The sequence below is a fragment of the Patella vulgata genome, chromosome 4 (assembly GCF_932274485.2).
Source record: "Patella vulgata chromosome 4, xgPatVulg1.2, whole genome shotgun sequence".
NCBI lineage: Eukaryota > Metazoa > Mollusca > Gastropoda > Patellidae > Patella > Patella vulgata.
Window position 1 is genome coordinate 2,330,959 of NC_065882.2, and position 144,179 is coordinate 2,475,137.

The 144,179-nt window shown below is 37.9% G+C and overlaps 5 protein-coding genes across 12 annotated transcripts; 1 reads left to right on the forward strand and 4 right to left on the reverse strand.

Annotated features, from left to right (window-relative positions):
• The first annotated feature begins 7,218 nt into the window (after window positions 1-7,218).
• LOC126819733 (40S ribosomal protein S7) lies at window positions 7,219-21,703 on the forward strand. 4 transcript variants are annotated; one of them, XM_056100612.1, is made up of 11 exons: window positions 7,219-7,376; window positions 8,236-8,307; window positions 8,577-8,717; window positions 9,871-9,950; window positions 11,935-12,085; window positions 13,231-13,895; window positions 14,482-14,617; window positions 15,487-15,541; window positions 16,895-16,979; window positions 18,074-18,198; window positions 19,464-21,703. In XM_056100612.1, exons 1-6 carry the CDS (start codon window positions 7,302-7,304, stop codon window positions 13,306-13,308), a joined length of 597 nt encoding a protein of 198 aa, XP_055956587.1. In that variant the 5' UTR covers window positions 7,219-7,301; the 3' UTR covers window positions 13,309-13,895; window positions 14,482-14,617; window positions 15,487-15,541; window positions 16,895-16,979; window positions 18,074-18,198; window positions 19,464-21,703. The 4 variants fall into 4 exon arrangements, with proteins under 4 accessions (XP_055956587.1, XP_055956588.1, XP_055956589.1 ...); XM_056100613.1 differs by having other exon boundaries at window positions 13,231-13,877; XM_056100614.1 differs by having other exon boundaries at window positions 13,231-13,797.
• Window positions 21,704-24,102: 2,399 nt separating this feature from the next.
• LOC126819704 (TBC1 domain family member 2B) lies at window positions 24,103-49,294 on the reverse strand. Of its 2 annotated transcripts, XM_050547905.2 has the most exons (13): window positions 48,068-49,294; window positions 46,975-47,081; window positions 44,889-44,974; window positions 41,529-41,652; window positions 40,494-40,614; window positions 37,281-37,426; window positions 36,383-36,482; window positions 34,772-34,903; window positions 32,315-32,452; window positions 31,432-31,608; window positions 30,082-30,216; window positions 29,529-29,606; window positions 24,103-28,762 (listed from the first exon to the last, which is right to left on the reverse strand). In XM_050547905.2, exons 1-13 carry the CDS (start codon window positions 48,254-48,256, stop codon window positions 28,643-28,645), a joined length of 1,653 nt encoding a protein of 550 aa, XP_050403862.1. In that variant the 5' UTR covers window positions 48,257-49,294; the 3' UTR covers window positions 24,103-28,642. The 2 variants fall into 2 exon arrangements, with proteins under 2 accessions (XP_050403862.1, XP_050403863.1); XM_050547906.2 differs by lacking the exons at window positions 44,889-44,974; window positions 46,975-47,081; window positions 48,068-49,294 and adding an exon at window positions 42,285-42,888.
• A 3,860-nt stretch (window positions 49,295-53,154) lies between these two features.
• On the reverse strand, window positions 53,155-69,544 carry LOC126819705 (TBC1 domain family member 2B-like). The gene is made up of 6 exons (XM_050547907.2): window positions 69,087-69,544; window positions 61,825-61,966; window positions 58,396-58,618; window positions 56,439-56,683; window positions 55,231-55,358; window positions 53,155-53,544 (listed from the first exon to the last, which is right to left on the reverse strand). Exons 1-6 carry the CDS (start codon window positions 69,542-69,544, stop codon window positions 53,409-53,411), a joined length of 1,332 nt encoding a protein of 443 aa, XP_050403864.2. The 3' UTR covers window positions 53,155-53,408.
• Window positions 69,545-69,673: 129 nt separating this feature from the next.
• LOC126819725 (S-methyl-5'-thioadenosine phosphorylase) lies at window positions 69,674-82,292 on the reverse strand. 2 transcript variants are annotated; one of them, XM_050547937.2, is made up of 9 exons: window positions 82,181-82,292; window positions 80,792-80,878; window positions 79,529-79,587; window positions 78,010-78,177; window positions 76,469-76,571; window positions 74,793-74,945; window positions 73,955-74,041; window positions 71,824-71,946; window positions 69,674-71,259 (listed from the first exon to the last, which is right to left on the reverse strand). In XM_050547937.2, the coding sequence occupies exons 1-9, from the start codon at window positions 82,193-82,195 to the stop codon at window positions 71,233-71,235; spliced, it is 822 nt and encodes a 273-aa protein (XP_050403894.1). In that variant the 5' UTR covers window positions 82,196-82,292; the 3' UTR covers window positions 69,674-71,232. The 2 variants fall into 2 exon arrangements, with proteins under 2 accessions (XP_050403894.1, XP_050403892.1); XM_050547935.2 differs by lacking the exon at window positions 82,181-82,292 and adding an exon at window positions 81,902-82,054.
• Window positions 82,293-90,697: 8,405 nt separating this feature from the next.
• LOC126819691 (SCP domain-containing protein 1) lies at window positions 90,698-124,300 on the reverse strand. 3 transcript variants are annotated; one of them, XM_050547883.2, is made up of 5 exons: window positions 123,411-124,300; window positions 95,398-95,610; window positions 93,742-93,827; window positions 92,028-92,123; window positions 90,698-91,016 (listed from the first exon to the last, which is right to left on the reverse strand). In XM_050547883.2, the coding sequence occupies exons 1-5, from the start codon at window positions 124,233-124,235 to the stop codon at window positions 91,013-91,015; spliced, it is 1,224 nt and encodes a 407-aa protein (XP_050403840.1). In that variant the 5' UTR covers window positions 124,236-124,300; the 3' UTR covers window positions 90,698-91,012. The 3 variants fall into 3 exon arrangements, with proteins under 3 accessions (XP_050403840.1, XP_050403838.1, XP_050403839.1); XM_050547881.2 differs by lacking the exon at window positions 123,411-124,300 and adding an exon at window positions 115,088-117,224; XM_050547882.2 differs by lacking the exon at window positions 123,411-124,300 and adding an exon at window positions 102,836-104,228.
• Window positions 124,301-144,179: the final 19,879 nt, after the last annotated feature.

Sequence of the window (144,179 nt, forward strand, 5' to 3'; positions counted from 1 at the left end):
TCGCTTGGGCGAGATTTGGTAAGTTGACATGCGCATTGCCTGTTTTGCCCAGTGTATCCGGTTCCTGTCTGAATTTTGTTTTAATCAACAGTCTATGGGTGACTTTTTCAATTACGCTCCTGTGTTACCGGAAAAGAGCTTTGCTCAAGCACCGCGTATATGTAACAGGCCTTGCCTGAGTAGAGCGAAGCTGATGTGATTGTTGTCAAATAAAACCTTCATAATAAAGTTTCCCCAATTGAAAAAAGAACAAAAAGGTGTGAGGATTTTCATTGACGTCAAAATTATCTGACGTCATTTATTCGACGCGTCATAGAATATTTCTCAGAGACCCAAAATCTCGCTTGGGCGAGATTTGGTAAGTTGACATGCGCTGACATGCGCATTGACAGACATGCGCATTGCCTGTTTTCCCCAGTGTATCCGGTTCCTGTCTGAATTTTTTTTTAATCAACAGTCTGTGGGTGACATTTTCAATTACGCTCCTGTGTTACCGGAAAAGAGCTTTGCTCAAGCACCGCGCTTCGCGCGATGCTTTAGAGCTTCGCTCTATATCAATTAATAAATATATATTTTATCTATGGATTGTTTTGTATGAGCAAGATGGCCTGTAATAACCCAGATTTTAAACAGATTTTGCGTTGGCCGTAACGTAAACACTGAAATATGGTATCAGGCGTATTCAATACCAGGCTAATTCATTACCGGTAAAATCGGCGTATTCAAGACCAGTATATTATAGGGTTGGTTGATCGGTATATAAAGGTGCTAAGTAGTACTCTGTCTATGGGTGTTAATTGATCAATTAAGACAAGACAAGACAATAGAAGGATTAACAAGGTATTTAATATGTAACAGGCCTTGCCTGAGTAGAGCGAAGCTGATGTGATTGTTGTCAAATAAAACCTTCATAATAAAGGTGTGAGGATTTTCATTGACGTCAAAATTATCTGACGTCATTTATTCGACACGTCATAGAAATATTTCTTAGAGACCCAAAATCTCGCTTGGGCGAGATTTGGTAAGTTGACATGCGCTGACATGCGCATTGACAGACATGCGCATTGCCTGTTTTCCCCAGTGTATCCGGTTCCTGTCTGAATTTTTTTTTAATCAACAGTCTGTGGGTGACATTTTCAATTACGCTCCTGTGTTACCGGAAAAGAGCTTTGCTCAAGCACCGCGCTTCGCGCGATGCTTTAGAGCTTCGCTCTATATTATATATTTTAAATAGTCATAATACAAACAAGAATTGAAATATTTAATATTCGAAGACAATATTTACATATAAAACATCGTATGCGATTAATAATAGCCATAGTTTCGTATTCAACTTTGAACTGAGTATTGTGTTTAACTTGACGTTACTATTAATATTATATATTTTAAATAATCATAATACTCATCCCCTGTCTGTATTACTGTCGCCCGACAGTAGTCCACTTTCGGATGGTGAACACAGCGCCAATTTGTGTTTCCATTAGCTGATTGTTTCTGAAAAACACAATATATATATTCAAAGTAAATACACTAAATTATGTTTATTACATTCAATTACATTGTTAAACACACAAAACAATATAATATATTCAATTGCGTAAAATACACTAAATATAAAATAATTACATACCCTAAAGATGTAGGAGTAACCCTCCATGTCCAGCAACTTCTTGTTTCCCCTCTCGGTACCACCTTCGAGAATGATGTAACGGGGGCCCTCAGCTGCGGGTACATCAAAGACGGGAGCATCGTCGTCGATCGAATCTTCCAGTATTGGTTCGGGTAAAACGTAGGATCTTTCCAGAGGGACAGCCTCGGAACTGGTCTCCATAAGAGGCAATTCTTCTTGTTCACGTCCAACACTAGTATCCATAGGTACTTCTTCGTCGAAAGTAGCGGTAATTTCATGAACAGCAACAGGAATAGCCTAAATAATAACGTAAAATACGTTATGGTAAGTATATTGAAGTTGACTAAATTAAAACATCAAATACGATGGGAAGAATATTAAATACGGTAATAACGTAAAATACGTTATGGTAAGTATATTGAAGTTGACTAAATTAAAACATCAAATACGGTGGGAAGAATATTAAATACGGTAAGAATATGAAAGATGTTTCGTTGATTATAGAAATTGATGTTTCGGTTCTGTTGATTTTTTAAAAGTTACCGGTACTTACGGCATTTATGCAAGGAGTACATGTCCATTTAATCTCTTCCAACCCTTTCACCGCTCTTCTATATACTGCCTGGGATATATCTAAAGAGAACAAAATTATTTAAATAAAATTTAGTGAATATAAGTTGGAGTAAGTATAGCTAGCAAAACTCATGTAATTATTTCAATACTTATGATTTATTGATTTATTTCAATACTTATGATTTATTTCAATACTTATGATTTATTGTCCCCCGCCTTTCGAAGAAAGCAGGGGACTATTAAAATGGGTTCGTCCGTCTGTCTGTCTGTCTGTCCGTCTGTCTGTCCCGTCTGTCTGTCCGTCTGTCTGTCCGTCACACTTTTTGGGACACAATAACTCTCTTCCTAATTGAGCTAGAATGTTCAAACTTGGTGTATGTGTTTATTAGGTCAATGCCTTGATGGAGTTCGAAGATGAGCATTTTCCGCTTAGGGTAAGCAGAGATAAGCAATTTGATTGGTTGATGCTTTGGGACACGATAACTCTCTTCCTAATTGGGCTAGAATGTTCAAACTTGGTGTATGTGTTGATTAGGTCAATGCCTTGATGGAGTTCGAAGATGAGCATTTTCCGCTTAGGGTAAGCAGAGATAAGCAATTTGATTTGTTGATGCTTTGGGACACGATAACTTTTAATTGAGCTAGAATGTTCAAACTTGGTGTATGTGTTTATTAGGTCAATGCCTTGATGGAGTTCGAAGATGAGCATTTTCCGCTTAGGGTAAGCAGAGATAAGCAATTTGATTGGTTGATACTTTGGGGCACGATAACTCTCTGCCTAATTGAGCTAGAATGTTCAAACTTGGTGTATGTGTTGATTAGGTCAATGCCTTGATGGAGTTCGAAGATGAGCATTTTCCGCTTAGGGTAAGCAGAGATAAGCAATTTGATTGGTTGATGCTTTGGGACACGATAACTTTAGTTCTAATTAAGTGAGATTGATGAAACTTGGTGTATAGTTTCATTACATCAATACCTTGACTAAGTTCAATCATGAGCATTTTCTACTCAGGCTAAGCAGAGCGATAAGCAATTTGATTGGTCGAGACATTGGAACACAATAATTCACATTCTAATTGATGTAGAATGTTCAAACTTGGTGTAGGCTTTCATTAGGTGAATGCCTTGATGGAGTTCAATGATGAACATTGTATGCTTACGGTAAGCAGAGATAAGCAATCTGATTGGTTGATGCTTTGGGGCATGATAACTTTGAGAGAGATGAAACTCCGAATATAGATTCATTATATCATTACCTTGACTAAGTTCGATGGTGAAAATTTTCTGCTAAGGCTAAGGAGCAATAAGCAATTTAATTGATTGGTCAAGACTTTGGAACATAATAACTCTGCTTTTAATTGAGGTAGAATGTTTAAACTTGATGTAGATGTTCATTAGGTGAATGTCTTGACTAAGTTCAATGATTAACATTTCGAGCTGAAGCCAAGCAGAGCTTATCAGTTTCATAATCTTGATTCTATTTGATAGACAGTGATGAAACTTAGTCTATAGTTTAACTGTTCGATACTTTTGAAAAAAATAAATGTTCTATTAATTAATACGTGTCATCTAATTATTTTGCTATTTCGGCGGGGGACATCAGCCTCACTGTTGGCTTGTTTCAATACTAATGAAAGCAAGCAAAATCTGTGAAATTATAAATACATACCTGTACATTTTCTATGCTGCCATAGATTACACTCTTCACACTGAAGACCTTCTTGTCTTGGACGCACGGTATTGAATACGCCAGGATTCAAAATATCACATGTCGATTGCTAGTTAATCAGTTGAGAAGTCTTATCTTTCTGACTAGATAGTTTAGCTTGCAAGGTAAATATACTGACCAAAAGGATACTATGCTGCCATGCTGCAATATCGTTGACTATTTTGACGACACCGCTTTATTGCATACCAAATGTCTATCGGGAAATATACTGATCTAAAGTCACAAGTGATCTTTTGAAACTTCTGGGGCCATACTCACATACTGCAATATCTTTCCTGTTTTGACCATAGTGCTTTATTGCAGGCTAAATCTATCTGTACCAAGTGGACCAAAAATGAAAAACATAAAGTGTGTTATCATACTTGATCATTATTAACGCCGTAACAGTGTCTACTGTCTGATTCATCGTAAATTTTAAACGGATTTCTTCGATTATGAACAAACTACTTAACGTTGATTATTATAAACTTACCTGTGTGTTTGTAATGAACTCCCGTTGGATAAAATCCATTGCACAACTAATTATCACAACGATGAAAACAAGTTCTCTCTTGAAAAATTGAAATATCACAAACTTTTCCCAGAGAAAAATACCAATATGGAAGATGGTTACGTCACTCTGCGAAAGATATCATTTCGTATTAGGGGTGACAGCATAGGAAATTCAAGTACAATTACGACAAGAATCCATGACCACTCGGACCAAAGATCACTCGGTTCAAGACCAGTCGGACCAAGTGATAGACCACTCACCCCAAACAAATAGACTACTCGGACCATACAAAAAGACTATTCAGACCCAACAGAAAGACGACTCGGACCAATAATAAAATGTTGTTTTAATAAATTGATAATTGCGTTTGTTTTAATATAATTACTCGAACCAATGATAAAGTGTTATTTTAATAAATTGATAATTGTGTTTATTTTAATATGACTACTCGAACCAATAATAAAGTGTTATTTGAATAAATTGATAATTGTGTGTGTTTTAATATGACTACTCGAACTAATAATAACGTGTTGTTTGAATAAATTGATAATTGTATTCCAAATCGCAAAATATCGAGAACCACACTTGTAGTCACGTTTAAAAAGGGGCATATAAACGTCCGGTCTTCGTATTATTATGTGCTGTTTATATTAACGCATCAAGGGCGGATAACTTGAAAACGTGTCTCCACCCCCCCCCCACCCCCATATATAGTAACCCAGGGGTTAGTGGGGTAGAACGGAATGAAACCACTGGGGATACCGCGAATGTGGAAAAAGTAAAATTAGGCTATCAGACAAGAACAGTATACCCGTATACATGTATGTAGAAACTGTCAAAAGTCTGGACATACCGAGTCTCATTGCAAGAGTAAAGAAAAATTAGATTGATATTTTTTTTTGGCACCATTATTAATTAATTTTAAAACTAATCGTTGATTTATTTACGTACACAAAATTGAACCAAACAACTCTAAATATAAGAATTCCGTATAAGAATTATTTGCTTCTTTGTATTGTGATTTAATAATAAATAAATAGCATATTGTCTAGCCTTATAATATAATTTAATTGGTCCGACTGGTCTTGTTTTGGTCCGACTGGTCTTAGTCCGAGTAGTCTTTGGTCCGAGTGGTCTGGATACCTACGACAATTGGCATTGAGTTTGAGCGTTCGCACACATAACTACCCGCATTCCTGTATTTAGTTACCGTCTTTTACATTCTAGTAAAATCTCTGCAAATTTTATAGCTTTACTTTTTGAAATATTTTGTTCTAATTATTTGATTAGCGACTCGGATGGGATTATTTACTTTTGAACACGCATGCCGCACAAACACAACTATACATTCGTTTTACGGGCTTTATCACACTTCGGTCAAAACTGTCGAATCGAGAATTAATGTTCCGCTTCTTACGGGGTCATACGGGCTTAGTAGCATTATATACCCACCCGGGCACCCAATACGGCAATAGACACGCTGAGGGCTGCCGCAACACTCTTAAAGATGTTACTGAAGCGGTTATTATTCGATCGAAAGAATGCGTATAAAATTAAAAATACACTCAGAGAATTCGGAGGTAAGCTTCATGATCCTTGTTAAATTATTTATAACATAAAGAAGATAGGATATTTATAGTTTATTCATGACTTTATTTTTACGAGTATCCGTGCAATCAGTGATATTTTAATTGTGAAGAAAATTTGATAGACTGGCGATCAATGGTTTCCATATAAATCTCCTATGTAATTGCCTTCAATTGATATTTTTCGTCGCCCAAACCCATATACGATCAAAATGATCGCGCTGTCAAACTATCTTTCAATGTTAACCAACCCCCGCAACAGGTATATTGGATTCGACCAATACGTCACGAAGACAATTAAAAATGGCGGTGCCCATGAAGACGCTTGTGAAGAGTGTTTTATCTTAAGAAACTGTATACATCATACAAAGCTTTCAATGTCTGAAGCTGTTTTTCTTTCAAGTTTATCCAATTTTCTTTAAACAGCTTTGCAATGGAAACTCTACACACTCTTCAAACAATGCCATTTTGAGAACCTTTCCAAAAGCAGCAAGTTTTCTTAATAAGTAAACCGGTAGCCGCATCACAGTATGGGTGTAGGGCGAAGTTGGCCGAATGTAGCCATTGCAGAAAAGTAGGACTTTTGAACTCCATTTCATCCGGCTGTCACAAATATCCAGCCAGCTGATATCTTGGATTGGCTCAGTCAGTATGGCAGGGTCTCACTAACAAGGAGTCCCCCTCACCAACAGGGAATTCCCCTGTTTGATCCTGATGTTGGCTGAAAGATTTCCTCAGGATTTTTCAACCTGGTCACACCCTCTTTTTGTGTGTGGTGTACCCACTACATGTACAGGGCACAGGCCCCCTACTTCAAATAGCCTGGGTGGGGTGTGTGTGTCGTTGGCTGGCCGAATGGTTAGCACCTGCGCACTAGATCATAAGGTCTGCCATTGAGTCAACTGGCGTGGTTTTGATCCCCCGGTTGTACGTAACAAGGAGTGGGTCGCCTGTCCAACATTATGGGTTTTCTCCGGTTTCCTCCAACTGCTAAAGACCCCCTACACGCAAGCGAATTGTTGAACTAAAATTGAATAATGTGTTAGTCCCGAAATGACCTACTTTGTGTCGAGTGGACGTTAGACCCCATCTCTCTGTCTCTAATAGCCAGATTGGTGCCAAAAGTATTAAACCATATTTCATATCGAACCACTTATTGTAAGAGTGGAATTTCCTGTTTAAAACTTTAACCAGGAGTAGCATAAAAAATTGGGAGGACAGATTCTGATCTTGTTCCAAAGGTTTAGACATTGTCAATATTTCGTAAAATGTTTTCTTTTCTTTTTTTAGATGTATAACTTCAGATCAAAGATCCGCAAGCCTAATGGCGAGAGGCCAAATGATATCGAATACAGTCTAATGCAGGTATGTGAGTTTCGACGATTTCTCATATTGTGTCAAAACTTTAGAACGCTTTACCTGTGCATCTCAAGACTTCACAATGTTTGGAAACTTTTAAATCAAAACTAATTTTAAATCCTATTTTAAAGAGCTGAACAAACCTGCGCCATGAGCATACTGAATATAAATATTCATTATTATTAAACATGTGTGATGTCTGTCAATTTCAGTATCGTAATATATTCTGTGCAGAGAAGTTAGAATTAATATCATGCTCCGAACAAAGTTAGGTGAGCAAAAGCATGTCTCATAAACGGTTCAAAATGAAACAAGATTTCAAGTAGAAGTGTCTTTTGATGATTCAAATTTTCTTGAATTGTAATAATTTGTATTTTCATGGAAAGTTTAGGTTTTGTTATACGAAATAGTGCAGATGTTGACTGAAACAATGATTTTACAAGAATACTGAATATATCATGTTCCCCTTTTTTCATGATAGTGATATTTAAGTGATACCTAGAAATGGACACAAATGGGTCACAACGCATAATAATAAACTGATTTACATTCAATCATTTCTGTTTTTACTGTAATTTCTAATCAATTATTTTCGGCCAATTTAAAATTTTCATTTTGTCTTAAATATTGGATATCAGAAGCCCATCTTTTTCCAGCAAGATAACAACATCAATGTAGATTTAAAGTGACAAATAATTCGTGTTTGCAATATTAAAGACTGTGGATGATATTGTGTTAAAAAATTGCCTCCTTTATTTGACACATAAACTAATATAATTCAAATTCACTCCTCTTTAACATTTTTTTTTTCGTAATGCTTTACAATTTATCAGAAAATAATGCATCAACATTTTGTTTTTGTTAGGCTTTATTTGATTTGGAGACGAATAGTGACCTTAAACTACAGCTTAGAGAACTCCATATTATTGCTGCAAGAGTAAGTACACATTTCTTTAGTTTGGGGAGGTGGGGGGTGGATGGCCGAATGGTTAGCATGTGTGTCCTTTATAAGGTCTGTCATTGAGTCAACTGACATGGTTTTTGAATTTCAGCAATTTCTGTCATTTACTTCTAGAGTTATGGCCCTTGATTAAATTTAAGTTTATGGTTAACAAGTTACCAAAAACAGATGAAAGCTTCAAAATTCAAATGGACGCTAAGCAGTTTTTAGAAGATTTTAATATAAATCCTATGTGTTAATTTCAGGAGGTTGAAGTTGCTGGTAAACAGGCTATTGTTATTTTTGTGCCGTATATTCTTTTGAAAAACTTTCAAAAAATCCAAACTCGTCTGGTAAGAGAATTGGAAAAGAAATACAGCGGCAAGCATGTCGTCTTTGTAGCCCAGGTACAGTAGATTTCTATTATATTAAAGACACATTATGTAAGATTTAGATAAAGAACTAGCCATTCTTGCTATAATAGTTCGAAAGTAGATATGTAAAATGAATAATTTGAAAATTTCATTCAAATTACTCTATTACAAGCGAAGATATTAGCCTTTGAAGGTTTGACAGACGTGTGCAATAATTTCAACCACTGTACTGGTAAATCGAAGCTAAGTCTCGATCCTCCATATTTGATTAAATCAAAGTATTGCTGAACCATTCTAATCTATTTAATATCGGAGAAATCTGATGCCATCGAGAGTTGTTTAAGGCCTGGATCAGTTAATTAATGTCTAATTAATACTTTAGAAAACATTTCAGGCCTAAAGAAGACCTGCAATAGGCAGTAAATGTTATCTAAATTATTAGACATTAATTAACTTATCCAGACCATAATCAACTCTCGATGCCATCGCTAGCCTGCGATATTTACTGGATTTGAATACATTTTGTGATGGATGATTTAACATCAAAATAGATAATCGAGACTTATGTTTTTTAATGTACCGACTTTAGCAATGATGATCGAGGCTAGACCTAAAATTCAATTGCTGTTATCTGGTTTCAAAGTGGAGCAATTTGACTGAAATTTTCAGCATATTCTCTTTACATTATCTAGTTTTTAACTATTACAGCGATAACTGTCAACTCTTTATCTAATCTCCCATAATTCCCCTTAACCAATGGACAAAGGAATCTCCTGTCAATTCAAGAATGATGACAAACCTATAACTGTTTGTAAACCTATCTCCTGTATGATGATGGGGAGCTGCAGTGGTTCAGTAAGGCACTGACTCAGTAAGGCACTGACTCCCTAACAGGTGGTCTCGGGTTTGCTTCCGGTGTTTCAGTAGCGCAGGCCTTGAGGGTATGACAAGAAACAGTGAAGTCGTTCGAAAGGCACAAAAAAACGTGACAAACATGTAAAAGAACCTCTTTATAGTTGGAATTCGAAATAAGGCAGCCGTCCGGGCCAAGTTTCCCACATAGTACACTGTATGCCCGTATTCTTTTGACCGAGAAAAAACCTTAAACCCCATTTCATTCCATGTGTATGATTGATCACCAAAATTGAATGTTATATTAATGTTAATATTCATTTGTTTTAAACAGAGAAAAATCTTGGCTCAGCCACAGAGAAACTGTAAACAAAAGAACCGAGGTAAAAAACAGAAATTACAGAGATCTCGACTGTAAGTGTTTATTGTATATTTATTTAAAAATGAAGGCCCATCAGATTTTATCAAGTCAGTTTACTAGAGAAATTAAATTTAAGGCCGTCGTTCGCACTTCATTTGGTGAATTTTAACAATAAAATCGTTTTTGAGGTTTTATGATCATCTGCGAGTAACACTATTTAGGAACACATACCAGTCTTTTTTTTTACAAAATTCTTCTTTATTTCTACAAAATTTGGTTCTGAATGATCCCACCCTTTTTTATTTTGCCCTAATTCCACTAAAACTATTGATATAAATCTAAAAACAATAGGCATTTCATACGTGAAATACTCGGCTTCCGACCGGTAAACTGTCGCCATGTTGGATACTGTTAGAAAGCTTGGGATCCCCCCTATTGAAAGGAAATGACGTTTTATGGGGGTGTCTTGAAACCTTTCTTCTGTATTGAGATAAAAATAGCAAGCAAGAACAAGTTTTGCATACCTAATGAGGTTATTTCGAGAATACGTTATTTGATTGGTCGGTCACATAGGTCAATGGTGAAGTGTCCAATCAGAAGCGGGCAATCCTCTAGGTCAGGTCAATAGGCATGCGCACTAAGCTCATGTCCCAAATCAATCCTGGTTGCTATATTACTGAACCGTACGTCACTGTTTATCAATATTTTTGAAGATTTTCAAATAAAATGCGTTTGAAATTGTTAGATGACTAAATAAGTATGACAGACACTCATAATAAACAAAACGAAGATGAATATTCGTCTGCTAGACCTAGTAGTGGTATGGTTGCAATACCATTACCAGGTAGGCCTGCTGTCAGTGATTATATAGTTATGGTTGTTTTGAATAACATCTATTCCTATGTCAATGTTCGGTTGTAAATTTACACACAAGAAATAAAATAAGAAAATACTGTATATTGATAAGAAATACATTAGAAAATATATATATTAAAAGTCAGTTTATTAATATTAAATAAATGAATTGAAAAGATCGGCGTAAGTTGTTCTAATGAAATACTTCCAACTTCAGTTGTTGATTTCTCAAAACAGTTTTTTTCTAGAGTTACCAATTTTAGTCATGCTATATCTCTGAAAGTTATCGTCAGATTTTCTTGAAACTTGGAATATAACTTCCTATATAATAACTTTGTGCAATAGGAGAATTTTCTTGAAATCTGCAAAATAGTTCCTGATATATTGTTGCCATAGCAACTGTGACACGTGAAAGAATTTTGAAGTTAACATTAAAATGTGTATAACTTGCTTTCTAATTATTATTTTGTAATGAAACTTGCCTATTGCACAAAGGAACATGTCAGTAACCTCTCTGCTTAATTTTAAAACATTCTGTTGAATAGTTTCTGAGAAACTGGATGACTAAAATTATACGCAGAAATCCAAGATGGCCGCCGTTTCCATAGCAACAGGTACCCCCCAGGAAAATTTTTCGGCCGTTTTTGTAATACTCAATGGATGTGTTCTTAGATGTGTAAGAATTGTGACTTTACCTCAATTATTAAAAAAACTGAAATTTTCTACTGTCCACCCCCTTAATATGTTGGTCTAAATGAATTATTGACTTTAAAAAAAACTCTTTCTGTAAGTGATATAGAGGTTGGTAACCCATTCTCTGCTGGGGGGTTGCGAGTTAAGATCACAAGCACTCTCATCGAGTCCTCCGGTTTCCTCCCACTGCTAAAGACCCCTACATGCAAGCAAATTATTGAAATAAAATTGAACCATGTGTTCGTCCCGAAATGACCTAGTTTGTGTCGAGTGGACGTTAAACCCGATTTCTCTCTCTCTCTCTCTGTCTCTCTCCCCTCCACCTTTTCCTTCTTTGCTACAAGTGCATGAAATTGTAGAGAAATAAATGTTTGTGTTAAAGACGTTGCAACCGATTCCACTTTGTGAATTTGCCGAATTCATCAGGCTGGTGTTGAATGGACGTTTAACTCCATTTCTCTTTCATTAAAATTATTTTATTTTTTTCAGTCGAACTTTAACTAAAGTACATGAGGATCTATTAGATGATATTTGTTATCCAGCTGAAATCGTTGGTAAAAGGATTCGAGTGAAGTTAGACGGTTCTCGACTAATCAAGGTTCATTTAGATAAAACACAACAAACTAATATTGAACACAAAGTACGTTATAATTTCTTGTTTCATCTTCTCTAAAATACATGTGACTTTAGCTGCAATTTATTTATCAAGACCCTAAACATTTAAACGTTAAATTATCTTGGCCGATCCGTCTTCATTAGCCCAGTTTAGGAGCAGAACAGTAGGACATTAAACCCCATTTCATTTCACAATGGTTTGGGTTCAAATCTCGGGGGCCTCTGGCTGAGAAAAACTTTCAGGGTATGTCAAGTATGGAAATTGTCAGGATATTTTGAATTTTAAGTAAATATGGTCTTTCTCAAAAGATAGCCATGAAAGTACTTCCGTTTTTTTTTAGTGAAACCTCCGCCATCCCCCAACCCCAGAATTATGCATTGCATATCCCGGTCTTCATCAGTATAGTTGGTCTTGATAACAAAGAGTGAGCCGTATTTTCGTTGTGGAATTTGTGCTAAATGATGATAAAAATTGAATGATTTTATGATTTTAAAACAATCACTCTAATTTTTTACTGATCAGCACAACAATTCATGTGGATTTGAAGTGGTTTAAACCCAGCTGAAATATTTTCATATTTCTTCTCGATGATTAGTAGGATTTTTGGACCATGAACTGGTCGCTAACCGCTACTCATCTTGTTCTTCTTGGGGTGATGCTCCTCGAAAAAGCCTAGGGCTCTGTCAATTCAATTCGTGTGCAAGGGATTGTTAGTATCATGTGTAAGGGATTCCTCAGGCCCTCAATTGGCGATCAGAGAATTATGGTTAACCCCCCGGATCCATTCACTTGATCTATGTTCGTTGTTTCAATATATTGTGACATGTCCGTAGGTTTGTTTTGTGTGGGGTTTGGTACCCCTGCACTTAATATTTTATCAGGAGAATTAGACCTAGTTGTTGGCTAGGTATTAATGATCCGTGTATTTACATCAAGTGACTTGAAGTAGGAGTATTGGACATATCGCTAACAAGGGATTGACAATACGTATTGGACATATTGTCGCTAGCAATGGATTAACGGGGGTGTATTGGACATATTGTCGCTAGCAAGGGATTGAAGGGACGTATTGTCGCTAGCAAGGGATTGAGGAGACCTATTGTCGCTAACAAGACTTTGATTAGGAATATCAGACATATTTTAATTTTGTTTGTATATTTTATCTTCAGGTTGACACATTCACAGCTGTGTATAAAACATTAACTGGTAAAGATGTGAAATTTGAATTCCCAGATTATGGTTTGTAAAAGTGAAAATGTTATATACTATTAATTAGACATTAATTAACTTATCCAGACCATAATCAGGTCTTGATGCCATCGCTAGCCCGCGATATTTAGTGGATTTGAATCCGATCTGATGTTCATTGATGATCAATCACAAACATGGATAATCGAGACTGTTAATTATCGTGAAATCCTTAACAATGCTGATCGAGGCTGCAGTGATTTTAAAATAAGGTTTTCTCGGCTTAGAGGGAAGCAATTTGACTGAAATTTTTAACATATTCCCTTTGCATTATCTATTTTTAACTATTATAGTAAGAACTGCCAGCTCTTTATCTAATCTCCCATAATGTATCTTTAATTAAATGTTAGTTAAACAATCAATTTGAGTACATTTTAGCATAGATTAAGACGGGAGTTCATTTCTTAATAAGGATATTGTCATGTGATTTTTTTTGTTATTTATTGCAGTGACACAGTTTCCTAATTTAGGTAGAAATACAAATAAGGGTACGCCATTAAAAAGGTCTATGAGTAGTACAAGTGCAGAACCACCATCAAAAGTGAAGAAGTCTTTAACTGATGCTTGGGTCAATTACAATTTTACAGTTAAAAATAAAAAAAATTCTTATCCATAATCACCTGTTAAATTTATACAAACTGTATTCCTTTTATACAAAGACTCCCTTATTCATTAGGGGTGGGTGGGTAGATGGCCGAATGGTAAACACGTACGCGCTGTATCATAAAGCCTGTCATTTAGTCAACTGGCGTGATTTCGAATCCCCGGTTGTACGTGACAAGGAGTAGGTCGCTTGTCCAGCCTCGTGGCTTTACTTCGGCACCTACAGGTTCCTCCCACTGCTAAAGACCCCTACGTGCAAGCGAATTATTGAAATAAAATTAAACCATATGTTAGTCTCTCTCTCTCTCCCTTATTCATTAACTGTCACAGTGGTATCCTCCCTTTATGGGATTGTGTTGTATGAACTCTGGTATTTCTTTCCCCTTTGACATCTATAGGGATAATTAATTAAGGCTACCTGTAGATTTTGTCAAAGTCACAAGATGTAAACAGGGTTGTGAGTTAGGGGTAAAGGTATGATTAGGTTGACCTTGACGCAATCTGCACATGGCCTTAATATTTAGATCTAACGGTTCACTCGATTGTCACTATATTGTTATATTGATCAGTACAAGCATTTGAAGATGATGGTGTAGAAGTTTATACTGATGGTGCAGAAGTTTATACTGATGGTGCTTGTTTTGATAATGGTAAAACATATGCTCGTGCAGGTATGGGTGTGTTCTGGGGTGTTAAAGATAAAAGGTGGGTATTGTTATAATGTTCATTCCTCTGTAGTGGGGGGGGGAGAGAGAGAGAGAGATTGACTGACCTCCACTCGACACAAACTTGGTCATTTCGGAACTAACGTATGGTTCAATTTTATTTCAATATTTCACTTGCACGTAGGGGTCTTTAGCTGTGGGATGAAACCGGAGGACCTGGAGAAAACCCACAAGGTTGGACAGAGAACTCTAATCCTTGTCATGTACAACCAGGGAATCGAAAAATCTGTCTACATTTAGCCCAGCTAGTCGAAAGTACTAAGCGTATTTCGAGATTTTGCTTTCATTTAATACAATTGAAAAGGTTTAATTAGGCTTTTTGTGTATAATAGATTTATACTAATTATAGGATATGGCGGCCATTTAGGTCAGAGATTTATTCTGGAAGTAGAGTAGATAGCTCTGTGTGTGCAGAATGAAGTGCCCTCTGTTAAAGTTACAATTTCATATTTTTAAGTTATATTTTTAAAATTTATTAAAATAAAGCCTTAAAATAGATGGTATCTATAAACAGCCCTACCTTGTAATAGAATAATCCTATAATTCACTATTGCCAGTTGAGAAATTGGCAAAAATATCATTTTCAACTTCAAATTTAAACGTTTGAAGATAGCTATTCCATGGGGGAATAGGAAAACAAGGGAGGTAATTGTGTTTTTATTTCCTGTGTCAATGATTTTTAAGTGTGGAAAATAATACCTATGATCGTATAATAGTGAGTTGATAACCTACTGAGCAAAAGACATAGAAATAATTATGTTTAAATTTCTTAGAAAATATTAAATTCTCGCTTTAAGTCTCAAGTTTTCTCTTTCTCCATCCTTTGTTTTTACGTTTTGTTTGTTTTAGAAATATAAGTAAAAGATTAGCAGGAAGACAGACTAACAACAGAGCTGAAATTCATGTAAGTTATGCTAGATTCCCACTGTTGTGCGATGCTTTACAGTACAATTGTCCCTACTGAGTGCACAATCTAGCAAGTGGAGATATATTCGGATACCAAAAAAATAACACAAAAGGATACTTATCGTTCGGATGGGACGAAAAACCGAGGTCCCGTGTACACATTGGCGTACACGTAAAAGATCACTTGGCAGTTGGAATTCAATATAAGAGTAGGACGTAGTGCCGCTGTCCCGGCAAAATTTCCCTCATAGCACACTGTATGGCGTATGCTCGTCTTCATTAGCCCAGTTTGGAGCAGAACAGTAGGACGTTAAACCCCATTTCATTTCTTTTCATACTTATCGAAACCATTGATTGTTGTCCCATATAACTGGGTTAGTTTTGTTATGTATCTAATCGCTAAATCCCACTAAAGGATTACATCAGGATATGTTTCGCTAAATCCCACTAAAGGATTACATTAGGATACGTTTCGATACGATCAACATAATTGCTACGACTGACTTCAATATATTATAAAACCTGATAGGATCACCACAATTACTCCATGATTAAAACCACGATTTCAATCGTAGCATGAATCGTGATAGTGCGAACCTAGCATAAACGTACACACATGCATGTACAAACTGTAGTGCTGGGTATTACCACTGCAGTCACAATAAGATACATATTGCTATTCAGGTAGTACAATACGATTTGTATCACAATTCAAAATCAGGTCAATCTTTACCAAGAAAACAACAGGATAAAAGAATAATTGGTGTTTTGAGTCTCGGTTAGAATGGTTGGCGTGTGCGCTTTGTATCATAAGGTCTGTCATTGAGTCAACTGGTGTGGTTTTCTCCAGGTCCTCCGGTTTCCTCCCACTGTTAAAGACTCCTACGCACTAGCGAATTATTGAAATAAAACATTCCCACATACACACTTTGATTTTATTTATAAGTTTATACGAGGAGTTGGATGGCCGAATGGTTAGCACGTGCGCCCTGCGCTGTATCATACGGTCTGTCATTGAGTCAACTTGCAGGGTTTCTATTCCCAGGTTGTATGTGACAAGGAGTAGGGTTGCCTGTTTAACTTCGTGGGTTTTCTCCGGGTCCTCCGGTTTCCTCCCACTGTTAAAGACTCCTACGCACTAGCGAATTATTGAAATAAAATTGAACCATGTGTTAGTCCTAGTTTATGTCAAGTGGACATTAAACCCCATCTCTCTCTCTCTCTCTCTCTCCCTAATACACTGAACTTTTTTATTATAAAACTTTTGACCCTTAAATTGATATCTTTCTCTAGCGTCTGTCTGCCTTATACCACACATCTATTATAATTTAAAACATTTGTTTCGTTGCAGGCGGCTCGAGTAGCTATTGAACAAGCTAAGAAGATAAAGATTAAAAACCTTATTTTATATACAGACAGTAAATTTGTAATCAACAGTAAGTTCTGTTAATTTACTTCAATATGCTTATATTCATATTACATACAGTATTTCAATCTTAGCTCGATTAGAAACAAACTGCAAGAGCCGGTTAATAATTGATTCAAAGGCACATTTCAAGCTTTTGTTCATATATGCAAGTAGACATCTTTCATTTTGGTGCGAGTAGATAACGTCCGTTTTGTCGCCATCTTTGAAAAATGTGCTAAAGTTTCTCGTAGAGTAGACAGCAAGTATTCAAATTTTTGGGAAAAATTCTATTATTATGTCGCGTCAAATAAGCTGATTTGAGTCAAAATCATAGGGTAAAGTATTTTGGGGTTCTGTGCATGGAATACCTAACCGTGTTTTTGACCATCGGGACAAAACTGACTTAGTCAAATTCTGAAGATACTGCCGATCCAACTTGGACACAGGAATTAGATCAAATGGACTGAACATTATAATCCGAGTTCAGCGTTGATCCAACTTAGGAAATCTGACTTACAAAAAAGATATTTAATAAGAACAACGTGCAGGATCAAAGGGTCCAAATGATTTTATCCGAGTTGAGCAAAGATCCAACTTGTACGAATCCGACTTATGTGAGGTTTACTGTAAAGCAGATCATGACTTGTACTAGTATGATACAATGTTTTTCTCTGGGTTATATTCCTTATTGTTTGTCTTTCAAATTTGAGTAAAGTCTGTATCACTACAGGCCCGGGACTGTACAGCGCAGTCGACGCTTACGGCTAACCCCCGGATCCAATCATTTAATCTGATATGTATGTTTGTTTGTGATTTCTGCGTATTGTGTCTTGTCCGTAGATTTGTCTTGGGTAATTGTGTGTGGTGCTGTCCCCCTCCACTTACTATTGTATCACATGCGTTGAACGTTCGTTTGGAGATTTTGAACACAGGAATCAAATTAATGGTTCAATTGTACATGTAAAACAGGTTCCTATTTATCACTGGCTGACATACAAGGGGTAAGACACTGGCTCATCAGGATTTTCCGACATGGTTTCCCCTTGTCAGTGGTGCACCACAGCTCCTCCAGATTGTATTTAACTTAGTACAGCCATGAAATTATTTACTTTATGTTTATAGGTATAACGGAATGGATCAAAGGTTGGAAACGGAATGGATGGATTAAATCAAAAGGAGAACTTGTCATCAATAAAGATGATTTTCAAGAATTAGACGAAGCTTTAAAAGGAATAAATGTAAAATGGGTAATTAATTTGATATTCTTCTATCTGTCTCACTTTCCCTGTCTTTATTAGCCAAGTCACTGCAGAATAGTAGGACGTTAAACCCCATTTCATTTCTGTCTCAATTGCTGAGCTATATCGTCTGTCGGAGCACCGAAAGGGAACCAGACTGAGATGGGATTTTACCCGTATATTCCGGACTTGACATTATTTTCCAAACATCCAAAATTGTCCTGCCGGGAATATGCCCAATCGGACATCAAGACATGGTGAATAATATTCAAAATTCCAAAATTAATATAGTGTACTGAGTGTATAACTACCACTAAACCCGATTATCGTTGATAATAGGCTGGATTGATTAGGTAATTAAGTGATCAACGTATTTATCGTGTTATACCGCCAAACACCTATCTTGATTAACTAATTAATCTGCCTTAATCCTTTATCGGACAATTCATCATCCAATCCAGAACAGAAGTCAACCAGTTGATGTCATTTAAACACCAGGGCCTCTGCGGGACACAGATCAGAATGGGCAAGTGATTCTGGACCTGGAATGCTCAGGAGATCCATGGCAAAGGTCTACCAAAAACAAATGCTTTATTTTTATATGGCCATGAGACGAAGAATCCTATTGATTTTCAATGATTTCCGATAATCACTTCCAGAGTTAGAGCCCTTGATATTAAATGTTTTGTATACTAAATTAGAAGCCCAAAAAATTCTAATGATATCTGATAACTACTTGTTACTCTTAATCAGATTTTAGTGTGTTGTAAATGTTTTCATTTCTGACAAAAGAAAAAATATGTGACAACCCCTGTTGACTGCCAGGGGGTTGTTTTATTACATGGCAACCTATCTTTTGCTTGGTGGCCCACTGCTGATCTCAACACCAGTCACTGTGTATGTGTAGTTTAAAGGTCGAGTGCGAGACATTAAGTAATATATTGATATTATATGAGTGTGATAGCACGAGTGCTATATATATCTATATATTACGCAATGTCTTGCACGAGACCATTAAACAACTTCAAATACATATACTATCAAGCATGTGCTTTTCAATAAAATATGCCACGCGGATCCAATATTTCAACTAGTATAAATAATATATGCTTGGCCCATTGAAATAATGGTCCGCCAACAGCACAGGATAACGTCACATCTGTATTTTAAAGCCAAATATTGTACCAGTTGTCACAGATCTCATAACTTTTACCCTAACTCGATATGGTGAAGAATTCAGTTAGATATTTTATTTATAAATTGTTATTTTACAGGTTCATGTCAGGGGCCATAGTGGTATCCCTGGAAACGAAGCAGCCAATAAATTAGCCAATAAAGGAGCCAAGAAATCTCTTCCGTAATGAATGAATGAAAGAGATGTGTATTAGTTGATAAATGTGATATGAATGTGTGTTCGTGAGAATGAATCTGATTTACCAATTTGAAGTGCCATATTTTAATGAATTTGACAGTTAGAAATCGAAATAAAAGAATAGGACATAGTGCCACCGTCGGGCAAAGTTTCCCTCAGAGCACATTGCCTGGCATATGCTTATCTTCAATAACCCGGTTGGCTTAGAAAAGTAGGACGTCATCGCCTATTTTAGAATATGTTAAAATATGCAATTTGTGTATGATTTAAGGGGGTGGACAGTAAAAAATTTTAGTTTTTTTAATAATTGAGGTAAAGTCACCATTCTTACACATCTAAGAACACATCCATTGAGTATTACAAAAACGGCCGAAAAATTTTCCTGGGGGGTACCTGTTGCTATGGAAACGGCGGCCATCTTGGATTTCTGCGTATAATTTTAGTCATCCAGTTTCTCAGAAACTATTCAATAGAATGTTTTAAAATTAAGCAGAATAATAATTAGAAAGCAAGTTATACACATTTTAATGTTAACTTCAAAATTCTTTCACGTGTCACAGTTGCTATGGCAACAATATATCAGGAACTATTTTGCAGATTTCAATAAAATTCTCCTATTGCACAAAGTTATTATATAGGAAGTTATATTCCAAGTTTCAAGAAAATCTGACGATAACTTTCAGAGATATAGCATGACTAAAATTGGTAACTCTAGAAAAAAACTGTTTTGAGAAATCAACAACTGAAGTTGAAGTATTTCAGTAGAACAACTTACGCCGATCTTTTCAATTCATTTATTTAATATTAATAAACTGACTTTTAATATATATATATTTTCTAATGTATTTCTTATCAATATACAGTATTTTCTTATTTTATTTAATATTAATAAACTGACTTTTAATATATATATTTTCTAATGTATTTCTTATCAATATACAGTATTTTCTTATTTTATTTAATATTAATAAACTGACTTTTAATATATATATTTTCTAATGTATTTCTTATCAATATACAGTATTTTCTTATTTTATTTCTTGTGTGTAAATTTACAACCGAACATTGACATAGGAATAGATGTTATTCAAAACAACCATAACTATATAATCACTGACAGCAGGCCTACCTGGTAATGGTATTGCAACCATACCACTACTAGGTCTAGCAGACGAATATTCATCTTCATTTTGTTTATTATGAGTGTCTGTCATACTTATTTAGTCATCTAACAATTTCAAACGCATTTTATTTGAAAATCTTCAAAAATATTGATAAACAGTGACGTACGGTTCAGTAATATAGCAACCAGGATTGATTTGGGACATGAGCTTAGTGCGCATGCCTATTGACCTGACCTAGAGGATTGCCCGCTTCTGATTGGACACTTCACCATTGACCTATGTGACCGACCAATCAAATAACGTATTCTCGAAATAACCTCATTAGGTATGCAAAACTTGTTCTTGCTTGCTATTTTTATCTCAATACAGAAGAAAGGTTTCAAGACACCCCCATAAAACGTCATTTCCTTTCAATAGGGGGGATCCCAAGCTTTCTAACAGTATCCAACATGGCGACAGTTTACCGGTCGGAAGCCGAGTATTTCACGTATGAAATGCCTATTGATTTTAGATTTATATCAATAGTTTTAGCGGAATTAGGGCAAAATAAAAAAGGGTGGGATCATTCAGAACCAAATTTTGTAGAAATAAAGAAGAATTTTGTAAAAAAAAATGACTGGTATGTGTTCCTAAATAGTGTTACTCGCAGATGATCATAAAACCTCAAAAACGATTTTATTGTTAAAATTCACCAAATGAAGTGCGAACGACGGCCTTAAACCGCCAGAAGCTACTCTTATAAACCTGCGGAGTTGAACCATTGGTAGCCACTCTTATAAACCCACAGAGAGTTAAACCGCCAGTAGCCACTCTGATAAACAACCAATAGCCACTCTTATAAACCTGCAGAGAGTTGAACCGCCAGAAGCTACTCTTATAAACATGCAAAGAATTAAACTAACAGTAGCCACTCTTATAAACACTCAGTGGCCATATGTTGTATTTCATTAATTTGAAAGTTTCATTTGTTCATTAATATTTATTACATAGTTGAGTTGAATAAAGGTTTATGGTTCTATCTTCACATTTACCCTGGAGTACAACAGAGAGAGAGAAACGAAGTCAATTTTATTCCAATAATTTGCTTGCACATAGTGGTCTTTAGCAGTGGGAGGGACCCGGAGGTTGGACAGGCAACCCTACTCCTTGTCATGTACAACCAGAGGATTACAACAGGAATTGTTCATAAATCTAGTTCTTATCATTGTTTAAAGATGGGTTCCCGCGTACAAACTGGGTGATTTAGTGGTATATATGGACCAAAAACATATTCAAACTAATTAATTTGTCATAATTATGCTTCAAATCCTCCTCAAACATTGTAATTGCGAAGGAATGCCTTGCTATTAAAATTCGATCAAACCAGGTCATGTTTACGTCACGTCTTGGGAGTCAGAGGAGAAATCATTGCATACATAAGACGATGTTGTCCTTAATCGCTTATTATTTATTACAAATATCGAATCCTAATTAAATTCTCGGATTATCCACTACCCGCGTCTTTTTCCGTCATTTTTATCTCGGAAAGTATTGTACGTCTAACTCTTCATAAAGTTTATCAACTTGTACATCAAGCGCTCAATGTTCACTTGTGACCTTTGACATCGTGCGTGCAGAAGGTCATAATCGTTGGGCTGTTGATTAGGGGAACCCTTACATTTTTGTCCTGTATACGCTCCATGAGTGTTTTTCGGGGAATCCAGTATTTTTCTAGTAAGATTGGATATCTCTACTTTCCATATATACCAAAATTGCCATATTGGAAATAACCACCCGATAAATACTTTTCTGGGAACCCATCTTTAAGCCTTTTTCCCCAGGGGTCCCATTCCACAAGCAAGAGTTGCCATGGCTTGGTGTGTATGTTGCTGGCTCACTAACTTAGGATTTTCTACAAAAAAAAGCATCTAGTCATCCCAAAAGACGAGGTCCTTTGTATACCATTGCAAATTGGATGAATTTTTGTGATTTCAAATGATTTTTATGAATTTTTAAACAAAGATTTGATATTAAATGAATGTGAAAGAAGTTAGTGCTAGATACCCAAGATTTAATGATACCCAGATTACAGTGTTAGCCCAATGGGTAATTGAGTAAAGACACTGGCTCGCTAGCCTTGAGGTTCCAGGTTCCATCCAGCTTGGTTTCCCGTTGTCAGTGGTGCAGGATGGAGGGGACAAGGATAGCTGCCCAGATGTCCGGATGGGACGAAAACCTGAGATCCCATGAACACAGAACAATAGGACATTAAACCCCATTTCATTTCATTTTATTACAATAAAAGTTTTAAAATATGACCTAGTTTGTCTTTCACTCTGATACTATCTGATAACATCACACCTAAAGGATACGCTACTGACACTAAATTTAAAACCATGAAAATTTTTATAATTCTAATTATTTTATTGCACTTTCTGGAACGGTACAAAAAATACATAATCATCAGTCAAATAAATAGTTTAACAATAATCAATGATGGCAACAATAATCAATGATGGCAACAATATTATTATTATTTTTAAAATTATGGAATAGAAAATCTAACTATGTATAGTATGGCACAGATTGTTGTTTAATATAATGGCACTTAATATTACACTATTTATACTATTATACTAATATTATAGCCTGCTATAAAAACAAGTATTATACTGTTTATGCTTTATACACTAATATTATAGCCTGCTATAAAAATAAGTATTATACTGTTTATGGGTAGCCTATTATACTAATATTATAGCCTGCTATAAAACCAAGTATTCTACTACTAATACCAGTATTGTTTTGTATTATTAATATGGGTATTACACATTGCAAGTACAATACTATTCATAAAAGTAATACACTGTTATTACCTTATTAATACAAGTACTACACTAATAATACATGTATTACGATTTATTATAATACACGTATTATACTAATAATACAAGTATTACACTAATAAAACAAGTATTATACTAATAATACAAGTATTACACTAATAATACAAGTATTACACTAATAATACAAGTATTATACTAATATAATTCGAGTGTTATGCAGTTACTACACTAATAATACAATTACTACATTAATAATACAAGTCCTACACTAATAATACAAGTACTATACTAATAACACAAGCATTATACTAAAAATGCAAGTATACAAGTACAAAACTAATAATGCTAAAATTATACTAAAAATGAATTATATTAATAATACAAGTTGTATACTAAAAATGCAAGCATTATACTTACAATACAAGTTTTATTATACCAATAATTAAAGTATTATACTCTTGATAAAGTACTATAGTACCAATACAAGTATTATACTAAAAATGCAAGTATTATACTATTAATACAAGTGCAAAACTATTAATACAAGTATTATAGTATTAATACAAGTACTACACTATTAATACAAACACTACCAAACTATTAATATAAGTACTGTCATATTCATACAAGTATAATACATGTACTAATAATATACAACTAATATTATACAGACTCTATAATATCCTACTATTATGTACATTTATTTTTAAAACTAATAATTCAAATATCATACTAATACTAACAAGAATGCTATAATTGAGTATTTTAAAAAGTAATTTCCTTTGTGTAACACAATCTGATTAAAACACAGATCCTATTTCGTTTCGTTTTTTAGTTCAAAATTTCGTTTAATTCATCTTTACTACACTAGGATCTGGAAGAGTTGTTATATAATCCGCGTTCTGGATGATGTGAGGGATTAGCCAAAATTATATACAAAATTATACAAAAGCAGGTACTACCGTTGGGTTTAATATTTTATAACTTTGGTTTACAGCTGTGCGTATATCAGCCAGTAAATTTAATTTGAAATGAACACAAGGAATCATTAATTTTATATAGCTGTGTCCATGTCAATACTATAAAAGCTCAGCCACATCTCTAGATGTCTAGAGCAGTTTATTTAGTATTTATGGGTAGGCGTGCGAAGAAGAGTGATAGAGAAGGGGGTAAGAGAGAAATGGGGTTTAACGTCCACTGGACACAAACTAGATCATTTTGGGACTAACATATGGTTCAATTTTATTTCAATAATTCGCTTGCGCATAGGGGTCTTTAGCAGTGGGGGGAAACCGGAAGACCCAGAGAAAACCCACGAGGTTGGACAGGCGACCCTACTCCTTGTCACGTACAAGCGGGGAATTGAAACCATCATCAGCTGAAAATTTTTGTGAAACAAGGAGTAAATGAAATTAAGGCAAGAATAGCTAGAAAGAATAGATTAACAATAATAACAATTTTATATAACAATTAAAAATACAAAATACACTGTACATGAAGTAATCACTTCAGATAATTCAGTCATATTAGAAACAATCATAGACAATGTGGCACGGTGCCGTGACCACTTCACTTCAGTGGGGCAAATTGGCACGGTACTCGGTACAGTACGCTATATAAAATATTTACCGTACCGTGCCCGGTTATAGTCTATGAGGAAGATGGGATTAACTCGTGCTCTCTAAGGTATATATACATGTAAATTATAAAGAGAGGGAGAGATGGGGTTTAACGTCCACTAGACACAAACTAGGTCATTTCGGGACTAACATATGGTTCAATTTTATTTCAATAATTCGCTTGCGCATAGGGGTCTTTAGCAGTGGGAGGAAACCGGAAGACCTGGAGAAAACCCACAAGGTGGGACAGGCGACCCTACTCCTTGTCACGTACAACAGGGGAATCGAAACCATGCCAATTGACTCAATGACAGACCTTATGATACAGTGCACACATGCTAACTATTGGGCCATTCAACTGCCCGACTATTTTAATGGAATAGAAATAACAGTCAGCTGTTTTATAAGTGAACAGTTAACCTCGAGAAAACTGGTTTATAATAAATATGAAACCTATATACTACAGCTGTTACATCATTAAAATATAGAAATGGTTTGTATAAAAATTATTCTTTATATAATAATCACGCGGATCAATAACAATCTTTTTACACATAAATCACTTTGACTAGGGTATACAATTATAACAAATTTTACTACAAATACTATAAATTCCAATATATTTACTAGGAGGCAATTGAGGTATATAATGATAAATGGAGACTTCGAATAATAACGAAACTGGTAGCTGCATGAGAGATATCTGGGACAGCTACTCGCCAATGACATAGATTTTCAGTTTTAAAATTACACAAACACAAACTGTTCCAATAACCAAGTTTGAATACTATAAATTTCAATATATATTCTGTGAATCAATTAAAGGAGCATTATGGGAGATTAAATAAAGAGTTGACAGGTCTCGCTATAATAGTTAAAAAAATAGAATATGCTCCACTCTGAACGGAGATAATAGCTTTTGAATTTTGGGCTAGCCTCGGCAAGATAAAAAAAAAAACAAAGTCTTGATTATCCATTTTTAAGTTGAATTATCTTTTAAAAAAATATATTCCAATCCAGTAAATATCGCAGGCTAGTGATGTCATATAGAGTTGATCATGGTCCTGTTTTGTTAATTAATGTCTAATTAACATAACATTTCAGGCCTAAAGAAAGACCGGCAATAGGCAGATTTAGCTCTTGCATAATGTATGTTTAAACTTTACAACACAGACACGGTATTAAAACAATTATGGAGAAACTAGTTTCATCAATCTCATTAAAATACAGATCTATATTTCATTTCGTATTTGTATTCTTTCGACGGCTTGCACTACATGAAGATCTGACCAGTTGTAGTGTCAGAGGTCATACGAGTGGCTTTTGACCTTAGACAGTAGATTAACCATTCAGCATTGATGTTTTTAGTGGGATTCCCATAGTTCTGTGCACCACACAGCAAGAACTCCTTGCAACAGACTGTTTCATTTGCTAATCCCTCACATCAACTAGAACGCATGTTATATGTAAAGACAAGTAAAACAAAATTTTGAACTATGAAAAACAACATGAAATAGAATCCGTGTTTTAATCAGATTGGAGCCTCATGAGAGATATTCAATTTTACAAATACTATAAATTTAAATCTATATTCTAGGAATTAATTTACACTTTATAACTATATGGAGCGGAATGACAATATTATAGATATTCAATTTTACAAATACTATAAATTTAAATCTATATTCTAGGAATTAATTTACGCTTTATAACTAAGGAGCGGAATGACAATATTATTGAATATATTATTTATGGTGGTTATATATTTAGCTGGGGAATATTGGATTCCCATTAAATCACCTCTGGCTAAATGGAACATTATACGCACCAAGTATATTATGAAATTTTAATGTAATAAAAGTGACACATTAAATTTACTAACATGATTAACATCAAATATAAATCAATTATCATACTGCTACATGTATTTTTGTTATACGAAGTGTGCATTTTGTAATTGTATTTTGTATTACGATTTTCAATAAGGAGATAAATTGACAATGTATGTACCTAATATGAATCTTATCTGAATCAAATATTGTTTAAACTAATTGAGACACAAATCTCAGATCCATGACAGGATATACAAAAATGACATTGCGAGCCATCAAAAAATGTCTCTTTTAGTTACCCAATGACAAATTCCTATCATAAATGCATGAAATATGCTGCTTTTGGTTGCTATGGTATTTGTTTAGCTTTCATTTTATTTTCAGCTAATTTCAAAGATATGTTTGGAATTTAAATACAGAATTACATTTTAATATAGCTGTTTTTTGAGGCATGTGTTTGTATATAAGTTTATATATAGTGAAATACATGACAATATAAAAAGGGTTTAAAATAGAGACAGTATTATATATGAGATTAAATACAGTAGACCTTATTTAAATTAACTGCTCTAAACTTAGAATCATTCCTGGTATTCTTAAAACAGTCACCGCATTCAATACGTTTATTGATGATTTTCTTGAGCGAAATACAAAGACTTAACCCTTTGGACATCCTGACGATATTAGGCCTATATACTAGCCTCCCAGGGTAAAAATGGACCAAAACATTTTTTCATAATATTATGAACTCTTAGGACCTGAGTGGCTAAAAAAAACCCAGCTAGAATTCCAACCAGTCGGTATATCGGCTCCCACAGGTATCTGTTCGTTACTGATTTGCCGAACAGGTACCTATGGTGGCCAGTATACCAGCTGCTCTGTACTCCAGCTCGGGTCCAAAGGGTTAAGGCTACAGTTGACCCATTTACATTACAGAAAATTCAAAAACTCTGCTCCAGAACCGTTCCTGATACACTCGCAAGTGGTGAACACAGTAAATGATTGTATATTAGTCTACAATTAATGTTTAAAACATGTTTGATTAGATTTAGAATAACCCCATGGTTAAGTTCCGGCTACGAACGGATAGTTTTAGTAACAGGGTCTGATATGCCCACAAAGACCATCCGTACGACAGCTACTCCTTCCCTCGGGCTGAAATGGTTGGGGACCCCTCTTAGGATAAATATATAATATCAACAAAGAACGAAGGGTTGGAGACCCTGGTTGTACGATATATAAGAGAGAGAGAAATGGGGTTTAACGTCCACTCGACACAAACTAGGTCATTTCGGGACTAACACATGGTTCAATTTTATTTTAATAATTCGCTTGCGAATAGGGGTCTTTAGCAGTGGGAGGAAACCGGAGGACGCAGAGAAAACCCACGAGGTTGGACATGCGACCCTACTCCTTGTCACGTACAACCAGGGAATTGAAACCAGCCAGCTGACTCAATGACAGACCTTATGATACAGCGCGCACATGCTAACCATTCAGCCATCCATCCCCCCACGATATATAAATATAAACTGATATGCTAACAACGAACAATGAACAGAAACTTAGCCTACGATTTAACATTTCATAATTTATAAAAATAAATATTTCTCATATTTTGATCATATAAAAACTTTAGTTAAATATCACACAATCACACTAAAACTCATCTTCAACAATCTCACGATATTTCCTCTTCATCATCATCGTCATCTTCATCATCATAATAATCCTTTCTATCTTCTGGTATAGCTTTGGAAGAAAATTTCTGTCGTATAATATCCAATTCAGCTAGTTCAGTCTGTACATGAAATGAAATGAAATGAAATATGGTTTAACGTCCTACTGTTGTGCTCAGAACTGGGCTAATGAAGACGGGCATACGCCATACAGTGTGCTATAAGGGAAATTTTGCCCGGACAGCAGCACTACGGCCTACTCTTGTATTAAATTCCAACTGTCAAGGGATCCTTTACGTGCACGCCAACATGTACACTGGACCTCGTTTTTTCATCCCATCCAAACAATTAGACAGGGCCTCCTTCCTGCATCAGCTAATGCAGGGATTGAACACCCAAATTCCAGGCTAGGGAGCCAGCGTCTTACCCACTTAGCCACCGTGACCCCCTAGTTCAGCCTGTAGATAAAATAATATTACTATTATATACGTCATTTTGGGACTAACATATGGTTTATTTTATTTCAATAACACATAGAGGTCTTTAGCTTCGGGAGCAAACTGGAGGACCCGGAGAAAACCCACAAGGTTGGACAGCGACCCTAGTCCTTGTCACATACAACCGGGGAATCAAGCAACCTTACTCCTGTCAAGTACATGTATGTGATTGAAATCATGGCACTTGACTCAATGATCGACCTTCTGATCTAAAACACACACACTTGACCACTGAACACCCCTTGGAAAAATTGTATATATTCTTATATATGACCTCTAAAATCTGTTTTAGTATCCCATTCGAACTTTGCCCATTAATGACACAAGTTAAAGCCACTCATGATTCGCAGTAAATATGACATCGGGGCGAGTTTTAAAAAGAAAAACTTACTCTGACTTGCTGTAAGTGATGTAGTCGTCTGGAAGACACTGTACGCATTGGAAATGGATTTAAGTCATGAAAGGCAATCTAAAACATATAGAATCAACAATCAGTTAAATTATCTAAAATATAAACAACAATTAACAATCTAAAACAACAATAAATAACAACAATCTGTTCAACAATCTAAAACAATAAACATTAAACAACAATCTATTAATCTAAAATATAATCAAACAACAACAATCTGTTAAACATTCTAAAATACCAATCTGTTAAACAACCTTAAACATAAGCATTAAACAACTATTTAAATTATAAACATTAAACAACAACTTGTTAATCTAAAATATAAGTAAACAAAAACAATCTGTTAAACAATCTAAAAATATCAACAACAATCTGTTAAACGACCTAAAACATAAACATTAAACAACAATCTAAAACAACAATCTAAAATATAAACATTAAACAACAAAATAAAACATAAACATTAAACAACAATCTGTTAAACAATCTATGTAATAGTATGATACTTTTCCAGACAATAAGTTACACGTACCTGTGATATTCTCTTTGAATGAGTTAATTTGTCTCCTATAACCCTCATATAACGATTTATTGCTAAAGAGCTGCTTTGTATTAAAATGTCATCTTCAACAAGTTTTAAGAAAGCTATAGCAAACCGGAACATCACCTGTAAAAAATAATAATCTGTCTATATCACAGAAAATCTAATTTTAATATTGCTAATATGCCTATATGTTTACTTAAAATGGTATTTTTTAGTTTTGTAATTTGCAATGTCCTTGGCTAGTTGACATCTTGCATGGTTTATGTCACATTAAAGTTCTCAAAAGAGGACACGTTATAATAACTTTTCATCCTAATTAACCATTAAAATCACACAAGTACAGTGGACTCTCTCACTTCCGAACTCTGATTACTACGGCATTCTGTGAATTCTGTCATCATTTTCATGTCCCGATTTATTTCCTTATTATTTCAACCAAAAACGTTTTGAGTAGTCCAGATTCTGAATATATTCCGAATAACGATATCAATCAGCGGTCCCGTCACATGATTTGCAATGAATTAACATTGGATAATCCAGCCTTCAATCAGTGGTCCCATCACACGATTTGCGTTGAATTAACATTGGATAATCCGGCCTTCAATCATTGGGTGTTAACCGACAAGCAATCACCAATCAATTATCTGTGAGCATAAAACACGTGTCAGTCTTTGTTGATTACCTTGATAATTTAATAATCTCTTGTAAGGGAGTGCTTGATATTTGATTTGAGTTTCTCACATCAATTACACACTCGGCAGATTCCAGTAGTCTACATCTATTACTTCCGGAAGAATATTGAGTATTCCCACATGTTGTGTAATCAGGCATATTGTATCGATCCTGTACAATGTCGGAATTGACAGAGTCCACTTGATACCCATGTTCCTGAAGCAACGACTGCGAGTTTTACAACATCTGGCCGTTGCTTGTTTACTTCACAATTCCCAAACTTATAGCTATGTCACCTACAGACACGTGAGCAGTAGCGTCCAATCAGAGGTTGTGACATTGTGACCTCTGCTGAAACCCTGACATTGTATGAACGTTGAACTTTGCAACTCGATTGTCACGCCTCTGGTCACAGGTAGACATTTTAGCTTGAAAGTGCGAGACTTGGTATTCGCGACGATCGAGGAATCTGATAGGCTCACAAGCTGGGGTTGTACCCAATCGAAATTAGTGCCGACATTTGTAGGGTATTACGTGAAGGCCTTGATAAGATGTACGTAGTTAAAGCGAGATCAAGCCCTCTATTGAAGATGCTGTATACAATGTTTTTACCTTACCGCCTTCATAGAGGAATTAATCGCAATTACTCAAATTCCAGGTTTTTACCTTACTGCCTTCATAAAGGAATGAATCCCAGACTTTAAGAAATGTATCAGGTGGTATATTATCAACGAACACGGTCAGGAACCAATTAAACGTAAACAATGATAGGTCAACATCATACGTCTCAAAATGGCTATATAACTTGGGTAACTTTTCTTGTATTAAGTCCTTTAATACTCTCTGAAACAAACAATAAATAGTTACATCATCTATGTACATTTTCTGACAAGGACAGCTGTATAGTCGTTCGGATGGTACAAAAAAAAACGAGGTCCCGTGTTCACATTGGCGTGCATGTAAAAGATCCCTTGACAGTTGGAATTCGATATAAGGTTAGGCCGTAGTGCCATTGTCCAGGCAAAATTTCCCTCATAGCACACTGTTTGACGTATACCCATCTTCATTAGCCCAGTTTGGAGCAGAACAGTAGGATGTTAAACCCCATTTCATTTCATTTCTATCAACAATTTGTGAACCATTTAACTCCTGGACTGCCCTACATTGCTGAAATCTGCTGAAATGAAATGAAGTTTAATACCCTACTGTTCTGCTCCTACTTGGCTAATGACAACGTGCATACACCATACAGTGTGCTATGAAGGAAATCTTGCCTGGACAGCGGCGCTGTGACCTACACTTATTTCGAATTCCAACTGTCAAGGAATCCTTATCGCCAATGTGTACACAGGACTTTGGTATTTAGTCCCATCAGAAAAGTCCTTGTCAGGCCCTCTGTACACGGAACTTCTGCTTTTCGTCCAATGAAGTCGGTTATTTCCATGCCCAAGCAGAGTCTGTTCAATTAATAAATTCCATTGATATAAAGCGTGTATTTTTACCTGTTCAACCTGTTCAACTACTATTGATATAAAACGTGTATATTTACCTGATCTGCCTGTGCCGCTGCTAATGTTTTAGTATAATAATCTTTAGGCATGATATGATCTACTATAGCTACTAAACACCAGAACGACTCCTCTTCTGTTAAAAATAATAACGCTATAGCTACAAGTCGATTTAAACCCTGCAATAAAAATAATATAGCTATAGTTACGAGTCGAATTAAACCCTGCAATAAAAATAAATGAAATGAAAAAAGGTTTAACCCTTTCAATGCTAGACGTAAATCCACTGCCTGTGCTAGACCCTTTTTTGAGGAAAAAAGGGAGGTTGGGACTGAATGCCAAGCAGTACTTATGGAAGCTTTTATGAAAAATCTTTTTGTCTGTTGGGATGGGCAGGAGGTTGGGCTAAGAGGAAAAAATAGAATTTTGGAAATTTGCATAATAATGTAGTCACGTGACGTCATGGCGGCCATTTTGGATTTCTCATTTCTCACTAAAGCTAACACGAAAACGAATTTTTCTCCATGAAATACTTAAAAGATATTGTTTTTTTCACTGGATTTTGATAAAGATATATAAAATGAACAAAAATATCAATAGCAACCATGAGCAATGTCGCCGCGAACACGCGCATCACGTCTCCCGCTGCCATGACCACGTGCGGATTGCAATACCTTGTTTTTACTTTCACTTTCACTTTCATCCCCAAGTCCCATATCATTATCAATATAGTCAGTCAATAGATCTACACGTTCGGGAATCAGGAATTACCTACGTCTTTTACGATCCAGCAGGCCAGCATTATTATCAACATCAGAATTATTGTCAGAATCTACTGCAGACACAGGGCTATCGTGTTCACATTGGGCTTGTTCATCATGCACGGGAGACATAGCTAGCCATGGGCGGAACGTCGCGCAACAAATCACACACTTCATAATACCAATCACTGTCCTGACTACTACCATTATCAAGTAACTGGAAACGAATTATGCGTATCACCCGCCTCGAAATTGTCCACGTGTTGGTCAGCAAGACGTCATTCACGACTTCGTCGAGAGTGCATCGTCTACGTTGTCACTATGCACTCCGCCATTTTACGGTTTGCCGCTTTGAAACACGTGAAATATGTTCTAGTGTATAGAAAATACAATAGATGGCACTTGCAGTTACGGTACTAATTTTAGCGAGGGCTTTACTGAGTACACGGTAATACCGGGTACGGGCATTTTACCGACATTTTATAATACCCGGTACTACCGGGTATACGCAGTGAAAGGGTTAAAGGACAATACTGATGTCAGTCATTATTACATATCTGATAGAACTGGTTAAACACGTTCTAAATATAATTTGATTAATTCAGAAGCTTTGAGATAATATTTCTCCTCATTTAGGTGCATACATGTTTTGGACCTCAGTTTTTATTACCATTCGAACAACTACACGCTTTTCATTATCAGACCCCTGTCCCACTGATAAGGAGGGGGGAAGAAGGCTGGAAAATCCTGAGCAATTCTTTCAGTCAAGACAAGTTTCAAACTAGGGAACTCGGACTTCGTGAGCCAGCTCCATTTTTACTTTGTCACCGACTTCATAAAAGTCACACATCACATTAAGGTCAGTGCTTAACTACATCACATTTAGTAAATAAATAATATTGTGTTTAATATATTGTAGATCGTTAAACACATGCTTTAGATCGTAAGGTCTGTCATTGAGTAAAGTGGTTGTAGTTTCGACCCTACACTTGTATATGACAAGGAGCAGATGCGGGTCGCCTCTCCAACCTCGTGAGTTTTCTCCGGGTCCTCCAGAATCCATCCACTGCTAAAGACCCCTACGTGTGAGCAAATATCGGAATAAGATTGTACTATAAAATTGTCCCAAAATGACCTAGTTTGTGTCATGTGTACATTAAATCCTGTTTCTCTCTCTCACATTAGAGGATTATTATAATTAGTGGTCTTAACCCTTTGACATTAAAATAGAGTTACATGTATCTGCTTAGTGAACAAAATGGAGGATACAAACAAGCAGGCATCCCTTCCCTTGAACTTTCTTTGCGGTAATTATTATTTTATACGCATCAATAATATGCATAATCATAAGTGCCACATTTCTGTATTTCGTTATGTTTATGAAACCATACTCATATAGTTTTAATATTCAAGACTGGAAACAAGGCACCTGTCACAAACATCGTCAGAAACAATTCAGGTCTCGTCAGGTTTATTTCCTCTGGTGCCTGTCATTTTGTCTAGCACAGATTTATTTTTGTTTTCTGTGTATTTATTGATATTATAAATACATGTCTGGCACAAAGTTCAAAATGTCAGTTCAGCGTTGTCTGATATTTTGTCAGATACAACTATATATAACCTTTATTTCCAGCACTGTTAATATTGTTCATTTCAGATATATTATCATTCTTCATGTAGAATAAAAATATTTACTATGAAATCCCCAAGGGTTATTTTCTCTCTACACATACTAACCTGACAGTAGCCAATGTCTGGATTATGCTTACTATAGGCCAATAAAACATGCCGTAGTTTCTTTATCCCGTCAGATTCTAACGATTCAAAATGGACGTTTGTAGGTAAGGTTCTTAATAAATCTAATTCTATCTAAAAATACAAAAATAAATGACATAATGATGAAACAAGACAGGCTATATAAACACTAAAAAACATAATATACAACAAAATCACCATGGTAATTTTTTCCAGCGTGATTCCCCCTTGTCAGTGATGCAGGACGGAGGGCCTGACAAGGACAGCTGTCCAGTCCTTCGGATGGAATGGAAAAGCTAGGTCTGTGTACACATTGGCATGCATGTAAAAGATCCCTTGGTAGTTGGAATTCGATATAAGAGTAGGCCGTAGTGCCGCTGTCCCTCGTAGCACCCTGTATGGCGTATGCTCGTCTTCATCAGCCCAGTTCGGAGCAGAACAGTAGGACGTTAAATCCCATTTCATTTCATTTCATTTCAGTATGGTAATATAAAGCTTGATAACGTTTCGAGGATCCATAACGAAATGTTGCTTTTATTAAACATACATTATGCAAGAGCTAAATCTGCCTATTGCAGGTTTTTCTTTAGGCCTTAAATGTTATATAAATTATTAATTGGACATTTATTAACTTATCCAGACCATAATCAACTACTGATGCCTTCGTTAGCCAGCGATATTTACTGGATTTGAATACATGCAAATATGGTGGTCCCTCATAGATTATTTGTAAAATGCCCAGAGTATTCCCAATCTAATTAAAATATAGATCTATATTTCGTTTCGTTTTTTATACTTTCGATGGCCTACACTACATGTAGATCTAACAAGCTATAGTGGGAGTTCACGTTCTATGACGTCAGGTACCAAGCAAGCGACATTTGTCCCGATTACGTCAGTCATTCGATTAACCATTTAGCCACCGCCATGTATTTTTTTATCTACTTTTGCTTTGTTTTGATTTCTATTGCCGCTAATGTCTACCCACAGTTCCGCGCAAAAAAGGTCAAATGCTTGATTCGATAGACCGTTTGATTGGCTGTCCCCTCATTTCAAGCAGAACACGAGTTAAATAACAACGCTTCCAGATCCAAGTGTATTAAAGACAAGTAAAATCAAAATTTTGAACTATAAAAACGAAACGAAATTGGATCTGTGTTTTAATCAGATTGTGTACAACCCAAGATTTTGAAATTATATGGTCTGTAAAGAACCCAGTACGAGAAATGAACGACTAGATAGAGAGAGAGAGAGAGAGAGAGAGAGATGGGGTTTAACGTCCACTCGACACAAACTAGGTCATTTCAAGACTAACATATGATTTAATTTTATTTCAATAATTCGCTTGCGCATAGGGGTCTTTAGCAGTGGGAGGAAACCGGAGGACCCGGAGAAAACCCACGAGGTTGGACAGGCGACCCTACTCCTTGTCACGTACAACCGGGGATTCGAAACCACGCCAGTCGACTCAATGACAGACTTTATGATACAGCGCGCGCACGCTAACCATTCAGCCATCCAACCCTTCAAATGAATGACTAAGCGATATCAGGTTTACAAACATATGTTTAGCAAAAATAAAATAACTATTACCTGTTTAGCTGAATTGGATGATTTTCCTTTTTGAACTAAATCTTTATAATATGATGGACCTAATTTAGTCTTCGTTTCTCCAACATACAAATTAATACACCTGAAAAAAAATTTATTTCATATCAGTAATTATAAAAATAAAATAAAATGAAATGAAATGGAATGGGGTTTAACGTCCTACTGTGTGCTATGAGGGAAATTTTGCCCAGACAGTGGCTCAATCGTCTACTCTTATTCTGAATTTCAACTGCCAAGGGATCTTTTACGTGCACGCCAATGTGTACACCGGATCTCAGGTTTTTGTTCCGTCCGAAGGACTATACATTGCCATTTCCAGCTCCCCTCCCCCATCCTACACCACTGACAAGGTGGAACCACACTGTAAAATCACGATGAACTTTCTCGACCAACAACCAATGGAGGGATCGACCACAGGACCTCCGGGTTAGCGAGCTGACGTCCTACTCACTGAGCCACTGTGGCTCCCAAGTAAATATGATATGGCCATCAAAATATTTAAGCCTGATTACAACGTTCTGCGTATTATTTCTGGGAATAAATTCGCTCTGAGAGAGAGAGAGAGAGAGGGAGAGAGAGAGAGAGAGAGAGAGAGAGAGAGAGAGAGAGAGAGAGAGAAATGGGGTTTAACGTCCACTCGACACAAACTAGGTCATTTCGGGACTTACACATGGTTTAATTTTATTTCAATAATTTGCTTGCAGGTAGGGGTCTTTAGCAGTGGGAGGAAACCGGAGGTCCAGGAGAAAACCCACGAGGTTGGATAGGCGACCCTACTCCTTGTCTTGAAATGACCTAGTTAGTGTTAAGTGGACGTTAAACCCCCCTTTCTCTCTCTCTCTGTCCTGTGTATAAAATCACGGAATGTGAGATGACCTACCCTCTCCATATTTGTTCTCTGTATTCGTGTGGAATACCTAATCGTATTAAAGTTTTTAATTCTGGAGAACGGGTCAGATATTTTCCACTCTGACCAACCATAAAGTTCTCCCATTTTACTTGATGTGATGTCGCTTCTTCCGCTTCCTTTAAAATAAATAAATTTCATATAAAAATAACATGTATGATAATATTAAATGACACATTGTTTTATTATTAAAATTAATTAACAAAATTGTATATTCATTGCAATTGATGGAAATGGTGATCGACAGGGTGAGCGTTGCATGACACATTGTGATATTAAAAAACATATTTTAATATTGCTACTTTTGATACTGACACATATTGATACTAAATGACACATATTGATACTGACACATATTGATACCAAATGACACATTTTGATACTGATACTAAATGACACATATTGATACCAAATGACACATTTTGATACCAAATGACACATTTTGATACCAAATGACACATTTTGATACTAAATGAAACATTGTGATACTGATACTAAATGACACATACTGATACATATTGATATTAAATAACACATATTGATACCAAATGACACATTTTGAGAAAATATTAATAACACGAGACTAAATCATAATATGGCATCAATAAATTACTACTTCTCTCTTCCAAACTCTATAAATATTTCTAAATCGATAAATCCAAGTTAGATCTATAATTCCAAAGTGAACCCACAAGGTTGGACAGACGACCCTACCCTTTGTAACGTACAAGTGAGGAATTGAAACAAAGCCACTTGACTCAATGAGAGATCAATGATCTAAGCACACATGTTAAACTATTTGCCCCTCCCCCTCTCCTACCTTACCTTTATTTAGCATGGGATAATTATCATTTAATTTCCATGTGCACAATGGAGTTAAAGATGCATTAAGTAAGATAAAAAGCTGACCGGTCTTGCTATAATAGTTTAATGAAATGAAATGGGGTTTAACGTCCTACTGTTCTGCTCCTAAACTGGGCTAATGAAGACGGGCATACGCCATACAGTGTGCTATGAGGGAAATTTTGCCCGGGCAGTGGCCCTACGGCCTACTCTTATATCAAATTCCAACTGCCAAGGGATATTTTACCTGCACGCCAATATGTACACGGGACCTCGGTTTTTCGTCCCATCCGAACGACTAGACAGCTGTCCTTGTCAGGCCCTCCGTCCTGCATCACTGACAAGGGGGAAACCTCGCCGGAAAATCTGGATGAACTTTCTCGGCCAATGCAGGGATTGAACACCCGACCTCCAGGCTAGCAAGCCAGCGTCTTACCCACTTAGCCACGTGATCCCCTGCTATAATTGTTCCTACATAGATAATTCAGAATTAATATATTGAAAATTACATTTAGATTACTTCATTCTGAGTCAAGTTATCAATGTTTGAAGTTTGATGTGGCAAATATTGTTTATTAATTGAGACTCTGCCTCGCTTCTCCATTTTTAAATTAAATCATTAAATGGCAATTGCAGTTTATATTTCTGCCATCCAACATTCTAGAAAGTTAATTAGAGAGAGAGAGAAAGAGAAAGAGAGAGAGAGAGAGAGAGAGAAATGGAGTTTAACCTCCACTCGACACAAACTAGGTCATTTCGGGACTAACATATGGTTTAATTTTATTTCTATAATTCGCTCGCTAACCATTCAGCCATCCAACCCCCCAAGTTGATTATAAGCTTGTCTAAAAAATAGTTTAAATAACATTTGAAGACAAAATAAAAACCTGCAATAGGCAGATTTAGCTCTTACACAATGTATGTTTAACAATTGGTTTCAATCGCACAAGAAGTAGGGTCGCCTGACCAACCTTGTGGGTTTTCTTTGGGTCCTCTGACTTCCTCCCACATCTAAAGACGCCGAAGCGAATTATTGAAATAAAATTGTAAGGTCGTCTGATAACTTTGTGGGTTTTCTTTGAGTCCTCTGATTTCCTCCCACTGCTGAAGAGCCCTAAGTGATTTATTGGAATAAAATTGTACCATATGTTCACTTTCACACAATATATTTATTATATAAAAGAATAATAACATCAATAGAAATTTTCTATGTTAACGGACGAAAAAATTACGGTCAACGGGTCACAATATCTTTATTATTTTAAAGAATAATAGAATCAGTGGAAATTTTCTACATGAACGGATGAACAAATTAGGTCATCGTGTCACAAGTGTTAAAGTACAGAATAAAGAAAATTAAAATCAATTCTTGGTTAAGCTCTCTCTTTATAAAATGGATATCTGACCTCAATTAGGTTTGTAGATCAATATGGGATACATTGAAATATTTATAATACATCTGCTTTAAAAAGAGAGAGAGAGAGAGAGAGAGAGAGAGAGAGAGAGAGGGTTTAACGTCCACTTGACACAAACCAGGTCATTTTGGGACTAACATATAGTTTAATTTTATTTCAATAATTCGCTTGTGAGTAGGGGTCTTTAGCAGTGGGATGTAACTGGAGCACCCAGAAAAAAACATGCAACTAAGTGCACATGCTAACCATTTGGCCATTCAAACCCCCTCTTGTTGAAGTAGTGGAAAAGAAAGGAAAATAAGGTAGCAAAATGAAATGGGGTTTAACGTCCTACTGTTCTGCTCCGACTGGGCTAATGAAGATGGACATAAGCCATACAGTGTCCCACGAGGGAAATTTTGCCCAGGCAGCGGCATTATGGCCTACACTTATATTGAATTCCAACTGTCAAGGGATTCTTCACGTGCATGCCAATTTGTACACAGGACTTTGGTTTTTAGTACCATCCGAACGATTAGACAGCTGTCCTTATCAGGCCCGCCTTCCTGCATCACTGACAAGGGGAAACCATATCGGAAAAATCTGATGAACTTTCTCGACCAACACCGGTAGCAAACTTGCAACCACTAGGTGAGCGAGCAAGCTTCTTACCCATTTAGCCAGCGCCTTGATCACCTAGCCACCGTGGCTCCCGGAATACAAGTTGGGTTTAAGTATAAACAAAATGAAATAGTGTTCAATGCTTTACTTTTTTGCACCCAGCTAATAAAATGGAGTTTAAAGTCTTAATTTTTGGCATCAAACGAGATAATGAAATGAAATTATAGATTAAATTCTCACAATATTGTAGGTTACGAGAAATTCTCATAGCGCTATATGACGTATCAGCCCTTTAAACAACCTATCAACTGTAGACCTGTATTATTACCTTGAGTTTATTGGTCAATTTATCCGATTCATCCTGTAACTGACCAGCTCTGGCTAGTATAAGGTCCACGTCATCATCATATACCCATTTCTGGAAACCATATTTATCGACTTCTTGAGTACTACCAAAAACAAAATATATCATATTAAACAGTTACCCAGGTATCATTTAATCTTGTGTATCCAGCACTAATTTCTTTCATATTCGTTTAATATCATATCTTTGTTTTAAAATTTGTAAAAATCATTTAAAATCACCCAAAATCGTCTAATTGATTATTGATGTATGATGATTAATTTTTTTAACAGTGATAAAGAAATTAAATACTTGTAAATTGGACACTCATTATCAAAATTAATTAGTCAGCTTTAAACTGGACACAAGTACAAATTAGATGATTTTTACGAAATTTTAAACAAAGAATTTACATTGAATGAAATTTTCTGTCTGAAAATCTTCTAGGTTCAATTCTAAGCAAAAAGAAAGCGATGCTACAACAATTAAACATACATTATGCAAGAGTTAAATCTGCCTATTGCAGGCTTTTCATTAGGCCTTAAATGTTATATAAATTATTGATAAGATATTTATTAACATGACAAGATCATAATCAACACTTGATGCCATCTGATGATTACAATTTTAAACAGATTTGAATCTGATCTGCGATTCAATACTTATTCATGATTAACCGTAAAAATTGATAAACAAGACTTTGTTTTTTTATTGGTTTTCTCAGATCAGAGTAAAATAATTTGATTGAAATTTTTAGCATACTCCCTTTACATTATCTATTTTTTAACTATTAGAGGGGTTTAACATCCACTCGACACAAAACTAGGTAATTTCGGAACTAACACATAGTTCAATTATATTTCAACAATTCGTTTGCACGTAGGGGTCTTTAGCAGTGGGAGGAAACCAGAGAATATGGAGAAAACCCACGTGGTTGGACACAAATGTCATCATAAAGAAAATTAACTTTGAATTAAAAGCTGTACTTTCCATTTTTTTTTACATTTTTTTTTTGTTTACCTTTGTGAAGAAAGAAACAACTGCCGTCTGTCAGTGACTCTTTGTGTTTTCTCCGATTCAAGAGCATCTTCTAATAACTGATTTATCACCTCCTGTTTCTTGGCCTCTTCTGACTCTTCACCACCTAGATCAAAAAATAAAAACAAATATTTGTAAAGGAAACACTTTTAAAATTAACTTGTCAGCCAACACAACAGGAACTCACCAGCAGTTTTGTCATCACAATTTGGTTAAATGCAGCGGAAGACAACTAGGAGAAGAACCCTAAATTTGCCCCTTCACGGTACACCTGCCGAACTCCTATTTGGTCCAGCACATTTAACTGAAAAAATCTGAATAACCCAAAGCCATGAATCATTCATACCAATTTTTACCAAAATCCTTCAAACACTTTCTGAAAAGAAGTCGATTCTGTTTCAATTTGCTCCTCTGTGGTTTGCTCCTCTGTTCTGCCCCTATGGGATCCAGCCCTTCCAACCTTGTGGGCTTCCTCCCACTGCTAAAGACCCCTTGAAATAAAACTGAACCATGTGTTAGTCCCGAATCAAAGAAATCTATTCCGCCCTGTCAGCTGTGTTTGCGCCTACTCTTTAACCAATTGCAACTGCAAAGGGTTCTTTCACGTCCACACCAATATGTATATACAGAACTTGGTTTTTTCTTTCATCCAGATAACAAGACACCATTTCTGTTATTAAGTCGAAAACTGTTGAGAATGAAGATATCCCAATTTACATCTGAAATCAACGTTTTTACCTCTTCTTTTAAATGGAGATTTCGATCTACTTCTGCGTTTTTGCTGCTGCATGCGAACTCGTCGCATATGTCTACGACGCTCCAACATCAAGGTAGGAACTGGCGTCATCCCGTCGTCCAAATCGACACATAACAATCGAAATAACGTTCGCGACATTTTGATATTGTATATTAAGTAGTGTAACACTTTGGTCCTTAAGACAATATTGGTTCTTTGAAAAATTGTTGCTTCACTCTGTCTATAGAGTCAAATCACATATGCTTATTGACCGTGAATATATATTCATACATAAAAAAACAGTGATATTTTGGTAAAATCATAACCATTGTCAAAATATCCATCAAATTCTATCTGTATATTGACCTATGGTTGGTAGACCAAATAAGGTAAATGTTTCCTCCTTTAGTCTTGTGAAATAAAGAGGTTTATTCCATATTTGGGATGGAATTTAACGTCAAGGCTAGTTTAAGACGTGCTGAAATTAAGGTGTTGAGCGAGATTGGTCAAAGTTCACCCAGATATTCCAAGCAGCTATTATTATTGAGAACGAGGAACCTTCAAAGCCATTACAGCTTAACAATAAAGTTGTAAGAACCATTTATTCTGTAGGGTTTTTACGATCACGAAGAAAACAAACACAACAAGAAAAGAAGTCCGATAGTACTACAGTAGCTCTATTCGAAAATCATCTAAAATAAATCACTGTGAGGATTTCTGCTCCATAAATCCATCAAGCGTAAAATCATAGGAAATCCGACCATTCCTAAAAATTGTCCACCATTCCGAAAAACAGCCTATCCAAATTAAACCAATTACATCTCCACAGTTTCACACTGAGCTACTTTCACAGCCACTGACTTGAATTGAATGATATAAAAACGACTCCATTTAACGTAACCTTAATTACGAATCAATCACATGTGCTATAAACATTTTAATATTTAAATATCCATTAGAGATGTACGAACAATACCGTTTGTCTTGCATAAATTATAAATCAAGCTGTATTTGTGAGTTTTTGTGTATGAATCCAACCTGTTACACCAGGAACAAACTGTTGGTATTGATTACAGTATGGACTATATAAGATAATGGTGTTTATTGAAGCTGTCGAGACAAATTATATCAAATTACTCAGTTATTTATACAGTGGCTGACAGAATTCTGTTATACATATTAATAGTAAGTGCACGATGGGCCACACAAAACACAAACAAAACATGCTGTTTATTCATTTATACAGTGGCTGACAGAATTCTGTTATATATAATAATACTCATAATAATAGTAAGTTCAGGAGGACCACACAAAACACAAACAAAACATGCTATTTATCCGATTTCTGATGCACCCATAATATATATAAATATATAAGAGTGAGAGAGAAATGGGGTTTAACGTCCACTCGACACAAACTAGGTCATTTCGGGACTAACACATGGTTCAATTTTATTTCAATAATTCGCTTGCGTGTAGGGGTCTTTAGCAGTGGGAGGAAACCGGAGGACCCGGAGAAAACCCACGAGGTTAGACAGGCAACCCTAATCCTTGTCACGTACAACCTGGGAATAGAAACCCTGCAAGTTGACTCAATGACAGACCGTATGATACAGCACAGCGCGCACGTGCTAACCATTCGGCCATCTAACTCCTCGTATAAATCAAAGTGTGTATGTGGGAATGTTCACGTATCACGCTTCGTTGTCGGGATTCACCCCCTCATATGTGGTATCAAATTAACCAGCATTACCCCGTGAATGTTTTAGGCCAACACATTTGGGTCCCTGGAGAATTTGGGCCCTTGAGAAATTGTGGCCTTGGTGAATTTGGGCCAAGGGTGAATTCGGGCCACAGTTGAATTTGGGTCCTGGACAGTTGAATTTGGGTCCTGGGCAAAGTAAGAACAGGGGGACCACACCACAGACAAACAAAACCCACATAACAGAAATGAAATAGGGGTTTAACATCCTACTGTTCTGCCCCGACTGGGCTAATGGAGATAGGCATATGCTATAGAGTGTGCTATGAGGGAAATTTTGCCCACGGCCTACTCTTATATCAAATTCCACCTGCCAAAGGATCTTTTAAGTGCATTCCAATGTCCCATCCAAAAGACTAGACAGCTGTCATTGTTAGGCCCTCAGTCCTACACCTGCACCACGACAAGAAAAAACCACACCAGAAAATCTTGATGAACTGTCTAGGTCAAAACCGGAAGCAAGTCGCCATCTCCAGCGTCTCACCCAATCTGGCTTCCCCTAGGTTTCTATGATACACAATTGGAACACACTACACATATAATAGTAATAACTCACTATTCATTAAAAACGAGTTATAACTTGATCCAATAAAACAAACAGAGCTATATTTGGGAAAATGGGAGAGAGAGAGAGAATTGGGGTTTAACGTCCACTCGACACAATCTAGGTCATTTCGGGACTAACATATGGTTTAATTTTTATTTCAATAATTCGCTTGCGCGTAGGGGTCTTTAGCAGTGGGAGGAAACCAGAGGACCCGGAGAAAACCCACGAGGTTGGACAGGCGACCCTACTCTTGTCTTGGGAAAATGACAAGGGGGGATGTATGACAGTTAAACCTACCTAGTTTTGGTTTTTCTAATTCCTTTAATAGATATAGATATTTACTCCTTGTCTGTAGAAAATCACCTTCTAGTTTGGCTGTATCTCTACAAAATTAAATTATATATCAAATGTAAAGATAGGTTGCCAGGCAACGAAACATACGCCCACAGCAGCTATATCGTCCGGGCAGTCAACAAGAGTTGTCGCATATTTTTACTTTTTTCGGTAATGAAACATTTATAATACATTAAAATCTGATTAAGAGTAACAACTCATTAAGTAATTATCAGAAAACCATTAGAATTTGTTTGGTTTTTTATAAAGTTATGCCCCATGCTAACGTTTAGTATACGAAACTTTTAACATCATGGATTTAGCTGTTCAAGTTATAAAGATTCATTGAAAATCAATATACTTGTTCATCTCAAGACCTTAAACACTGTGTATCAATTTAAAGTCAATCGGATATTAACTTTAGCCTCTAGAGCATCCACAAGATTTTTCAAAGTGATCAAGGGCCATAACTGGCAGTAATTATCGGAAATCGCCGAAAATTAATAGGCTTCTTCGTCTCATGACCTTAAACACTGTGTATAAATTTAAAGTCAATCGGATATTAACTTTAGCCCATAGAGCGCCCACAAGCAATTGTGGACGCCGGACCGACGGACGAGGGCGACAACAATATACGCCCACAACGCCCACATTGAATGTGGGCGTATAAAAAATGACTTGTATTTTAAAAGAGAGAGAGAGAGGAGAGAGAGAGAGAAGAGAGAGAGAGGGGGTCCACTTGACACAAACTAGGTCATTTCGGGACTAAAATTTGGTTTAATTGACTCAATGACAGACATTATAAATTAACACACGCACGTTAACCTAGCTACGAGAACGTAACTAAAAATGTTGAGATATACTGATGTGCTTGTTTTTAGCTACGATTGGGTGCCTTTAGATCCAAGTGGCAAACTCAATTTCTTTATTAAACATACATTATGCAAGAGCTAAATCTGATTATTGCAAGTCTTAATTTAGGCTTCACATATTATAGAAATTATAAATTAGATCTTTATTTAAACAACAAGCCCAAAATCAATTCTGTAGACCCACGGATGGCTCGGTTACAGTTTGGATTTAAATAGGATTTCACTGATTGATTAAAGCAAACGATTGGCCAAGGTGAAGATACATTTGACTACCATTTCTAGTCAAGTATTACAACGATGATAACTTTGTTCAGAATAAAGTAATTTGACTGAAATGTTCAATATATTCTTCTTTCATCGTCTACTTTTGAACTGTTATAGCAAGAATGGCCAACTCTCTATAAAAATCTCCCATAATGTATCTTTAATGCATTTAACATCTTAAAAATAAGATAATTTTATACTATTATGACTAATTAAACTTACACCGTTTAAAAATGGCGTTCCTAGTAACGGCTTAACGCATCGATGTTAAATACGATGATTTATACCTAATTCAGGTAGGATTATATGCTTAATTGGATTTGGGTGTGGCAGAAATATTATAAATAACAATAATCAATCATTGTTTTGATGATAAATATTGTCAATTTTGTTTACTGAGGCCTGATGTGATTTGCGTTGGGCTTTGCTAGGTGGTCCTATATAGCACCATCTCTGATCTCGAAACACGGAGGGTTGAGAGATGAGGTTTGTTATCTAACGTTAACCTAATCGGCCACACAAATGCCTTGGTTTATAAAGACAGAGATCGGCCAATTGATGTATGTACATAGAAATAAATATAGCATAAGTTAGCGGTAGAAAAATATAGCAGAAAAAAATATCAAGTAAAAATAAACAAAAAAAACCCCCTCAAAACAGAAAATAATGTCTAGCAAAAAACAAAACAAAAATACTAAAAAAAAAACAAGTAATTTCCAGTAATAGGAGAAAAGCAAAATTTACATTTGTATCTAGTAAAAAAAACAAAAACAAACAGAAAATAATATCAAGTAAAAAAAACAAAACAAAACCCAAAACAGAAAATAATGTCTATCAAAAAACAAACTTAAAACAAAAACATGAAGTAAAAAGACTAAAACACAAAGTAATATCCAGTAAAAAGCAAAATTTACATTAATATCATTTTCTCTCTGGTCATATCATAATGGCGTAGTTCATTCAATTCTAAAATTTCTTTACTTAAGAATTTATTCTGTAATTCATAGGCTTTACATGCATCCTATATTAAAAAAAAAACAAACAAATATTAGTGTTTATTTCAAATTCACAAATTCAAATATAAGAAATACTTCGTCACTGGGGATGCAACAATAGACCTTCACCAATTCAAAGCTGAGCAAAGCCTCAAACACTGGAGATGCAACGATACATTGAAATATTTAGTGTCATACAATATACACAGAGAGAGAGAGAAATGGGGTTTAACGTCCACTCGACACAAACTAGTCATTTCGGGACAAACATATGGTTCAATTTCATTTTAATAATTTGCTTGCGCGTTGGGGTCTTTAGCAGTGGGAGGAAACTGGAGGACCCGAAGAAAACCTACGAGGTTGGAAAGGTGACCCTACTCCTTGTCATGTACGACCAGGTCATACAATACACGTCCAATTCACAATACATATAAAGTCATATCAATACAATAAATATTTCGAATGAGACGGGATATATAGTCAAGTCAACAAAATACAACACAATCATTTCCATGTGCAAGAGTCGGGAATATTGCTACTGTTAACAGTTTCTGCCTAATTATCTTTGAATTCCAGCTTGCTCAGGTGGACCTCTGAAGTAAAGATCCATCCTAATATCCCATCCACAGACGCCCCATTCCCTTATATCACAGCTACTGCTGCCTCATGACGTAATGTCACAGCAACATCTGCCGGAGGTTGTACTAACTACAAATATAAATAATCTGAGCAGTTGCTCTGGTGATACAGAACTGTGTCGGTCCACCCGAAACTACCACTTCAGCCTGATGAGTTCGAACTTAACCAAACTAGTCGCTTCATGAGAGACTCCTTCTGTGCTCTGGTCCCCGATGACTATATAAAGGGAACATCCACAAATCTCACTTAAGCCCAACGAGTTCGAACTGAACGAAACTAATTGCTTTATGAGAGAAATCTTGGTCGATTACTTTTCACATTTCTAGCTGACTAGTCGACTACCAGACCCCAAAATACAGACACAAATACTAGCCTTTAAGCTTTCAACTTCTTTGGCACTGGGAAGTTCAAAATGCTTTTGTTGGTTGGGATAAGTTGTTGGTTCTCCGTTGGTAACAGATACTCTATGTAAATGGTCACCATGACTATTTTCTAATTCATAAATTTGCGATGTCAGTTTTTCGATAATCTCATTTTTGGCCATAAGCATTTCTTGCAACATGGCTGAATGTTCTTTGATTGACGCACACTCACTTTCAAGCTGCCTGAAAATTATAAAAAGTTAAGTGATGTGATAGTGGACGCTTTGGAGGAACCACAAAAAGTACTTTGTTCCGACCCTCCCCCTCGACATGGTTTTAGAAACCTAATTAGGAATAATAATTTGTGATTTCAATTAATTAATATGCATCTGATCAATCAGCTATAATAATCGTGGTCGGTGAGTTGGTAATCTGTAATGGTGGGTGAGATGGTGAATCTGTAATGGTGGGTGAGTTGGTAATCTGTAATGGTGGGTGAGATGGTAATCTGTAATGGTTGGTGAGATGGTAATCTGTAATGATGGGTGAGATAGCCATCTGTAATGATGGGTGAGATGGTCATCTGTAATGATGGGTGAGATGGTAATCTGTAATAATGGGTGAGATAGTCATCTGTAATGATGGGTGATATGGTCATATGTAATGATGGGTGAGTTAGTAATCTGTAATGGTGGGTGAGATAGTAATAGATGAGTTGGTAATCTGTTATGGTGGGTGAGATAGCCATCTGTAATGGTGGGTGAGATGGTCATCTGTAATGATGGGTGAGATGGTAATTTGTAATGATGGGTGAGTTGGTAATCTATAATGGTGGGTGAGATGGCCATCTGCAATGATGGTTGAGTTGGCCATCTGTAATGATGGGTGAGATGGCCATATGTAATGATGGGTGAGTTAGTAATCTGTAATGGTTGGTGAGATGGGCATCTGTAATGGTGGATGAGATGGTAATCTGTAATGATGGGTGAGATAGCCATCTGTAATGATGGGTGAGATGGTCATCTGTAATGATGGGTGAGATGGTCATCTGTAATGATGGGTGAGATGGTCATCTATAATGATGGGTGAGATGGTCATCTGTAATGGTGGGTGAGTTAGTAAAATGTAACATGCATATATACAGGAGAATAAATAGGTCATAATAATATTAGTTTTCTGTTGTTAGATGTCATGGTAACAACCCAACAGTGAGGCTGATCACCCCTGTCTTAAACCCAAAATAATTAGATGATACTCATTAATCACTTCCTCATTTATCTTTTTGTAAACTGCTTACCATGCTGCTGAACTTGAGCAGAAAATGCTCATATTTACCTTAGTCACGGTATTGATATAATGAAACTATATAACAAGTTTCATCAAATTTATCAAGTTCAAGACATTAAACATTTACATCAAGGTTGGACAGGCGACCCAACTCCTCATCACATATAAGCGTAGAATCGAAAGCACACCACTTGATTCAATGTCAGACCACACGTTAACCATTCGGCCACCCCGACTGTTGAATACTTTAATCCTTAAAGCTACAATTTCATATTTTTAAGTTATATTTTTAAAATTTATTAAAATAAAGCCTTAAAATAGATGGTATCCATAAACAGTCCTACCTTGTTAAAGCATAATCCTATTAATCCTATAATTCACTATTGCCAGCTGAGAAATTGGCAAAAATATCATTTTCAGCTTCAAATTCAAACGTTTGAACATAGCTATTCCATGGAGGTAATAGGAAAACAAGGGAGGTAATTGTGTTATTATTTTCTGTATCAATGATTTTTAAGGGAGGGAAATAATGCCCATGATCGTATAATAGTGAGTTAATAACCTACTGAGCAAAAGACATAGAAATAATTATGTTTTGACTTTCTTAGAAAATATGAAATTGTAACTTTAAATAGCATTTGTTTACAGAAAGTGACGTCACAGAGAGTTAAACAGCGGGAATTATTCATGAATATTTCAAGTACTTAAACTGTTAGATTTTATAAATTTATTTCTAATTCAACAATTAAAATCTAATAAATTATTCTGGCTTATAAATATGTTAAAAGTTAGAAAGCTGTTATATCTTGTTAAAGTCATGGCTGATGTTAGTATAATTATAATAGCAAGCAAGGTTGACCCTATATCTATTAGAAAGAAAGAAAGAATGGGGTTTAACGTCCACTTGACACAAACTATGTCATTTCAGGACTAACACATGGTTCAACTTTATTTCAATAATTCGCTACTGACTATGGGTCTTTAATAGTGAGAGGAAACCCGGAGGGCCGACAGAAAACCCACGAGGTTGAACGGGCGACCCTACTTCTTGTCATTAAACAGTGCATAGTAGAATATTGCAGAAAAACTAACAAGGCTATCAACATTGATACAATGTAAACAATACTGTATGGAGACGAACAAGATTTTCACCGTTTTTAATACCTTAAATCACTGTCCAAAGTTTTAGGGAAGACCCCAGATTAAACAAAGGGCTGTCATGTTGCTGTACTTGGGATAGATTTGATTGAACGGGAAGAATAGACACACTCCCTCAAAAGCTGAAGTATCAGAAGCCAATCCACCAATGGGCAGAGATGGATTTCTCGGGCCATTGCTTCAGGAATATGCAGCTAAGATGAAATTAGTTTTTTCTTTCTAAATCCCTAATATTTATATATAAAAAATTAGGTTGAAAAAAGAAATAAACACATGTTTATGGCTAATGTTTTCAGTTCTCTTCAACCTCTTCAGGCCATATTCATATAATCATATCAATATGTAACAGTCGGATTTACCTACTTCTAGGCCCTAGGCCAAACTTATTAGTGGGCCCCAAAATTTATAGATATGTTGTCAAGTTTCAGTATCTAATATATAACCCACGAGATTGGACAGGCGACCCTACTCCTTGTCACGTACAACCGGGGAATCGAAACCACGCCAGTTGACTCAACGACAGACTTTATGGTACTGCGTGCACGTGCTAACCATTCAGCCACCCAACCCCCTACACTTGAAAGAAGGTTATGCACAATAAATTAGTCTCCAGATACGTGTGGGTCCTAGAGTAATGGCCTGCTATGCCTACTGGTAAATCTGGCCATGTATTGTGATTTATAGTAATTATATTTCAGAATAAAACCTTTATAAATGTGAAATTTATTTATACTGGCATGTCAATCAGTGCAGAATGTGCAGAGAATAACTACTTAAATGACTTTAAAGGCTAAATTCCTTAATGGAAAATATATTCATACTAGGGGGGTGTCATTCAGTGCAGAGAATACCTACTTAAAGACACATTATGGGAGATAAGATAAAGAGTTGACCGTTCTCGCTATAATAGTTACAAAATAGATAATGTAAATAGAATATGCTGGAAATTTCAAACAAATTGATCCACTCTGAACCAAGATATTAGCTTTTGAATTTTAAGTCTATAGCCTCGATCATCATTACTAAAGTGGGTACGATAAAAACAAAGTGTCGATTATTTTACGTTTAACTATTTTTCACAAACTGTATTCCTATACGCTAAATATCGCAGGCTAGCGATCGCATCAAGAGTTGATTATGGTCTTGTCATGTTAATAAATGTCTACTTAATAGTTTATATAACATTTCAGGCCTACAGAAAGATCTGCAATAGGCAGATTTAGCTCTTGCATAATGCATGTTTAAATAAACATAAAAAGGAAAATAATTCTGATCTAAAAAAAAAAGGTCACTATCAGATTGTATAGAGGATTTCCTAAACAGATAAAAATGGGGAAATAACTCTCATCTACAAAAGAACACTGTCATGGTGGATCATGCTCGAATTAAAGAAAGTAAATACTAAAGACAAGCTATGAAGGCATTCTATATAACAAAAAGCTCACCGATATGGTACCCTATAATTTATAAGACAACATATGAATAAAAACGGATTAAACATAATATTTCCTCAACACTGACTCACTGTAAAATACTAAGCTATACATGACAAAAAATAAAAACTGATTAAACTTGATATTTCCTGTACACTGACTCATTGTTATTTAATACTTATGAATTTTAGGGAAAGTTTTATTCAGTGATGCAGGACGGATGGCCTGACAAGGACAGCTGTCTAGTTGTTCAGATGGGATGAAAACCGAGGTCCCGTGTATACATTGGCATGCACGTAAAAGATTCCATGGCAGTTGGAATACGATATAAGAGTAGGCCATAGTGCTGCGGACTGGGCAAAATTTCCCTTGTCAATGGTGTAGGGTCGAGGACTTGGCAAAGGACAATGTCTAGTTGTTCGGATGAGACGAAAAACCGAGGTCCTGTGTACACATTGGCGTGCACGTAAAAGATCCCATGGCAGTTGGAATTCAATACAAGAGTAGGCTGTAGTGCCGCTGTCTGGGCAAAATTTCCCTCGTGACAGACTGTATGGCGTATGCCCATCTTCATTAGCCCAGTCGGAACAGAACAGTAGGACGTTAAACCCCATTTCATTTCATAACCTTAATACTTAACCATGGCACTTATTTTCTCTTATTCTCTAGGAAGGGATTTTAAATCTGAATAAAATGTAATGAAATGGGGTTTAATGTCCTACTGTTCCGCTCCAACTGGGCTAATGAAGACAGGCATGCATTGTACAGTGTGCTATGAGGGAAATTTTGACCAGAGAGCTGCGCTACAACTTACTCTGATTTCGAATCCCAAATATCTATTACATGCTCGCTAACTTGTACGTACACTGTTTTTTCGTCCCATCCGAACGACTAGACACTGTTAGACCCCTGAGAACAGGGAATCGAAACCACGCCAGTTGACTCAATGACAGACCTTATGATACAACGTGCACATGCTAACCATTCGGCCATCCAATCCCCACTTGTCATGTACAAGTGGGGAATCAAAACCCAACCTCCAGGCTAGCAAGCCAAGGTCTTAGCCACCTAGCCATCGTGAAGCCCCCCCCCCCCCCCCCGAGAAAACCCATGAGGTTGGATATGCGACCCTACTCTTTGTCACATACAAACGGGGAATCGAAACCATGTCACTTAACACAATGACAAATCTTATGAAGAAAGAGAGAGAAATGGGGTTCTACCGTCCACTTGACACAAATTAGGTCATTTCAGGACTAACACATGGTTCAATTTTATTTCAATAATTCGCTTGGGCATAGGGGTCTTTAGCAGAGGGGGGAAACCGGAGGACCCGGAGAAAACCCACGAGGTTGGACATGTGACCCTACTCATTGTCCCGTACAACCATGCCAGTTGACTCAATGACAGACCTTACGATACAACGCGCTAACCATTCGGCCATCCAACCCCCCATCATGTAAAAGAAGTCGTCCTACCTTGTTTGTTGTACAGACATTGATTTTTCTTCTTGTACTAAAGACAAACAATGTTCTAATTCAACGATATGTTTATCTCGCTCTTTTAACATGTCTAATAATTCACCTTCCTCTTTACCAACACTTTCACTACTAAAATATACAAATAATTTAATATATAGGTCTAAAATATACAAATAATTTAAAATATTGGTCTAAAATATACAAATAATTTAAACATGCATTATGCAAGAGCAAAATCTGCTTATTACAAGAAATGTTATCTAAATTATCAATTAGACATTAATTAACTTATCCAGACCATAATAAACTCTCGATGTCAAGGCTAGCCTTCGATGTTGGCTGGATCAGATTCCTATATGCCGCTAACGGCCGTTGATAATTAAATCAATAAAAGTGCATAATCGAGACTAAGCTGTTTATAATAATGATTTTAGTAATGATGACCGAGACTATGCCAAAATTTTACCCGCTTCTTTCTCGGCTCATAGTGGATCAATTTGGCTGAAATTTTCAGCAAATTACCTTTACACTATCTAGTTTTTAACTATTATAACAAGAACTGCCCTCTCATTATCCTATCTCCCATAATGTACCTTTAATAGAGGGGCCTAAATAGACAAATAATTTAATATATACAATAATTTAAAGATAAAGTATATAAGATTTTCATAAAGAGCTGGTCGTTCTTGTGATTTAGATAAATAGCTGGTCCTTTCTATAGTAGTTTAAAGATACATTATGTAAGATTTAGATAAAGAGCTGGCCGTTCTTGCTATAACAGTCCAAAAATAGATAACATAAAATGAAAATATTGAACATTTCATTCAAATTACTTTATTCTGAACCAAGTTATCACTGTTTGTAGTTTTGACAAGATGTGTGCATTATGGTAACCAGGGCACTGGTTTATTAGAGACTTAGCCTCGCTTTCCCATTTTTAGATTAAATTTTTAAATGGAGAGAGAAATGGGGTTTAATGTTCACTCGACACAAACAAGGTCATTTCGGGACTAACATATGATTAATTTTATTTCAATAATTCGCTTGTCCGTAGGGGTCTTTAGCAGTGCGGGGAAACCAGAGAACCCGGAGAAAACCCACTCCTTGTCACGTACAACCCGGGAATCAAACCCACGCCAGTTGACTCAATGACAGACCGTATGATACAGCATGCACGTTCTAACCATTCGGCCATCCAACCCTCCATTATTAAATGGTGAACCGTTCTAATCTAGTAAAATCCTTGAGTATCCAATGCCATCAAGAGTTGATTATGGTCTTGTTTTGTTAATTAATGTCTAATGGTTTATATAATATTTCAGGCCTAAAGAAAGACCTGCAATTGGCAGATTTAGCTTTTGCATAATGTATATGTTTAATATAGGGTCTAAAATATATAAATAATTTCAGATAAGCCACATAAAATGGCATATGGTGGGTAAATAAAAAATCATCAGAGCATTTTCAGAGGGTTTTTTAGGTAAATAAGCTACGTTCAGTCGTATGATAATATTCACCAAGTACTAATATTTCTCAGATTATAATTACATTAACTGATTATCATTTAGCAGGTGCTTTGCATTCATTCAAAAATAAATGATGTTCCTTAGAATCATGAAAGAGTAATTTTTGCTGTAGTGTTTATAGTGATATAAAGCCCGACATGTTGTGGTCCCAGTCGAGTTTCGTCAAGTTGGAAACATGAATGATTGATTAAGATAAAAAACGATAGAGAGAGAGAGAGATGGGGTTTAACGTTCACTCGACACAAACTAGGTCATTTCGGGGCTAACATATGGTTTAATTTTATGGTACCTTGTATTTGCTATTGTTGCTTTGGTATCTAATTCTTTTTGTAATAATTTTACAATTTCTCGATGTGCTTTTAATTCTTCTTCTGTGGCTTTTAAATCTTCTTTTAATAAAACATTTTCTTCATAAAGCTGTTTAAACAATAAAACAATAGCAGTGAATCAAACTAATCAAATGAAACACGTTTATATCGGTTGGATTCTGTCCTACTAAATGTGCGTTTGATTTCCAGCAACTTGTGGTCAAGACTTGAAATAAAGCACTCAACACAAACTGGGTACATGTAATTTCGGGACTAACATATGGTTCAATTTTATTTCAATAATTTGCTTGTGCGAAGTGCGAAGGGGTCTTTAGCTGTGGGAGGGAACCGGAGGACCTGGAGAAAACCCATGAGGTTGGACAGACAACCCTACTCCTAGTGACGCACAACCAGGGAATCGAATCAACGGCAGTTGACTCAATGACAGACCTTATGATACAATGCCTACGTACTAACCATTCAGCCATCCCCCCCCCCCCCCACAAAAAAGTAGAATGTTAAACCAAAATACAAAATGATTAAAATACAGATCTATATTTCGTTTTTTTATACTTTCGATGGCCTAGACATGAAGATCTGACCGGTTGTTGCGATAGGTCGCGTCATAGGTCATACGAGTGGTTTTTGACCCTATTAATCAATCAGCGTTGATGTTTTTAGTAGTTTAACCACAGTTCTGTGCATCACTTGCCAAGAGCTTGCCGTAATAGACCGTTTCATTGGCTAAACCCTTACATCATCCAGAACGTGGGATATATAACAACTCTTCCAGATCCTAGTGTAGTAAAGACAAGTAAAGTGAAATTTTATAAAAAACGAAATGAATGTGATCTGTGTTTTAATCAGATTGACCGAAATACAAATTAAGTGTTTACACCGCACACAGACGGTCGTAGCTGGTACTTTAATATTACCATTAGCAGTGGGAGGAAACGGGAGGACCTAGAGAAAACCCACACGGCGGGAGTCTCCAAAAGGCAACCCTACCCCTTGTCACGCACATCCAGGGAATCAAAACCACGCAGTTGACTCAATGACAGACCTTTTGACACACCGAGCACGCATTAACCATTTGTGCAGCCCCCCACCCACCACCACCACCCTCGTATTCGGCTATCCAACCCCCCACAAAAAAGTAGGATTTTAATTAAACCGAAACACAACTTACGTGTTTACACCGCACACAAACGGCCGTAGCCTGTACTTTAATATTACCATCACTCGACGTTCTCTTCCCAATCTTCATCCTCTTTAACGTATTTAAAAAATTCGTTTGACTTTTAGATGAATTGGGTGATTGGATATTTGACGATGTTGTCGTCTGATTTGACGGGAAGACAGGGTCAGGTTCTAATAAGGACCATTCTTCGCTACTCGAACCAGATCGTGGTGATGCGGGTGGAGAATGTCTTTCTGGTAATAAAATAAAATGGTTTATTTAAAAAATAGTAAATAATTTTACAAATTGTCATTGGTTTCGTACAATGTAACCCAGGTATCATTTAATCTTGTGTATCTAGCACTAATTTCTTTAATATTCGTTTAATATCAAATCTTTGTTTAAAAATTTCGTAAAAATCGTTTACAATCACCAAAAATCATCTAATTTGTACTACTGTCCAATTTAAAGCTGACCATTCAATTTTGATAATGAGTATTCAATTTACAAGCATTTAATTTCTCGATCACTGTTAAAAAATAAACAACCCAATTGATTAATGATGTATAATGATTAATTTTTGAACAGTGGTTAGGAAATTAAATACTTGTAAATTGGACACTCATTATCAAAATTAAGCAGTCAGTTTTAAACAAATGAGATGATTTGGGGTGATTTTAAATGATTTTTACAAATTTTTAAACAAAGATTTGATGTTAAAGGAATGTCAAAGAAATTAATGTTAGATACACAAGATTAAATGATACCTGGGTTACATTGTTAGTATTAACTTGATAAAGTTTAGAGGATTCGCATTGATAACGTCATCCAAATAAATTAGTATTGTCTATTACCACTAGGGACCGGGTATCATTCAGATTTGACGGAAAAAGGAAAGAAACTGAGCTTACCATCTAGAATCTAATACTCGTATCCAGTTAATAGATTGCCATTCAGAAAGTGTTAAATGCTGTATCAAGATTCATCTAAAAACGTCCAGTTTGTGTTACGTGTGGTTTAAGAAACACTGTTTAGTTTTGACATTGGTTGTCTAGTTTATGAAACTAAATGGTCATAAACCAGACGACCAATATCAAAACTAAACCAAATGTCATAAACTAGACAAACAATGTCAAAACTAAACAGTGTTTCTTAAACTAGATGGTAGCACAAACTGGGCGTTTTTTTATGAATCTTGATGGCATTTAATACTTTCTGGATGGCAATCTATTGGATACGTGTATTAGATTCTAGACGGTAAGCTTAGTTTCTTTCCTTTTTTGTCAAATCTGAATGACACCCGGTCCTTAGTGTACGCTACTGAAGGAAATGGAAGCTATTTCCTGAAGCCGACAAATGACTTCTGATGACCTAATTCTGGTCTCTCTTATCCCCAAATTAAAAATGTCTGATGAGAAAAAATTTGAAACAGCATCCCTGGTATAAACTAGAAAATCTACCCGAGGTGGTGTCAAATAGCTTTACTAGATAACAACCCCCCACCCCCCTCTATACTGTAGATACAGGTATAAATTGTACCTGAGTTTGAGGGTGCCTGACTTTTTATATCTCCTGATATCAACCCTACCCCGCCCTCCCCCCACCCATACCTGTTTAAATTGTACCCGAGGTTGAAGGTGTCTGAAATTTTATACTATTCAACCCCTACAACCCTTCCCCCGCCCTGCCCCCCCCCCCCCCACACACATATACTGTATAAATTGTACCTGGGGTTGAAGGTGCCTGGGTTTTTATACTAGATATCCCCCCTCCCCTCGTCTAAACTGTAGATACATGTATAAATTGTACCTGGGGTTGAAGGTGCCTGAGTTTTCATACCTGATATCAACCCTCCCCCCTCCACCCACCAATACTGTATAAATTGTACCTGGGGTCGAAGGTGTCTGAGTTTTCATACTACCCAACCCTCGCCCCCCACCCCCATCTATACCTGTATAATTTGTACCTGGGGTTGAAGGTGACTGAGTTTTTATACTAGATATCACGTTTAATATTTCTGTTTTTAAACCAGATGAGAAACTGGTCGGTTTCATCGGTGATGTTATTCTATCTTCTTCCACTTCATCTCCCGGGAATACGAGGTTAGGAATTGTACCATCTGTTGATTTCATTCTGTCGTCTGTTACAGCAGGTTTCGATCTCAATAAACCACCTGCCTGTTGTTGCTTCTATAATTATAATTATAAATCATTTGATGTGACTTTTATAGCCATTTGTATATCATCCATATGATAGCCCAGTGAATACCAATAAAGCTATTACTAAGGCCAAATGAATTTGTATATATATGATATGATAGTCCAGTGAATATCAAAAACGATATTATATGTAGAGAATCAACCCCTATAACCAATAAAGTGAAATGAAATGAAATGAAATGAAATGGGGTTTAACGTCCTACTGTTCTGCTCCGAACTGGGCTAATGAAGACGGGAATATGCCATACAGTGTGCTATGAGGGAAATTTTGCCCGGACTAACCAGTAAAGATAAACAAACTCCTGGGTAGTACTGAAGAAGGACACGTATAGTCCGAAACGTCTACATGGATAAATTTGTTGATTACTACCTAGGAGTTCGTCTAATCTACACTGGTTATAGGGGTTGCTTCTCTACATATTTCATCTGCTTCCTGAACCCCTTGTGTATCGCTGAGATCCCAGTTTAGATGTCCTCAGGCTACTAGTCTCCAGCTACATTAGACCTACTTTACCAGAGTTGTTGTGGTCTTCCACTGCTTAAAAAAGATATTACTTAGACCAAACGAATTTGTATATATGATAGTCCAGTGAATACCAATAGTGCATCCACTAAGAACAGCATACACAGTTAAAACCATAGTTGATCATACAGTTATAACATAACATCTGGGCTGATCATTTATTGATGTACAATGTGATATAATAAGTCTATAAGCATCAACTGATGGTCAATATAATGAAAATCGGTATAGAGCTAAAACGAAACCTGGAAAGTAAAAAAAACTATGATATAATAGCCCACAAGTGATCATCAATAAAGCTAAGGTCAAACAAATTTGACAGCCATACAATATTGATATTTATTAATGAAACTATTACATATACTTAGGCCATACCAATTTGTATATATAATATGAGAGTCCATTGATATATGTGAGAGAGAGAAAGAGATGGGGATGACACAAACAACTATTTACCGGTACGTTACGACACTCCTAGCTGAGACAAAATTAACTTCATGGACAATATGCTTTATCATGTTCGTGATAATAATTAACTAATTCATTCAAGACAGGAGTCTCCATAAATTCTGGAGAAATATTCATAGAGAAAACTCAACTTGATATAGGGGGAATTTAAATACATCTTGAAACAGGTAGAAATTATGACTCGACACAAACTAGGTAATTTCGGGACTAACATATGGTTCAATTTTATTTCAATAATTCGCTTGTGCGTAGAGGTCTTTAGCAGTTGGATGAAACCGGAGGACCCTGAGAAAACCCACGAGGTTGGACAGGCGAACCTACTCCTTGTCAAGTACAACCGGGGAATCGAAACCACACCAGCTGACTCAATGACAGATCTTACATGTAAATGTATGATACAACGCGCACGCACCAACCAACACCATTTCTGGAATAACATATGGTTCAATTTTATTTCAATAATTCGCTTGTGTGTAGAGGTCTTTAGCAGTTGGATGAAACCGGAGGACCCTGAGAAAACCCACGAGGTTGGACAGGCGAACCTACTCCTTGTCACATACAAGCCGGGAATCGAATTGAAACCACACCTCATACATGTAACAGACCTTATGATATATGTATATTGGTGTTTATTAAAGACTGTCAAGTTACAGATAGATAAAGATCTGGTCGTTTTAGTCATAATAATTCAAAAATAGATTATGAAAATATTGAAAATTTCATTCAAATTTCTTTATTCTGACCAAAGTTATCAATGATTGTAGTTTTGACAAGATGTGTGCATTGATTGTTTATTATCGTAGCCACGGTTCTGGTTTTTGAAACTTAGCCTTGCTTCTAAATTTTTAAATGAAATCATTAGATGTCCAACCGTTCTAATCTATTTAAAATCGGAGCCATACGATGATCTAGAGAGTTGATTATGGGCTTGTCATGTTAATAAATGTTTAGTTAATAACTTATATAATTTTTAAGGCCCAGAGAAAGACCTGCAGAAAAACAAAAATAAAAATTCAGATTGATGTGGCCTAACATACTGTTACATTCTCTACAAGAATATATTTAGGCCATATAAAAGAAATATTCTGATTCTATTATAATCCTGTGTCACTTTAAAACAGCCACATAACCTGTTTTTATTTTTTAGTCTCATTAATTACCGCACGTAAATATTTTTGGGGGTTATTTTAAATGATTTTCACAAATTTTAAAACACAGATTTGATATTAAACAAATGTAAAAGAAATTAGTGCTAAAATACACAAGATTACATGATATCCAGGTTACAGTGACAGGACAAGAATTTGAATGAATTCATAGACTCGTTTATCGAATATGCATAGCTAATAAATGTTATTGATACTGAATAATCATACATAGAAAACATATTAACCTGTAGCCCAGTATAGTGACCCTGTGACAAAATAAAAACAAAAATAAAAACCTTTCTTCTGCATCAGATTTTTGGTAAGGATTTACGTGGCCTTATTTATCAAGGATGTACCGGGTGTATATGCTTGATTACTTCATAAACTGACAACATGACATAATGTTATATTGACTGACTTGGCCATTAATATCATTCAGGATATAATGATAAATAATTACATAAGCAATTATATATATAAGTAATTTTGACTAATTAAGGAAATACGTGTACCTTTATAAAATATTAAATATTAAAGCCTCTGAAGATCATTTGAAAATATCTAGTTAAAATATTTAATTAAGAACAAAAAAAACCAAAATCAATCATGGATTCAATCGGATTAAAAAGAATCCCATCAAATACATCAGTGATGATTAATGATCATAGGTGGGTGGGTATGATCGGCAGAGAGAGAGAGAGAGAGAGAGAGAGAGAGAGAGAGCTCTCTATTAACATCCACTCAACACAAACTAGGCCATTTCAGGACTAACACATGGTTCTATTTCTATTTTTTTTCAATAAATCACTTGTGCGTACGGATCTTTAGCAGTGAGAGGAAAACTGGAAGATCCGGAGAAAACCCATAAAGTTGGACAGGCGACCCTACTCCTTGTCACGTACAAGTGGGGAATCGAAACCACGCCACTTGACTAAATGACAAACCTTGTGATCCAAAGCATATGTGTTAACCATTCGGCCACTCAAACCCCATTCCTCAAACAACTTTCAAAGACTTTTTTAACAAAATAAATTTACCTTAATTGTGACTTGCATTCTCTCTGTCGACAATGAAGTACGTTTTTGACTGTATTCCCTGCGTTTTCTCTGTAATTCTTGTAACCAATATATCATTTTAGATCTGTCCTGAGCATCTAAATAGTGTGTTTTACCCTCAGACCTAAACAATAAAACACAAAATAAATATAAATCACAACCACTCTTATATATTTCACATGCAGATGCAACAGGTTTGGTTTAGTTGTTTGATCAAGGTCAATAACTCAAACAGTAAGAATCAGAAATCAATGGACCTGTAGAAAACCCACAAGGTTGAACAGACGCCCCTACTCCTTATAACATAATGAACATAAATATCAAAAAGACATGACAATAGCATTAGCCTCTGAATCATCCACAAGGACAGCAGCAGCAACAACATACACCCACATAACATTGAGTGTGCATGCACATGCATGAGCACATGTCAATGTTCAAAACATTTGATCAACAGAAACAGACAACACAAGGTTTGATGTGACCCAGTCAGAAAGATGCAATTGATATCCAGACAGGTTGATGCAACCTTTTACTACAACTGGTCAGATCTTCATGTAGTGTAGGTCATCAAAAGTATAAAGATAGGTTACCAGGCAACGAAACATACACCCACCAGAGCTAAATCGTCCGGGCAGTCAACAAGAGTTGTCGCATATTTTTACTTTATTCGGTAATGAAACATTTATAATACATTAAAATCTGATTAAGAGTAACAACTCATTAAACATGCATTATGCAAGAGCAAAATCTGCTTATTACAAGTCTTTCTTTAGGCCTGAAATGTTATCTAAATTATCAATTAGACATTAATTAACTTATCCAGACCATAATCAACTCTCGATGTCAAGGCTAGCCTTCGATGTTGGCTGGATTAGATTCCTATATGCCGCTAACGGCCATTGATAATTAAATCAAAAAAAGTGGATAATCGAGACTATGCTGTTTATATTAATGATTTTAGTAATGATGACCGAGACTGCAAAAATTTCACCCGCTTCTTTCTCAGCTCATAGTGGATCAATTTGACTGAAATTTTCAGCAAATTACCTTTACACTATCTAGTTTTTAACTATTATAGCGAGAACTGCCATCTCTTTATCTTATCTCCAATAATGTATCTTTAAGTAATTATCAGAAAACCATTAGAATTTGTTTGGTTTTTATAAAGTTCTGCCCCATGCTAACGTTTAGTATACGAAACTTTTAACATCATGGATTTAGCTGTTCACATCATAAAAATTCACTGAAAATTATACTTGTTCGTCTCAAGACCTTAAACACTGTTATATCAATCTGAAGTCGATCGGATGATAACTTAGCCTCTAGAGCAATTGTGGACGCCGGACCAAAGGACGGACGGACAGACGGACGGGGGCGACGACAATATACGACCACATTTCAATGTGGGCGTATAAAAAGGCAATGACAAGAACATTTCAATATACCGCCCCTTTATTCTGAAATTCACTACCTCAAACTTTAAAACATGCGTCTTCATGTTTTATCTTCAAAAAGGAGTTAGTACAACATGTTAAATCTTTTAAACCGTGTTAATCACTGTTGTCCTCCGAATGTATGTTTATTTGCCATTTTTTTTCCTTCTTGTGTGTTTGATATTTCTCCATTATATACCAAAATACGTTAAATACTCCTCAAAAAAAGTAGGGGATATTCAGAAACAATACAAAACTGCGGAAATGCACTGTTGTTTTTATTAGAGGTAACCAGTGTATGTTAATAACAGGCCAATTGCCTACACATGAACATAAACAGTTCATACGGGCGGCTTATCTGACAGCCCCATTTCACTTGCAAAGAGATACACTGTCAAAAGTGAAAATGAACGTTTTTGATTTTTTGTCTTAATAATGAGTAATTGCTCCACCAATCCTCAGACATTCAGCAATTCGTCGAGCATGCTCCTAGTCAACCGTCCAATCACGATTTGGGGCAATCTGACCCACTCCTCTTGCAGTGCCAGGGCCAATTCTTGCAGTGTTGTCAGTTGACGCTGACGTCGACGAACGCGTCTCCCGATCAAATTAAATGAAATGAAATGGGGTTTAACGTCCTACTCTTTTGCTCCGAACTGGGCTAATGAAGACGGGCGATCAAATTAAACATAACACACTAAAGCAAAGATACGCTAAACAATAAACCTTATGCCACAACTGATAGGAAAACAAACATAGATAGGATAAACCAGCAAGCAGCAGTTTTCATCAACCCTTCCTTGAAGTGTCAAATATGACAATGAACCCATCCCACGTGCATGGCGCTATTGCGTGTTGCATGTGCATCTCAGTGGTTCTGTTGGGGCGATAAGTTCTTCATCTGTGAACATACTCTCAAAGCATGTCAAGTGTCCATGACTATTTATCATATCACAACCTGCATAGGTATTTGCATTTCAATATCCCCTACTTATTTGAAGAGTATATATACACTTTGTAAATATGTGTAAATATTGTTGCTGTGTTGCTAGTTTTATAGGGTAGGAGGAACATGTTGAAAATTATTATTGACATTCCAATTTTTAAAATATTTCAAGTGGGAGGACCCTCCTCCTCTCCCCCCCCCCCCCACTCACTCACTCACTTTCAAACCGATATCCTGTATCTGTCACTGTGTATGTAGCATGAACAATTTGAGTACAGTTTATTATAGACAAACCAGGATATAGGAAATCATATCTTACCAAAACTTAGTTAACTTATTCTATAGTCTATATTTAGATTAGAATTTCATAACAATATCATAAGTTAATTAATGTCTAATTAATAATTTAGATAATATTTCAGGCGTAAAGAAAGACCTGCAATAGACAGATTTACCTCTTGTATAATGTATGTTTAATGTCCACTCAACATAAAGTTTTTTTATTATTTCAACAATTTGCTTGCATGCAGGGAGCACAAATCTTTAGTAGTGGATGGAAAGCGGAGAACCTGGAGAGGATCTTGAAATTTAGACAGGCTGTATTACATGCAGTAGGTGCAAATCGAAGGACTCAAAGAAAACCCACGAGGTTGGACAGGCGACCTTACTCCTTGTCGCGTACAACCGGGGATTCGAAACCACGCCAGTCGACTCAATGACAGACTTTATGATACAGCGCGCGCACACTAACCATTTAGCCATCCAACCCCCCTGTACAGTTACAAACAGTAAGTGTATTTCAATTACACCCCCATCCCTGAACCTCCAAACTTACAATGGAGAAATAAACAAAAGAAGAGAGATTTTAAAAAAAAAACATTTAGATCTAATAATGGACCCAAGTGCTACTCTAAATGGGCGGTTGGATAGCCGAATGGTTAGTGCGTTGTATCATATTCTAAGGGCAGTAGCGGGGGTGGATGGCTGAATGGTTAGAGCGTGCGCGTTGTATCAGAAGGTCTGTCATTGAGTCAACTGGTGTGGTTTTGATTTCCCAGTTGTACGTGACAAGGAGTAAGGTCGCCTGTCCAACCTCGTGGGTTTTCTTTGAGTCCTTCGATTTGCACCTACTGCTAAAGACCCCTACGCGCAAGCGAAATATTGAAATAAAACTGAACAATATGTTAATCCCAAAATGACCTAGTTTGTGTAGAGTGGACGTTAAAGGGAAACCCTATTTCTCTCTCTCTCTCGCTACTCTAAAGACTTAATATTCTTTATTAAAATATAAAGCTATTTCTACCAATACCAGCTATTTTTAACTATAATATTAAAATATTTGTCATGCTTTCTCTACTAGTAATAGATGCTTGTTGAAACAGGACAAGGTTTTATTTTCACAGTAAATATAATTTAAGTAGAAAAATATTTACATAACAGATTACCAACTTGACTCTAATAACCAGACTTCTTTGGTTTGGGTCAAACATAAAATTGTTGATTTCATTAGATTTTGTTTTTGTAGGAAGAAATGAAATGAAATGGGGTTTAACGTCCTACTGTTCTGCTCCTTACCTGGGATAATGAAGACGGGCATACGCCATACAGTGTGCTATGAGGGAAATTTTGCCCGGGCAGCGGCACTATCGCCTACTCTTACCCTTATATCGAATTCCAACTGCCAAGGGATCTTTTACGTGCATTCCAATGTATATACGGGACCTCGGTTTTTCGTATCATCCGAAGGACTAGACAGCTGTCCTTGTCAGGGCCTCCGTCCTGCATCATTGACAAGGGGGGAACCATGCCGGAAAATCTGGATGAACTTTCTCGGCCAATGCAGGGATCAAACTTTTGTTTTTGTAGGAAGAAATGAAATGCAATTGGGTTTAACCTCCTACTGTTCTGCTCCGACTGGGCTAAGAAGACGGGCATACGCCATATACCATACAATGTACAAAGAGAGAAATTTTGTCCGGGCAGCGGCACGACGGCCTACTCTTATATCGAATTCCAACTGTCAAGGGGATCGGGATCTTTTACGTGCACGCCAATGTGTACACGAAACCTAAGTTTTTTGTCCCATCCGAGCAGCTAGACAGCTGTCCTTGTCATGCTTTTGTAGGAAGACAATGTGTCTTCAATAAAAGGGGCCAACAAGAGAAAGTGTCGATATTCTCGTTCATGTAAAAGAACCCTGGGCAGTTGCAATTCCGATGACGAGTACATGTAGGTGGAAAAGCTACTGTTTAGAGCAAGTTATCTTTCATAGCACACTGCATGGTGTGTGTCATTCTTAATTAGCGCAGATGTAGCAAAGAAAACGAACATTAACCCCCATTTCATTTCATCAATTTGATTTAAAGAGGCAGTCACGATGGCTCAGTGGGTAAGACGCTGGCTCACTAGCCTGGAGGGTGGTGTTCGATCCCTGCATTGGCCGAAAAAGTTCATCCAGATTTCCCGGCGTGGTTCCCCCTTGTCAGTGATGCAGGACGAAAAGCCGACAAGGACAGCTGTCTAGTCATTCGGATAGGACGTAAAACCGAGGTCCAATGCACACATTGGCGTGCACGTAAAAGAACCTCTGACAGTTGGAATTTGATATAAGAGTAGGCCGTAGTGCCGCTGTCCGGGCAAAATTTTCCTCACAACACACTGTATGGCGTATGCCCGTCTTCATTAGCCCAGTCGGAGCAGAACAGTAGGATGTTAAATCACATTTCATTTGATTTGATTTGATTTAAAGAGAGTACAGGGCAGAGGATGCTTAACAGTCAACTACCCCCACCCCCCCTCACCAATCCATTCACTTAAAGATACATTACATGTATGTAAGATTTACATAAAGAGCTAGCCATTCTTGCTATAATAGTTCGAAAATAGAAAATGTAAAATAAATAATTTGAAAATTTCATTCAAATAACTCTATTGCCAGCGAAGATATTACCCTTGGAAGGTTTGATAAACGTGTGCAATAATTTCAACCACCGTACTGGTTGTTCGAAGCTAAGTCTCCCTCCTCCAGTTTAAGCTTAAATTAAAATATCGGAGAAATCTGATGCCATCGAGAGTTGATTATGGCCTGGATAAGTTAATTAATGTCTTATTAATAATTTAGAAAACATTTCAGGCCTAAAGAAAGACCTGAAATAGGCAGATTTAGTTCTTGCATAATGTATGTTTAATTTTTACTGTTTATTGCTTGTAATGTACACATGTCCATGCAATGTGTCATTTCCACAGGTTTGTCATTGGAGTTTCGGTTTCTTTCATCTGATATTTTATTTTTGCGCTGTGGTTAGTTTAGTTTCAAGAACAGAGCCAACAAAACAATTCTTCTCTTCATATAATATATTGTATTGATCACCGCCATTATTTTCGTTGCGACACTCCTAGCTGAGACAAAATTAACTTCATGGACAATATGCTTTATCATGTTTGTGATAATAATTAACTAATTCATTCAAGACAGGAGTGTCCATAAATTCTGGAGAAATATTCATAGAGAAAACTCAACTTGATTTAGGGGGAATTTAAATACATCTTGAGAGAAAGAGAGAGAGAGAGAGTTAAATGTCTACTCAACACAAACTAGGCCATTTCGGACTAACACATGGTTCAATTTTATTTCAATAATTTGCTATTATCATTCTAAACTAATGTTTAGTATGTATAGAAAGTGGTTAGAAATTATACAGTTGTCAATAATTAGCAGGTGTAAAAGATGTCAAAAGTGTGACTAATTATAATACCCATCACTAATGGGGGCGAATATTAACCTGAACGTTTGCCATTTTAAAATAAATATAATTTGGACACAGATCCACCATCTATTTATATTAATATTGTGAATTCAATTCATGTTTGAAATCATAACGCCGGCATGAACTGTGTTCAAAATGTCATTAATTAGTTGGTTAATAAATTATATTAAGAGGGATTAAGAGCTCATTAACGCTGAACACTAGTGAACAGTTCTTGAGTGACTACTTTTAAGATCAATCAAAGGATTAACAGTCTGCCGGCTAAGTGGGAACACACCTAAAATTTGTAGTCGAAATGGGGTGTAGTCGAAATGGGGTGTAGTCGAAATGGGACGTAGTCAAAATGGGAGTGAACCATAGCAAGGGTTAGAATGGCTAGCTCTTTATCTAAATCTTACATAATGTATCTTTATAAAATGGTATTATAAAATTACATGATAACTTTATTAATCATTTATTGTCAAAAAGGCACAGCGAGAAAGTTCATAGGGATTTTACGACATGGTTTCCCCTTGTCAGTGGTGCTGGATGGAGGACCTGACAAGGACAGCTGTCTAGTTGTTTAGATGGGATAAAAAATGAGGTATCGTGTATACGCATGCACGTAAAAAATCCCTTGGCAGTTGGAATTCAATATAGGAGTGGCCATTGTGCCGCTACCGAGGCAAAATTTCTCTCATAGCACACTCTATGACGTATGCTGTCTCCATTAGCCCAGTTGAAGCAGAACAGTAGGACATTAAACCCCATTTCAATTAATTTCTTTTTACTATAGAAGTACCAAATGATTAAACCATTCACTACATCTTTTGTACTTGTAGTATGAAATGCCTCACATGTATTAATATAACAACCTTATATGGTAACATTAAGTGTTTCAAAGCACTGGGTGACTAATAAAGGCTTACATGTAATCATGCCTGCAATGATATGAAGTTCATGTAGTGTAATTCTATAGCAGGTTTAAAGTGTTTCAGATGCATAGACATAATAATTATAAGATCCCAATGAATAGTCTAGATAAATGATACCCATGGTTAGAATGGTGAAGCAAATGTACAAAAAAAATTAAATAAGAAAAGAAAATCTCCATACCGAATTTCAAGAACACCATCCTGAAGTTTTTCTTTATTCACGTTATAAGAGAAAGAAGCCTTTGATATGTCAATCTCTCCCTGAGGAAGCAAGTCATTTCGATTTCTATAATAATACAATTTACAAGTGTCATCTCCAAACACGAACCAATATAACCTATTAGTTTTAACGAAACCGACAGTTCCTTGCTTGGACAACCACCCACACAGTCTCAAAGTTTCTCCCTGACCCTGTTGCCCCGATCTGTCAGAGTCCGAGTCTGAGAACTTGTTCGTTGAAGCACTGGCTGAAGCCTGTTGAGTGTCACATGTTAATTCATTACTGACGTTCGTTGTTGATGTCGACATTTTGTCTGTGCCGGTTTTAACTGACGTTTCATTCATCTCGTTTTCTTTAGTATCGGCTTCTGCACTATCCCAATCGCAGTAAAATACGGAAACACCCCTTGAACTTTCCATCTCGAGTACTTGTTTACATCCTACAACCTTTCGTAACTTCAAAAGAAGAGTTTTAAGGGGACATCACTCCAATATTCTTAAAGAGTTACCTCCCTTTCCCTATTAATTGCAAACAGACTTTCCTTGTCATTATTATTACTGTATAAAATTTTATTCAACAAATGATACAAGAAACAAAGTTATAGTCAAATAATAATTACCTTTAAAATGACACCCGGTCCCAAGTTTACAAAGCATTCTCAGACTTAAAGTAGCTAAGTCTATAACTCAATATCATCCATAATCTTCGACATTGAAAACACGATTTATTTGTCGATTTAAATAAACATTGATGTTGTGATCTTACCGGGAAAAGATTGCCTTCTGATATCCAATATTTAAGACAAAATAAACATGTTACAATTGGTACACGAATCGTGTACCATAATGCGTTTCAGTGCTTTTTGTAATAAGGGACTCTAAAAACGAGACTACTCATATTCCACAAGTCATGTCAAACGGTGACGCAATATTCTTATCTAGAGAGCAAGCCCAATAAATAATATCGGCGTAGACTGGAATAACCAGACGCTAGAGATTGAAATTCGATTGAGAATACTGCCGTATTTCGCCGAACCTATAACTGATTACAAATTACAGTAAAAACAGAAACGATTGAATGTAAATTAATTTATATACATTCATATTACATTATTGTTACGTTGCGACCCATTTGTGTCAATTTCTAGGTCCCAAGTATTAGCGACTTAGCTCCTTTAAGTTACAAATTTATTCCAAATTGTTCCCTTATAAAAAAATTTTTTTTAATGTACCGGCATCAAATAAATACATCATTAAGAAACTATGTGCAAATTTTTGTGTTTCTGGATCAAAAATATTTCTCATAAACAGTGATTGAAAGTTGAGTAAATTCTTAACTTCAGTCTGAGAATGCTTTGTGAACTCAGGCCTGAACCTGTTAGAAGACGATGATGTAAATATAGCCTATAACAATAACCCTCAAAACATATAACCCTGTAGAATATATCATAGGCCTATATATAGGCCTAATTTTAACCCTCAAAACATTTATTGTTTTATGAAATACCGTAATATACAACCCTGTAGAATATTTTCAAATAAAATACAGACAGTTTTTGAAAAAATCGACTGATTAAATAAATAAATTTTTAAAATAATACCAACCAATCGTAGTCATACATTTAATAAAGAAATACAATTATGTTTTTCGTATATGAGGGACATCTAAATACAATTCCGTTTTTTCGTATATGAGGGACATCTAACATTGTTTTAGTATTTCAACCTCAATATATATTAATATCATTTGTGGAATCTCACATGATCATACAAATATTTAAATTGCAAAATAAAATCAACATAATGGTATCTGGATAATCATATATTATCAAATAATACTGAGGGATAACTGAAACATATAAAATTATTGTTGCCGGGGATTTTATTATTTTTTGGATTATTTACATGGATTGGTTCCTGCTTATCCCCGGATGCTTCACTGAGATCCAAAGTTGTCAGCACTGTTCAAGGGAATCTTCCCCCCTCCTAATCTTTTCGAGTGTGGGGGTTTTATCGTCTTTTACTTGGATTTTTATTATTAAAATTATATTGGATAATAGGTTATGCATGGTTCTCTAGAAGTTTAAAAGAAAATATCATTGCACCATTTACATCACAGATTTTCTTGATATTTCCTGTAAACAAAAGAGAAGCAGAATGTAGGCCTATATATATAGGCTTAAATACAATTTGTTTTCAAATGTCATGCTATCAAATTTAGATTATTGCTCAGTTAAAAGTATTAGGTTCTCAAAAATGTTAAACATTTTAAATAATTCTTTTCAATCTGATTAAAACACAGATCCTATTTCGTTTCGTTTTTTATAGTTCAAAATTTCAGTTTACTTGTCTTTACTACACTAGGATCTGGAAGAGTTGTTATATAACATGTGTTCTATTTGATGTGAGGAATTAGTCAATGAAACAGTCTGTTATGGCGACTTCTTGTCGTGCTCTGCAAGGAACTGTGGGTAAACCCCTAGAAACATCAACGCTGATTGTTGAATCAATGTCTGAGGTCATAGGGTCAAAAGAAGCTTGTATGACCCCTGACGTGACCTCCCACTACAACCAGTCAGATCTTCATGTAGGCCATCGAAAGTATAAATAAACAAAATGAAATATAGATCTGTATTTTACTCAGATTGAATTTAGACTGCACAGGGCAGCCCCCAATAAAAGACAAAATGAAAACAAACCTCATTGTCTTTGAGTGTTTGCGTCCAATCCTCGGCTGTGATTCTTGGAATAACATCTAACAGAACGTTTATAGCTTTTTGAGCATTTTTCTTAAATGTTTGTAGAGCCAGTTCTACACTAACCTACAATAGAAACAACGTAATACACACAAAAACATAATATCAAACACAATTACTATTTTCGGTGAGGGTTCTCTCAACGTTTTCAAGCAAATGATAATGAAAATAATGTACAGAAGGTTTATATACAAAAACATGTAACAGCTAATTAATCATAATCAATTGGGAAACCATTTAATATATTAGTCAAATCACCGATATAGGAATAAGAGCTTACGAAACTTCAACGACACGTCGCTTTAATTAAAATAGTAATTGTGTTCCATATTATTACTAATTCAATTGCTAAATGTCGCTCAAAGAAGAGAAAACATGAGTAAAATATTTTGAATGATAAAGAACTGTTTATAGATGTCCAGTTTGGTATTTACATCCACAGAATGGGCTCAACATCCATAAAAACAAATTACGTCATTTCGGGACTAACATATGGTTTAATTTCATTTAATAATTGCCTTGTGTGCAGGGATCTTTAGCCGTGTGGGTAAACTAGAGGACCAGGGGCTTGTTTCACGAAATTTTAACTAAGATGAAATCCAAATTTTAGTAATTTGATTGGATAATATTAGATTGATTTTAGTGCTTAGCCAATCAAAACTGAAGTATCTACTAAAATTTGGATTTTATCTTTAGTTAAGATTTCGTGAAACAGGGCCAAGGAGCCTACTGAAATGAAATGAAATGAAATGAAATGAAATGAAATGGGGTTTAACGCTACGAACTGGGCTAATGAAGACAGGCATATGCCATACAGTTTGCTATGAGAGAAATTTTGCTCAGACAGCGGCGCTACGGCTTACTCTTATATCGAATTCCAACTGTCAAGGGATCTTTTACGTGCACGCCAATGTGTACACGGGACCTCGGTTTTTCGTCTCATCCGAATGACTAGACAGCTGTCCTTGTCAGGCCCTCCATCCTGCATCACTGACAAGGGGGAACCACCCCGGAAAATCTGGATGAACTTTCTCATCCAATGCAGGGATCGAACACCCGACCTCCAGGCTAGCGAGCCATTGTCTTACTCACTTAGCCACCGTGGGCCCCCCAGGAGCCTACTACATGTCCCATGCATGCTTGGGATCGGAACCATGTCACATGACTAAATGACAGACCTTATGATCTAAATTACTTCTGACATTTACTTAGTTACTATACTTGTAACAGTAAACTGTGTGTTTAACGTTACAATTGATACAGTCTAAGACTCCTGACGCAAGTTTAAATAGGTTCAAACGCACAATTGTCAACACGTATCATTACAGTTTGTATTGGAATAAGTAATTCTATGACAAATAGTGAAGACTGGACCACTAAAATAGTTACCGAACAGTTTTTCTTTGTGGTTATGCATTCTACATTTGCATAGCGATGTTTCTTGTAATGACGTATTACGCAAGCCGCCATGACACCTGCCAGTTGAAATTTCGCGTAGCAGTTGGGTTTCATCAAATCATATAAATAAACGGTAAGGCTTCACCTTGATTTCAATGGGAATTGATTTATTATATGTTAAGCTATGTGCAGTACTGTTTTGGTCATTTTATGTGTAAATTAAGGGAGCTATAGGCCAGTAACCTTTTTGTAGTCATTTGACTAAAAACCTTGCGCAAAGGAACTCTGTAGGCTGAGCCACTACTGTGGCTGGAGTAAGTCGGAAGATATCAGTAGTGGAACCATTTCTAACATTTACTCAACACAATAGTTAGGTTATTTTGACACCTACATATAGCAGAACTTTATTTCAGTATAATTCACTTGCACTTTAGGGTCTTCGGCAGTGGTGGTAAATCAGAAGTCTCAGAGAAATTATTACAGAATTTGTTGGAATCCAGTACCAATTATTATAGAATTTATTCAAATCCAGTACCAATTATTACAGAATTTGTTGGAATCCAGTACCAATTATTATAGAATTTATTCAAATCCAGTACCAATTATTATAGAATGATTAAAATATGTCATTGTAACAGTATTGAATAACAGACTATTGTGAAACGATTGAACTTACAGCCTCTGTGTCATCACGCCAACAATCGTAATCTGTTACTAACGCCATAGTAGCGTAACATACACCAGCCTCTTTAGCTAATATCACCTGTAAGATAAAAAAATACAATATTCAATACAGAGAGAGATAGAGAGAGAGAGAGAGAGAGAGAGAGAGAGAGATGAAATTGAGTTTAACTCCTACTGTTCTGCACCAAACTAGGCTAATGAAGATGGGCATACATGATACAGTGTGCCGAGGGATATTTTGTCCAGACACTGGCACTATGGCCTACTCTGATATCAAATTACAACTGTCAAGGGATCTTTTACTTGCAAGCCAATGTGTACATAGGACCTCCAAACGACTATATACATTGTCCCTTGACAGGCCCTTCGTCCTGCATAACGGACAAGGGAGAACCATGCATAACGTACTGGAAAATCCTGATGAACTTTCTCTGTCAACAGAGGGATCAAACACAGGGCCTCTAGGTTAGCAAGTCACGTCTTACTTCCTGAGGGGGGTTGGATGGCCGAATGGTTAGCACGCGCACGCTGTATCATACGGTCTGTCATTGAGTCAACTGCCGGGGTTTCGATTCCCCGGTTGTACGTGACAAGGAGTAGGGTCGCCTGTTCAACCTCGTGGGTATTCTCCGGGTCCTCCGGTTTCCTCCCACTGCTAAAGACCCCTATGCGCAAGCGAATTATTGAAATAAAAAAATTAAACCATATGTTAGTCCCAAAATGACCTAGTTTGTGTCGAGTGGACGTTAAACCCCATTTCTCTCTCTTACTTCCTGAGCCACCCTGGCTCAAAATATCAATAAACTAAACAAGAAAAGAAAGGAATTTACCTCTGGTACAGTGCTCATATTAACTACATCTGCGCCTTGTATACGCCATAATTTACTTTCTGCTTTGGTAGAAAATCTTGGTCCTTCAATTGTCAACATAACACCATTGGCATGGTGACCATATCCTAATTCTTTTAATGATGTTTCAACAAGCTGTAAAAAATATATATGTGACAGTTCTGTGTATTTTCAACCAAATATCATATCGCAATACAAGTCTTTTAACCAGAGGCACACAATATTTTCCCGTGGGGGGGGGGGGGGGTGTGCACCATCAACCAGCGGCTGCCAGGCAGGATACAGCCCACATTTTGCAGGAGATGGATAGAGAGCAAGCTAAACAAAAAGCAATATTTTGAACAATCAAGGGCCATAATTCAGGAAGTTATCGACAGGAGCCGAGACCATTGGGTTATAAAGATATATTTCAAGTTTTATCAAAATCGGATCAAAATTGTGACTTATAGAGGGTACACAACCTTAATATACCACATGTTTACACTATGTGCGTACGAGGGGCGGCCATTTTGTCCAACAGTTTTGGTGAGCTCTATTGAATACAGTGGACTCTGTCACATCCGACATCGTACAGGATTGTTACAATATTTCGGATCACACAGCATGTCGGAATACCGAGCTTTCTCCAAAACCAGAAATACTGTAACTTCGAAAACCGGAAGTATATTTATATTGTAGCTTCGGATCACCAGAATGCTATTCCCTTTAAAAATGATAAACCTTTATGTACTTTCAAAATTTTATTACATTAAATAATTAACAATAACAATGCATGGTGTAAAATCGTTTCTTATTGCAGTTTAAATTATCGGCAAACTTCTGTTTAAATTCATCTTTACGCTTTAATATGTCTGACACTGTAGCTCGGCCAAATGAATACTTAAAGGCTAATTCCTTCTGCGCAGGTCGTGGAACTTTCTCAAAATCTGCTATAAGTTGCCGCTTTACATCTAATGTCAAATCTGTTCGGGCACGCTTTGCAGGACGTTCAGACATTTTGAATACAATAATGTATAATGATTCTTCAATCGCAGCAATTGATTGGTGATTGCTTGTTAATCTTTTCTGGCTTCACACCCATTGAGTTTTAATCTCACCGATAATTTGATGCTTCACACCCACCATTTGAAGTAGGATTATACGGTGTCGATTCAATGGAAATTATGTGACGGGACAGCTGATTGATGTGGTAATCCGGAACATACAGAATCCGGATTTACCAGCGATTTTTTGGCTGAAGTAATAAGGAAATAAATCGGGACATGAAAATCATGTCAGATGTCACAGCAATCAGGAGTGATCAGACATCGGATGAGACAGAGTCCACTGTATATACTTTTGTCTATTAGTCACACTTTTACATTAGCAGTGGCATCTTTTACACCTAGATACAAATCTAATGTAAAATTTCTAACCACTTTCTAGAGTAATTATCACTTGTGTCAATTAATCACAAAAATTGTCATTACTAAAAGCTCTAGATTCTTAAGTCAAAGGTATCTGCTTAATAGTGATTGCAATATTTTGTAATATGGCCAGTCATATTTATACACAAACTCTTCTGTTCTATTTTTTTATGTGAATATGAATTAATTAAATGGCGCGAAGACATCCATCACAAGTCTGATATACATTGATAGAAATTAAACAAAAACTACCTTTCTTGTTCGTGTACAAAATGGTTCGTTCATCGGAATGTGACATATTCCTTTTGGTGCATTTGCAGAGCCATCGTAAAATGTCTGTACCCTTTTATGAGTTCTGTAAATATTAAAATAATAACAAACATTAGTGGCCTCACTGACCCTCTCTACGTATCTTGCCTTTCATCCTGTTGTTTTTCTGAATGGTTTCTTATCTTTTGTTGTTGTTGTTCTTATAGTGTTTAACGTCTGCTTCCACCGAAGGTGATATCGCAGACAATTTGTCTTATTTTCATTTTTATTATTATAGCGTACGTGTAGGGGTCTTTCCTGTGGGAGGAAACCGGAGTACCCGCCACGAGGTTGAGAAGGCGCCCCCTATCTCCAAGCCACATAAGTCGACAACCGGGAAATCGAAACAACATGCGTATGCCAGAGGCGACACTCTAGACCACTAGGTCATCCCCCTGCCTTTATTTGTTATGACCTGTCTATATATAGGGAGCCGCGGTGGTTCAGTGAGTAAGACATTTGCTTGCTAACATGGAGGTCCTGCGTTCGATCCCTGTGTTGGCTGAGGAAGTTTATTTGGATTTTTGGCACGATACATGTATAGTTATTCGGAAGAAAAAACGAGGCCCTGTGTACACTTTAGTATGCATGTAAAAGACCCCTTGGCATGTTGAATTTGATATAAGAGTAGGCCGTAGTGCCGCTGTCCGGGCAAAATTTCCCTCATAGAACACTGTATGGTGTATGCCCATCTTCATTAGCCCAGTAGGACTTTAAACCCCATTTCATTTCATTTCATCGAGAAATGTCCGTAAAACGTAAACCCCGTGAATCCTTTCCGCAACAATCAATATATCTTTATTCAGGCCGGTATGTGATCGATCAGTACCCGCGATCAATTCTAGAAACAACACACTAAATATGGCGATATATCTGATAAATACTAATCATATCTTGTATATAGTACATATATGTCATAACATTTCGTCACACTATGGCATATTATTGTTAATCAACATGTACTATACAGGTCGATGAGCTGTTGCTACATGTCTGTCACTGATAATTGGCGTGTATGGTGTATTAGTCCAGTATAGGAGTTACGACATTAAACCCCATTTACATTTCATTCCTATATGTACTACACATTTGTTTCTGTGTATATATATTTATAAATAACCTAATTAAATCAACCTGTCCATAATATCATATTATAATGTATTGGACGTTGAATTTGTAATAAACAACAACATCTGAGTCGTCTCAATGTTTTTTATCTTTTTTATCACTCCTTCATTTGTAAATAATTTTAGTTAAATCAGTCTGTCCATGACAAAGCAGTTACAGTATGCAAGGTGGAGTGGGGGTGTCACCGAAACTTTTTGCTCTGAGGCGCCAAATAGTTCATGGACAATTGCACATTGGATTTTTGATATAATGTCACAATTCTAAGAGCAATGCAATAACGACATGCTCGGTACTTGACGTACCTGGTTTTTTTATATACTTGACGTCATACTTGGAACTTGCTTTCATAAACTTACCTGTCTATAAAAGTATCTATTAATACGATATCACCTGGTTGTATATGTTCTTGTAATGATCCACATGCAGTTGTAACTACTATATGTGTACAACCTTCTGCCTTTAGAGCGTGAATATTGGCCTGGTAGTTAACATGGGAAGGACCTATACTGTGTTTTCGGCCATGTCTGAAATATATAAAACAAAAACATTTAACAAATTTCAGATAATTAATCTCTAATTCATTGCTTTCATAAGAGTTTTTATTATTATTTTTTCCCCCGATTTTAGTCAGAATTGCAGCCAAGATACTGTTAACCTCCATGGAGCTAAATATTAAATATAAATTGGGTCATTTTTTACAAACAGGAAGTTTGGTCTTGAAGTATAACTTCCGGTTTTATTAAGAGTTCAAAATGACAAGTTTTTCCAGTTTAATAGGTATTGAATGTTACTATACTCAATAATTCATGGTGTAACTTGATTGTTGACATGACAAGGCGTGACCTGAAGTACCGAAACTCGTCAGCACTACTTCAACGTTCTTGCTATATTAATTCGAGACATTTTTGTTATGCAATAGGTCTATATATTTTGTTCTGTGCCACTGTGAACATACCTTTATTACGGTTTCATGAGAATGAAATGGAATTTTATGGCATGTCAGCTCCATGTTGACGCGCACGTAAAAGAACCCTTGACAGTTGGAATTTGACATAAGAGTAGCCCCTAGTCCCGATGTCCAAACAAAATTCCCCTAATAGCACACTGCATGGCTTAGGCTTATGCCCATCTTCATTAGCCCAGTTCATTTTATTTCAGGTACATCAGTTACTATAAGATCTGATGCAACAATCCAAGAAAACTTGAAGCGTAAAGTCAAATGGGTAGACACAGGAATATGTTGGTGTGTAAACCTGGACTTGAAAATGTAGTGGATTTTAGTAAACAATATTCGAAGAAGGTTTTTGATTCTTAAAGGCCCTCTATGACCTAAAAATGTCCTATATCTATATCTATGATTTTATATCTAGGCCTGAAATCTATTTCAAGTATAACATGAGTACATTTGTTCATGAGTATATAATACTGATATAATAGATTTGAAAACAGCCCGACACTTATACAAATAGATTTCCATAGTCCAGTATCTATTCAATATGACTGAGTGCTTACCTGGTTAATACAATACAATATCTATATCTACGGAGTACCAGACGTGTCAACCCCCCAGGTATGAAAAAACAGGAGACCAGCAATGAAAAAACAGGAGTATTTACTCCAAACAATACTAATCACAAACAAACGTTGGGCTGTCAAGCATATTACTGGAATTAGAAGTTTTTGGTCAAATTCAGCCAATCCTGAGGTCGATTTATGAAACGGAAGTAAGGGAGTTATCTCCCTTTGTGAAAGTAAAAATAGCATTGACATATGGCAATTTTCCGTGAGAAATTTGCGGGAGATCGGGAGAAAGGCTGTGAATCCTTGTGTCTCTCGGAAAAAACAGGCTAGTTGACACATCTACTGAGTACGTACCTGGCTAACAGAATACACTCTGTTCCTTTTATTGTTCCTGTTATTAACACATCTGACGGCTGTAAAAATATAAATATAGGAACCTTAAAACCTATCTTATCAATATCAACAGACTTGTTATAAACATTAAGAACCAGTAGATATTAATTAATTACAATGATTTAATTTAAAATGGAAAAGGGAGGCTAAGACTCGAACGACAAGTAAGGCTGTTACAATCAATGCACATATCTTGTCAAAACTACAACCATTGACAATTTCGCTTAAAATAAAGCAACTTGAATGAAATTTTCAATATATTCATTTTGCACTATCTATCATTGAAATATTATAGCGAGAATGGCCAGCTCTTTATCAAAATCTTACATAATGTATCTTTAATTGGCATGAGTAAAGACTTAGAGTCTTCAAATTTTGTATTTAAACATACATTATCCAAGAGCTAAATCTGCCTATTGTAGATCTTTCTTTAGGTCTGAAATGTTATATAAACTATTAATTAGACATTTATTAACATGAAAAGACCTTAATTAACACTTGATGCCATCTTATGTGTCGGATTTTCAGTGAATTTAAATCCGATCTGCTGCTCAACGCTCATTGATGATTAAATCCAATAGTGGATAATCGAAACTGTTTTTTATCATACTGATTTTTGTAATGATGTTCGAGGCTGTTCCTAAAATTCAATTGCTAATATCTTGGTTGGGAGTGGACCAATTTGACTGACATTTTAAGTATCTTCCCTTTATATTATCTAGTTTTTAACTATTATAGTGAGAACTGCCATCTCTTTATCTAATCTTCCATAATGTATGTTTAATAAATGTAGAGATTTGGGAGTTTCAATAAGTTTGTTGAATATAACATTCAGTCACAGTATCTATTAACTTCATGCAAGGACTGAATGTGGTTGGTTTTTATAGAGAGAGCAATGGGGTTTAATGTCCACTCAACACAAACTAGGTCATTTCGGGACTAACATATGGTTCAATTTTATTTCAATAATTCGCTTGCACGTAGGGGTCTTTAGCAGTGGGAGGAAACCAGAGGACCCGGAGAAAACCCATGAGGTTGGACAGGCGACCCTACTCCTTGTCATGTGCAACCGGGAATTCAAAACCACACCAGTTGACTCAATGACAAGCTGTATGATACAGCGCGCATGTGCTAACAATTCGGCCATCCAGCCCCCTGGTTTTTATACATTAATATAATATAGTTACTTTATAACACATGATAGGAATCTAATTTGTAATTTACCTTTCCGTATGGTGTGTCGACTGATTTCTCACTTCTATTTTCTAATATATTTGGATCATCTAACCCAGATCCACCAATAATTCCAACCTATTAAAAATATAATAACATACCATATCAAACCATTCACACTTTATACAGTGGTTCTAGCCCAATGGGAGCCACGGTGGCTAAGTGGGTAGGACGTTGGCACGCTAGCCTGGAGGTCGCATGTTCGATACCTGCATTGGTCAAGAAAGTTCATCAGGATTTTCCGACGTGGTGTCCTCTTGTCAGTGGTGCAAGACGGAGGGCGTGACAAGGACAGATGTGTAGTGATTTTCGGACATGGTTCCCTCTTGTCAGTGGTGCAGGACGGAGGGCTTGACAAGGACAGCTGTCTAGTCATTCGGATGAGACGAAAAACTGAGGTCCTGTGTATACATTAGCATGCACGTAAAAGATCCCTTGGTAGTTGGAAGAGTAGGCCATAGTGCCGCTGCCCGGGCAAAATTTCCCTCATAGCACACTATATGGCGTATGTCCGTTTGGTATATGGGTAGCATGATTTACCCAACTCATAATTTTTATGTTGATTTTTGATATACCGCTCTTTATGCCAAATTGTCTTTTTAAATTTAAAATCGTAGCATTTTTGTTTCAAAATACACCTCAAAATGCGATTTGAAGACAGTTTGGAAGGGACATGTATTACGCGAAATTGCTTGCTTGAAAATTGTATTTTGCGGGGCATTTGGGTGGACTTGGGTAGATTAGGCAACTCAACAATTGTTTTGAGAACCTTGATCACATGTTTTTATCAAGTTTGTCCAGCCACAAGAATTGTTTACAGCTAATCAACGCATTTAACAACATCATCAACGTACTTTTAAATCGACTATACTGTCACATGACATCTCCACAAAATACAAATCGATTTGGAAATCAATAAAAATGCCTATAGACATTAGAGATTACATATTAAACTGACATCTGAGACCAATTTTGACCATTAACAATATTTTAATGTCTGGAAGTCTGCTTGAAAAGGGAGTAGCCCCGTATTCTTCTTTCCATCGTACCATGGTCCATAGGCCTATACGGTATTGATATTGTAAAGATATCCTCTCTAACCTGTTTAATCTGCCCTCCAATGTCCTCTGTGCTGTTGATCATGAATAACAGTAGGGTCATTTAGAAGGCGGCAAGTCGTTGGAAACCAACCAATTCTAAATTCTGATTGATTTTCCGAGTGATTGTTTTGCGGATTATCACCCTTACATTACAATAAACAAATAAATCGTATCGTTATTATGGTGATACGACCCCGTTAATTATTGAATTTGATTTCCAAAGTTTCATAACGAATGTGTCGGAAATAAGACTAGATTTATAGTTAACTACACTTATTACCTTGACACGCGACATATTGGAAGTCTTTCTTTCTAAAACCGACAGGTAGCAAAAAACAAAATATATCGATATTTGAATTTTCTTTCACACGTGTCAACAAGTTAATTACCTCCCTTAGCGCATTAAGGGGAGACAATTTGAATTTTTTAAAAAAAAAGTTTGTAAAACATCGGCTGCACGCGTCAATGCATCGAGTATCTTTCCTTCTCAACTTCTCAAGAATCGCCATAAGGGAATGGAAGAGAGAACCGAGGTTTAATGTCCACTCGACACAAACTATGTTATTTCGGGATGTCAATTTTATTTCAGTAATTCGTACAAGCTGATAATGGAAACCACACCATTTGACTCGATGACAGACCTTAAGATCTAAAGCGCACGCGTTACAAAATTTCAGTCACCCAACCCCAAGAGGATGTGTCGCTCGACTCGGTTGGACGAAACATTAAACTGATCGGCAGTACATATTCGTTGGACCGCCATGAAGGCTTTCGCATTGTCGTCATGAAACAGTTTGACGAAACATTCGAAACCACGCCAGCTGACTCAATGACAGGCCTTATGATACAGCGCGCACGTGCTAACCATTTGGTCATCCAACCCCCCTGAAACGCTTCTATAAGCGGGATCATCTTTAGCTGAGATTTAAATCCACCTAGGGAGTCAGTGGTTCTAATGTGGTAAGGCAATGAATTCCATTTGAGAGGAGCAGAGAACGAGAAAGATCTTTTTGCTATTTCACGATTCAATGATGGTTGATTCAGAAATTGTTTATTAGTGTATCTAAGAGTTCTGGAGGATTTCTATGGAATAATTTCTATGGATCTTTCTAAGTAAAGTGAACAACACCACTCGTATTTTTGGACCAGGAACTTGTCACTAACCTCTACTCAGCTTGGTCTTCTTCCTCTTCCTTGGGTGACGTGTAGTACTATCGGACTTCTTTTCTTGTTGTGTTTGTTTCTTCCTGATCGTAATAACACTACAGAATAAATGGTTCTTACAACTTTATTGCTAAGCTGTAATGGCTTTGAAGGTTCCTCGTTCTCAATAATAATAGTTGCTTGTAATATCTGGATGAGCTCTGATCAATCCCGTTCTACACCCTGTTTTATAACCGCCTAATTTCTGCACATCTTAGATAGCCTTGACGTTAATTTTCATCCCAAATATGGAATAAACCTCTTTATTTCACAAGACCATGGGGGCGAACATTACCTTATTTGGTCTATCAACAATAAGTCAATTAACAGATAGAATTTTGTGGATATTTTGACAATGTTTATGATTTTGCCAAAATATCACTGGGTTAGTTTATGTATGTGAAGCAACAATTTTTCAAAGAACCAAAATTGTCTTAAGGACCAAAGTGTTACAGACGCTCTTTGAAAATGCCTAAGACCGAAAAGTTTATACATTATACATTATAATTACATATACAACGCAATCTTACTGAATAATTTTGTGATTGAACCCCACCCCCCCACCCCCAACACACACGCACACACCCACCCACACCCATTGTACTTTCGCCCAAGGGGCCCTGGCCCTCCTGTTACGCGAATTATTAAAGTAAAGTTGAACCATGAGTTAGTCCCGAAATTACCTAGTTTGTGTTTAGTTGAATTATCTAGTTCAATGCACTTTTGTTGTGTAAGTTTTTCTTCTGAGTGCACACGTGCCCTTTAGAATATATATAAAGTCTCAAACAGAGTACAATGTACCTGTTTCTTCTTTTTGTCATAAACAACACGATAAATTTTAATTATGTACATTCGTTTTGTTTTATTAATATTTAACCCCCGTTCAAATACAAATCCTTTCCCAATATAGACCCTTATTAATATTTAATAAACTATTACTGTCTAAAGTCAATTATTTATTCTCTCAAACAACCATCACTGTCTAAAGTCAGCCGTTTAGTATGCACAATGAAATGGGTGTAACGTATTACTTCTCTGCACCGATTGATATAATGAAGACGGCGGACTGGGGAATGCTCACTAGTCCGCGGGTTCACTAGTCCACCGATATCTGTTATCAGGGTTAGGGTTAGGGTTCATTAGCCTCCCCGATATCTATTATTTCTGTACCCAGATTGATTATTTAACATTTAATTAAAGGGACATTAAGGGAGATTATAAAAAGCGTTGACTGTTCTCGCCATGATAGTTAACAAATAGATAACGTAAATAGAATATGCTGAAAATGTCAGTCAAATTGCTCCATTCTGAACCGAGATATTAGCTTTTAAATTTTAGGGTAGCCTCGGCAAAATAAAAAAAAACCAAGTCTCAATTATCCATTTATCGATTTAATTATTTTTCAAAAAAAATGTATCCCAATCCGCTAAATATCGCAGGCTAGCGATGATATCAAGAGTTAAATATGACCTGGATAAGTTAATAAATATCTAATTAATAATTTAGATAACATTTCAGGCCTAAAGATCTGCAATAGGCAGATTTATCTCTTGCATAATGTATGTTTAAAAAAACAAGCACTACTGCTCTGCATCAACAGGACCAATGAAGACGGGGAGTCGGACACACTTCATGTAGTTGACATTTTACCCTGGCAGCGACGCTACGGGCTACCCTTGTTCCGTATTCCAACTGTCAAGGGTTGTTATTCGTGCACGCCAACGTGTACAAGGGACCTCGGGATTTGGTCCCATCCAAACAACTAGGAGAAACTGATAAGATGAAACCACGCAGCAAACCCGGAGGGGCTTTCTCTTTCAACTAACGGTATCAAACATTGGAGCCCCTGGTTAATGAGAGAGAGCGAGGTGAGAGAGAGAGAGAGAAATGGGGTTTAACGTCCACTCGACACAAACTAGGTCATTTCGGGACTAACATATGGTTTAATTTTATTTCAATAATTCGCTTGCGCGTAGGGGTCTTTAGCAGTGGGAGGAAACCGGAGGACCCGGAGAAAACCCACGAGGTTGGACAGGCGACCCTACTCCTTGTAACGTACAACCGGGGGTTCGAAACCACGCCAGTCGACTCAATGACAGACTTTATGATACAGCGCGCGCTAACCATTCAGCCCCCCCCCCCCCCCGGTTAATGAGCCAATGCCTTACTCACAGAGCCACTGTGGCTCCCCAAAATTTAATATATGTTAGTCTCAAAACTTTACATATGTTAGTCTCAAACTGATTAAAATAGAGTCTAGAGGTCACGTGTTCAATCCCTGTATTGGTCGAGAAAGTTTATCGGGATTTTCCGGCGGGGTTTCCCCTTGTCAGTGGTGCAGAACGGAGGGTCTGGCCAGGACAGTTGTCTAGTCGTTCGAATGGGACGAAAAACTGAGGACCCGTGTATACATTTGCGTGCACTTAAAAGACGCCTTGGCAGTTGGAATTCGATATAAGAGTAGGCCATAGTGCCGCTGCCAGCTCAAAATTCCCCCCATAGCTTACTGTATGGCGTGTGCCAGTCTGCATTAGCAGAACAGTAGGACGTTAAACACCGTTTTATTTCATTTCGATTAAAATAGTGTATCAACGAGGCTTTAAACCCAGGCCTAAACCGACTTACTACTTTGGCTATGCTTTGGAATAATTGATGCCATGTTAAATATACATTGTGTAAGAGCTAAATCTGCCTATGACGGGTTTTTATTTTTGCTTCAAATGTTATATAAACTATTATCTAAATATTTATTCACTCGACAAGTCTATAATCAACTCTCTAGTCATTGAATGGCGCAGATGTAAACGGATTAAAATACGGTCGCCATTTAATGATTTAGTTTAAAAATGGAGAAGAGAGGCTGAGTATCGATTAACGTAATAGTAAGTGCTGGGGGACTGCACCACACATAATTTACACAAAACAAATTTACGAACAAGACACAATACGCAGAAATCACAAACAAACGAACATATCAAATTCAGTGATTGGATCCGGGGGCTAGCCGTAAGCATCCACTGCGCAGTACAATCCCGGGCCTGTAGTGACGCAGACTTCACTCAAATTTGAAAACAATCAGGAATACAACCCAAAGAAACCATTGTGCAATACCAGCATGAGTCATGATCTGCTATATGCCACATAAAATATGAATGTGAACATAATGAAGTTAAAATTAACCTATACAAGTAACCATATCGATGAAATGTATAAAGAAAAACTAAATGGTCTATGTTAAGTGCGAAACATTTTAAGTATTTAATAGTATTGAGGTATATTGACTATAAAGTTAGAGAATATGTTCCATTTCCCACAAAAACAGAGGAAAAAACAAAACAATACTGAATACAAAGAAGCAAATGAGAAAATGTAAACCGTCTCGGAAGACAATCGTCTGCTGACTGGATGACGTGACGTGATTAAATAAATAAAAGGCGGTAGGTTGCCAATTGACGTCAAAGGTTGAAATGTAATAAAACCCACAAAGAAAAGGGCGATAATCCAGATAATATAACACCAAAATGTTAATAAACTATCGATTTAGGAACTAATCGGAATTATTCAACTATGTAATTGCACAAAATATAATATGTAATACACTTACAAGAAATTTAAAACAGGTATGCCGAAGAAATGAATACGCAATACACCTACAAGAAATGCAAAACAGGTATTCTGGAGAAATGAATACGTAATACACCTACAAGAAATGCCAAAAAGGTATATTTAAGAAATCATACTATGAACGTATATTTATATAAAGGCATAAACTAAGAGCGATAATCCAGATAGGATTAGGAAACAACAGAAAATTTAAAATAATTATTAAATTAGATTATTATCCAATATGTAGTCGGTAATATATTTATAAGAAATGTCAAACTTGGTATGTTGAAGGTTGAAGAAATCGTAATGCCTGTGAATAGAAAACACTATATAGCGTGGCATCTGGTATGTTACTATAAATTGACGGATATTTTACTACTTCAAAGCCAAATTGGTCCATTTTGTCGAAATTTATTGTTAATTATATTAATATTCAGGTCAAGAACAGACGCGTCTATAGTGCCAGAAGTTTCTTTATTTAATTATTAGTTCTGGGGGATATATTTCCCTTTTATATTTGTTGAAAGTGCCGTTATTATTGATAGATGTTATGTCATCAATGTATCGGAAGGTATAGTTTAGGTACAGTCAAACGTTTCTATTGATTTAGAATATTGATTTTATCTAAAGTTTCTACGATGGCTTTGTTTTTGCCAATGTAATTGCGAAGTGTTCCGCACCAAAATGGCATGTTGTGTTTGGCATAATTGAAGTCCTTTGGTTATTGTTTTTACCAATGGTTTTGTTTGGCAGTTGCTGGAGGATATTCTTACCTGAATTTTACTGGGTTTATATGGAATTTAGGTATAAAATAAATGTAAGGTAGTGCATCTATTATAACATCATCTTTAATATCATTGCTCCTGTTGAAAGTATATTGATTATGTAAAATTTGTAATGCATTTATAAGTGTCAGTTTTGGTATTGGGCCAAAGCCCAACTTCAGTAAGAATATTCCTAAAATAGTATATTTTACAGGTAAAAGCAATATTGTTGCTAGCCTTATCGACAGGTGTTGAAAAAAATCTCTCCTGAAGAGTAGCAATGCATTTCGCTGCAGATGTATTGTTCTTCGGATCGCAGATGGGTGGCGTCTTGGGTTTTTTTTTTATATACAAGTACTGGATTCTCTTTGACAAAAGATCAAAAACCACGCTTTTCCATTCTCCAAAATATTCTAGAGGTGCACGAAATCTACCAAACCAAGCTACTATACATTTCCTGATTTGAGATTTTAGATAATTATGTAACTTTGTGAAATTAGTTTTTCTTGGTTGTTCTCGAAATTGTGGACCAAAGTGGAAAAGGTTTTTTAAGATTTTTATCTTCAACATGAAATCAATATGGTCATGAAACTTATCTTTAGAAGGAGAGTTGGCGCATTGACATGTTGTATTATCGTAATTGTTTATAAATTCTTGTACGTTAAAGTTTACAATAGTTTCATGGTAGTTAAATATTTTATTACGAATTGGAGGTAAAAATTTGTATACGACTGTGGGTGGAATTTTAGGAATAGTATCTGGTATAGATTTAATTACTGATCGGTCTCTAAAGATTCTATTCAATCCGATGTCTTGTATGCTCTTTATCTTACATAATGCATCTTTCATGAGAGAGAGAGGGGGGGGGGGGGCGGTTAACGTCCACTAGACACAAACTATGTCATTTCGGAACTAACGTATATGTAGTGGCCTTGAGCAGTTGGAGCAAACTGGGTGGATACCGAGAAAAAAAAAGGGTTTTGACAGCCCCTCCGGTGGCTGGAAGGACAAAGCTGGGGCAATGTCCAAGGTTAAGGGGGCAAAAGTGCAAATTGAACTAGAGGTATGGGGGGGGACTCTCCCGGAAATGCAGTCTGACAGTATTTCAGTGACTAATCGTCGAGATAAATAGATCTGACCAGATACCGCCTTTCGCCTGACCACTAGTTTATCCGACCAGATTGGAAAGTGTCAAACGAACGAACTTGCGAACCTTGGCGAGGCCCTGACATGATCGCCAAAGTAGCGAGCCCTTACGGAGGGAGGGTATGGGGGACCTCCCTTGGAAAAATTTGAAAAATACGGCCGGAAATGCAGCCTGACAGCATTCAGGCACCGATTGTCGAGATACCCAATTGGCGGAGGGGGGGGGGCAAACAGAGGACATATGCCCCCCCCCCCTTTTCCTGCCTTTCTTGTCGCCGCCAATGTTTGACAAGCGAATGTCAAAAATAACCATAAATCTTGTTTTCCACTGCCGAAATCGTGTTTTATTGCTTCCAATAAATCTTCTAATTTTGTGATTTTCTTTTAAGTTTATTCATCTATTCAATCTTTGTTTTGGCATAGTCGTGAGAGTTTATACCATAACTGTCCTGAGTCGTGTTGAACATCTCACGTAACCGCCATCACTGGACTATTAATAGTAACATGACAAATAATCGTGACAAAATTACACGCATGCCATGCTTTTCAAAAAAATGTTACTTCAAGATGGCCATAGTTGTGAAAAATCTGAAAGGCTATGCTACTAGGGTTTTTTCGGTCGTTGGAACAATTTCAGCCCTTGGACTAGTCCAGGCCCGTAACTAAGGGGGGGGGGGCTTTTCCCCCTGCAAATAGTTTCGCCCTCCCTTCCCCGTGAAACAATTGTCGATCATAAAAACAATAGATATACATTGTCAGTCAATTTTACAGCACCCCATGAGAACACTTCCCACCCCTCTCGTTGCTCTGAGCTAGTTACGTCCCTGGCCTAGTCGCCATACGTAAATCACTACAGGCTCGAGAATGTACCTTGTACATAGATGCGTAACCGATGGAGAGCACCTTGAGTACCATGACCAGGTAACCGCGTCAAACCTGGTACCGAGTTGAGCGGTGACAAATTGCTACAGACGTCCAGATGGCTCGACATGGTCGTTGTGATGTTAATTGGGAATTAACGGTCGCTTCCACTGTAAGTGATATAACAGGCCCACTGTCATTTTACTAAATTCGGCGCATGCACAGTGGTCTTTTCTGTGGGAGAGATAGAGAGAGAGAGAGAGAGAGAGAGAGAGAGAGAGAGAGAGATTGGGTTTAATAACGTCCACTCGACACAAACTATGTCATTTCGGGACTAACGTAAAGTTTATTTCAATTATTCGCTTGCGCGTAGGGGTCTTTAGCAGTGAGAGGATACCAGAGGACCCGGGGAAAACCCACGAGGTTGGATAGGAGATCCTACTCCTTGTCATGTACAAGCGGGGAATCGAAACCACGTCATATGACTTAATGACAGACCTCATGATCCAACGCGCACGCGTTAATCATTCGCCCCGCCCCAAACCTCGAGGGATCGAAACACCGTCTGTTTAAGCCAGAGGTGACCGGCCAGCTAGATCTCGAAGCTCGACACTTGTTTGCCAACGGCAGAACCTTGGAAAACATGAAAAACATCTGGCTAAATATGTATTTGAATTTTGCAAAAGTCAGACGGCATACAACCGTAGACAGAGACTAGTCATAGACACAAGAATGACTCAAACTAAATAAAGAAAGACACAGCTATAAACTCATCAGTAGACACCAGTGAATACTCAGTTAGAATCACGTGATTATCACATTTTCTTAGTGTACCGTTCAAAATTTCGCGGCATACTTAGGAAGATCTCGCGCACACCAGCTCTAGACCGTCGGGTAAGACAGGGACACATATGAAGGGTGTGGCTAAAACTTTTGTTTCTATTGTGATTAGGGTAACAAAATATGGGGGTTTTTTTTGTCTAATCTTGTGGAACAAAATGGCGACCTTTGTCATAGCTGAAGTTTAATTCAGTTTATCCAAGCTAGGGTGATACTATCGCTGACAGGAGACATACGGGAAAAGCCAGCCGTGAATGAGTCTAGTCTAGCCATAGGATGAAAATGGAACCGTGGGCAGGACATTTAATCGCCCCCATTGTCGTAGGTGACCCGCCACTCTGAGGTAAGCCAAGGAAGAGGATGATGTTTTAGGCAGCAACAATTTATTTCATTTTCCAGAATATAAAACACCAAATTAGGAAACTTTATTTCATTAATATGTATTTAAAGAACATCAGAGTTAGATTCATTCGCGAGACCTGATTCAAACATAATCAATACCCGATAAAAATATAATCGATACTCGATTCAAACCTAATCAATACCTGGTTCGTACATAATCGATATTCGATTCAAACATAATCGATACTTGATTAAAATAATTTAATCAATACTTGAAGGCTCAGTTCATATATACAAGATTAAATAAAACATCAGGATATAAATAATCAGATTGTCTTCTTGTTATTTCTTTACCTGAAAAATACAAAGAAAGAAACATTTGTTAATTTGTCTATAATCCCATTGTCTCGCCACAGGTGTGCTTTCCCCCGGAGGTCAGGTGTGCTTTCCCCTGGAGGTCAGGTGTGCTTTCCCCCGGAGGTCAGGTGTTCGATGCCTGCATTGGCCGAGAAAGTTCATTTGGATTTTCCGACGTGGTTTCCCCTTGTCAGTGCAGTGGTGCAGGACGGAGGGCCTGGCAAGGACAGCTGTCTAGTCCTTCGGATGAGACGAAATACCGAGGTCCCGTGTATACATTGGAATGCACGTAAAAGATCCCTTGGCAGTTGGAATTCGATATAAGAGTAGGCGATAGTGCTGCTGCCCGGGCAAAATTTCCCTCATAGCACACTGTATGGCGTATGCCCGTCTTCATTAGCCCAGTATAGGAGCAGAACAGTAGGACGTTAAACCCCATTTCATTTCGCTTTCCCCCATCAGTAGTGAAGCATGGAGGGTCTGACAACGAACTGCGCCTAGACCAATCTGATTAAAATACTGATCCATATTTCGTTTCGTTGTAGTGGAAGGTAGCGTCAGGGGTCGTGCGAGCGGATCTTGAACCTGTGACGTCAGACATTGATTAATCAATCAGAGTTGACGTTTCTAGTGGCTTACCTATAGTTATGTGCATCGCACGCCAGGAACTCGCCGTAACAGAGCGTTTCACTGGCTAATCCCCCACTTCAACCAGAATGCGGGTTATATAGCAAGTCTTCCAAATCCAAGTGTTGTGAAGACAAATAAAACTATAAAAAACGAAACGTGAGCAAACGAATCTTGTTTGTGTTTTTGGATCGCTAAATTTTACATGTGGCGAACAAAGATGTATCACGGTGAAAAAAAGACGGTCAGGATTCCAAAATAGCCTAGAATCGAGATGGGGGGCTTTATTTTCATATTAGTTGTGTATAGGACCAGTCAGTAACGGATCGAGGACAGAGTCCGATAAGTATCCGTTATTAAAGTAACTAAGAAATTACATACCATTCACAGAGATTATCAGTGTTGCATCTGCTGCCAGGTGCGCATCTGCTACAGGCTCTTCCTGGTTTATAGGCTTGTTCTCCGATGACGTTACCTCTGAAAAATAAAATTACCCCCTTAAGCATTATTTCAGACGGTATGTATCATTTATCCTTTCAGCATAGCATATTATTAGTTTTAATTATTATATTTGAGTCATTTAATAAATTTTTGTTTTGTTCTTAGACTCTTCTCTGAATTATGTCTTTCAATTGTGGATCTAATTTTAACGTAAATGTTCTTTATATACGTGCATCTTTTGTTTCACGATGTTCTGTGATAATTGTTTTTCATTTTATGTTGTACCGCCCATTGAGATCTACGTTGATGTAATTGGCGTTTAACAATAGATATTATTATTATTATTATTATTATTATTCTCCTCGGCATTTGGAATCCGACGTAGAGTAGACAGAACGCTGATATCCGTTATAGCACACTGCTTTAGACCGACTCGTTCTGAAAAGTAGGAGGGGGGTTGGATGGCTGAATGGTTAGCGTGCGCGCGCTGTATCATAAAGTCTGTCATTGAGTCGACTGGCGTGGTTTCGAATCCCCGGTTGTACGTGGCAAGGAGTAGGGTCGCCTGTCCAACCTCGTGGGTTTTCTCCGGGTCCTCCGGTTTCCTCCCACTGCTAAAGACCCCTACGCGCAAGCAAATTATGTAAATAAAGTTAAACCATATGTTAGTCCCGAAATGACCTAGTTTGTGTCGAGTGGACGTTAAACCCCATTTCTCTTTCTCTCTCTCTCTCTCTCTCTGAAAAGTAGGCTGTTAATTCTCTTGTTATTTCATTGCTATGAATTAAACTAAAAAAAAGAGTCCTTTATTATACGCCAAACGGAGTGAGGTAACCATGGTCCAGTGGTTCTCAACCCCTTATTTGCCAACGGCACACCTTGGAACACATGAAAAAATGGCGGCACACCTGGCGAAATATATATGAAAAATATTTGAAGTTTGCAAAATAAAAACATGACAAGTCACAGACGGAATACAACCGTAGACAGAGACTAGTCAGACACATAGAATGACTCAAACTAAATAAAGAAAAGCGTAGTCAAATAGGTGGCTTCTTTTGTGAGAAATTTATTTAGTGTGCCATTCAAAATTTCGCGGCACACTTGAGAATCACTGCCATGGACATTGTATCTAATTGACAGATTTTAAGGAAACATTTTGTTGTTTTTTTCGGTCAGGTTTTATCTTTAACGGATGTTAATTAACAAAATGGATCCCCTACCCCTAACTCCCCTCTAAACAAGAACCACTCTTGAATCCTAGCGATTTGTTCCTGTGTCAGTTATAGCATCCGTTTAGATATGTTTTGTTGCTTATCCTTTAGGTTTGGTTAACGCATGTGGGTTAAAAAGGGCCCTTGCTGTCTAGCCGTTTGGATGGGACGAAAAACCGAGGTCCCGTGTACACATTGGCGTGCACGTAAAACATCCCTTGACAGTTGGAATTCGATGTAAGATTAGGCCGTAGCGCCGCTGTCCGGACAAAATTTCCCTTATAGCACACTGTATGGCGTATGCCCGTCTTCATTAGCCCAGTTCGGAGAAGAACAGTAGGACGTTAAACCCAATTTCATTTCATTTCACCGCCTTACTCTAAATTCTAGTGATTTAGTCCCGTGTGAGTTATAGCATCCGTTTAGAAATTATCACTTACGGAGGATCATACATGCAAGCAACCATCGACATGTCGTTACAGGTTTGTCTGGCACAACCAACTTCTCTTGTCTCAGCCCAAACAATCTAAAATAAATAAATATAAAATAACAGTTCAACTCTGTAACATCAGGTATATGTAATTATTGGCTACTCGACACAGACTAGGTCATTTCGGGACTAACATATGGTTCAATTCTATTTCTTGTGCGTAGGGGTCTTTAGTTGTGTGAGGAAACCGGAGGAATCAAAACCACGCCATTTGACCATTCAGCCACCCACACCCCCGCCGAGATATAAAGGCCTTATACTACTGCTTTGGGGCGACACAGTTATTCGCTGGAACTTGTTGCTAATGATACACACGGTACATCGTTTCTCGTTGTAACCGTCCGCAATACATGGAAACGGGATTCAATGTCGTAAATGTATGCACGAACCGGACTACTGCATCTTCAATAGATCTTCTTAGCTTAGCGTTTAACGTCCGCTTCCACCGAAGGTGATATCGCAGACAAGTTCATTTTAATGATCTTAGCGCACGCGCGCAGGGGTCTTTGCTGTGGGAGGAAACCGGAGTACCCGGAGTAAACCCACGAGGTTGAGAAGGCGCCCCTATCTCCAAGCCACATACGCTCACACCTGGGATCGAAACCACAGCCGCAAGCCAGAGGTGACCGGCCAACTAGAGGTCGAAGCGTGACACTCTAGACCACTCCACACATCTGATCAAACCCTTCACTTAATACCCCGCATATTCCGGCACTAATGTCGACTGGCTACTGACCCAGCTTGGAAGTCTATCAGATTTCTCGATTATCGTGAATACCAAGTCTCGCGCTATCCAGGTTCGTTCAATGTCAAGGTTTCCATGGAGGACGCCATGTTTGATTTGAGTGTGTTTGTGTCACAATCTCTGATTGTAAAACTCGCGGCCGTGGTTTCAGTAAGATTGATACTATGGGGAAATGTCCTATCTGGGGGGGAGGGGGGATGTAAGATGCTGCTTCTTGTAAACACGGACAAGGTGGAGGGGACAGAGTCCGAAGTCCCTATGAACTATGGTGTTATCAGAAATGAAATAGGGTGAACGTCCTACGTTTCTCTTCCTCCAGTCTCATGAACACACGGATCTTCAGGTTAGCGCGAGCAAGCGCCTTATTCACTGAACCGCCGCGGCTCCACAGTATTATAGCAGCGCCGCCTTGTTGGCGATACCACTTCGGTGGAAGCGGACGTTAAATAACATGGCTCAGCTAAAAGATGGATCTATATTGCGTTTCGTTTTTTACACTTTCGATGGCCAGAGGCCTTTGACCCTATGACGTCAGACATTGATTAATCAATCAGCGTTGACGATTCTAGTGGTTTACCCACAGTTCCGTGCATGGCACGTCAAGATTTCACCGTAACAGACCGTTTCATTGGCTAATCCCTCACTTCAACCAGAACGCGTGTTACATAACAACATAACATCAAGATCCTACTGTTGACGTTTCTAGTGGTTTACCCACAGTTCCGTTCATCGCACGCCAAGAATTAACCGTAACAGACCGCGTGTTAAATAACAACTCTTCAAGACCCTAGTGTTATGAAGGCAAGTAAAAGCGAAACGAAATAGGATCTGCGTTTTAATCCGATTGCGGTTCGTCCTTACCTGTGAATATCTGCATGCTTTGACATCAGTACAGGGGACGGATAGACGGAATTTATTTTTTTCATCCGCCCATCTTCCTACTGCTTCACTAATTAAACTGGTACCTGTATATTTTTCATAGATCATTGCATAGATAGCCCCATTGCCTTTATTAAAGTAAAGGCATGAATTTATTTCAGCCGCAGCTCGTTCGGCCAACGTTTCATTCCATCTCTGAAAAGACAAAAATTACAATAATTAGGATACATCAAAATGTTTTTTGTGTTTATATCGTCCGACTATACGAAACCAATAAAAACTACTAGCTTATGTCGTCCGGCTATACAAAACCAGTAAAAACCGCTAGCTTATATCGCCCGACGATACGAAACCAGTAAAAACCGCTAGCTCGTGTCGCCCGACGACACGAAACCAATAAAAACTACTAGCTTATATCGCCCGACGATACGAAACCAGTAAAACCGCTAGCTCATGTCGCCCTTCGACACGAAACCAATAAAAACCGCTAGCTATATGTCGCCCTTCGACACGAAACCAGTAAAAACTGCTAGCTATATGTCGCCCTTCGACACGAAACCAGTAAAAACTGCTAGCTATATGTCGCCCTTCGACACGAAACCAGTAAAAACTGCTAGCTATATGTCGCCTGACGGTAAGTAACCAGTAAAAAACACTAGTTGATGTCGCTTGACGATACGAAATCAGTAAAAACTACCAGCTATATGTCGCCTGACGATAAGTAACCAGTAAAAACAGCTAGCTTATGTCGCCTGACGATAAAGTACCAGATCACTTCGGAAGCGGTAAAACAGACCGTTAACTCTGTACCTTCTCCAAGTCACAGATAGCCCAGTTAGTTAAGTGTGATTTAATGGTGGAGAGCGAGACATTAAAGATACATTATGGGAGATTAGATAAAGAGCTGGCAGTTCTTACTATAATAGTTAAAAACTAACTAATGTAAAGGGAATTTGCCGAAATTTTCAGTCAAATTGTTCCACCCTGAACAGCAAATTCAAAGTCTAATGTCTCGGTTCAGAATGGAACAATTTGACTGAAATTTTCGGCAAATTAAGTTTACGTTATCTATGTTTTAACTATTACAGCGAGAACAATCAACTCTTTATCTAATATCTCGGTTCAGAGTGGTTCAATTTAACTAACATTTTCAGCATACCCTCTTTTCATTATCTAGTTTTTAACTATAATAGCGAGAACTGTCGACTCTTTATCTAATGTTCTATAATGTATCTTTAATCACATCAAATAACAAAAGGAACTATAAACAACTTGTATCGATGACGTCACTCACTCTTGTCGTTACACATACAAAATCAAACGTACCTAAAGTTTTAAACAGAAGACGGATGTTTTTGTTGAAAAATATACCCATGTCAGTACTTCTACACAGGGGTGGACTGAGCAGGAGTCTCTGTCTATGGTAGACTCGACTATGTTCAAAACATTCCTCGATCCGACCGGTAAAGCCCCCCCCCCACTCCTACCCTTCCATAGTGGTCATCGACTCCCCTGTCCATCCACACTTCTACAATACATCTTAATTAAGTAAAGCTTGAATAAGTGCAGAGGGAACGCACCACGCATAAACAACTACATAAAACAAACCCATGGACACACACTATACAACAATATTTCAAACAACAAATACATAGATATAATGGATCTAGCAGGGACTAGAGATACACGTTCACAACGACGTATATTTAAACAAAAAAATATTCATAGCTAACCATTTTTTTAAAAAAAAATGAGTTAAAACGCCAAATTAAACTAAAGGACATTATAAATAGTTTATTTGTCGAAAGTGATAAAACCACAGTTATTGTGGAAAATAATACATTAAAGGGCCAATCCCGATTATATTTTGGAGAATAAAACTGCTTAATTTTGTGTGAAAAGCCCCTAAAACTCCTTTCTTAGGGCCGAGCAACTAACTCAATATAGATGATACGTTTTCAAACAACTTAAACCCGCCAGTCTTCATCTGGAAATGGTGACCGGTGTTCCAAGCTGTATTATACGGTGTCTGGATAAAACCAGACTATTTTTATAAAAATAACGTGTAGGTAAAATTACCATTGGTTATCAAGTACAGCACATGTATCACACACTGTTTTGACCTCCAAATAATCGGTAATAGATTACCAGGTCATCCAACAAAAAAATTGACCGGACATCTAAAACGGGTTAAGTTTCTAGATAAGTGGTTTTGACGTTCACGTCCAAACGACTCAATATTAAATACACCATTCCTCTATATTTTTCTGCTTAAATTTGATACGTACACGGACTTTTATTTATTTCTGAGACTCTGTTAAAATCGTGATGGTCCTTTTAAAGTAAAAACTATTCATAGCTAACCATTTTCTAAAAATGGGGTAAAACGCCAGATTAAACTAAACGACTTTGTAGGTAGTTTAGTAGTCAAAAGCGATCAAACCACAAGTCTTGTGGAAAAAAAATGCATTAAATACAAAGATATTTTAGAACCAAAATGTTCATGACTGTTGCATGGCTGTTGTCTGTGCATTGTATGAACGATATTAAGCCCAATAAATAAAATAAAACCAGGAACGAACAATCCAAACCATTAGACAAAATCCGAAGTCCTAAAAAATCGGCATAGACGAAATAGTCTAATCAGCAAATGGACTGTTCGCCGTGAACAAAATACACGACAAACAGTGGTAACAGGTGCCCGGAAGAGTAAGCCTACCCTGCCTGGCGCCATACCCGCTGTAGCTGCACCCAAACTATTTTAGAAACATTTTGTTGTGGATTTTATAAACTTACCAAAACGTTCATGTTTGAAGTGAATGTTATGTCAGAACGATAGTGATTATGGTTCTCCAACACTCTAAACTTTTGTTCCTCACTGAGACCAAAGGAATAGCCGAGATGTAGATTTTCCAGGGCAGATATATGATTATTAACATACAACTCAGGGCCGTAATTCTGGTTGTTAAAAGCGTTGCTCTGAAAGCCTGTCATTCCTTGGAGATTATTGTGATACTGATGTTGTGCTGCAGTCTGTATTGGTAGACGTTGATGTTGTTGTAATTGTGGCTGTACTTGTAGCTGGTGCTGTGTTGATGGAAGTAGCTGCTGCTGCTGCTGCTGTGCCGTTGGGTGTTGAAGCCGTTGAGGTGGTGCTGGTGGCTGTTGAGGCTGTGACTGTTGCTGTGAGGATTGCTTTGGTTTCTGTTTTTGCGTTATTTGTTGTGGTTCTTGAACAGTATTTGTTGGTTTGGCTGGGATACTAGACGGCCTTTGCACATGGGCTACTGGCAACAAAGTTTCTTGGGTCGCAGCTTGTTGGTGGTGTCTGTTGGTACCAGATGCAACAACAGGCTGCTGTGAGATTGGAGACGTTGTAAAGCCTGGCAAAGAAGCTAGAAACAGTTTTAACCTATGCATATCCTCCGGGGAAAGTGTTTGAGAATTCGCTTTAGCGGCAGGACCTGAATTAGTAGCTGAAATTGTAGAAGACGCAGACCTTGTTCTGGAAGACGGTGGTCCATTGTTGACACTTCCTGTCGATTGAGCTGAAGTAAAACCCACCAAGAGCAACACAACACACAATTCCTTCACTGCCATTTTTGTTTGCTACCATCCAAGTTACCTCCTGTCCGCCTGAAAGGCTGTCTGAACATGTGGGTATTTTCTACTGATATACCCGTGAACAGACGCATTATTACAACTGGGTACAACATGACGCACAAAATGATGGATCAGAATAAACTGAAAATGGTTATTGTTTTGTGACCATAGCGATGATTCATAATTGGTTTATGGTAATTAATGCGTTTTCCTTCAGATGAACCAATTCCAACCAATGAACAAAGAGCTAATATTACCCTCCTATGCTAACAATAACCTCAAATATTCACCAGATCTGATTAACGCCCTTTGTACACCAAGAAAGAAATTGATGAGGGTATTATGTTAATTATGACGTATCTTTTATGTTGATTTATGTCTTAATGATCATTAATTGTCCTGGGGAAGGTTGTAAAATATTTATTTGACCTGGGGGTTGTACTCATCTACTTGTCTCCCTCCACCACATGGTGAGAGAGAAAACCTTTGAAATATTGACTCTATAAATTGTGCTTTCTAGAGTATAACCTTATGTTTCTAGCTTCTGCACACAGTTAGTGGGTGGCACCCCTCCCAATACATCAAAACCCACGTAAATTCAATCAAGGCTAAACATCCCCCCAGGGCCTCCGAGCCTAACATATTCGCAGGCCCGTCCTTAGTTCATCCCTGTTAATCAGTGCTTAAACCTTAACCGGTCTACGTCATTTTGACGCCATGACGTCAAGGGGTTAGGCTAAATAAAGGCTAAAGTGAAATATTTTGTATGTCTATTTCAAACGTCTACTGCCGGATAATTATAAGTGATAAGACTCTTGACACCAATAAAAAAGTTGAAGGGGATAAGTTGATCTATAATTTGCATGTTGTTTCTCGTTTTCTACATCATTTTCATCAGACATATCGTCTTCAGAATCGGTGTCAAGGATATAATCCGAGTCAGAATCATTCATAAGAATTTCAACCACTTTGGGAGTCTTTAACCGTCTCGACATCGTTAAAAAATTACATTTTTTGTCCAAAAATGTTGAACAAAGACATGTTTTTCTCAATGCCCTTAACAAGACAAGTTCCTGTCTGACACGCATGCGTGGCCATATCAATTAAATACGAAACTAAATACTCAAATGCCGCTTATCAAAAAAGGTTCTTACTGTGGTCGAGTGCGGTCGACCGTGATCACTTAGCTGTATAACGTTATGGTTACTATAGTCGACAAAGACCGGGTAAGGCGCTGGCAGACTAACCTGCAAGTCCTGGAGATTTGATCCCAGTGTCAGGCGAGAACGTACCTCGACATTTTGTTATCCTCTTTTCCCAATGCCGCTGGCACTTATAGGTGGACCTTAATGGGCAGCACTCAGCAGTTCAAATAAAACTAAAATAAGAGGTCCCTTGTACACATTGCCGTGCACGCAAAAGAACCCTTTTCAGTTGAAATTCCAAGAACCGAAATAGATATTAAACCCTTTTTGATTTGACTTATTTCACATCTGGTTTAAAACGCGGCTCTCCCGACAAAATTGTCGCCATGGAGTATTCCCGTCTACATTAGACCCCATTGGAGTCGAACAGTAGGACGTTAAAGGTCTTTTCGTTTGATTTATTTCACAATGGGTAATAATGTAAATAAATAAGTGAATATCGTGTTCATCTTGTTGAAAATTCTAAATATAAAAAGATAATTAATGAGCGAGAAATCAATTGATCATTATAATATAACATGCCCACGGCGTAACGCATACCGCAATACATGAGTGATGGAATAAAATGAAATGGGGTCGAATTTCTATTGTTCGGCACAGACTAGGCTAATGAAGACTGATGTATACCCCGTGCATGTAATGGAGGCAATCGGATTAAAACACAGATCTTATTTCGTTTCGTTTTTTTATAGTTCAAAATTTTGTCTTACTTGTTTTCAAAACACTAGGATCTGGAAGACTTGTTATGTAACACGCGTTCTGGTTGAAGCGAGGGATTAGCCAATGAAACGGTGTGTTACAGCGAGTTCTTGGCGTGCTCTGCAGGAAACCGTGGGTAAACCCCTAGAAACCTCAATGCTGATTGATTAATCAATGTCTGACGTCAAAGGTCGCGCCCCCCCCCCCCCCACTACAACTGGTGAGATCTTCCAGATCCTAGTGTTGTGAAGACAAGTAAAACGAAATTTTGAACTATAGAAAACGAAACGAAATAAGATCTGTGTTTAAATCAGATTGTGATATAGAGCAACACGCCATGGTTTAATTAAATCAGACAAACCATGTCAAGGGCAAATATTGATGGATGTCTTTTAAATCCGATCTCATTTGTATAAAACTGCACACTAAGATACAAAAAAATGTAGGCTATTTTGCGCTCATAAATTATTTTATAGTTCGGCTAAGTCAAGGACTTAAGTGAATAATTAGCAAATATCTATGAAAGTATTAATTAAGAGTGATCTAATGGTCGAGATCGAGACATTAAGTAATATACAGGAATAACACGAGGGACGTCAGTCACGAGTTGTCATTTCAATATATTACGCAATGTCTTAAGCTCGAGGCCATTAAACAACTTAAGGAACAGACACTCGCACGTGCTATGCAATAAAATACGCAACATTTCAACTAGTATAAAAGAATTGAGATTGGCATATTATCCCAACATCAAAGGTTGACGTCATATCTGTATTTTAACTATCATTAAAATTTCACTGTCAATGTTATGGTAAATAACACAACGGACAATTGGTGTGAAATAAAATGGGGTTTAGCGTCTTACGTTTATGCAATGAAAATGAAATGAAATGGTGTTTAACGTTTTACTGTTCTGCTCCGACTGGGCTTAAGCAGTGGACACATTAGCCGAATCATTCGGCCGAATCGTTCGGCCGAATCAATCGGCGCCGAATTTTATTCGACCGAATGGGTGGACACACTAGCCGAATGCTTCGCCCGATTCACCAGTCGATTGCATCACCTTTCATGTCACATGATTAAACATGGCGGCGTCTATGTCTTCAAACTATCACGTGACTTCTCGATATGAGTGGTGATTTGCTAATGAATTATACATTCGGCCGAATGCTTCGGCGAAGCGGACACACCAGGCGAATATAATTCGGCCGAATATATCAAACCTGTTTGATTCGGGCGAATCATTCGGCCGAATGACAGTCGAATTTCTAGCGTCTGGTTATTCCAGTCTACATACGCCGTTTGATTTGGTGCAATGTGTCTAGCCTCGTCCCTCGAGTCTCTTGATACATCTGGGGCTAAAGCGCATTATGGTACACGATTCGTGTACCAATGGTAAAATGTTTATTTTGTCTTAAATATTGGATATCAAAAGCTCATCTTTTTCCGGTAAGATCACAACATGAATGTTGATTTAATTTGACAAATAATTCGTGTTTTCAATGTTGAAGATTTTGGATAATATTGAGTTAGAGACTTAGCTCCTTTAATCTTTAGCCTGGTATATTTGAGTTTTACACTCTCTACTGAACCTTTATTCTAGCATTTTTGAGCTTTAGACTCTCCATTGAACCTGTATTCTAGCCTGTTTGACTTTTACGTTCTACATTTAACCTTTATGCCGACACGTTGAGCTTTACACTCTCTAGTTAACCTCTATTCTAGCATGTTTGAGCCTTAAACTCTATATTTAACCTCTATTCTAGCTTTAAACTCAATAGTTGACCTCTATTCTAGCATGTTTGAGCATTAAACTCTATAATTAACCTCTATTCTAGCATGTTGGGTCTTTAAACTCTATATTTGGGAGTTTCAACAATTGAAAATTAAAACAAAAACAAATAAAGACTCACGACTACATTCATGTTAGAAACTAAGTCGACATCTGCACGTTCTTCGTTAACTTCTCGTATAAAGACTCTTTTCTCCAGTTTGGTAAAATATTTTATGGTATACTGTTGGCGTGATTGCTGATTCCTCATGATTATCGGTTTGGTTGGTGGAGGAGTAGGTGTCGTAGTAGGAATACGACGATGCAGAGGAGACGGGTGGGACTTCGGATAATAATTATTCGAATGGTATGCAGGCTTGGTATGCTTTTTCACAGTTGAATTAGCTAGTTGTGGTTGCGGTGGCTTGGCATTTTGTATGTGACGATGGGGTTGTTGTGGTGCTGGGCGATACTGCGGGTAATTGGAGTAGGTTCGTTTTGTGCCATTTGCAGCTACGTTACTCGGTTTCGCATGATTGGAATTTACATGTGTAGTTGTTGTAGCAACATTAGTCGTTGTAGAAGCTGTAACCGGTTGCGTTGCAGAAGCTGTAACCGGTTGCACTGATCTAAGTATACTTAATAGCTGATTCATGGTGGGAACGTTTGATACTTGACCTTGTCCTTTGTTATTTAGCATCTGTTGTGGAGATGATATGGTCTGTTGAGCGTTGGTAGTAGTCGGTGATGTACCCGTAACCCGTCGTTGTGGTAGTGGAAGCATCTGTCGGATGTTAGTGTTTGGTTGTGGTGAGGTAACATGGTGATGTCGTGGTGGTCGCACAGTCAAAGGCACTGATGCTGTAATCCTAGATTCACTTTTAACGCTCCCTGTGGTATTCAACGCCTCCATTAAACTGCTGGAAGTTGGTTTTAATTTTTTAGCACCCTTTGCTCCAGTAGTCAAAGGCACTGATGCTGTAATCCTAGATTCCGTTAGAGGTGTGGACGTTGGTTTGGTATTAGCATTAATTGGTATTGGGTCAGCCTTTTTAACACCTCCTGTTCCGATAGCCAAAGGCATCGATGCTGCGAAAATCCCCAATTCCTTCAGAGAACTGGAAGTTGGTTTGCTATTAGCATTAAATGGTTTTGGGTCAGCTTTTTGAACACCTCCTGTTCCAGTAGAAATTGGCGCTGATGTGGCGGTAATCCCCTGGTCTTTTAGAGCGGGGGACGTTGGCTTTGATCCAGTTGTTGCTTGTGCCGGATCAGCATTGTTAACGACTCCTTGTCCACTAGTTAAAAGTGCTGATATTAGGGAGTTTAACGCCGGAGAGGTTTGTTGTGAAGTTCTCGTATTTTGTGATGTTTGCTTATTTGTACTAGGATTCTGTACAACTACGCATTCAACCACGCACGCACAAATCACAAACAAGCCGATCAACTTCATCGCCATCTTGTATATCCGAATGGTAGATCTAAAATGAATTTCACTCTACATTCAGCATTTCAGAGCACAGTCGACGAAAGAGATGAAAAAGCGATACCTTTCACTCCTATATATATACAAATGTATCTGTTAATTAAGCTCTGGGCTATAGTATTACTGACAATGTTAAATACGGAAATACATTGACTGATTTATGACAGTGGATGTCTCCAAAAACAAATCAAATCTTCGCTGTTTCTGGCAGTTTAAAAAAATTGTGATATTTATGTATGGACGAACACAGCCTATACAATCACACATTGTCTTTCAGGGTTTTTTTTCCGTCAAAATGGATCATACTTTTTATAAAAGAAAATGTTCATTTTGTGTCTGCCAATTTAAATACTTTATCTGCCAACAATGTGTGATAACAAAAGGCCTCTTATAAAACAGTTATCAGTGCAATATAATATAAATCCTTCTATACATAATACCGCAGTTTTGAAATGAAATGAAATGGAGTTTAACGTCCTACTGTTCTGCTCCTATCGTGAGCTAATGAAGACGGGCATACGCCATACAGTGTGCTATGAGGGAAATTTTGCCCGGGCAGCGGCACTATCGCCTACTCTTATATCGAATTCCAACTGCCAAGGGATCTTTTACGTGCATTTTAATATATACACGGGACCTCGGGTTTTCGTCTCATCATAAGGACTAGACAGCTGTCCTTGTCAGGCCCTCCGTTCTGAACCACTGACAAGGGGAAACCACGTCGGAAAATCCAGATGAACTTTCTCGGCCAATGCAGGGATCGAACACCCGACCTCCATGCTAGTGAACAAGCGTCTTAACCACCTAGCCAACCCTCAGTTTTGAAAATGATTTACTAAGATCAGATTTTATTTTTGCTGACTACTGGTGACTTTAGTCTATTCGTACACCGTATTTACACGTCAAATCTAATCCAAAGATTGCCAACTTTCCAGTCGTCTTTAAATTTACGTTTTTGGGCGTACAATAGAAGGATCACGTGGCTAAGTGGGTAAGACGCTGGCTCGCTAGCCTGGAGGTCGGGTGTCCGATCCCTGCATTTGCCGAGAAAGTTCATCCAGATTTTCCGGCGTGGTTTCCCCTTGTGAGTGATGCAGGGCCTGACAAGGACAGCTGTCTAGTCGTTCGGATGGAACAAAAAACCGAGGTCTCGTGTAAAAATTTCCCTCATAGCACACTGTATGGCGTATGCCCGTCTTCATTAGCCCAGTTTAGGAGCAAAACAATAGGACGTTAAACCCCATTTCATTTCATTTCTGGGCGTACAATATGTATTTTTATGTACCATAAAGGTGCACTGATATAAATTTCAATTTCATTTGTAAGATAGGTTTTCAATCAGACTCGCGTTCACTTTTGAATCGCAAGTACCCCAAAATGTTATCGCAAAAATATCGCCAAAACAAAATTCTAATCGCCACTTTTATTGCAAATTGAGACTTTGGCGACAGACAGTGCGAGCCCTGGTTATGTGACTGGTACGCATATCCGTTTCTTAGTCCCGAAATGACCTAGTTTGTGTCGAGTCGACGTTAAACCCCATCTCTCTCTCTCTCTCGTGTCGTACCTTTGTGAGTACATTCCTAAATTTTGTTGCAGTTCATGAAATCATAACCCGAAGTAATGTATACGACAACAATTTGTACGCTACAATGATATTGTAGAGAGGGGTTGTATAAATTGGATGAACCAATAAAATTAAATTATGATAAGACAGAAATTTTCTTGATCAAAATATCTTTCTCAATTGGTTAAAATCGGTGATTCAACAATAACATCCTCTTTATCAGTTAAAAATCGTGGAGTGTACTTTGATCAAGATCTTAAAATGAAAAGTTACATCGCTATTATTTGCAAGTCTTTAAATTTTCATCTATACAACATTAGTAAACTTCGACCATTTATAGCGACAGATATTGCTCAAATGTTAACTAACGCTATTGTGCTCTCCAAACTAGATAACGGCAATTACTGCTGTTCAACGTTCATTCATGATTTTATTAAACGCAAAACTGGATAATCGAAACTTTGTTAATAAATCGTGACAGTGGTAACAATGACAAAATCGAGGCCTACAGCGATTTTAAAATAAGATTTTCTTGGCTTCGAGTGAAGCAATTTGACTGACATTTTCAGAATATCCCCTTTACATTATCTAGTTTTGAACTATTACAGTGGGAGCTGTTAGCTCCGTATCTAATCTTCCATAATGTACCTTTAAATTAAATTGCTTCAATGGCATTTAGTAATTGAACTGGAATATACATAGAATTGTGAAACGTATATCGTTAAATGAAAGGCCATATTTTTAGCTTTCATCATAATTTATATTAGCTATTCACTGGAGAGAGAGACATATTTCCCAATGCGACACATACTCAATGTATAAATAAAACATAACTTTCGGCTGATACACGAACTCATATTAAAATGATTAATGTTTCATGTCAGGATGATTTACAGCGCTTCCAATAAAAGAAATATTGGGGTTTTTTTTATCTTGACTTATTCAAGTAATGGTAGCTGATGATTTCATGTCTGCTTCGGGGTTAACGTCCACTCGACACAAATTAGGTCATTTTGGGACTAACATATGGTTCAATTTAATTTAAATAATTCGCATGCGCGTAGGGATCTTTAGCAGTGGGCGGAAACCGGAGGACCCGGAGAAAATCCACGAGGATGTACAGGCTACCCTACTCCTTGTCACGTACAACGGGGGAATCGAAACCACGCCAGTTGATAACCTTGACTAAACAAAAAACTGACAAAATATTGACTCAATGACAGACTTTATGACATTTTCAGCACATTCCCTTTAAATTATCTATTTTTTGTAACTATTATAGTGAGAACTGTCAGCTCTTTATCTAATCTTCCATAATATCCCTTTAATAACAGCATATAACAAATAAGGCAAATTGTGCCCGAACAGTGGATCTACGACCTAATGTTATATCGAATTCCAACTGCTAAGGGTTAATTTACGTGTACACTGGACCTCGGTATATCCTCCCATTCGAACGACTATAATAGTAAGTGTATGGGGGGGGGGGCTGTGCCCCCCCCCCCCTCGGCCGTCCTGCCCTACGACACCGGAAAATAATATTCCTTTAAAGAAAGTATTGTTATTATGCATTTCAGCACATCAGATTAAATCAAAACAAAGCTGCACGAAGCATGACCTATATCTGATCTCTATAGTTAACTTCTATTCTGATATATTTGAGCTTTCAACACTCCATTTACCCTCTATTCTAGCTTTACACTCTATAGTTAACCTCTATTCTAGCTTTACACTCTATAGTTAACCTCTATTCTAGCTTTAAACTCTATAGTTAACCTCTATTCTAGCTTTAAACTCTATAGTTAACCTCTATTCTGGCATGTTTGGGTTTTAAACTCTATAGTTAACCTCTATTTTAGCATGTTTGGGCTATATTTTGGAGTTTTAACACATAAAGATGAAAACAATAAAATAAGACTCACTACAACATTCATGTTAGAAGCGTAGTCAACATCAGCACGTTCGTCGTTAACTTCTTCTATAAATTCTCTTATCTCCCTTTTGGTGAAATATTTTATGGGATATTTTTCGTGTGATTCTTGATTCCTAAAAATTATCGGTTTTGTTGGTGGAAGGGTTTCTGCAGGTGCTGGTGTAGGAATACGATGATGGAGAAGAGGGTATGCTGGCTTCACAGTTTGTGGTGGCTTGGCGTTTTGTATGTGTTGAGGAGGTTGTTGCGGTGCTGGGTGATGATGAGGTAGTTGAGGTGCTGGGCGATACTGCGGGTAATTGAGGTAGGTTTGTTTTGTGGCAGCTACATTACTCGGTTGCGCATGATTGGAATGTATAGTCGTTCCAGAAGCTCTAACTATCGGTTGTGTTGGTGGCAGAGTTTGTGGAGATGCCGGAGTAAGATAATTATGCGAATGATATATAGGCTTGGTATGCATCTTCACAGGTAGATTAGCTAGTTGTGCTTGAAGTGGATTGGCGTTTTGTGTGTGATCATGGGGTTGTTGTGGTGCTGGGCGATACTGCGGGTAACTGGAGTAGGTTCGTTTCGTGGCAGCTACGTTACTCGGTTTCGCATGATTGGAATGTACATGGGTGGTTGTTGTAGCAACGTTAGTCGTTGCAGAAGCTGTAACCGGTTGCACTGACCTGAGTATACTTAATAGCTGCGTCATGCTGGAACGATTTGATAATTGAGGTTTTTCTCTGTTATTTAGCATCTGTTGTGGAGATGATATGGTCTGTTGAGCGTTGGTAGTAGTCGTTGATGTACCCGTAACCCGTCGTTGTGGCAGTGGAAGCATCTGTCGGATGTTAGTGATTGGTTGTGCTGGTGAAAAATGGTGATGTTGTGGTGGCTGCACAATCACCGGCTCCTTTAAAAAGGTGGACGTTGGTTTGGTGTTAGTATAAGTTTTCGTAGGATCTGCGCCATTAACGCTTGTAGATGCTGATTCTATGGGAGTTATCTGCCCCATTGTCATCGTTGGGTCTGCACTTTTAACACTTCCAGCGAAATTCAACGCCTCCATTAGAGAGCTGACTGTTGGTTTGGTGTTAGTATAAGTTTTCGTTGGATCTGCGCCACTAACGCTTGTAGATGCTGATTCTACGGGAGCTATCTGCCCCATTGTCATCGTTGGGTCTGCACTTTTAACACTTCCAGCGAAATTCAACGCCTCCATTACAGAGCTGGCTGTTGGTTTGGTGTTAGTATAAGTTTTCGTTGGATCTGCGCCACTAACGCTTGTAGATGCTGATTCTACGGGAGCTATCTGCCCCATTGTCATCGTTGGGTCTGCACTTTTAACACTTCCAGCGAAATTCAACGCCTCCATTAGAGAGCTGACTGTTGGTTTGGTGTTAGTATAAGTTTTCGTTGGATCTGCGCCACTAACGCTTGTAGATGCTGATTCTACGGGAGCTATCTGCCCCATTGTCATCGTTGGGTCTGCACTTTTAACACTTCCAGCGAAATTCAACGCCTCCATTAGAGAGCTGACTGTTGGTTTGGTGTTAGTATAAGTTTTCGTTGGATCTGCGCCACTAACGCTTGTAGATGCTGATTCTATGGGAGCTATCTGCCCCATTGTCATCGTTGGGTCTGCACTTTTAACACTTCCAGCGAAATTCAACGCATCCATTAGAGAGCTGGCTGTTGGTTTGAAGTTGGTAATTTTAGTTGTTGTGCCATCCATTTTAACACCCCCTGTTCCAGTACTCAAAGGCATCGATGTTGTTGTAATCTCAGGTTCTTTTAGAGATGTGGGTGTTGGCGTTGATTCACTATAAGTCGGTGTTGCTGCTTGTGCTGGATTAGGATTGTTAACCCCATTAACGCTGCTTGTAGATACCGATTCTATAGGATTTATTAGCCCCATTGCCATCGTTGGGTCTGCACTTTTAACACTCCCTGCGAAATTCAAAGCATCCATTAGAGAGCTGGCTGTTGGTTTGAAGTTGGTAATTTTAGTTGTTGTGCCATCCATTTTAACACCTTCTGTTCCAGTACTCAAAGGTATCGATGCTGCTGTAATCTCGGGTTCTTTTTGAGATGTAGGTGTTGGGGTTGATTCACTATAAGTTGGTGTTGCTGCTTGTGCTGTATTAGGATTGTTAACGCCATTAACGCTGCTTGTAGATGCCGATTCTACAGGATTTATCAGCCCCATTGCCACCGTTGGGTCTGCACTTTTAACACTCCCTGCGAAATTCTCAATTGGAGAGCTGGCTGTTGGTTTGAAGTTGGTATTTTTAGTTGTTGTGCCATCCATTTTAACACCTTCTGTTCCAGTACTCAAAGGCATCGATGTTGTTGTAATCTCAGGTTCTTTTAGAGACGTGGGTGTTGGCGTTGATTCACTATAAGTTGGTGTTGCTGCTTGTGCTGGATTAGGATTGTTAACGCCATTAACGCTGCTTGTAGATGCTGGTTCTATGGGAGTTATCGGCCCCATTGCCATCGTTGGGTCTGCACTTTTAACACTTCCAGCGAAATTCAACGCATCCATTAGAGGGCTGGCTGTTGGTTTGAAGTTGGTATTTTTAGTTGTTGTGCCATCCATTTTAACACCTCCTGTTCCAGTACTCAAAGGCATCGATGTTGCTGTAATCTCAGGTTCTTTTAGAGACGTGGGTCTTGGCGTTGATTCACTATAAGTCGGTGTTGGCGTTGATTCACTATAAGTCGGTGTTGCTGCTTGTGCTGGATTAGGATTGTTAACGCCATTAACGCTGCTTGTAGATGCTGATTCTACGGGAGCTATCTGCCCCATTGCCACCGTTGGGTCTGCACTTTTAATACTCCCTGCGAAATTCTCAATTGGAGAGCTAGCTGTTGGTTTGAAGTTGGTAATTTTAGTTGTTGTGCCATCCATTTTAACACCTTCTGTTCCAGTACTCAAAGGCATCGATGTTGTTGTAATCTCAGGTTCTTTTAGAGATATGGGTGTTGCTACTGGTACTGGATCAGCATTGCTAACAAGTACTGATCTTAGCGGGTTTACCAACGGAAAGGTTGGTTGACTGATAACATAAGATGGCGCTGTATTCCCTGTTCCAACATTTATTACATGGCTGGCGAGTTGAACATCTTGCTTATTTGTACTAGAATCCTGCACAACTACGCATTCAGCAACACAGACACAAATCACAAACACACTGATCAGCTTCATCGCCATCTTGTATATCCGAATGTTAGATTTAAAATAAATTTCACTCTACATTCAGCATTCAAGAGAACGATCACAGCCAGAGATGACAAAAAAGACACTCTTCACATCTATGTACATGTACTTTTTACTTAAGCTCTGGGCTAACGTATTACTGACATTTTTTTAATATGGAAATACATTGACTGATTTATTTATGACAGTCGCTATATCTCTTTAAACAAATCAAATCTTGAAATATTTATGACGCACACGCCTATACAACCACACACTGACTTTCAAATTTTTTTCCGTGAAAATGAATCATACTTTTTATATACATGTAAAAGAAAAATGTGGGATAAAAAAAGGCAACGTGTAACAATTTCATTTCTCGGGTAGGCCTGTTATAAAATTGTGATATTTATGTATGGGTGACGAACACAGCCTATACCACCACACATTGTCTTTCAGGGTTTTTTTACGTCAACATAGATCTTACTTTTTATAAAAGAAAATGTTCATTTTGTATCTGCCAATTTAAATATTTTATCTGCCAACAATGTGTGATAACAAAAGACCTGTTATAAATCAGCTACCAGAACAATATGATGCAAATCCTTCTATACATAATACATTAGCTCAGTTTTGAAATGATTTACTAAGATCAGATTTTATTTTTACTGACTACTGGTGACTTTAGTCTATTCGTACACCGTATTTAACAATATTTGTTCTATATTACACGTCAAATCTCATCCAAGGATTGCCTACTTTCCAGTTGTCTTTAAATTTACGTTTTGCGTGTACAATACGTATTTTCAGATACCGTAAAAGTATCAGAATCTAAATCACTGATATAAATTTCAATTAGATTAGCTTTCATTTTTGCATCGCAAGTTCACCAAAACGTTACCGCAAACAAAATCGCCAAAATAACATTTTAATCGCCACTGGGTTTTTTTTTTTTTATCGCAAATTGCGATTCTGGCGACCAACAGCGTGAGCCCTGATTAAGTTAATGATACGCATATTCCTTTCGTACCCCAGTGGAATCACCGATAAGATGCTCTTGTAACATCGCCCAGACGAAACTTGAACGGAATCGCCCAGTCGATACACTAATGGAACCATTCAAAAGAGGCTCTCGTGGAATCGCTTAGACGTGTTAGCAATTTCAATGGTTATTCTAATTAAATTATCTAAATTTCTAGTCTCGTTACAGATACAAATCATGGTAGCCAGATAGATAAAAAGTACATTTTTTTACACGTGGCTTTTCAGGTCTTTGATGTTAAATATGTCTGTTAATTGTTTGAACTCTTCTAATCATTAGTAATAAGAATGGTTTCACATTGTACATATATATAGACCCTCAAGTTTACTAAATGTCATTGTGCTTGATAACGATAAGAGAATACTTATCGAAACGTTGTGCTTGTGTATAATAAACCAGTGATTGTTGTCCCATATAACTGTGTCAGTTTTTTGGGGTTTTTTTACACGGTGGTTGCGTTGTAGACATATATCACAGATAGCAAAAAATTTGATCCGATGGTTACACATTCCGCACACAGAGATCCAGCTACTTCATATTTCGAGAATAGATCTCTGATCTAAATGGCTGCCATATCTAAAAACTAGTATACTTTTTTTGTATTTAGGTTCTACTAAGTTTCACATATGTCATACACACAAAGACTAAATAAACTTTTTCAATTGTATTAAATGGAAGCAAAATAAATCCTTAACAAAATTCTCGAAGTTTACTTTGTGTTTTCGACTAAACTCGTCGATTTAGGACTTAAAATGTCGGTCAACTAGCTTAGTGTTTGTTCTCAAGCGGAGCTAATTGTAGAAAAACAGCCTAAGTTTAGTATGGGTGGTAAAACTGTAAATGGGCTGTTATAATCTAACAAATGGTTCGTGCAATCAGAATAACAGATTCTGATAATGGCAAGCAACCCGATAGTAAACATGAAAGAAAGAACATTTTTTACAGGGTGGCCTTAAACTGTTGACCATAACTGTAGTAGTACATATTCCCAGCTGAGCTATACTGTTGATTTGTTTTGTAAATTTCATTACAACCCCTGTCTATAGAACGACCTCATTAAAGGCCTACTAATTTGACAGATTTTGGACTTTGTTGGCATAGACTGGGTTGAGGGAGAGGAAATCTTAGGCGTACTTTTCCACCATGATTGACGTCTCAAACGTGCCACTTATTGACGTGACCTGACAATTTAAGCCAATGAAAACAGACTAGGAGGTTGGGTGACCGAGTGGTCTAGCGCGTGCGCTATAGATCATAAGGTCTGTCATCGAGCGTGTTTTCGATTCACGGCTTGTTCGTGACAGGGAGTAGGGTAGCCTGCTCAACATCGCGCTGCTTTGTCCGGGGACCCCTACAGCTAAAGACCCTTAAAAATGAAATAAAACTGAACCATTGGGCCATATGTTAGTCTGATCCGACGGATTTGGTAATATTGCTTGTCAGGCCAATCTAATTAAAACACAGATCCTATTTCGTTTCGTTTTTTTATAGCTCAAAATTTCGTTTTACTTGTCTTTACTACACTAGTATCTGGAATGGTTGTTATCATTGACGTGTTCTGGATGATGTGAGACATTAGCCAATGGAACTTTCTGTTAAGGCGAACAGCTGGCGTGAGCTGCACGGAACCGTATGTAATCCACTAGAAACATCAATTAAGCGTTGGATAATCAAATATCTGACGTCATAGCCTCACAAGCCGATCGTATGACCCCTGATGCGACCTATCACTACTACTGGTCAGATCTTCATGTAGTGTAGGCTACCGAAAGTATACAAAAACGAAACGAAATATAGATCTGTATTTTAATCCGATTGTTGTCAGGCATTCCGTCCTGTACACCTGACAAGAGGGAACTTGACCGGATCATCAAGGGAGACTTTCTCAGTCAACTCCGATAGGCAACCCTAGAACCCCGGGTTAGCGAGCAAACGCTATGCTCACTGTAAGATACAATCTATCTCGCCCGGTACACAGCAGTTAAAATGGCTCCTTGTAGATAACATTTTAGGATGTCCCCAATAATATTGCCAGTACAATCAAAACTCGTATCGGTATCGGTAACCCAAGAGAAACAAAATGTAGATAGCAAGCACTTCTTTTCAGGTTGTTATATATTCGAAATAAAACCTAATTTCGAAAAACAACCCCGGGAATAGCTTGCTATCTGGCTTACACATTGCTTCAAACTATAAAGGTTAACACCCCACTGGTCTGCTCCGAACTGGGTTAATGAAGCACGACCATACGCCATACAGTGTGCTATGAGAGAAATTTTGCCCGGACAGCGGCGCGCTACGGTCTACTCTTACATCGAATTCCAACTGCCAAGATATCTTTTACATGCACGCCAATGTGTACACGGGACCTCGTTGTTTCGTCTCATCCGAATGACTAGACAGCTGTCCTTGTCATGCCCTCCGTCCTGCATCACTGGCAAGGGGACACCACGCCGGAAAATCTGGATGAACTTTATCGGCCAATGCAGGGATCGAACACCCGACCTCCAGACTAGCGAGCCAGCGTCTTACCCACGTGATCCCCGTCTTATAAGCAAGCTGTACTGAATGTTAAATCGTATATGAAGCAGTAGCCAGATGACTGATAAGATCCTTTGTCTCGGGGGCTTTATAAACCAATAATTGAAACGAAACCGGGAGACGAGGCTAGGACGGGGCGTCTAGAAGTTAACTTGGGACCAGACAGGTCTCGGGTTAAGACCGAACAACGGCCATGTAAATTAGTTGGGAGTTGGCACACTCGTGCCAAGCCAAGTTTCCCTTTGCACCACTGACAAGGGGAAACCACACCGGAAAACCCCGATAAACTTTCTCGGCCAATATCGGGCTCGAACCCGCGACCTCCAGGCTAGCGAGCCAGCGTCTTACCCACTTAGCCACCGTGATCCCCATCAATAGTTTCTATGGGAGATATAAATGGGGTTTAACGCCCTACTTGATACGGGGAATAGACATCTTAAAGTATCAATCAATAGAAATGGGGTTTAACGTCCTACTTTTCTGCACCGGCTGGGATAATGAAGACGGTACTATGTTCGATATAACCCGGAGGTGAATAATTGTCAGACTAGGTCATACAATAACACAATTAACCTTTATCAGACGGAATCGGATGTGATTTTGTATACTTTTAGAGTATGAAATAAAAAAAAACTCACCAAAACATTAATGTTAGACTGTAGATAAATTTTTGCACGCCTTTTGTTCATTTCTTCTAAAATTGCATATTTCTGTTTTTTGGTCACTCCGAACGATTTCTCCAGTTCTTTGTCTTCAAAATACGAAATGAAATTGTTCGCGGGAAGAATTTTCGGCAAGTTTCGTCTGTCCGCAGGCGGCTTTATTGGCTTTGGAGTTGCGACTTGCACAGGAACCTGCTGACCTACAGGGGGTTTGCGGTCAGTATTATGCGAATAATAAATATTCATGAGAAATTTTGGTTTTGACGTTCCTTCCATGGGAGGTGTCGTGCCGTCCGCGTTAGTGTTGGTATCTATGTTAGGATCGATACCTGCCGGGGAGATGATAACTGCCGGCGATTGGGTATTCGTCTGAGCCACGTTACTTGAAGGTGCAACAATTTTCTTTGGTAGGGGGCGTGCGGCCATTGGCGTTGGTTGGGGTCGTGCGAAATGCGGAAATAGTGCCGAATTAGAGGTTTTCTGTGGTGCTGGTTGAGCAAATTGTTGTGTTGCTGGCGGAACATATTGTTGTGGTGCTGCTCGAAAATATTGCTGTTGTGCTGTTGATGCATTCTGTTGTTGTGCTGGCGGGGCATATTGTTGTTGCGCTAGCTGAATATTTTGCTGTGGCGCTGTTGGAGCAATCTGTTGTTGTGCTGGCGGGGCATATTGCCATGGCACTGGTTGAATATTTTGCTGTGGCGCTGGTTGAGCAATCTGTTGTTGTGCTGGCGGGGCATATTGCTCTGGTACTAGTTGGATATTTTGCTGTGGCGCTGTTGGTGCAATCTGTTGTTGTGCTAGCGGGGCATATTGCTGTGGCGCTGGTTGAAAATTTTGCTGTGGCGCTGTTGGAGCATACTGTTGTTGTGCTGGCGGGGCATATTGCCGTGGCACTGGTTGAATATTTTGCTGTGGCGCTGTTGGTGCATTCTGTTGTTGTGCTGGCGGGGCATATTGCTCTGGCACTAGTTGGATATTTTGCTGTGGCGCTGTTGGTGCAATCTGTTGTTGTGCTAGCGGGGCATATTGCTGTGGCGCTGGTTGAAAATTTTGCTGTGGCGCTGTTGGAGCATACTGTTGTTGTGCTGGCGGGGCATACTGCTGTGATGCTAGCGGAACAACCTGCGGTGCTGGTGTAACAGACTCCTCGGGTGCTGGTGCAGTAGCCGCGTCACTGCTAGTTAGCCGTTTGAAACTCGCACGTAGATGCGCAAACGGTAATGGTCTGGATTCTATTGGTGGCGTACTAGCATTACTTTTCGTATTTTGTTGTACAGTTTCTGGATCAGCCGATGATTTAAATGCGTTCACCCGTTGTTGTAGATTAGGAAAATATTTCTGAGTTGATTGTGGTAACGGTTGCGGAGTTTCTGTTTGCACAGGTTGAACATCCGCCGGCTGTTGAGGTTGGAGAACCTGCGTCTGTTGAGGTTGCAGAACCTGCGGCTGTTGAGGTTGCAGAACCTGCGGCTGTTGAGGTTGCAGAACCTGCGACTGCTGAAGTTGGCCATACTGTGGCTGTTGAAGTTGGTCATACTGCTGCCATTGAGTTTGCTGAACCTGCGGCTGTTGCTGTTGAAAGTTCTGTGACTGTTGAAGTAGCCAATACTGCGACGGTTGAGGTTGCTGAACCTGCGGCGGTTGAAGTTGCTGAACCTGCGGCGGTTGAAGTTGCTGAACCGGCGGCTGTTGAACTTGGCCATACTGCTGCTGTTGCGATTGAACATCCTGCGGCTGTTGGGGTTGGCCATACTGCTGTTGCGATACAGCATACTGTTGTGGTGAGGTGGCGCTCCCTCCTGATCCTAGATTATTTGCTGATTTAGGGGCTTCTGCATTATTCAATGTTGCTTGGTTGTTGCTACTATATAAAGCATTAGCTAATGATGACACGAGATACGGTCTTCTGGGTGCACCATTATATGGGTTATATCCAACGGGAGTAAAAACGCATTCACAAAAACTAACACTCAACAAAATTAAGCACACCACTTTTAGCATCATTTTGAAACTTACAGAATTACATCTAAAAACGAAATACACTTATGCAATCAGAATATAGGAGACGACTGGTCTATGCGAGTTCCGTCCAGCACACACGTATATATATATATATAAATATATATTATGCTACATGTCTAAACTGCCACTGGATTTTTTATTTCTGCCATGTGTGAAAGAATAAAAACAACAAAAAGAAATTGACTGATTTATGACCATTTATGAAAGGTCTAAAAATGAAAAAATCTTATCCGAATCTGTCTAAAACTGAAATATTATGCAGTCGTGATTGACACATTCAAATTGAGCGTGAATATTAAACAACGTCCCATTGTTGTTTTTTACTGCTTTACAAGTGAGTGATCGCATCATTTATTTTTAAATACGACATTTATTTTACTGATTTTTACTATTAACCCATCTCATTCTAGGACTAACATGGTCTAATTCCCTTTCATTAAAGTGCCTTTTGATGGCTACTCAACACCAATTAACTCATTCCAGAACTAATAATGGATAAAATTTGATTTCATTTATTGTCTAGTAATCTGGGTCTGTTTCACGAAATTTTAACTAAGATAAAATCCAAATATTAGTAATTTGATTGGATAATATTAGATTGATTTTAGTGCTTAGCCAATCAAAATTGAAGTATCTACTGGTTAAATTACAGATCTATATTTCGTTTCGGTTTTTTATATACTTTCGATGGCCTACACTATATGAAGATCTGACCGATTGTAGTGAAAGGTCGCGCCAGATGTCGTGCGAACGGCTTTTGACCATATGACGTCAGACACTGATTAATCAATCAGCGTTGAAGTTTCTAGTGGTTTACCCACAGTTCCGTGCATCGCACGCCAACAAGTCGCCGTAACAGATGGTTTCATTGGCTAATCCCCACATCATCCAGAACGCGGGATATATAACAACTATTCAAGACAAATCAAACGAATTTTTTAACTATAAGAAACGAAACGAAATAGGATCTGTGTTTTGATCGGATTGATTTTCTAGAGCCCTTGATTGGGGCACGACCAGGTTTGTAAGGTCTAACCCTAGCTGAACTTTACAATCATTAATCTCAGTTTATTCTGTAATTTATAACATTCTCAATAAATCACAAACAGGATTTAGACATGAAAAAAGAGAGATGGGTTTAACGTCCACTCGAAACAAACTAGGTCATTTCGGTACTAACATATGGGTCATAAACGGTCATGTTGTACTTAATAAGCTATGGCCATTTAACCATCCATAAATATTAGACTGAAAAATGGTTACGAGTGTCGGCCATAACATACGGGCACTTTTGAGTAAACAATGGGTTACGTGCCCTTGTTTTGAAATTAGTCTCGCTTAATTAGTCTGATTGACAGACCGGGGTAATCAAGACTACTTTTTTTACCAAACATAACAGAAAGCTGGAACAAGAAATTGAATTTAGAAAAACGCACGGTAGGCAACTCTGCAAATGTTTTAAGAACCTTATAAAATTTAAATGAAACTACTATTAGTATCATGTTCCTGCTTAATCTGAATGTTTCAGAGATATTATTTGTACTAAACCAAATGATGCCGCTCCTAACGGTACAGTTAATGATAAAACAATTTAAAACATGAACGAAGGTAATTTCTAAAGCTGCTTTAATAACCAAAACGCTAAATATTACTGTTATTCAGAATCGTCAACAATAGAATTTTACGGTTATAATAGTTGATAGACGTGCGAAGGCTATTTATAGACGCTTGTGCTAAGTGTTATCGTACCGCACATTCGCCGTGTCGAGTTCAACTTTCCGTAGGGAAAATTTTTAGTGCACGGGGCACCTTATCTTAGTAAGGATGAAATACTTCATTTTGTACTCTAAACTACATATAAATCCCTACAAACAAAGTTTTAAAGCAGGTTTATCCCGTTGTTCACAAAACCACTTTCAAAAGTACTGATATCTATATTAACGGGCAATTAAAGAGGGTATTCAAACATACTGTGACAAAATATACTCTCTTGGTGGTATCAATCAAATGTGGATATTAAAACCTTCCAAAGAATTACATGGTGGTTTGCAATCTAGATAACTTGCTTCAGTCTCATCTATACAAACGTTTGACTTTTCTACTTTGTACACTAAAATTCCCCATAGTAAATTAAAAGCTCGGTTAAAAGACATTATTCACAGTGTCTTTTCGTCTAAATCGGGAACTGTTAGATATGAATATCTAGTTGTTAATTACAATTCCAAATATTTTTTATTAAGAACCATAGTAATTCCAGAAATAAGTACACCATCAACGAGATAATTCAGATGTTGGACTTTTTAATTGATAATATCTTTATTGAATTTGGAGGGAAAATATATCATCAATTAGTAGGTATCCCCATGCGTCGATTAAATACAGGCACTCGTAAAAACAAATACACGATTAGCCAGACGTTTTAATCTCTAAATAATCTTAAATTTAGTGATTATTTAGAATTCATATTATATCCCGATGAGCTCGAAATTTAAACACTACTAACAGTAACAATTACGCTTACTACTTGGATCTGCGTCACGATTTTGTCAATTGCCATATACTGAGTGTTAAAGGTTCAATACCACTCTTGTTGTAACTGAATAATATGTCTCAATCTTTATTCTGGTCAACAAATTGTACTATTTTACAATATTCCAATAAATTTATGATTCAAATATATCTTAACACACCTAATTTAAAAAATTGGAAAAATTCAACTAAATGATTTGAAAAGCCTGACGTAAAGCTTTTAAAATGGGACTTGGATTTAAAAATATTTTTGAACCCTCTGGACAAGTAAAATAGGATTTAATGGATAATTTACACTAACACATCTAGTACTTAGAATAAGGCTGTTTTTTATTTTCTGGGGCTGTCAAGCCAGCAAGAGTGTTAATGTCCCTTTAAATTATACAATAAACGTGATGACTTTGACGTTACGATTGTCGTCAACATTCCACTATCATCAGCTAACGGACTGTATGTGTCTCAGTTCGAACGCTTGTTCCTTTTATTCTGATTTTTTAAGTAGATCGAGACCTTTGTCATCTAAGCTTCAACTACATGGATATTTGCCCACTAAACTTAGAAAACCTTTAAAAACTTCTTAACCTTGGGCCGGTTGTTCAAAGCCCCTTTAACTTATAACGACTCGTTAACATGATTATCTTTAACGTAGAGAAAGGTTGTTGCTGGAAGCCCCGTTAATTTTAACGTGTAGTTAACTTTGCGTTATATTTAACGAAGGTGTTGGGCTCCGTTATCTGTTTAACGATGGCATTAATCGGCTGTCAGTCGAAGTATACCCTTAGCAAAATTTCCTATAGATTACCAATGTAGTTTTCTATAGAACATTCTAGGGGTTGGGGGGGGGGGGGCACTATCACATTTACTATAGGATGAAATTCTATAGTATTCTAAATAATTTTGAGGGCCTGTAGGAAATAACAGCCACAAATAGTTTAAAGTTTCTGAAGTCGCAAATCCTATTATTTTTCTTGCAGATTTATGCTAAGGTTGGATGACCGAATGGTAAGCGTTGTATCATAAGGTCTGTCATTGAGTTAACTGGCGTGGTTTCGATTCCCCGGTTGTATGTGACAAGGCGTAGGGTCACCTTCCATTCTCGTGGGTTTCTCCGGGTCCTGTTAACAAACGACACATTAGTAAGATAACGATCAGTTAGAGTTTAACACGGAGGACTAATATAATTGAGTTTTGACCAACCGGCCCCTGATTAGAAAAGATAACGATCCAATTTTGGACCATTATCTTACGATTTTTCCGAGAAAGAATCCATGGCATAGTGGATTTGTTATTTAAATGTTGCATTAAAACGGTTTATATCCGTTTTATATGTTTGCGCAATATTGTCCGCAGCGTAGTTTGGATTTCTTACCGATAACTATGATTCGCAGGAAGAGACACAAGATAATGACGAACCTCGAGTCGGCCCGGCCAATAAAATGTATTCCATCTCTTTGAAGCTTGATTTATAAACATTCTTATATAATAAAGAACATGTTGAATGTTCCTTTTCAAATTTTATCACAATGTATATTGGTAAATCAGTAATATGTTAATTGTATATTTCTTGTGTCCCAAGAGGTCGATCAAAGGTAGCATTTATATACTCTTCAAAAAAAAGTAGGGGGTATTCAGAAACAATACAAAACTGCGGAAATGCACTGCTGTTTTTATTAGAGGCTACCAGTGTATTCTTGCAGTGTTGGCGGTTGACTTTGCCGAACCGATTGGAAAGCAAACATGGATAGATAAACCAGCACGCGTCTGTTTTCATCAACCCCTTCCTTGAAGTGTCAAATTTGACAATGAACCCCTCCCACGTGTATGGCACTATTGCGTGTCGCATGTGCAGCTCAGTGGTTCTGTTGGGGCGATAAGTTCTTCATCTGTGAACATACTCTCAAAGCATGTCAAGTGTCCATGACTATTTATCATATCACAACCTGCATAGGTATTTGCATTTCAATATCCCCTACATTTTTGGAAGAGTATATATATAGAGAGAAAAAATGTTTAACGTCCACTCGACACAAACTAGGTCATTTCGGGACTAACACATGGTTCAATTTTATTTCAATAATTCGCATGCGCGTAGAGGTTTTTTCTTAGCAGTGGGAGGAAACTAGAGAACCCGGAGAAAACCCCCGAGGTTAGACAGGCGACCCCACTCCTTGTCACGTACAACCGGGGAATCGAAACCGCGCCAGTTGACTCAATGACAGACCGTATGATACAACACACACACATTTAACCATTCGGCCATCCAACATCCCGTATATAGAAGTTGTTTTACAACAAAAACAAAAGAAAAATCTTTTTTTATTTCCTATTTATATTTTTAAATTTTGAAAAACAATTTTTAATTTCTAGTTTTTTTTTTGTTTTTTTTTTTGTAAAATAACTATTAATTGTGTGATTAATAATTTTGTAAATTAATTTATAATTTTGTAAATTAATTTATAATTTTGTAAATTAATTTATAATTTTGTAAATTAATTTATAATTTTGTAAATTAATTTATAATTTTGTAAATTAATTTATAATTTTGTAAATTAATTTATAATTTTGTAAATCAATTTATAATTTTGTAAATCAATTTATAATTTTGTAAATCAATTTATAATTTTGTAAATCAATTTATAATTTTGTAAATCAATTTATAATTTTGTAAATCAATTTATAATTTTGTAAATCAATGTAAATTAATTTATAATTTTTATTTTGATTTTGATTTTTTGGACGTTTGCCGGTGACCGCGCGCATATTCTGGTCGCTGTAAGGTCGTAGCAGCGCACTAAGAACGTCACTCCGGTCTCACGGGGAGATTAGGAGACGGGTTAATATACGTTTATAAAGCTTGTTATCTAATGCTAGATTTCCACTATCACGATTCGCGCTACGATTGAAATCGTGGTTTTAACCGTGGAGTTATCGTGGTGATCCTATCAGGTCTTATCATATATTGAGGTCAGTCGTAGCAATCGTGTTGATCGTAGCAAAACGCATCCGAGCGTTTCTGGACGTACCATATCGTGGACTCAATAGGGACAGTGTGAACCTAGCATTATCATAAATTTACCATACTAATCCTGTAAATTTATAGAATTAAATATTGCTTAAACCCAACTGTTCCGACAATTCAGAATAATTGGGAATGTTTAGTATTACGAGAACCCTGAAGACGGGTAAATAAATGAAGAATAGGGAAATTACAGAATTGGCAAATAAGTTAATGTGGAAATAGGGTTTCTGTTGTAGAGATGGGTTATTAAATATAAAATAAAAGCAAATACAAATACACAATAGAAAAGAGGGCGGGGGAGGGGGTGTCACCTTCTGTATTTGCGCCTGAGGAGCGGTTTTAGTTCATTTATCAAGGTAGCTATAGTCTGCTTTCTTTCTAGACAAGTTTAGAAAATGCTTGATTTTAGCTCTTTAATGATTTTAAGAAATTGAGCTGTCCGCGACAACATGCCCCAGCGATTTTCGCCAGCAAATGACATGTCAGCAGCAACATTCCCCTAGAAATAGTCGGTAACGCCTACTCGACCCAGAATATGCCATTTTGGGACATGCATATGGTTCAAATTTGCGCGTAGGGATGGGAGGAACCCGGAGAAAACCTCACGAGGAATTGGAATCACTCCACTTGATTTAATAACAGACCTTATGATCTAAAGTGCACGCGTTAAATCATTAGGCCACCCACCCTCCACCCCCGGGTGCGAAAAAAGCTAAATCAACTCACCAGCACGTTCATGTTCCTTGTCGTATCGCTATCCTGACGGAGCTGATTAAATTCCTTCAGAATAATAAATTTCTCATCTGATGACAAACCGAAAGAATCGGACAATGATGAACGCTTTTGAAAATAGGAAAGATGGTCTACGGCTTCAAGAACGGCAGGAAGGTTGGCCATCTGATGATGAGCTGGTTCAGGACTTATGGGTCCCGGGTTTAAAGACGGAGTATTATGTTGCCTGTTTATAAGGTACTTGGGTTTAGGTGGCGCTTGTGGTTTCTGTGGTTTGGGTTTTAGCGGTTCCATGGTCTTCGGCGGTTTGGTGTTGGTTTTAGGCGAAACCGCTTTTCCATTTTGATGGATAGAATGCACCGGAGCTGCTCCTCCGCTGTGTTTTAACGGATGAGAATACACAGGAGCTGCTACACCACTGTGCTTTACCGGACCAAGAGGCGCAGGAGCTGCTACTCCGATGGGCTGTACCGGATCAGGAGGCCCAGGAGATGCCACGCTGGTGTGTTTTGCTGGATGAGAATGCACAGGAGCTCCTCCTCCGCTGGGTAAATACAGATGAGAATGCACAGGAGCTGCTACTCCGGTGGGTTTTACCGGATCAGGCGGCGCAGGTAATGCCACGCTGGTGTGTTTTACCGGATCAGGAGGCACAGGAGATGCCGGGCTGATGAGTTTTGAGGGCTGAGAATGGACTGGAGATGCCACAGTGTGACGGTAATCAGAATGATGACGTCCGTGAAACAACATATGGCGAATTTCCTGATTTTCAACTAAACCGACACTCAAAAAAATGACATATAACGCTAGACTACGCATCTTTGCTATAGGTAGAAGTGACCTTTATCCTCCCTTGCCTGTTGCCTGTCGACAAAATGGATGGCGAACCAGATATTATACAATAAAACTATATATATTTTCGATATTTTTTTTTAAAACTTAAAAGTAAAGGGGTTATGACTTACTCATGACTTTAATAGGGCCTAATTTATGGGCGAATGCCACAAGGAGATGAAAAAGTTTGATGCCGTCATGTTCCTTTTGACAAAAATTATAAAATTCAGATGTCGCAAACGGAGACATAAGGACAGTAAACGTTCGTCTTGTTGTTGATAATTAATGTCAAATTTTAACACGAATTGAAATTGACGTGTCTTGAGGGAGAATGTTAAAATATTTGATATTCGGGTACAGCTATGTGCAGTGGACTCATGGTTAAAAGCAATGAAATGAAATGGAGTTTAACGTTTTACTGTTTTACTGGGCTAATAAAGACGGACAGAGGCTATGCAGTGTGCTATGAGGGAAATTTTACCCGGACAGCGGTGCTACAGCCTACTCTTATATCGGATTCCAACTGCTAAGGGTTCTTTAACGTGCATAGCAATGTGTACATGGGACCTCGGTTTTCGGTGCCATCCAAACAACTAGGCAGTTGTCCCTGTCAGGCCCTCCGTCCTGCATCACTGACAAGGGGAACCCACGCCCGATAATCCCGGTAGCGTTCCCGCGATCTTCGGGCTAGGGAGCCAGCGTAGGACAGTAAGGCGTTAAACCCCATTTCATTTCATTTCATTTCTTTATCAATAAGACATCTGCTGTTCGTCCCTTGATGGACCTTCCGCCCTACATCACCGGCAAGGAGGAATCAGGCTGGAAAACACCGGGGGGGGGGGGATCTTTTCGCCAATCATAATGATTGTACTTATGAATCATATTTTGGTTTGTACATCAGTTAGATCATGGTTACTTTTAGTACAAACTCTCTCTAGTCTTAGTACAGAAAAACTCTCGTTCTCTCTCTCTTCTTGGTACAAACTCTCCCTAGTCTTAGTACAAACTCTCATTCCTCTCTCTCTCTCTCTCTCGCTCTCTCTCATTTCCGGTGCAGGTTTACTTGGTAATGCGCCTTGGCTGTTTATAGTAAGTGAAGAATATGTAAAGCTGGAGTTGGAGAAATTTCTTCGTCCGACTATCAAAGAACTTGTGGATACGATAGTTATGATGGAAGTCATATTTTGTCATCCCTGGTGACGGTATGTCATTTTCTTGCTGGTATTATGGGATTCCACAATGAGACCACAGACGCAATCCCTTTCAAAAATGACAATTAGACAAATTGTCTCTTCGCATTAAACTATTTTTATCTTTCGACGTGTTTTGATTTGTTTTGGGGGTTTTAATTTCAAAAAACAACACCATCAAAAAGCAGTAAACTTAAAGGGACAATAACACTCTTGCTGGCTTGAAAGCTCCAGAAAATAAATAATATCTCTATCTAAGTACTAGATGTTTAAGTGTCCTACCTGTTGTGTAAATTATCCATTACATCCTATTTTACTTGTCCAGAGGGCTCGAAAATATTTTTAAATCGAAGTTTCATTTGACAAGGTTTACGTTAGACGTTTCAAACCATTATATTGAATTTTTCAAAATTTTTAAATAAGGTGTGTTAAGATGAAATTTGTATCATCAATTAATTGGAATATTGTAAAATAGTACAATTTGTTGACCAGAATAAAGATTGGGACATATTATTCAGTTACAACAAGAGTGGTATTGAGCCTTTAAAGACAATATAGGAGTGATCCACGTGATATCAGTTGACGATAAGGCCTGTCATTGGTTCAAGTGGTTTCGGTTCCCCGTTTGTACGTAACAAGCACACTGATCGGCAGTCAATATTTGCTAGGCCGCGACAATCACTGATAAGGATGACATCGATGCGACTTAATGAGCCACAAATATTAACTTTTTTCCTCCAACAAAATAAAAATAAAAATATGTATTAGAAAAATAAATAAAGACGTTTGAAGTATTTGTAGGTAAAAATTATTTTCTATTTTAGTGTAAATGGGTATTAAAATGACTAAAAGGCGCCATTCTGCTCGAATCAGTAACGTCTTATGTAAACAATGCACGTGCCAATGATTGACGCCGCGTGATATGACGTCATGTGTTAAAGGCAGTTATCTTTTACAGAGATATTAGAAGACTTTCGTAATACTCTGTAAAACAGATTGCGTAACAAGAAGTAGGGTCGTCTGCCCATTCGTTTCGGTTTTCTTAGAGCGCTCCAGTTTCCTCCAACTGCTATAGATCCCTACGCATAAGCGAATTATTTTAATGAAATTGAACCATGTGATAGTCCCGAAATGACCTAGTTTGTGTCGCGTGGAGGTTAACTCTCTCTCTCTCTCTCTAACAATTATATACTAACAATTAAAAAAATCTTGTTAGCGTTACACACGCCAACAAATATGTCTAAAGCTGATAGTTTGACGACTCGGTGGTCATTAAAATGCCAGATCATCTAATAGCCGTGTTCTTTATACCAATCCTTATACGTATGTTCACATTTAGCCTATATTTAACGACAACTAATGACGTTTATTACTTGTAAAATAGTCAACTATACAAGCGACCGTATATCTATTTATATCTTGGTTGTTTAAACATACATTATGCAAGAGCTAAATCTGCCTATTGCAGGAATTTGTTTAGGCCTGAAATGTTATCTAAATTATTAATTAGACATTAATTAACCTATCTAGACCATAATCAACTCTAGATGACATCGCTAGCCTGCTATCTTTAGTGGATTATAAGCCGATTTACTGCATAACTTTCCATCACGATTTAACGTTTAAATGGGTAATCGAGACTATGCCGTTTATCGTACTGACTTTAGTAATACTGATCGAGGCTAGGCGGAAATTTCAATCGCATAGTTCTCGGTTCATAGTGGATCAATTTGAATGAAATTTTCAGAAAATTGCTTTTACATTATGTAGGTTTTAACTATTATAGTGAGAACTGCCAACTCGTTATCGAATCTCCCATAGTGTACCTTTAACACGATTATGATATTGCATACAATATAATATTATTTAAAATTATTTTAGGTGGCAGGAAAGAGATGAATTTATGGTGAACATTATTAATCAACATAAAAAGACCGAACATTTAATTAAAAAAAATTTGCACATAACCAGTCAACTTAAACAGATATCAATTAATTATTAGACCACCAACTGGTCCACAAGTGCACCTTGGTCATGGGGGCCATTCTCTTCGAAATTGCGCATAGATTTTCGATATGAGGTCACATTTCAATAATGTGTGCGGCGAGGGTATGTCCATTTCCGGTTTTGTACGGAATAAAATGCAGCCGTTTCTGAAAATGTCTATGAGGTTCATTAGCCCACGTTTATTGTCGTAACATTGTCTAATGGACGCATTCTTTCAAATAGATATGTAATTCTCATTCGTCCACATTTACTGCGGCGGTAATCTGTCGTCACCTATGTCCGTTGGGTCAGAATTACGTGTCAGTGGACTCTTTCAGTACCTTTTTCTAAGTGACACATTTTTATTTTAAACGAATATATATTATCGATGGTTTAGAATACGCCAATTAACAGCAGACCAGTTTAAATAAGATGTCTAGAAGCTTCTCTACGTTTTTAACATCTAATTGACGATTTAAATGAAATGTAATTGGGTTTAACATCCCACCTTTCTGCATCTTTCGGAAGATGCGAAAAAGCCACACATTTTACCCAGGCAGTGGCACTAAGACCTACTCTTATTTCGAATTCTGTCAGGTCTTCTGTTGTGGTAAGACTATACAAATAATTGCTTTTTCCTGCTCTAGGCCCATCTCAACCAAGTATGACTGCTTTTGCACTTGGTTGAAAAAGACACCTTCCAAAACCAAAAACATTTTAAACCCTATTTAATCTTTACTGAAATTTAATCAAGCCAACTCTTGACAAAACCAAAAAGTTGACTAGAAAATGGAAATGAAATGAAATGGGGTTTAACGTCCTACTGTTCTGCTCCTATACTGGGCTAATGAAAACGGGCATACGCCATACAGTGTGCTATGAGGAAAATTTTTCCCGGGCAGCGGCACTATCGCCTACTCTTATATCGAATTCCAACTTCCAATGTATACACGGGACCTCGGTTTTCGTCTCATCCGAAGGACTAGACAGCTGTCCTTGTCAGGCCCTCCGTTCTGCACCACCGACAAGGGGAAACCACGTCGGAAAATCCAGATAAACTGTCTCGGCCAATGCAGGGATCGAACACCCGACCTCCAGGCTAGCGAGCCAGCGTCTTAACCAACTAGCCACCGTGGCTCCGACTAGAAAAATGGAGCCCAGAGCATCAATGATGTATATTTAAAAACAATTCTTAAGATAACACTATGACAAAATAATAGTGTCCCTGAAATTTACACAACTTAAGAACTACCGGTTTCCGGTCGATGAAAAGGACTTTGCACCAATAAACGACTAAGAGTAAAATCAACTCACCAAAGCGTTCATATTGACCACGTCTCCCGCATCCACGCGTAATTCTTTGAATTCTTCCAATAACAACAATCTTTCCTCCTTAGTAAAACCATATGAAATTCCTGGATTTGTTTTTGGAAAACGGGATATGTGGCCGATGCCAACAAGAGCTAACCAGATCTGTTTCAGAATCGCGACTGAAAGTGGCCCAGTTATACGTGGTAATGGCAGAGTGAATGCGGTGCTAGTTTGTAGATGTATCGATGAATTTAATTTTGTGGTAGCCGGTATAGAGTTTGGACGTGCAGCTGTTTGAGGTTTTTGGTCATTGGTAAGGATTGCAAAATCTGGTGCATCCTTTGTCGTCTTCTTATTGATGCCATTTTTGCTGACAACATAATCATGAACGACCTGTTGTGAAATGGCTGAAGAAGCAGAAAATTGCTTAGCGAGTGATATTGGGGCTGTAGTTTTAGCTTTCTGACTCATTGGTGTATGTAGCTTTCCGGTAACCGATAATGAGTTTGGAGTTAGAGCTGTTTTAGGTTGTTGGTTATTGGTAAGGATTGCAATACCGACTTTACCCGTTGCATTCTGTGTCGTCATTTTACTGGTGCTATTTTTGCGGAAGACCTGTTCCGGTATGGCTGAAGGAGGAGAAAACTGTTTAGCTATTTGCATAGGTGCAAATTTCGCTTCCTGTCGCACTGGTGAATTTAGTTTTGTGATAACTGCGGCATTTACAACTGTTTGTGGTTTCTTTGATGGCGGTGGTACCACTGTCAAAGAATGGTTCTGTTGGTTGGTAATAGGAATTAAAATGCTAACAGGTCCTGGTGCAATGCGTAAATTGTTAACTGCGTGTAGCGTGTTGGCAATACCAGATGTAGATGCTGTACTTTCCCTAATCCTTGTCCCGTTTGCACTTAGTGAATCTGGTGTCAAATCCATGTTCTTACTTATTTGTGATTTAGGATTTATGGTTGCAGCTGACGGTGGTAATGTTATCGGAAAATAATTTGGGGGGTTGTTAGTTGACACATGGTTTGGCACAGTAACCGGGGCGGACGTTGTACTTTCTGTAATCCAAGTTTCTGTTCCACTTACGGGTGTGATAGATTGGTGACTTATTTGTGATTTTTGATTGGTGATTACAGCCGTAGAGCTTGCAGTTAAATCTATAACAGTGGAAGGAAAATGATTGGTATGGATGGCAGTTGCAGATGATATATTAATTGCTCTTACACTTTTTGATACATTAACAGAGGAAGGTGTTGAAACCCAAGCTTCCTTTCCACTTTGTAATACTGGTAGACTTTCGCTAATGTTGATTCGCTGATTTATTGGTAACATGGGATTTGTGGTTACAGTTGTAGAGATTGTTGGTGCAACTCGTGGTAGTACTGTTGTCGAAAAATGAATTGTTTGGTTGTTAGTTGGGTCACGTCCTATTGACACAGCCACCAGGGAGGCAGTTTCCGCAATCCCAGTTTCTGTTCGATGTTTCCGTGTTAGTGGACTATGGGATGTGGTAGTTTCCGGACTTATTGGTAAATCCGCCTTTGATATAACTCCTATGGGAGGTTCTGTTTGTGTCGCTGGTGGTCCTGCTGTAATTTTTGAAGTTATACTTAAGATTTGAGCTGATTGTTTGCTGATCTGTAAATCCTTACCCCCTATGCTGTTTATCGATGGAAACTTTATGCTAAATAACTTTCGGACATTAACGGGTGCTGATGATGCACTTTTCATAATCTTGGCTCCGGCTCCACCTTGCGATACACTAATGGTTGACATTTTCTCATGGTTGGTAATTTGGCATCCTACCAAACACACACTGACCAAGAGAAAATACAAAACGTTACAACACATTTTGAAATAGCGATTACTTTGAATGCACACCAGCCCTTTTACCAAGACGAATATATCGGTCTTAATGGCACCTTAATATCGAATTTGCTGAATGAAATAAACCCTAAACGGCGTTTACTTTCCAATACCCCTGTCTCTCCAGACGACTAACACGCTGTTAATGATTTCAGTGTATCTTTATGTTACAAAATCAACTACCATAAATTTGCATATATTAACAATATTTAAAAAAACACACAACCACTCGATTTTAAGGTTCATATCAATTAATCAATCGCTTTGATGATATTTCAAACGGACAGACATTTAATAAACAATTTTATTGAAGCATTTTAATAAAAAAAAAACATGATCATTTATTCTAATAGAATGTGCTCGACAAGGTTACTGTTGTAGTAGAATTTGGACATGTTGAATTGTTCTTTAATAGATCATTAATTCATCATTATCATCTTGGCTGACAGAGCTGATTGTAAAACTTTGATCAATGAGACTACCAGGTGCTGATAAGAGAGACGACTACTGTAAGTTGTTTGTATTGGTATGTCAGACAGTCGGCCAAACAAACAACAGATCGGTGTCATTGTTTGGAGAAATTATTATATTGTACAGTTTCACCCGAAATGGCTTTATTGAAATTTGCATATTTAAGTATTATAACTACTGTTCTGGTGATAATCAACTAAACAATATAGTAATTAGAATTGTTTAAGTTGTTGGGGATTAATCACTTTACGTAATCGTAGTGAGGCAACTGGTAGGTTTGTTTTTATAGATTTGGGAACTTATAATAAAATGATGAAGTAATTTCCTTAAAGTTTGTAGCAGGTATGATTCGGAATGGGATATTGTACAGTTCGCGAGAAAGGCAGTTGGAAGTCTTACTATGCCTCGAACTGAACATGGGTGGTTATTTGAAAAACACGAGGTGCTTAACATTGCAGACCCTTGCCCTAACCCACTCCCCTCCCCTCCCACACACAAGTACATCGGTAACAATCAAACCCAATGTACATATGGAAGAATACTATTAGGTTGATGAAACAAGGAATTGCAAACAGTACAGTTTTGTTTACAAAAGGGTTCAATGCCTGTAGTTGCTATTATAAAAAAAGGGGTAACAAAAAACACCGAGCACATACAGAAAGGGAATAAATGAAATGAAATGAAATGAAATGAAATGGAGTTTAACGTCCTACTGTTCTGCTCCTAACCTGGGCTAATGAAGACGGGCATACGCCATACAGTGTGCTATGAGGGAAATTTTGCCCGGACAGCGGCACTACGGCCTACTCTTATATCGAATTCCAACTACCAAGGGATCTTTTACGTGCACGCCAATGTGTACACGGGACCTCGGTTTTTCGTCCCATCCGAACGACTAGACAGCTTTCCTTGTCAGCCCCTCCGTCCTGCATCACTGACAAGGGAGAACCACGCCGGAAAATCTGGATGAACTTTCTCGGCCAATGCAGGGATCGAACACCCGACCTCCAGGCTAGCGAGCCAGCGTCTTACCCACTTAGCCACGTGATCCCCCAGAAGGGAATAACCCATCTGATTAAAGTATAGATCTATATTTCGTTTCGTTTTTTGTACTTTCGATAGCTTCCACTACGTAAAGATATGACCGGTTGTAGTGGGAGGTTGTGTCAGGGGTCACACGAGCGGCTTTTGATCCAATGATGTTTCAAGTGGCTATTCGAGAATACAACTTTTGCTTTGAATTATCTTCTACGCTACGAATGTCTACCCCACAGTTCCCTGTGCCAGACGATAAGAACTCGACTCAACAGACCATAAGATGGGCTTATAACCCACGGAATTTTGAACTTTAAACAAAACGAAACGAAACAGGATCTGTGGTTTAATTAGATTTGAGTTTAACGTCCACTCGACACAAACCAGGTCATTTCGGGACTAACATATGGTTTAATTTTATTTCAATAATTCGCTTGCGCGTAGGGGTCTTTAGCAGTGGGAGGAAACCGCGGACTCGGAGAAAACACACGAGGCTTGATGATGATGATAATTGCAGTCCTTTGCATAATGCTAGGGGAGTGGTTAACCATTCCAATATCCTCCTAATGTTTCAGAAGATCTGGGGAAAAAAACTAAAGTCTCCGTTCGTCATTTTGCGTTTTTCGGAAAATATAAAATATACTCGAAATCATTACTTAGCTTTTAATTAAGACATGAAATGGGGATTAACGTCCCCTTGTTCTGCCCCTACTGAGCTAATGCGCCGTGTAGTGTGCTATGAGGGAAATAAATTTTTCCCTGGCAGCGGCACTATGGTCTACGCTTATTTCGAATTCCAACTTTGGTTGTCTATAAAATCAAAGAGAGAGAGAGAGAGAGTTCAAGGTTCAATCAATGTCAAGGTTGCTGGAAATCATGGTTGATCAACAAAGACTGTAAACTTCAATCTGTTTCACAGAGAATTACGAGTCTCGTATAATATCTCTGTCATAGATGACTGCCTTAACACGTGCTGTCACAGCACGCGGTGTGAATCATTGGCTGAATGGCGCGTGCATTGTTTACATAAGACATAACTGCTTCGGAGAGAATGCTGCATTTTAGTCATTTTAATACCCATTTACACTAAATCGGAAATAATTTTTACCTACAAATACGTCAAACGCCTTTATTTATTTTTCCAATATATACAAAAAATGTTTTAGAATTTAATTTGTCGCAGGAAAAAAGTTAATATTTCTAGCTCATTAAGCCGCATCAATGTCATCCTTATCAGTGATTGTCGCGGCCAAGCAAATATTCACTGTGGATCAGTGTGTGTAAACTTGTCTATTTCTTTTTCTATGGAGGCCGCCATATTTGTTTACAGTGTGTTATGTGCCATGACCTCTGATTGGACAATGCTAATTAGTCACGTGTAAACACAACGAGCGCAAAAATTCGGGAATTGTTGAGTATTGAAGCAATGACTAGATGTTGTAAAACTCGCGGTCGTTGCTTCAGGAACATGCTAGACCACCCAACCTCCACAGATTTAAAAAGAAAAGAGAATAACATGTACACTTCTATTTCAACAATTCGCTTGCGCATTTGAAGGGAATCGTTAGACCCGGAGCAAATCCATGAAGTTGGCCAAGCGACCCTCCTCCTCGCCACGTACAAGCTTATGATCGACATCACGTCAACTGACTCAATTTATGGGTTTGATTTTGTTATTATGGTTTTCTGTTATTATATAACGTTTTCGCATTTTTCATCAAATAACACGGGTGTCCATTTATGGTTTTGTTTTTATTGCACGAGTGTCCATTTATGGTTTTGTTTTTATTGTTGAACGTACCTTTATATTACGCTTTCGCATTTTTCATCCTATAACACGAGTGTCCATTTATGGTTTTGTTTTTATTGTTGAACGTACCTTTATATTACGCTTTCGCATTTTTCATCCTATAACATGAGTGTCCATTTATGGTTTTGTTTTTATTGTTGAACGTACCTTTATATAACGCTTTCGCATTTTTCATCCTATAACATGAGTGTCCATTTATGGTTTTCTGTTATTATTGTTGAATAAACCTTTATATAACGCTTTCCCATTGTTCATCCTATGTAAATTTGTATGCTAGGTAACGATCAGTGAAATCTTGTCGAAACGTCGTGTGTATATAATATAGTGATTGGTATCCATTGATGAAAAGTGATGCATATTCATTTTATATTTTTATTGCATGATCAGGGTTGTAATGATTGAGATCATATGTTGGACAACATAATAAGTTAACTATTTTCTTGTTGATCCCACCCAAAAACGATTAATTTGAAAAATTAAACTTACCAAAGCGTTCATATTAGTCGTGAAGCCAACATCTATACGCACATCGTTGATTTCTTCCACGAAGACAAACTTTTCCAAAGCAGTAAAAGTACTGGGTAAGGTAGTGATGACGTTCTTGTTCTTTGCGCTGTTTTTGTTGTTCATGGTGGTGTCGCTGCGAACAATTACTGTCCAGAGTTGTTTTAGTATATCTAGCGAAGCACGGGTGTTTGGTGATAGTGACGATGCTAAATTTAAGATTGGCGGACTCACTGGTGAATTGGGCAGCGGTGTTCCGGCCGCTGAGTTTGCCCTTGTACTTGTTTGCTGACTCATTGGGGGGCTTAGTTGTGTTCGTGTGGTGACTTGCGGACTCATCGGTGAACTTAGTGTCGCTGTAAGCTGCGGCGTTGCTGCCGTTGCGTTTGCTGTTGTGCTAGTCTTCTGATCCGTTGGGGAGCTTAGGTGTGATTGGTTGCTGACTTGCGGATTCATCGGTGAACTTACTGTCGCCGCAAGCTGCGGTGTTGCTGCCGTTACGTTTGTTGTGTTAGTTGTCTGAACCAATAGTTTTGGTTGGGTGCTGACTTGCGGACTCATCGGTGAACTTAATGGTGTCGTACGCTGCGGGGTTACTGCCGTTGCGTTTGCGTTTGTGTTAGTTGTCTGACCCAATGGCAAGGCTAGTTCTGTTTGGGTGATGACTTGCGGATTCATCGGTGAACTTACTGTCGCCGCAAGCTGCGGTGTTGCTGCCGTTACGTTTGTTGTGTTAGTTGTCTGGACCAATAGTTTTGGTTGGGTGCTGACTTGCGGACTCATCGGTGAACTTAATGCTGTCGTACGCTGCGGGGTTACTGCCGTTGCGTTTGCGTTTGTGTTAGTTGTCTGACCCAATGGCAAGGCTAGTTCTGTTTGGGTGATGACTTCCGGACTCGTCGGTGAACGTAATGTCGTTGTAAGCTGTGGTGTTACTGCCGGTGCGTTTGGTGTTGTGTTAGTTGTCTGACCCAATGGTAAGCTTGGTTTCGTTTGGGTGCTGACTTGCTGACTCATCGGTGAACTTAATGTCGCTGTAACAGTTGGTTCCGGTCCCTTTGACGGTGGTACTTCAATCTTTGTAGTTATCTGTTGAGGCTTTCTCGCTATACTGTTTACCGATATAAAGGATGGCCTAGGGGCCGGTTTGGCTGTAATAATCGCTGACGATACACCTTGGCTAATCCCTGTTCCTATTCCCCCTGGTGACAAGCTGTTAGCATTTTGGCATCCGACCAAATTCACACCAACCAACGTTAAATATGCAACAACGTTAACAAGCATTCTGAAACAATGGGAACTGACGGTTTAGGAATTCACTACACTTACGATGCCTCGCATGGTCTGACATATGATAATGTATGCTTTATATACCCTTGCCGTTCAATTTTATTTATTTTTTTAAAAATAAAATATAACTTTATTAGTCTAATAACCATTGATCAACCACTACCGTCAGTATATTTAAAGGCTATTTCTTTTAACAAACATGCCTAATGCGTTTGATCGTGATCTAATATTAGGTTTGATTGATGGCGTGTACAAATACAATGATTAGATTTTATTACTGGATGTCGAAATCCACATTTTTATAGAACTGTGATGAATTACAATAACTTTTTATGTAACTTCCTGTGAAAATGCATGGCCGTTAACCCCATTTCATTTAACATCACGCATGCAAATATAAAAGCGGGGGGTTGGATGGCCGAATGGTTAGCAAGCGCGCGCTGTATCATACGGTCTGTCATTGAGTTAACTGGCGGGGTTTCGATTCCCCGGTTGTATACGTGACAAGGAGTAGGGTCGTACGACCGAGGGAACCTAGCATTAAATAAGAAAATTGAAGCGGTAAAATTACTAAATCGCTTATCTTTATCCAAGCTATGCTAGATGAGCCTAACACTAGCGACCTGCTCCTTTCGCACGTTTAGTAGGACAAACTTGTCTGTAATATCGCCCTAGTTCCAAGTGGACGCCAAGACGAAAGGCGTTAATCGTGGCGTCGGTGTAGGAGAATATTTCGAGGACGATGAGTCCCCAGACCGACAAAACTCCAAAGCCATTTCGATACAAATTACTCTTGTGGGTCGTTTTACCAAGTTCCGAGTACTACTGAAAATCCCCAACGTTCAATCAACATAAAATAGGTAATTATGGGACTAAAACATGGTTCAATTTTATTTCAATAATTCGCTAGCGCGTAGGGTTCCTTGGCAATGAAGGGGAACCAGAGGTCTGGGAGAAAAAACCCACGAGGCTAGGTTATTTTACTCCTTGTCACGTATGACTGTGGGATCGAGACCACGTCAGTTGACTCAATGACAGACTTAATGATACAACGCGCACGCGCTAACCATTCGCCCCCCCCCCCCCCCCGGCAGTAAAACAAATATTTGTAAAGAGAGAGGGGGGTGGGGTGAAGAAAGTGCTTTTGACATAGAAACTAATATGCATTCTGTTACAATTGTCTGAAGTAACTCGTTTAAACGACTAATTGTGGTACTGTGGTTTCCCTAAAATATGACCTTTTATTTATATGGAAATAATCCGTGAAGTAATTCTTTAAATTAATTTGTATAACAGAATATCTTTATAAAACAATGAAATGAAAACTGTTGCGCAGTGATGAAACAAGGTCGACAATGTGGGCGCGTTTTGAACTACATGTATTCATTATCAAGTTCATTTTGACAAGGGCTTGTCAATTTCGATCTAAGTTTTTTTGGTTTTTTTGTATTTTTATTTCACATTTTTAAGATAATGACCTGCTTTTTTATCGAGGAATTATTTTGGCTTTACATTAACGTCACTATTACGTCACGGGAAATGCAAAATAAATGTAACGAAGCCATATATATATACCTATACTTGATCAGGCCTTTGATACGTTTTCTCCATTTATCATTAACCCAGCTAGTGACAAGGTGTATCAATAAATCTTAATATCTATTTTAGTTTCATAAAACCTAAATAGGATGTAGACCCCGGATCGCTGCCCCTCGTAATGACTTATTCAAGAGAGTAAATACGCTAGCCTCACTGAGAAGTCGTATAAATAAACCTTAATATCTATTGTAGTTAAACAAAACCTTACCCTAATTTTATAAATAGGATGTACACCTCGGAGAGAGAGAGAGAGAGAGAGAGAGAGAGATGTGATTGAGAGAGAGACAGAGAGATTAACATAATGGCTCAATTTTATTTCAATAATTCGCTTGCGCATAGGGGTCTTTAACAGCGGGAGGAAACCGTAGGAGAAAACCCACGAGGCTGGGGAATCGAAACCACGCCAGTTGAATCATTGACAGACCTTATGATGACAACGCACACGCGCCAACCATTCGGCCATCCAACCCCCTGTGATATAGCTGTATATATAATACAGGGTGATGGTTGTAGTGGTCATGGTTGTATTGGCTTATTTACTATTATAATGGGGTGTCATACAGAATGCGAGATAACCCCAAGTGAAATGAACTGAAAATGGGTTAACGCCCTACTCTTCTGTCCCGACTGGGCTAATGAAGAATGGGGGTGGGGGTGCTCACTAGTTCCCGGGTGCACTAGCCCGCGAGTTCATTAGTCCGCGGGTGCACTAGTCCGCGAGTTCACTAGATCGTGAGTGCACCTGTCCGCCGATATTCATATGTAAATGCACACTCGTAACTAGTTACTTTAGTAACGTGTATTGTATCAGCTCTGCTTTCTACTACGTTACTGTCAGCTCCTAATGACAACTAGTATGAAAATAAGGCTTTTCCAAACTTAGGAATAGAATTTTACCGTAAACGAAACTTCGTGATGTACATGGTCACTAAAGTTGTTTTTTTTTTATTCAACATACATGAATAATTATCACATAATATCTATAAAATAAAACAACACATTATACTGACCTTTATAAAATATTTTAAATATTCTATGTGTTATTCTCATGTACAGCAAGAATTTTCGTTTATGGTAAAATTCCATTCCTAAATTTGGAATATTGGCTGAGCGTTAGTTTGAACATGGCGGCCCAATTCAAATGAAAGTTGTTTATGTTTTTGTAACGCGTAATTTTACATGAAAATATAGTTGGATTTTTATAAAATTTGTGTTGGATGTGACAAGAAATGATTCCTTTTAGCGACCAAAGAAGAATCACGGTGAAAAATAGACGGTAAGGATTTCAAAATTGCCTTAGAACCGAGATAGGGGAAAAGCCTTATTTTCATACTAGTTGTCATTAGGAGGTGACAGTAACGTAGTAGAAAGCAGAGCTGATACAATTTACGTTACTAAAGTAACTAACTCGTAACGAACTCTGATAATAATACTATATCACCCACACTGACATCGAAATGTAACGCGCCCACACTAACAAGGAAATATAAAGCACCAACCCCGACCAACAACGAAATGTAATACACCAACCCCGACAATGCAATGTAATGCACCAACCCTAACAATGGTATGTAAGCAACACACCCACACTGACAATGGTATATAACCATTTTCCAAGAATTGATTTAATTCAATATAAGAGTAGGCTAGTAGCGCCGCTATGCGGGCAAAGTTTCCCCTCATAGTACACTGTATAGCGCATGTCCGTCTTCATTAGCCCACTCGGAGCAGAACAGTAGGACGTAAAACGCCCATTTCATTTCATTTAATTTTCCTACTTTTTTGCGCCAATCGGACTATTGAAGATAGGCATACGCTATGTAGATTGCTATGAGGGAAATTTTCTAGGGACAGTGGCATTTCCCCATCGAATTCCAACTGCGAAGGGTTCTTTTATGTGCACTTCAATGTGTACACAGGGGCTTGTGTTTTTGTCCCATCTACACAGCTAGACACTGTTCTTTGCCAGCACGCTCGTCCTGCGCTACCGAAAGGGAGAAACCACGCTACAAAATCCCCGGGAACTTACTTGACCAAACCGTGATCAGAGTACATGTACATATCAAATTGTATATTGAGAGGAAGATGGCCAACAACCCGACATTTTAATAGGACAATACGTTTACGCGATATTAGGACATTCTTAATGTCGTGGTGTCGGGTAAAAATGTATTGCGGGTTAGAATGTCGTGATGTCGGGTTGTTGTGGTGTCGGGTTAAAATGTTTTGATGTCGGACTAGTGCATCCGCGGCTAATAAACCCTTCCTCTCAAGACGGGTATACGGCATAAATTGTGCCATGTGTAAAATTTTCCTGTACAGTGGCACTACGATCTATGTGCACGCCAATGTGCCCGACATGAACGTAATGAACTATCTGTTCCCGGTCGATGAAAAGAAATCCAATCAATAAATGAAATAAAATGGGGTTTAACGTCCTACTGTTCTGCTCCGACTGGACTAATGAAGACGGGCATACGCCATACAGTGTGCAATGAGGAAAATGTTGCCCGGGCAGCGACACTATGGTTAACTCTTATATCGAATTCAAAGTGACAAGGGATCTTTTGCGTGCACGCCAATGTATACACGGGACCTCGGTTTTTCGTCCCATCCGAACTAGTAGACACCTGTCCTTGCCAGGCCCTCCATCCCACACCAGTGACAAGGGGAAGCTTCGCCGGAAAATCCCGATGAACTTTTTCGGCCAATGCAGGGATCGAATACGCGACCTCCAGGCTAGTGAGTCAGTGTCTTACCCACCCATCAATAAAGGATTAGTAGGAAACATTAACTTACCAGCACGTTCATATTAGACGCCAGACGAACATCACTACGGACATCGTTGTGTTCTTCCAGGACAACTACCTTTTCTTGAGCAGTAAAATTTTGTTTCTTGATGAACAGGTTGTAGTTGGGAGCAATTCCTCTCCAGATCTGCTTCAGCATCTCCAACAAAGCAAGGGTCTTTGGTGATAGTGTCGTTGCTAAAGTACTGGTTGGCTGACTCGTTGGTGAATTGGACTGCGGTATTACTTGGATCGAGTTTACTGTTGAGTTAGTTCGCTGATTCACTGGGGAGCTCGGTGTTATTTGGGTGTTGACTTGATTCAGTGTGGCCAACGAAGCATGCTTGTTTGGTGATAGAGACGATGCTAAAGTGAAGTTTGGCTGACTCATTGGTGAATTAAGCTTCTGTGTTACTGCTGTTGAGTTTTCGGTTGGGTTAGTTTGCTGGCTCATTGGGGAGATCAGTGTTCTTTGGGTGGTAACTTGCTTCAATATCCCCAACGAAGCATGTGTGTTTGGTGAAACTGTCGATGCTACCATACTGGTTGGCTGACCGATTGGTGAATTAAGCTGTGGTCTTACTGTCTTTTGGTTAGCTGTTGTGGTCGTTTGCTGACTCACTGGGAAGCCCGGTGTTGTTTGTGTGTTGACTTGATTCAGTGTCCCCAACGAAGCATGCTTGTTGGGTGTTAGAGACGATGCTAAAGTGTAGTTTGGCTGACTCATTGGTGAATTAAGCTTCAGTGTTACTGCCGTTGAGTTTTCGGTTGGGTTAGTTTGCTGGCTCATTGGGGAGATCAGTGTTCTTTGGGTGGTAACTTGCTTTAATATCCCTAACGAAGCATGTGTATTTGGTGATATAGTCGATGCTACCGTACTGGTTGGCTGACCGATTGGTGAATTAAGCTGTGGTCTTACTGCCATTGAGTTAGCTATTGAGTTAGTTTGCTGGCTCATTGGAGAGCTCGGTGTTGTTTCGGCGTTGACTTGCTTTAGTATCCCCAACGAAGCATGGGTGTTTGGTGATAGTGTCGTTGCTAAAGTACTGGTTGGCTGACTCGTTGGTGAATTGGACTGCGGTATTACTTGGATCGAGTTTACTGTTGAGTTAGTTCGCTGATTCACTGGGGAGCTCGGTGTTATTTGGGTGTTGACTTGATTCATTATCCCCGCGGAATCATGGATGATTGGTGATAGTGTCGTTGCTAAAGTACTGGTTGGCTCAATCATTGGTGAATTGAGCTGCGGTGTTACTGTCGTTGAGGTTACTGTTCTGTTAGTTTGCGGAACCATTGGTGTAGTACGTTTGGTAATCCAAGTTCCTGCCCTATTTTGCGATGTTGGTTGATTTCCTTGGGTGTTGATTTCCTGACCAATTGGTGAGCTTAGAGTTGTTGTGACAACGGCCGCGTTTGTCAATACAACTATCTGGTGCCCCTGTGGCGGGGATTCTATTGCTCGAAGTTGGTTTGGTTGCTGACTCTTTGGTGAACTCAGTTTCATTGCGACTGCAGTTTTGTTTCCCGATACAACTGTTGGTGGCCCTGTTGTAGTCACTGATCCACTTTGTGATATTGATGGACTTTCTAGTGTGTTAATTTGCTTACTCAATGTCAAACTCCGAGTTGCTGTAACTGCGGGTGAGATTGTTGTCACAGCTGTCTCTGGTCTATGTGGCTGTGGAACTTCAGATAGTCTCTGTGACTGTGGTACTTCAGTTGTTGGTCTCTGTAGATGTGGTACTTCAGATGTTGTCAATGTCAAAGATGTTGCTGGTCCATGAGTTACTTTAGTTGTTGGTTTCTGTGGCTGAAGTACATCAGTTGCTTGTCTTTGTGGCTGTGGTACTCCAGCTGTTGTCACCACTGTTCCTGGTCTCTGTGGCGGTGGAACGTCAGTTGTTGTCACAGCTGCTACAGGTCTCTGTGGCTGTGATACTTCAGTTGTTGCAAGATCTGCTGCTGTTATCTGTGGCTGTGGCACTGGTGCTGTTGTCACATCTGTTCCTAGTCTCTCTGGCTCTGGTACCTTAATTGTTGTCACAGCTGTTCCTTGTCTCTTTGGTGGTGACACTTCAGTTGTTGTCAAAGTTATTCCATTGTTTTGGACTGGCTGTTGGCTGATCTGTTGAAGCTTAACCGCTATGTTCTTCATTGATATGAAGGGTGGGCCTGGGGACCTTTGGCCAATAGCAGATGCCGGTGACACCCCAGTCGCAATATCTGTTCCGATTCCAATTGGAGACGGATTGCTGGTTGGAGTCGTATCATTGTTAGATATTTGACAATCTACAAAACTCACACCAGCTAACGTTAGACATAAAACAACGCTAAAAAACATTCTGACACAACGGGAAGCAAGAGATTAGGAATGCTTCGCACAATCACAAATATATTAGGCTACTGAGTGTCTGTTTTCAATTTTTATTAGACTAATAATCATTGATCAAATCCTAGATGTCATATTGTCTGGACGACTTTTGCGATTTATTTGCCAATTACGGACTTTGATTGATGACAGGAAGGTAATAAATGAAATGAAATCGGGTTTAACGTCCTACTGTTCTGCTCCTATACAGGGCTAATGAAGACGGGAAGACGCCATACAGTGTGCTATGAGGGAAATTTTGCCCGGGCAGCGGCACTATCGCCTACTCTTATATCGAATTCCAACTACCAAGGGATCTTTTACGTGCATTCCAATGTATACACGGGACCTCGGTTTTCCGTCTCATCCGAAGGACTAGACAGCTGTCCTTGTCAGACCCTCCGTCCTGCATCACTGACAAGGGGGAACCACGCAGGAAGGTAATAATTCGTTTCTATAAGATCGGGTAGGAATTTGGATGCATTTGGGCGTTAAACGCACATTTCATTTCATTTCATTTTACGTCCAAAAGATTCGGGCATAGTTACCGGAAAACTATTACTCTTGCGCAACATGTTTTCCATTTGTTTGGCCAGATCATTTGCCTGATTATTTTTGACGTTGCCGAAAAAATTTCTTTAGGGAGGAGGGGGGGGGTACACCTCTGTATCATAAGGCATGTCATTGAGTCAACTGGCGTGGTTTCGATTCCCCGGTTGTACGTGACAAGGAGCTCCTGTCCAACCTCCTGGGTTTTCTCCGGATCTTCCGGTTTCCTCCCACTGCTAAAGACCCCTACGCGCAAGCGAAAAAATAAAATTAAACCATATGTTATTTCCGAAATGACCTAGTTTGTGTCGAGTGGACGTTAAACCTCTCTCTCTCTCGCTCTCTCTCTCTCTCTAAATGGAATATTAGTCCATACAATGGTTCAATTCCGTTTACTATTTACACAGGCATGGTGGATTGACCATTTTCTAAAAGCCAGCCTCCCTCTGTAATATTCGATATAATCTGTTGATTGGCCTCTTTTTAATCCAGTAGGACTTTAAACTCATTTCATTTCATTGCTTTTCTCATTAATCCGGGGGGTCTGTTCACTGGCCTCTTTTTAATCCAGCAGGACTTTAAACCCATTTCATTGCTTTTCTCATTAATCCCGGGGGTGGGGGGGTAGCGCATGCGCGTTGTATCATCAGGTCTGCCGCTGAGTCAACTGGCGTTGTTTCGATTCCCCGTTTGTACGTGACAAGGAGTAGCGCCACCTGTCCTCCGGTTTCCTTCCACTACTAAAGACCTCTACGCTCAAAAGAGCTAGTGAAATAAAATATAACCATATGTTAGTCAAGAAATGACCTAATTTTAGGTCTCTCTCTCTCTCTCCTCTCTCTCTCGCTCTCTCTCTCTCTCTCTCTCTCGCTCTCATTAATCCGAATTGTCTACCCTTGATAGTTTTGTTTTCTTAATTAAATAATCAATGTTTTGATTACAGTTTAGCTTCGGATGATTATAAGAAGTAAAAAATTCAAATTTGTTTTTTTACAAAAATCCAAATAACACACCGACGGTTGGTTTTCGGGAATGTTTCTTTTATATTTTCTTTGTTCAACAGGAGATTTATGGATTTTGAAATTGTTTGCATAAGTGGCTCGTTTAAAGTCGTTGATGTGAAGTTTATCATGTACCGTCTCTGACATTGATATAATA

Bases quoted from the DNA above. Each gene is read 5' to 3' on its own strand.
- LOC126819733 (XM_050547947.2), top strand. From the start codon at position 7,302: ATGTATAACTTCAGATCAAAGATCCGCAAGCCTAATGGCGAGAGGCCA. The intron at 7,377-8,235 runs GTATGTGAGTTT...TGTTTTTGTTAG, and splicing joins TCGAATACAGTCTAATGCAG to GCTTTATTTGATTTGGAGAC. The intron at 8,308-8,576 runs GTAAGTACACAT...TGTTAATTTCAG, and splicing joins TCCATATTATTGCTGCAAGA to GAGGTTGAAGTTGCTGGTAA.
- LOC126819704 (XM_050547905.2), bottom strand. From the start codon at position 48,256: ATGTTGCAAGAAATGCTTATGGCCAAAAATGAGATTATCGAAAAACTG. The intron at 32,453-34,771 runs GTTAGTATGTGT...TTTTTATTGCAG, and splicing joins CAGACATTGGCTACTGTCAG to GGTTTAAATCGACTTGTAGC. The intron at 30,217-31,431 runs GTAAAAACCTGG...TATTTTTTACAG, and splicing joins TCCTTTATGAAGGCAGTAAG to GTGATGTTCCGGTTTGCTAT.
- LOC126819705 (XM_050547907.2), bottom strand. From the start codon at position 69,544: ATGGAAAGTTCAAGGGGTGTTTCCGTATTTTACTGCGATTGGGATAGT. The intron at 61,967-69,086 runs GTATGGAGATTT...TTTATTGTTTAG, and splicing joins GATGGTGTTCTTGAAATTCG to GTCTGAGGGTAAAACACACT. The intron at 56,684-58,395 runs GTACAAATTATA...TTTTATTACCAG, and splicing joins TCAGTCACCTTCAACCCCAG to AAAGACATTCTCCACCCGCA.
- LOC126819725 (XM_050547935.2), bottom strand. From the start codon at position 81,961: ATGACCCTACTGTTATTCATGATCAACAGCACAGAGGACATTGGAGGG. The intron at 74,042-74,792 runs GTAAATTCCTTT...TTTATCTTACAG, and splicing joins ATATGAGCACTGTACCAGAG to GTGATATTAGCTAAAGAGGC. The intron at 71,260-71,823 runs GTTTGTTTTCAT...TTTTGTTTACAG, and splicing joins AAACACTCAAAGACAATGAG to GAAATATCAAGAAAATCTGT.
- LOC126819691 (XM_050547881.2), bottom strand. From the start codon at position 117,118: ATGATGCTAAAAGTGGTGTGCTTAATTTTGTTGAGTGTTAGTTTTTGT. The intron at 93,828-95,397 runs GTAAGGACGAAC...TATTTATTTTAG, and splicing joins AAGCATGCAGATATTCACAG to ATTGTTTGGGCTGAGACAAG. The intron at 92,124-93,741 runs GTAAGTGATAAT...TTTATTTTTCAG, and splicing joins GCTTGCATGTATGATCCTCC to AGGTAACGTCATCGGAGAAC.